Genomic DNA, 139556 nt, shown 5'->3' with positions numbered 1-139556 from the left:
CACAGAACGGAGTCAAGAGGTATGCTAGACATAAACTCCCTAAGCACTGGGAGTCATGTCCACGTCTGCTTCCCCAGCAGTATCTTGCTCGCCACAGGAATTGCCACAACTGCCATTTTCAAGCATGCCTTTGCAGTCCTGAGGACTAGAAACATAGCTCTTGAAAATACTCATGTTATTGTAGAGGCTTAGGATAGATTTGTATTCCATTTGTGAACTGAGTGAACTGAGGTATTTCAGTGAGTGAACAATGATGATCATGCATGTGTGAATCAGTCTTAAGAGTCATATCTCTGCTTTAGTAATCTGAGTGACTTAGAACCACAACCTAAAGAGTTCTGTTTTCTTGGCTTGTAGTAGCGATATAGGTTTGCTTGCTACCCCTCAAGATGGCTTTATTCCTTTAACACTTACATGTCAGGCAGAAATTCAACAGGGTTAGCGTCTCGTGTCATTGCATCACTGTGATTGCAAAGGGCTTCACTCTTTCCAAATTTTTTTATTTGCAAATGCATGGAATGTTAAAACTGCTGGATATGGTTATCTTTTAATTTAAAAGAAAAATATTAAGATATGTTCATATTTATTGTTATTTATTGAATTTTATTGCAATAAAAAGGAAGTAAAAGTGATAAATTGCTAATTATTGACAGCAGCTCTGTAACAGAGTGCTATTCTACACAATTCCTTTCCCTCACCTAATCTGTAAGAACCAAGTAATTTGGAACTGCCACAGTGTAAATGAAGACCATTGAAATCTTTTTTCCAGCCAGATTGCCCCTTCTGTGAACCTCAGTATTCATTCTTTTCTTTCTTCCTTTTAAAAGTTAAGATTGCAACCTTAGGCATCTTAGTGCTGCGAAAGTCGCATTGATTTCAGTGAGGCTTATGTTTGACTAAATCTGCACAGAGGGCAGCCGATGAGCTTAGACGCTTCATAATCTGCCCTATCTGTTGAGCGATATGGTTGTGAATAGGAAGAGTGGACTGGATGGTTAAATTAGGAGACTATTAATTAAGGAGTGAGGACCTGACCATATAGGGCAGAACACAGAGAGTGGGACCAGAAAACACAATAGTCCCCACAGATGGGCTGAGTATGGTTGAACTGTGGGTTGTTGAGATATGAGTTATTGTGTTCTTTGAATCCAGCTGTTCTGAAAAGCCATGGCTTGCTAACAATGACTCTGCAACTTTTGAAGAGAACACATGGTTTGGTGTAATCAACTATGGGTTGTTCATGATTAACAAACCATGGTTTGTCATCTTGGCTAGGTTCTGGCAACAAAGTAACCTACATTTCAAGCACAATCCATAGTTCAATCCACAATCTACACTTCAAAGACAACTCCTACCCCGTCTGGGTGTGAGTTGTCTTTGAACTGTGGATTGTGCTTGAAATGTTCCTGACTGGATTCACAAAACTCCATCAAACTCAAAAGAAACCTTACAAGCACAGTTCTTTTATTGAAACGCAACTAGTTACAGAACAGTATAATTTAAAGTAGCGTCTGCTAGAGGGGTGGGAGAAGCATTTGCTCTTATAAAGAACTGAATCTAGACTTAGACTTCCCTCCTTCCCTCTCTTTCTTATTGTATATTGTACAAATATTTAGACCATGGCAGAATTAAAACAAGGATATACAATCAGTTTTTAAAGACCTGCTATAAAACATAAAATTGATTAAAATTAATATACAGTATGAAAACCACCTGAATTGGGTTAATTATTACTAAGATGCAGATGGATAGAATAAGCCAATCCCAGTGGCACTAATAGGGCTATCAGGCCATAATCTGGCTCTCAGAACATTCTTGAAGATTTGCTGTGATATATTGCACAAACTTCTCCCGGCATCTGGCAGCCTTTACCACAAACAAGGCAACATTTTTTGTAACGTGTTGATTTGTCACCCGAAGCCGGAAACTCAGCTTTTCTTTCTTTTCCCAGAACTTCATTTTCTTTAGGGAGGGTTCTACATAACATTTTCTAACTAGCAATATAGTATGCGATGGGTCAAGTCTTTCACATTTGCGGATCCACAGATGCCCAGTCTATTTTGAGTTGGAATACTATGAAACCTGCCCAGTTTCATCACGGATCCCATTTGTTCAAAATGTAGCCTGGTAGAAGTTTTCCACTGTTCCATTGTCATAGGCTATGTTTCATAATGATGTTGATACTTTGCTCTGGCTAGCCATTTACCTATTATAAAGGATATAATGGCTAGGATATCAGATGGAGCTCCTATATCCAAAACTCTGTTTAAAAATCCCTCTGCTGTCCTTTCCCCTTGGATTCAATGCTTTTATGGAGGATCCAACATTTTGGAGTAATTTTGTAAATTTTTGGAGCCAGAACTCTTCATATAAAATCGCCTTCTGTTCCTCTAGGCAGATCTTTGAAAACCTGTTTTCCAGTATCGGATTGACTCTGCACCAGTAATTTACCGTTCTCACATATATTGAACCAGAAATCATTCTTATGCCCAATTCTACTCTAATTATATGGGATGGAGTAGATTTTGAAACTCCAAAGTTTATACACAGAAAATGGTTTTGGACTCTTTCAATGTTAGTCAGATCAACAAAGCTCCAGATTTCCACACCAGATCTCTCTCTTTCTCTTTCTCTCTCTCCCTCTCCCTCTCTCTCTCTCCCTCTCCAAAATCATTTTCTGTACAATAAAAACTAAAGCATCTTAGTATAAAACCAGCTTGATGCATTGACAATAAAATATAATCTGCATAAAGAAATATATTTACAGATATATTTAAAATTGGGGGCATATGATAATTCTGGTTATAGAAAAATTCAAAAGATATCATTTATATTAAAAAGAAAAAGGGCTAATATACATCCTTGGCAGACGCCTTTATATATTGGAATTAGCTCTGAAGAGCATAACTAGAACCTGTCTGGATTATCAAGTAGGTTTCTTAATATAAAACTTTTAATCAAGTACAGACATCTCTCGCCATGTTTGAATTTTACATTTTCTCACATAATTGTCTTCTCTTTATGGAGTCGAAAGCTACGCTAAGCTCAATAAAAGCTGCAAAAATCTGTCTATTTTTGTGTGTATTTAGTTACTGGATGATACAGGATGAAGCAGTTGTCTTTAGTAGATCTATCTTTCCTAAATCCTGCCTGTTTTCAACTAGCAAGGTGTGTTTATCTGCCCTGTGCTCCCTTTTTTCAAGAGATATTTCGCATACATTTTGACTGGAATAGACTGATTGGTCTGTAGTTCTTAGGACCCTTTCTGTTTCCTTTCTTAAATATTGGAACTAGTATACTGAGATTCCAGCCTTTCAGGACACAACCTGTGTGATTTATATGTGTAAATAATAGGACTGCCCAAATAGAGGCACATCAATCTACATTAGGCCTAAATAATTTCGGTGGCAAAAAAAAAAAGTCCCCTGGTACCTTGTCATTTTTCAATGTTTGTATAAACCATTTAATCTCATGGGAGGAGATTGGCAACATGATAGGAGACAGTTAATGCCTAGAGTCAAAGATGGCCCAATTTTTGCAGCTTCATCATTTTTAAATAATTTAAGCATTTTAAATAGTTCCCATGTTGCAGCTGAGAGTGGAGTGTCAAAAAATAATTTTGTTTTTCTGAGCCTACCAGAAACTAAATGGCAAAATGGACTGTATTTGTTCCTTCTGCCGCCAGCTCAAATGCAGACCAAAATTTATTCTGGAACTGTATTTTTTGACTGTGCTTAATTTTTTGTGACCATGTCTAAGTTTTAACATTGTACTCTGTTCTGTATGGTCTAATGAGGCCTAAACTTTACAAATCTGTCTTCTCAACTTTCTTCTACCCTTCTACCTTCTTTATCATACCATAAATAGAGCCAGTGTGGTGTAGCGGTTAAGAGCATGGGACTGGGACTGGGACTCAGGCAATCTGGGTTCGAGCCCTGTTCAGCCATGGAGCCAACTGGGTGACTTTGGGCCAGTCACAGACTCTCAGCCCAACCTACCTCACAGGGTTGTTGTTGTGGGGATAAGATGGAGGAGGAGAATGATGTAAGCTGCCTTGAGTCCTTTGAGGAGAAAAGGCAAGATATAAATCAAAATAAAAAAATAAATACTTCATTGGTTTTATTTCATGTGATATAAACTTGGCCATCAGAAGAGGTCTCAAATTATCACATAAGTCCTGGTAAGCTTCTAGGGCAGGGTCTATACTAGAGTCAGGACTTGATATCATGTAATTATTTACTCATTACTGAATTCTGAAAAACACTTGATTCCATCATACCAAACTTTTGCCATTTTAATCTTAGTTCTTAATAAAATTCCAAGTTCCGTCTGAACAATTTATCTGCATCCATATCTGACTTTAAATCAAAGTCTGCTGCTAGCTTCATTGTAATGGGCTGGTAGTCACTAACTTCCTTGGAGTTCACTGTTACCCCAGAGAATAAATGTGATTTCTCTTTGGAAACACAGATTTAATCAGGACACTACCTGAGAATGCTAAAAAGGAGGTAAAAGAATACCCTATATTAGGCTCATTACAGCCCAATATCTGCAAGCCAAACACACATACGCACACACATATATATATACTTTTATATAGATTTTCACTAGCTTTATTTGCTATTTAATCTCTGGATTTCCAGTAGTTAAAATCCAAGGAGCTGGCCTCCAAAAGTTGCATTTCTCTGCAACTTTGGGAAGGGATGAGTGCATCCTAGCGTTAAATTCACCTAAAAACATTATCAGAGCACTTGGGAAGCTTGTATTCAGTTCTTCTAACAGTGGTTTGAGCTGCAACCATATATCAGCATTATAAAACTGAGAAGAGGTTGGGGGAATATCGGCATATAGCAAGATTATTGTCATACCAGCAATAGAGGACGTTCCCACCAGAGACCTGAGAGAAGTTTGCACCATCACCGGTTCCTCCACCCCATTCCAACTCCCCCTTAACGGAAATGGGTAGGCCTCCTATGACCATTCCTCTGTTGGACATTTTCTGTGCAGGTTTAACCCATGTTGTAAACCCCGGCAAATCTATTTTATCAGGCCAGGTTTCTTGGAATGCTATCACTTCATGATATATTAAATATTCAATCAAATCCTTACTTTTTGTCCTTTAGACTTCTATCTGGATAGATTCCAGGACAAAATACTAATGGGTTTGTTACTGTCTTTGTGACTACCATTCTTCCTCTTCAAGGGGACCCCCCCCCCCCCGTATTTCCCTGTATTGGTGTACCCAATAAAAGGCCAAGCTGGTTAAAATCCTTCTGAGTGAATTGTCAATCTATATGACTCAGAATAGTTCTCTGTACTCCAGGTGGCTCTGGTAAATCCTCCAAGTATTTAATGTTATCATTTTGTGAACCTGGCCTGCTGACGTTTTATATTGCATTACAGGAGTTAGGGTGCAGAGAGCAAGATTTGCTAGTCTTTCCTGAGATCCCATCTCTCCCTCTTCCAAATACTTTATGGCTAGCCATGAACCAGGCTTTGGGACAAAAGACATTGCGCTAGGAATAAAAGTTGCCACTCTGCCACGATTTTACTTAAAAGTGGATTAATCTCAGCAGTCACCTCTGCTGTGGCAGCTCAAGCAATCTGCCCAGCTCTCTCCCAGGGCTTTCTGGAGCATCTCTTTCTCTACTCCAATTGCAAATAACTGAATGTGGTGAATGGAGCTCCTTCACAGCCCTGTCAGCAGCCTTTTTGCTTGCAATACATCTACCAAGCCCAATCTGGTTGTTAGTCAAAGGTCTCTCTGGGTCTCCCTATCTCAATGCACTATTGTCCTGAACCTCTGCAGAAAGAACACAAAAGATACCTGAAAGTGTTCTCTCCTCATCACTGGAAATTTCTTTTCCTTTATCTGGTATTTCTAATAATTCTTGCAAACCACCCAATTCCTTTAAATTGTGCTTGTAAATGTCAAGAATTCCAAGGGAGGAACAGATTTGTTGAGAATCATCCAAGTCAATTAAACTATTAGCATTACCAGCCTCAGCTATTGGAGTGCTTTTAAGATATCTATTTAATTGAGCACTAATAGCCTGAAGCAGAGTTACATTTTCAAAATATCTTGATGTTGGCATAGCATTTCTAGCAAGGATGTCCTTATTGCAAAATACCCGAGCAGCTAAATCCTGATTTCTGAAGGTGATCACCGCACATGCACAGATGCCATTATAATATAAATATTCCACATAAGCTATATCATCTAAAGTAAGGAGGCCAGGACACACCATATTTAGAATATGTAAAAGCTGTGTTCATTCTGCATAGGAAACCCCTTTAAGTTGGGGTAATTAGAAAGGACTAACTTTGGGTGGTTTGGCACTAGATTCCAGCTATTACTGACCACTGTCTTCTCAGACGTGGCCCTGGCCTCGGGCGAGCCATGAGCAGGGGTCTCACATGGCAGGCTCATGATCATTCGTGGACAAGGCCTTGCTGGGTATTCAGCTGGGGGACTTCTAGCGTTGTCCGTGATTGTTTTATTATTATCCTGTGCCTCCTGTTGTACTTTCTATTTAGAGCAATTGTCAAGTAGTTTGAAATTTTCTTAAATTCCTATAGCAATAATCCTTTACATATTTGATGTTCCCAGCCTTCTTTAGTTTGCAGCCCTTCATCTTCCTTGCAAGAGATCAGTGACTCTTTCCCTTCTTTCTGTCCATTACCATTAAGTTATAACTTTGTGATCTTCTATGGAGCGAGTTGTTTGCTGAGCTGACATCAGTACCCGAGCCAGTTTTTTTCATATGCCTCTGCAAGTATGCTCAGTAGTTGGCGACATACAGACAAATAGGATTTAATGTATCCAACATCTTTTGTTATCAGAGAGAGCCATCCTTTAATTAGAAGACTGTCTCCTTTAGTTAGCTCACTGAGACAGGAGAATCTGCCCTCATTTACTATTTCATTTAATGTACTATGTACAAACTCAGAGAGTTGTTTTAGTATCAACTCATTTAGTAAGTCATCTTTTTTGAGGATTGTGGAAATCCTGAAGATATATTTGTCCCATCACAATATGGCTCAGATTGTACAGGCTCTGGAGGTGTAATTGCTTGAGCAAACTGAGTTGCTGATTGCGCAAGATCTGAAGGTCCAGAGACTTCAGCATGATACAACTCCACTGCCAGGCTAACAAAAGGTGGATTCTCCAGCAAATTTTTGCGTCCTTGTCCCGCTCTTTAAGGGGCAAGGTCCAGTCTAGTGAGGAGTCTGTGAAATATGACGACTCAGCTTCATCCTCCTTGTCTTCCACCCTTGGTGTAAGGAACTGCATGATTTTTGTCTGTTTTTCCTGGCCAGTTAAAGTGGTACTCTCAAAAATAGATGTAATCTACAGGGTTCTGTAAGCCTTTCTAGCTAGCATAATTCCTTTAGCAAGTTGTACACAGTGTGGGAACAGACAGGTTACTGCTTCACTGGTAACAACAATGACAGGTACTCCCACTTTTACTGCTTTAAGCTGCTATTTCAAAATTTCTCTCTGATGGGCTCTCTGATGACAACAATCTGTTTCTCAGCCTTCTTCCACAATCCTTGTCACACCTACCAAACTTCCAGGTCTTCAGATAACTTCCATATCTCTTCAGTTCATACAAAAACTCTTCAGTAAAGCTGTTGGCTCAGAGTGATCAGTAAACCATTCTACAGGGTTCAGACAACACAACAAGCCATTCCTGGTTCATAAGCCACTGTGGGTTACTGTGTTGTGTAAACCCAGCCACAGATGACACCAAATGCTTTTCCAAGAGCTCCAAATTCATCAGACTTGCTATAAGGTAGAGAATGGAACGTTTAACTTGCAGGTTGATCTTGAGGTTTTCAGCACCTTCCTGAATGTGGAAGTCAGAAAGAAATGCAGACTTCTATTAGTAGTTCTGCCCATTGGACACCCACAAGCAGGGCAGCAGCACAACAGCACCATCCAACCCATGTGCCCCAGCAACTGGTGTATGTAGGCATATTCCCTCTGATACTGGATGCTTCTCATACTGGCATATATGTTATAATATATGGAATAGTAATAGTTGCTGGGTTTCAAGATATACTAAATTCTACAATCTTTTCCACAATCATTTTCCATCTTTTTCTGGTGTTTCTGGCCCACATAAATTTTAGCCAAAATGATCGAAATCTCATCAGTGTGAGAATCACATATGCTCAGTGTTGAAAACAAATGAAAACAACTAACAATTGCTGGATAAAACAGTTTATTGGAGAATACACTTCAGCTTGTAAGAGAATTAATTTACTCATACAGAGCGTAACAGTGAAGAGGTGGTATAATGGAGTGGAGAAACGACTGAACTCTAAATCAGCAAGTGAGAGGAGCAGACTGGTGAGCCAGCCATACGATTAATGGCCAGACTAGGAGTGGAAGGTACATCACTAAACCCAAACCAATCTCTGTTTTAGGTGGCTGTTTCAGGGCTCTATAATCCCTCCACATTATTATTACATTTTATACTGCCGCATAGCCCATTGGGCTCTCTGGGTGGTTTACAGATCTAAAAATATACATCAGAACAACAAAATAAAGGCAGAAACATGTTTGTAGTGATTTTGCCTAATTCCTTCTGCTTTTGGTAGCCATGGAGGGGGTTGCAGGGCTATGCACACTAAAGCTTCGTCCTGTCCATGGGAGCTTCTTAGATCGCAAAGGAAGATTTGAATCTGTCTTTGCCAATATCTCTGCAGGTATATATTTATTGCAGCAACTATGTGATGAAAACATAGAATAGATGCACTCCTCACTCTGGAGTCCAAGATTTTGGAGAATTGTAGAGACTAATAACCCTTTGAAATTATAACCTGATTTGCCTGGAATAACAAGCCAGAGCATGACTTGAGTATGGGGTGTCAGAAATTGGGTTCTTACATGATGAGAAGATGAACAAACCACAATTCACTACCAAACCATGGGCTATCTTCACAGATTGTTTGCTTGTAATAAACTATGGTTTCTTAGCAGTTCACACAACACAGCTACCCATGATTCAACAACAAACCCTTGGTTCAGAAGGAACCCATACACAACCCATAACAACGAGGCCCATGTGCAGCAAAACAAACAGGTGCATCCAATGCAGGGCCGTCTTAACAGCATTATGGGCCCCGGGCAAAGCAGTGTACTGGGGCCCCTACCACAACTACAACTACTGTTAAGTTTGGAAGTTTTCCAATTTTCCAAGGGTTAACATACACAGATTAGTATAGGGCCCACGGGCAAGTGCCCTTCAGGCCCATGCGTTAAGATCGTCCTGATCCAATGAACCATTTTCCAATAGTCCATTCTGGGAGAACCAGAAACTGGCTCTCCTTGTGGCGAGGAAAAGAGGAAAGACAGTCCGCGGGACTCCCATCTCTGTGCAGGCTCAGCTGTAGTCCCCTGGCTGGGCTGCTACTTGCCTCAAGGTGGACACCAGGTCCTGTCTCCTCCATCCACCAACAACATCTGCATTCTTCTTGCATGCACATTACAGGAAATCTAGCAGCTCTGGAGCTCTTTGCAGTTGCTATATAAGTAACAGGCTGACATGGCTTCAGCCCCAGATCAGTCCAGCGATAGGATCTTTGAGCTCTCCAGCCTCCCTGCCCTCGTTGCCTCTAGTGTGGCAAGATCTGCCATGACTAGGGCTGCCTGCTCAGAAGGCTGCCGGTGGTGCTGTGGGCTGCTGCCATCCTTGGCTGTGTGTCCTGGATGGTGCCCTTTCTCTGAACATGCCGCCAGTCCACCACCCACGAGGCTTTCCTCCAGTGTTTCCAGCTGCCGTTGCTGCTTTCCTTCTCGCAGCTTTACTGGGCTGTGGCTCTGCCATGGGGGTCACCCCGCAGCTCCACTTGCCAGCTTCCAACAGGAACAGAACCTGATGTCCAGCTGCTCCATTTTAGCTGGTGCAGACAGGCACTTCCTCTGGTATCCCCAGCTGTCTGGGAAGGTAGAGCTACAGCACCTTGGGACCTTCTGCTATTACAGTGAAAAGCTGAACAGGGATAAACTCAACCATAATGTGATGGACCATCTGAGAGGGGAACGGTTAGAAAGGGGAAAGAAAATGAATCTGTATCTGGAATATCCCCAGACTAGGCTCAGGGTTACATCTCTGTCTTGCAAAAACTGAGTGTCAGGTGCGAAAATCCCCAGCCTTTCCCAGCCAAAGCTGGCAGCTGCCCCAATTTCATCTCCCTGTCATATTGGTCCTTACTCAATGTGTGTTCTTGCCCTCCAACTCCCTTTGAAAAGAAGTGCACAAAGGTCACCCACAATAAACAACAGCTGCACAAATGCAGTACTGCTCAGTTGCTTCTTGCTCAGAAGAGAACATTTGCTCCTCTCTAGTCTGACAGTGTAGAAATGATCCCTGTCTGAAAGCAAAGGTTGTACTTTTAGGGAGTGCTCCCTGCAACAGAATTGTTGAACCTCTGGCCGGTGAGCCAAATCCAGCCAATGCAGGGACCTGATCTATCACATTAGTGTTTTGCAGCTGGCCGTGCCTGATTCTTCTGGCCCCCAACAATCACTAAGATGGTAGTTTCCTGCTTTTGCACAGCCTCCCCACTTTAAAAAGTGAAATGCCTTTCCTAAGGGCCAGTCACTGGCAGTACAGACATCCAACAAAAAGTTGCTGGGGTCTTTGACCCAAGTGCTTTTGCCCTTGTCTCAGTGCAATGTGTCCCCCGAGAGCTTCTCCAGAATTGAATTTGTTCCTCAGGCTGGAAGAGGGTTGACACTGTGGCATTACAGCTTGCAGACACATGGAGCCATAATCCACATCACCCAGGATGTACCAGGCAGTGGAAACAAGCTTGTTCATGCCATGCAGAGATTGCCACCACTAAGACCATCTCATTCAGGGGCACACAATGAAACTGACTGGCCATGGATTCAGAAGGATCTAGAAAGTGCTGCAAAGTTCAGTGCTGGCTTTAAATGAGAAATCCACAGAGGATGTGAGTCGACATGTGCTCTGTACGAAGCTCCATGCTCCATGCCAGAATGCCATGGGATACCCCTTGCTGCAAAGTAACAGCAGAGCAGGGCTGCTGCTTCCCAGGCCGTTTGTGGGCTTCCTGGGGGCATCAGGGTCACAGTGGGAGGATGGACCTTTGGTCTGATCCAGCAGGGCAACTCCAGTGCTCCTATGGGCTGTCCATGGGTCCTCCCACTTCAAGCCAGTGTGCCCTCGGGGTGTATAGACTGCATTCTTGTTCAGTTATGATTAATGGCTGAATATGTGAATCGAAGCCATTCCAATGTATTGCATCTGAGAAGGCATGAAGGGTGAGCTGTGGAAGATCTTTTGGTGATCATGATCACCCCTTCTGCATCAAGAAAGGAGCAGAGGTGTCTCTCCAGGCTGACCTGAGCAGTGATAGCTCTTCCACACAGGCACACTCAGAGACCAGGTTTGCATGACCAGCACAGCCCACTGTGCCTCATTTAAGCCACGTGGTTGCCAGGCCCTGGTTGAGGCTTGCCCTGTGGTCTGAATCCAGGCAGGAGGGATTGCTTGATGGTTAAACAAGCCTCAGTTCAGGTATGGTCTGTTGCCGGGTTATCTGAGCTCGTCAGCTCCGCTGTGCCTTTCAGCAGTCCCCAGCACTGGCTGAGAACTATGCCAGTTGCATTTTTACACAGCTGAAGACACTACTCCAGACCAGCCCTATCTGATCTACAAGGATGAATTCGGCGGGACTGACTCCTAAGAAAACATGCGGAGCAAACGAAGCAGGGCGCTCTGGCGGAGAGTCTGCGTTGTCCAGCAAGGGCGCAGGCGGCGCGCCCTCGCCACCCAGCTCTCCGGGAAGCGCCGCGGGAGTTTCAGCAAAGCGCCGCATCACCGTGCAATATAGCGGGGGCACCGTGGTGCAGCCGAAGCGAGCGCTTTTGCATGAACCCACCGCTTCCGTTTCGCCTTCTGGCGGAGGAACAACAAAGCCCATCGGCCTCCAGGCGCGGCTCGTCAAGGGGCACGAAGCTGGCGCTCCCTTCGCGAATCGCCCACAGGCGATGAAGGACAAAGAGGAAGGCGGCGGCGGCGGCGGCGGAGGAGGACGGACGGACGGATCTCCCAGGACCTTCAGAGAACTCCCCTCCTGGCTTGCTCCCAGCGGACCTTCTCGTCCCGGGCTTGAGTACATCAAGGGATCCGCTTGGCAGCGAGGAGCGCTAACTGCCTGCGGTCATAGGGAGGCGGCTGAACGGGGCCCTGGAGCGAAGGACTCCCGATTCCAGGCGCACGGCCGGACGCCGGCGCTCACTACGTCCCAAGGCCGAAAGCCGGGAGGGGCGAGTGCGCGGGCTCGGGGGGGGGGGCAAGGGGGCATCGCGCCTCCTCTGGACTTGCAGCAGAGCGCCAGGCCTGCCCGATACCCGAGGGCGAGAAGAGCGGCGTGCAGCGGGCGAGCGGGCGCAAGGGGCGCGGGAGGGACCGTCCGCTCCGGGAGCAGCAGCGGCATCAAAGCCGCGGCCCGGGGGGCGTCCAGCGCTGCTCCCTCCCAGCGAAGGGCGCCCTGCTGCCGCGACTGGCAGGCTCCTGCGGCCCTCGGCGCGGCCCTGCTGCCGCCCGCCGCTGGCTGCTTTAACCCGGGGCTGCGGGAGGCGAGTTCCCTGTCCCACCCGCGCGACCTCGCTCTCTCGCGCGCCGCAGCGGGCGAGTCGACGTCCCCGCGGAAGGGGCCTTTCTCAGGCAGGGATCGCTCAGGGACCCGGGGGCGAGGATGGGGCGGGTCGACGGTTGCGCGCGGCTCTCTCTCACCAGACTGCGGGCGAGTCCGCTCCTCCTGCTCGTCCAGGCCCAGTGCGAACCGGTTCGCTACAGGGCTGGGGGGCATATTTATTGGCGTGTTTATTTATGGCAGTTATAGCCCACCTTTCTAGTTCTCTCTTTATTCTGTTACAAATCTACCCTGCTTTGTTCCTTGCGGAAAGAACCCGAAGCAGGATACATGCTGCTGCCCTGTCCTTACAACAGCAGCCCTGCGCAGGGCATTAGACGGAGTCCCCCTCCCGGTGAGCTTCATGGCCAGGCAGGGACTAGAACGCAGGGCTCCTCGAATTGCTGTGCCAGCCTGGCTCTCGCAGGCAACCCCCATGCAGATGACTTCCTCAGTCACAGGGGGAAATGCTCAGCGGCCCAGAGGTCTTGATGGCTTCTCCAGCATATGATAAACCATCCTGGAGTGGTTTGATCCTATTTATGATTTAATATGAAGAGCTGTGTTGATGATGTCCCTGTTTTCACTAGTGCTCTCTCTCTCTTGCTCACTCTCCCTCTCTCTTTCCTAACCACAGGTCCATTCAGGGTTCTGAGCTGGAGCCAGCCCTCCCATTAAGGGAGGTGAAGTGATCCCCTCAGGCAGCAGGTGTTGTGAGTGGGCAGCAAGGCAATGGAGAAGAGAGCTGGGAGTGGCACAGCCTGCTCTGCAATCCCTAAGCCAGCCTGCACAGGCTCCAGGTGTGGCGGAAGATGCTGTCTGGAAGCAAGAATCAGTGACCTCTCAATCAGCTCTTGTTGATGGAAATGTGTGTGTGTGTGGGGGGGGTAATCTTGGCCTCTGCCCCAGGCAGAAAAATGTCTTAGGCCAGCCCAGAGCTGTGGCTTTCCCTGCTGACATCAGTACAACAAAGACACATCACCTTGCAAAACAGGGCCCTCTGACTTATCGTGGCAGAGAGTCTCTTCCAATCAGCAGATCCTCTGCTCTGAAATCTCCACAGTGAAATTTTCAACATCTTTTTCAAATTAGCAGTAATTTCCAAAGACTGCAGTTGTGGCTGGGAAAGGATCCTCTTAAGACTCTCAGCCAACTTTTAAGAGCAACCCATATTGGTGTACATACATTTATATAGTGCAAAAATCTCAGTGAAGCTCCATTTTCTGAGGATTCAAGCAGATCTATACACTAATTCACTCATTATATTTTAAGCCACCCAGTAAGTTATGTTCACTGCGTGGTGTATGATACATTAAAAGCATAAAATACAAATACTAAAATAATGCATTGAATAAACCTGTTGCCCGTTACCAGAAGGAAAGGTCATTTTGAAACTTGGTCATCCGCACATTTGGGAAAGTAGAATCCAATTATAGTAATATGGCAACATAGTTTAAATGTGGAACATGTTCAACTTCCATCATGATTCTGGAATAGCCAGCCCTGCTTTAAAAGATGTGTTGGCATTGATTCCAACTAAAGTTTAAACAGACAGACTCTAGCACTGTCAGTTTCAGCCTCCTGCTCTTCACACTGACAGAAGTAAAGAAAACATACGCATCTCACTCTTGAGATGCAACATATCTGCTAGAACAGGATGCAAACTGTCGGGAAAGCCATCTTGAAGTTTCCTGTTCATCATCTGGTGCACATGAGGCAGCCAGCACATCTGTGAATCTTCTGCAGCAGCAGGTCCCTCAGGAATCTTCCTGCTTGTAGTCAGTTAGTTATAATTGGCAATTTACACTTTGATAGATTAATCACATTAGCTGCCATTTTGCTGCGGACAGTCCTGGCAAGCCACTTGTTCTGTTGGTTTTAATGGGACTTGCTGTTCATTCCTCCCTTCCAAAGTGCAGGGAGCTTTGCTTCCCCACAGCTGTCCTACCAAATGGATGGGAGCTACCTTCAAGTAAGCAGCCTGAGGATCTGGCAGTCACATAACAAACTAGCTTGACCAGGGCCAGTGTGAGCTGATTTGTGCCAAGTTCTTAGCCTTTCTTTAGGACTAGAGGAGCCATTAAGCACACAACCTCGGGCTTGGGGAGCCAAACCCTGTCCACTTGTGGTCCCTGCTTGGATTCTTCAGAGGGTCACGCTCCCCTTTGCTCACCCCACCCCGTTCTCCCAACCATCCCTGGCTTTTCTGCACTTCTCTCTGACTCGAAAGGTTGCAATTCCTCTCTTGGGCATTGATCATGCACTCATCCATTCCTGCTCACAGCTGCTTTAGATGGCTTTGCGACCCGCCATATTTTCTCTTTTGCAAACAGCTCTTGCAGCTGTTTAGAGCAGGAAAATGAGATATTATTTCTGATAATGGAAAGAAAAGACTATTCCTGCCTATATATTTGCAGTATTCTGCCATACCACAGTGCTTCCTAAGAATTAAGGAGTGAAAGAAAAACAGGAAAGGAAACTCTTCTTGGATATGGCTCAGATGTCAGTTCTGCAAGAAAACTGATGCAGCAGATTAGCAGCCTTGTGTCAAATGGCCCTTAGTTATTGTCAGCAGGAGATTTTAACTAAAATATTCTGGTATTTTTTGTATCCTGGACCCACTCCTTTTGCCCTTTGCAGAATCTAGAGAGCCTCTCTAAAACCGAATGCTGCCCTTGAAATAAAAGAGGTTCTGTACAACATCCCTGCATTAAACAAACATGCTTTGCCAATTTAAATCCCACTGGTTTAAATGGGACTTATTCCTTTGTTAATTTAGGATTGCACTTTGTGTTGTTACAGCTACTCTTTCCATTGTAACAAAGAGACATAATTTTTCACTTTTCCATTGACACATCATACTAAAATTTGCACATTTGAGTGATCATCTGTGTTGTCATAATACTAAGCACACCAAACTCATTCAGGAGAAGCAGGGGCTTGATTTTGGGGGCGCTGCAATATTCCGCATTAGTATCACATGACCTTGATGTAGTATAAGGGAGAAAGAAGAAAACTCAGGCTGGCTCTCAGTAGGCCTTGCATCAGAATTAAGGGCAGGAGCCATGTGCCCGATACCTGTACTGCAGGCAAAAATTCCAACAGGTGTAGACTTTTCCCTACAATTCCATGCCACAAAATGATTCATCTGTTGAAACGTGCTGATTATGCAGCTTGAAAGGCACAGCACTTATCAAGGGTCACACCACTGGCAGATTACAGTTCTGCCATCATCACCTTCACTTGCAGAATCACAGGGTACAGGAAGGGGGGGCTGGAATATCGGTGAAATGAGCATGGCAATGTACTGTGTTTTAACTGCAAGAACATATTAGAAACATCACAGATCCGACTTGAGTCAAGGGAAGCAGAGGGCAGAGCCATGCGGGGGCAAATTCTCTGCAAGGAAAGAAGCTTGTAACAAGTACTTGCTGCTTTAAAATCGGTCTCCTACTCACAGACAGAATAACTAACAGAGCATCATGTGTTTTACGAGAGGCATTACACTTTCTCCACTTATTTTTGAAGATCCCAAAAATGCAGGCAGTTGTGTTGATTCTTACAAAAATCCAATTCTAGGAATTTCTTCAACAGGAGCATGTCTTTTGTAAATGGGTCTTAATTGCCCATTGCAGGCCAGGACACCCCAAAATATTTCACTTTACAACAAGAAGAGCTCACAACAGTATGTTGTTGATGGGAAAATTTATCACCAGCTACTATGAGGGTTACAGCTAAGCTTTGAGAGAACAGGAAAGCATAATGTGGTGGCAAATGATAACATCAACCCTGCTAATGAAAAAGTCCCAGTACTTCCACCCCGTGAGCCCTGCCTTCACTGCACCACCGCTGTCTTCTCTATGTACCAGTGCTTGTTAGCCTATGAAATTAAGCACAGACGGCCAAACTGTCCCCAGTTTTTTCCAGCAGCATCCCCTGTGCCACCATGAGAAACATAAGGGTGGCAATGTTCCTTTACTTTTTGCCTTCTTAAGTTACAGCAGTTACACCCAAGAAAGAAAATGTCCTTAGCTGTTGCTGTTTTTTTAAAAAAATTAGGTTCTTAACTAGCATTGAATGTTGAAAGCACCCTGGATCTTGAGCTGGATTTGCAAATGCCTAAGACTACGTCGCAGAGGACAAGCTGGGGGCCATCTGAGTGGCAAATGGAAGGGCAGCGGGGCAGACTTGAACCTTGCCGGCCTACAGCCCAGTGACACAGGGATGTGTCTATGCACTGCGAAGGACACAGCGACTCCAGCAGCAACAGGGACTGCTGCAGAATGGGCTGCCAGGAAATCACATGCCTCTCCATGCGCTGCTGATAAACGTATGCCCCCTGTGCACAAACAGTGTCAGCCTATCCATCATTTTAGGGACAAGCCCTCAATGCCCACCAGCAGCTTTACCTCCCTTTCCCCCTGCAGCTCCTTCGGCGCCTGCTTATCTCCTCGGTCTGAATCCCAGAAGAGTCATCATCATGCTGCTTCCATTTGCCTCCAAGCTTGGCCACTATTTTCTCCTGACAGGGCTTCTGTGTTTTTCACAGCTGCAAAAGCCTGGAAATGAGGTGTGGGAGAACTCATCCCCTGTTGATTTTTTTTTACTGTGACTGGTGGGAGTCGCATTCCAACTCGTCTGGAGGGCAAGAGGTGGGGAAAAACCGGACAAAAGAGGATAGGAGGAGCCTCCCAACATATACGTTTCAACCTGTACTTACTTTTTAAAATAAAATTTATATTTTATTGTGTTGGTGTTTTAAATCAGACCTGAGATCAGGTTCGAGAGTGGGGCAGAGAACAGGGAGATGGAATAGTGGTGGAAGGTGATTCAAGGGCAGGAGAGCATTGGAAGGGACCAGCAAAGCCATGGGGTCTAACCACCTGCTCATTGCAGGACTCCAGGTGGCCAGTATCTCTCCTTTCCTTACCAAGACCTGTATGCGCATAAGGTAGAGTGAAGAACCTCAGAGCTCCATCCACTGACATCAGCCCCAAGTCTTGTGCAGCTTCACATTATTCGTGCAACAGATGTCCCTCCGGGTTGCTGCACAGCGAAGAGCCCAGGACAGATTGTGCGGCTTCTCCCCGCTCTGGGTTTTTAATGACCTTTTTAGCTTGCCCCAGGTTGGAAAGCAATGGCCTCCAGGTTTTGCCCACACCATCCCAAAGTCAGAAGGAGGCTCCCTGGACATACCTTGGGACTGCCCAAGACGTGGTTCCAGTGGCTGGAGTCATGGGGCATACGGTGCCATAGACAGAGCACATGGCAGTGTGAGTGAGTGGAGAGAGTGCAGCTTTGCTTTCGCTGGGGTGATAAATTGCCTTTTCATGCAGAGAGGAGTGGGAGCAAAATGCCTCATGCTAAAGCCACAGGTGTATGCAAAACTGAAATGTTCCATTGGGTGCTGTGAAAGGAGTAGGAAACAGCCATTCAGCTGCAGTCCAGACTGCTGGAAATTGTGATTCTCTGAAATGCTTTTTCGGAGCTCCAAAGGCCAGGAAGCGCAGGCTTGCCTTGAGCTCCCTCTGTAACCGCCGCCCACTCCCCTGCTGTTTGCATCGCTTTCCTGTTGGGCTGATGCCAGATGTTTATGTTTATTTACTTATTTTCATCTCACTTTTCTGACAATATCTGTCTTTCAAAGAAAGTGGCTCACATCAATTAAAATGGGTTGGAGCGGCTGCCAACAGGCTAAGGCACTCAAAAAGCAAGAAAGGCAAGGGAACGGAGTGGAGGTGTACGGTTCTTTGAGGTTAGCAAAGGCGGCATTCTCTGAGCCGGTGCGGGCAGGAAGGCTGCTCTTCCCTTGCTCATTTTCTTGCTCGGTATGGTTGGGGAGGTCTTGTTCCTCCGGCCATTGGAGAGGACAAAACTGCTCCCTCCCTCCTTTGCTTCTGCACTCCCAGGATGACAAGCGGGTGGAGCTGCATATTCTTTCTGGCAGGGAGGAAGAAATAGCTGCTGCTTCTCAAGCCAGTGGAGGGGCCACCTTGATTTCCTGGGTGTTTTTCCTGGGAACCACAACTGGTCCCATCAGCCTGTGGCTCCAGCTCCAGGTCAGCACTCCCTCACTGCCAGGGTGGACACAGAAGACCGAGCCAGTTCGGAAGGAAACAAGTACTGCTGTGAGACTCTGCCCTAGTGCAATATTCAGGGAGGCCCTGAGAAATGCCTGCTTTGTGGCACAGAGGTTGCCCCATTAATAGGGAGCATCCTGGACTCATCTTGGTACCGCTTCAACCTATCCGAGTGCTAGCTTGCACTTTTACCTGGTCCACATTCCATCCCTTCATCCCTTTGGGATGAGTTGATATATATCCAGGAAATGTGTTGTGAGCCACCCAGAGGTGCTGTGGCACAACTGGGTGGCATAGAAATGAAAGAATGAATGGGATCTTTATTTATTTGTTTGTTTGTTTGTTCAGGGTATTTATATGCCGTCCTATTGCAAAAGCCTCAGGATGGCTTACATAAATAGCATAACTTTAAATCATCTTGCAGACTTCTTGTATTTCCTGAGGAAGAGTTTGCTTACTCAAAACAGGTGAAATATGCCAAGCTACAATTAAGCAGAAAGTCAGCGGGTGGAGAAAGTAAGCTTGGAACATAACATAAACATAAATAATCCATCAACTACATAAGATTTTTAAACTATTATCAATTGCTGTACATTGCTCAATTTAGCAGAGGACTTTTTGTTCATGGGTTGTTCAAGGTTGCTTTAAAATGAAACTAGAAACTGAATGTACTCACAAAACACACTGCCATGGCATGAGTGTGCACACACTCGCGCACGCGCACGCGCGCACACACACACACAAGAGGGGAAGAGGGAGGGGAGAGAGAAGGCAGCAGGCGGCACCCGTTTCCCTCCGCTTGCACTCGGTTCAGGCCTGGCATGGCTGCTGCACCGGCTCAGCCCCACCGTGGGGACGTCCAGCGCCTGCTCTTCTCCCTCCTGGCCCTGCAGTGGGGTGAGTGTCTGCAGAGATGAGGACAGCAGAGGAACCGGGGCTCATCCCGGGTCCAGATGCCCCTTCCAGTGCGGGGGGCCCTGGCACCCTCTCTTATTGCCTACTCCGGGTTCACTTCATCCCGAGTCACCAGAAATCTTCCCTTTCCCCTTGCCAATGCCGCTTTTCTCCTCCCAGGACTGGCTGGCAGTGACTCCGGAGTGCAAGTGCAGCAGGCACCATCCCTTGTGAGCAGGAGGCAGAATGAGCTCCTGCAGCTGAACTGCAGCGTCAACCAAGCTAATTATTATTTCTACTGGTACCATCAGCTCCCGGGACAGACAGCGCTCCAGCTGCTTGGGTGGTTCGGTATTGATGACAATCATCTGCAAGAACCAAAACAGGAGCTGAAGGAGCGGCTGAGTGGCAAGCGGGACGGCAAAGTAACCCATTTGGAGCTGAAGAGCCTCCAGCAGGACGACTCAGGGCTGTACCTGTGTGCCTCAAAGTACACGGTGACTCCAGCAGGGGCAGCGCTTGGCACAGAACCGACTGCCAGGCAACAGCGTGCCTGCCCAGGCGCACGCCTGCTTTCCGCACAGAACACTGGATCGGCAGGCAACGCATGGAGCGCATCGGCCAGTTTTGTCCAAACACAGCCCCTGCCCACACACCCTCTTCCAGCAGAATGCAGACCTGTTCTCAGCACCTGCATTTGGAGTGGCCAGATGTGCTGGCCATGGAGCACACACCGCGCTCCTCTCCCTGCAAGCGAGAACCGTGGGAGCCTGTGTCTGCTGTGCCAGCAGCATCTGCAGTCCTTCTGGAGCCTATCTCTGACTTGCTGCAACAGGCATCACCAGACCCTGCTGCTTTCCCTCTGTGTTGCTGCCCTTCCCTTCCAGGGGTGCCTCTACCCCTGGGCAGAGTCAAGCGGTTTCCTTAGGCAGCTGCTGCTCTAAGGAGAAAGCTGTGGATGATGCGCTCTGCTCCCTAAGTTCACCTGCTGCCTGATGACTTGTCCAACCCTTCGAGACAGTTGGTGGGATATAGCCTTTAATCTGAATAGCTGTGCTGATGATGTCCCTTCCTCACTATTTCTTTGCTTCCTTTCTCTCTCGGGTCTGTAAAGAGTTGACAGCTGAAGGCAGGGCTGGCCCTACTATTAAACAGGGTGAAGCAATTGCCTCAGGCAGCAGATGCTGCAGGGTGGCAGCGAGGAGTTGTAGAAGAACGCTGGAGGCAGCACGACGCAACCTTTCTGTGCCTCTGCAGTAGCCCTCTGTTGTCAGGTGTGCCAGAGGATGCTGCCCCCATCATCAGTGCCAAGGCGAAGGATTCTGCCTGTGCAGGCAGCTGCTTCTGTGTGGAGTGGCAAGGGGAGCGATCGTTATCCAGGGCGGCAAATGCTTTGGATCAGCCTCATTCCCTTCCTCCTGCATTCACCACTTTTTACCAGTATGGGCATTTGTGTCTTTATAACAGGAGTGTTGAAGACCAGCACCCCCAAAGTCAAATGCTGCCTGACGTAGCAGGGGAAATGCAACCCTTCCTTTTATGGGTCTGGGAGAGTTGGATGACTTCCCCTACTTCCTGGACCAACTTCTTTAAAGGCTCCCCCAAAAAAGGATTTCTGGTAAGTTACTGCCAGTCAGAACAAACCTCCTGACACGTCCTAGTCCATCCAGCTGCTTGGAGAGGGTTAGGGTTAGGGTTAGCTGCGTTACCAAGGATTTCTTTCCCCCCAACTCTAGAAAAAACAATTAAAAATAAAGTCATTTTGGGTTATTTTCCTACCAAAATGAAAAAATACAGAACTTAACCAACTTTCTGAAAATCCCAATAATATTAATGGTAGATTTGCAGTTGTGCAGAAGAGTTGGGTGATTAATTCCTTTAATAACTGCTGTATTGATTTATTACATTTCTGCATGGCTCACACACCAAAGTTCTCAGGGTGGATCACAAAACAAGAGTTAAGACCATATGAGACAATAACATAATAAAAGACAACAAAACAATTTAAAGCACAATAAAATTAGAATAAAAACCAAAGTTTAAAAAAGCAGAAGCATGAGGATTTTAAAAACACACTAATGCATTTTCTTTCTACAGTGAAGGGCTATATAACAGGCCATATGCTCTGAGGGAAAAAGCAAAGGAAGGTGACTTTTTCATTCGCAGAAGGAAAATCCTTCCTGGGACTTCACATTCCACCTTTCTCCTTCAACATGATACCTGGCCTCCCTCTAAGTTGGATTTCCTTTGCTAGCATCATCTAACGCTGACAATGGAGAAGCCATAAAAGGGAATGAAACACATTCGCTTCCCACTGCCATCAAACAGAGCCAGCATTTCATCCGATTCAATGAGGACCTCACAATTTGTGCAAGGGATGCAACTGAATTTCCTGCATGGTAAGGCCCCAATGTTCCTGATAACTGTTTTCAGTTATGATAAAAATAATTAAGGAGCATCCAAGGATGGCCATGAGAACGTTGAGCCTCATGCAGGATCTCAGGTGGCAAACCATCCTGTCTTCTTCCCACACCAATACCGGTCCTGCCACTATTACAGCAGACACACAGGAAGACAATATCTATACCCACAATAAATCATGCTAGAGGCAATGCTGCCCACATTAAATTCTTGTAAAGGGAAAACAGAGATCTTCCACTGCTTCACACTTCCATGTCTGCTCCTGGGGCCGCTGTTGCCAGTCAAGCTCCCTGGCATGGTCCTCTGATGATGAAACACTCACTGATTCAGGGGCCTTCTTTACTCCGCTGTGATGAATCCAAGTCTCACTCCCTGCACCGTCACAGCACTGTGTGTTGTTAGGAGAACTAGAAATGGCTCTTCTCAAGATGATTCTCCCACTTCTTGATGTAGGCTTGCTCCCCAGGTTGAAAGGAAAGGATCCACATCAGGTGGGACCGGGTGCCTAAACCGCACATATCTGTGCAGGGAGGATAAAATGGACTTCAAGGGAATAACATATTCTGACCCTCAGCGAAGCCAACAGAAGGACACCTGGCCACTTTAACTTCATTTCTGTGCAAAGTTTCGTCAAAGCTTGCTTAATTGGTCTAGTACACCATTCCACTGTCCCACTTGACCGGAGATGCCAGGAGCATGCAGCTTCCGTAGGATGTCTGGAGCTCAGCTAACTGCTTGCACAACTTCAGCCCAAGCCAGATCTGATCATCCCCGTGTCAATGCAGACTTGGAACTGTTTGTAGATGGTTCTAGCAGGACAGTGGATGGACCACACAGGGTTGGTACTCCGTTGTTATACAGCGTAGACCTTGGAGGCCGAAGCGTTCCCTTCCGTCAGCTCACACAGCAGGCAGAGTGGGTGGCCTTCACCAGAGCCTTACAATTGGCGACAGGGGAAACCATAAATATATGGACAGAGTCTAAATATGCTTCTGGGGTAGTCCATACCCACGGTGCTCTATGTAAAGAATGTGGACTCTTGACAGCAGCAGAGAAAGCTGTAAAACACCTCCAGAAACTACTGCAGTTGTTGAATGCGGGGAAACTCCCACAGAAAGTAGCCATAATGCACTGCGTGGTGCAGCAAACGGGTAATGAGCCTCTAATGATGGGATCCCCATCTATGATATTTATTTTATTTATTTGCTTAGCCTCCTTTTTGTCTTACTTTTGTCTTACTCTTACAGACAAGGTTTTGGTTTATTGGTTTTATTGTGAATTGTAGATTTTATTGTGTTGTGTATTGTGTTATATTGTACTGTATTGTTGACCAAATGGTCTCTGTTCTGATATGTGTATGCCCAAGATACAGAACAGGGGAAGGTTTTCTTTTAAAAGATTGATTCTCAAGACTAACTGTCTGCCAATAAATCATTCCAGATGGCACACCTGAGCAGTCCTCAGTTGGCCCTTTTATACATCGATCATTAGAGGGTTACATGTAACACAGTTAACACTTTCCAATAGGTTACAGAAGTAAAAAGAGTTGCAATGGCATGAACTTTCCTGGTTGCATACCAAAGAAGATGCTCGGAAGGAACGGGGAGGATGGGGTGCTATTACACAGAAGGAGGAGGAGGAGGATGGGGTGGGTTGGCGTGAATTGCCCTTTTTTGAGCTGCTGTTATCAGTCAAGTGCCAACTGGCTTTCTCTGGAATGGTGCCTGGTTAGTGTCAGCTACATTTCAAGGATACACACATGCTGATTCCTAGAAAAGAGGGTTTTTCTGTGGCCTAGTTATGTGCCAATGGTTGCCTGATTATACTTGTGTAAGTTATACCTATTGATTTGTACATCAGTATTGTATGTTGTACATTACAGATTTTATTGTGCTGTGAGCCACCCAGAGAGCCTATGAGTAATGGAGTGACATATCAATTGAAAAAACAAGACAAAAAAAAAAAAGAGGACAGATTTCGCCTCAAAGGAGGTAGCATTGAAACCCGTTTTGCTGGCTCCTCTTGCACCAGTTTTTCTCTTGTAAAAGTTAACTCTCATGGTATATTGCATTATGTTTTTCCCTTGAATAATTTTGTTGGCTTGCTGATTTTCTTATCAGCATGTCAGGTCTGGGGAGTTCATTCTATAACCTGGGTGCCACCACTGATAAGGCCCTCTTTTTAGTAGCCATCTGACTCACTTTAGTCAGTGACAGGACCTTGAAAAAGGCCTCTGAAAATGTTCTTATGTTTGGGCAGGTACTTTAACAGCTAAATGTTCAGATAGAAGACAGGATGTTATTGTGGAGTGGGGAGAGAAAGGAAAGAGTAAGGATAAACAGGAACAAAAAGAAGCAACAACAGGGAGAATTCCAAATAAAAAGCAATAAGATCAACCAACTAGTTATGTGTTATGTACAAATTTTAGGATTCAGAGCACATTCAATCCAAAGCTAAGAAGACAATCTGAGTATGTGTCTTGGACCCAATTAGCTGTTATTAGGAAGACAAAGGGGAATAAGTCTTACTTTTAATGGAATCCAAATACAGCAAAAGCCATCCCTTGGCAGAAACTGACTTTTTTTAGTCCAATAGTGCAATAAGCACAATTTTTCTTATCACTGGAGGTAACAAGGAGTTGGAAGATACCAACCATATTATAAATTAACTCCAGAGGGAGGAAGAGTGAAAAATAATAGATCAGAAGTCCCCAAACACTTGGGACTGGAGGTCACAGTTGGTATTTTAAGGAAGTGTTGTGGGTGCCCTCACAAAAAGGCTGCCATGCTGGGCATAGCCATCTACAAACCATCAATTTCCTAAAAGATAAAAAGGTAAGGTCAGGAAAAAAATGCAAAATAAGTAACTTGTCCAAGAAACTGAGGTGGCATCTGACTCCCAAAGTGCCCAGTCACAAATCTGCCTCTGCAAAGCACAATAATACACATATTTCACAGAAAGCAAACTGCTGATGCTCAGAGAAAAACACACAGCACATACACACGCACACTCACCAGCAAAACACAGGTCAGCCGTCCCCAGAGGGTCCGTTCGTCCCAATGTCCTGCTGCCCCATGCCTCTCAAAGTGCAACCCATCGAGGCAGCTCCACCGGCAACAGAAAAGCAGCCGCTGTGGCTTTGATGGAAGCTCCTGCCACCCGCCCTGCGTCTCAGCCTAAGCACTGGAGGGGAGCTGCTCCAGAAGGCGGCACTGGCGCCCTCCCCGTTGCAGCAAGTCACATCAAGAGCGGCCGTGTGCAGAGGCTGGGTCCACTTCTCCCAAAAGACAGGCTTCCAAAGGGCAGTGCCTCAGATGCTGAACCCAGGCTGGAATGCTTGGTTGCCAAGCTGAGGCCAGTGAACTTGGAGATAAGCCAGGCCTGGAACAGGAAAGGCCAGACTGGGAAGGATGGGGCCTCATCAGTCCTGCTGGTCAACTCCAGCTCAAAAGAAGGATGCAGCTTGGAACCTCCTCCCGACATGGCAGAACGCAAACCCCCTACTATTTCATGACTGCTTAGTTTGCTGACGAGCCTTAGGTGAGGGACTTTGTCCAAAGCCCCTTGGAAGTCCAAGTAAGCAATGTCTGTTTGATCGCCCCTGTCTACATACTTACTGACAGGCTCAAAGAACTCCAGGGCATTAGTGGGACCAGCTGGTTTGCCACGGTGTGTACAGAGTGCTGGACTAGATGGACCTTTGGCCTGATCCAGCATGGCTTTGCTTGTGTTCTTATGGGAATGTCTCCTCTGCCACGAAAAGCCTCTCCTGCTAATTTTTGCCCATTAAACTACTGTTAAATGCACAGCCATCAAAAGCACTCGGGGAGTTGGCAGTCCCGCTGTCACAGGTATCTGACAGCACAGCGACCCAGCAGGATAGCTCAGGGGGGGCACATGCCCCTCTGCCTCTTCCACCCTCTCTTGCTCTCTCCTTTGCCACCACCACCACTCCCAGTTAGCCCAAGCGAAAGAGAGCAGGCTTCCTCTGGCTGAGCAGGAAAACAGCCAAGCATCCAGTCTCCACCGGTCAAGCAATTAGCCCATTCTCTTTCCCCTTTCCCCATTAATTACTCGGGGAAGTGCACCCCTATGATCTAGGTAACGTTGGGGGCGGGGACGGACTGCCTTTGATCGTCTGCACAGGGATCAAACTAAGACCAACTAAGGCAAGTTTATTACAAGTGAAAACAGGACACTGAATTCAAGAAAGGGCTGCTTATGTAATATGAAAGGCATACGTAACATCCGATTGCAGGACATGGCAGTAACTACCCTACCTTGGCTGTCATCGCACGGAGTTCCCAAGATATTGGCCGGAGTCACTCACACTGGTCAAGATGGTCGGTCACAGAGGGACGAGGGTGGTACAGCGGCACCTGAGCTGGCCAAAGGGCATCAGGCCACATGGGCAATGCCAGCCGGGATCTCTCTTGGGAAGGTGAGAAGATGCAGATTACTCCTTCCTTGCCGGCTGGCTGGCTGGCTTTGTGTATTGGAAGGAGCTGGCCAAAAGGGTGGCCCAAGCGGGAGGCTTCTGTTCCAGCCCCTCTAAGGAAAGTTAAACGTCCGATACGAGTAGGCTTTCAAGCATTGTGATACAGCTACATCATTCTCTGAGGTGAAAAACTGGCTGGCCACCCGCAGAGCCTGCACTATCTTGCTGTACCAGAGGCAAGCACCATGTTCCCACAGGTTTAATGCCTCAGCGCTATTGCCCTTCTCTGACTCCGGCATCACTAACCTTGTACAAGCCGCAATGAGATCCGTACAGCTCTCATACTCCAGCTGTCCCTGTTGAATTTCAATCTGCCAGGTAGCTGTAAGACACAGGGACTTCACCAGGAATAAAATAGGGGGGGAACCTCATTTGTACTTACTTAGGGACCACAGTAAACCTATTTAGGTGGCTCTGGATTTTCTACAAAGCAATCCTTCAGCGTGGCAATACAGGGACCACCGTGGTGCAATTTCTGGCAATGCCTTTACACTAACTTCCCGTGTGTGGGAAAAGAAAACTTCGCTCCTTTCTTCAGAGGCTGCCAAAACCTACACGGAAGCCGAGAATTAACTCTTCCCTCCCTGGAATGGTCTGAGTAGCAGGAGAGAAGAGAGCTCGAATCTCTGTGGTTATTTGACAAAACAGGCTGATCCACAGAAAGAGGGTTGGGGGCCCTTAACTCTTTCCTTGCTGGTTCTTTCCCTACCAACCACCCCCCACCCCTCCGCACACACGCACACAGCTCTCCCACCCACCCAGAATGAGGAATGTCCGTAAATTCAGGTACACGGTCAGCCTGCAGGTTCAGCAGCACTTCCTATCGATCTTGGTGACACGGATATTTACTTCTGACGAAACAGGCATAATAGGTTCGGATTAAAAACTTCTCCATCCTGGCAAGTTTCAGGCATCAGGTTGGTGCGAAAACAAAGCGGGGGTACGGTGAGTAAGAAAATGGTAACTCTGCTTTGCTCTTAAAAGAGGGAGAGAAATACAGAATGTCAAGTGAAATTCCATGTATCCAATCAGACATACGAAGTCTCGCGTTAAAGGGGGGCTTTTTAAAGGGGGGCTTTTAAATACTGATTCAGCAGAGCATTCTTTAATATCCGAAGTGGGAAGAGGCACATGGAGAAAACTCTTGCGGGAGGCATCACGCCACGAGGAGATCCCCCAGGTCCCCCTCCCAGCCACGTCTGGCAGAGCAACAGCGCCGGAAACCCGCGACGACGCCAGGGCGAAGCGGCCGCCTCCAGGCGGCAGCGCTTGAGGAAGAAGCGGGGCGGGCGGCGGGCGGCGGGCGGCTGGACGGCGCGAAAGGGCCGCTCAGGCAGCGCACGGCGGGTCCGTTTCGCGGCAGGCGGAAGCAGGCGCCGGCTCCCGCCGCAGTTCCCCCAAGGACGGAGGGCAGGGGACGAGGCACCCTCGGGGCAGGCTGGCCTCCCGACGGCGCCACCGCCGCCGGCCTCCGCCGCCCGCGGTCACCGCGGCGCTGGCACGGCAGAGGGGTCGTCCGAGCGGAGGGGCTCGCCGGCTGGCTCCCTCCCCGCTCCCCGCGCGCCTCCGGCTCGGCGGCCGCCAGAGGGGGGCGGAGAAGCCTGCGGGGAGTTTTTGTCGCGTCTCCTCCTGCTGTGTCAACACAGCGCACGGCGGTACGAGGCGCCTCCAATACTCGACGGGCGGCGGAGGCGCGGCGGGCGCGATGGCGAGCCGCGGAGGGCTCCGGCCAGAGGCGGGCAACTCCAGGCAGGCGGGCCCGGCGCCGGACGGCGGCGTGGAGAGCCTCAGCGGAGCCCCGCAGCCCGCCGACCCTGGCGAGGCTCCGGGCGCCCTCTGGCCCTGGGCAGCCCCCAGCGGCGCGGGCAGCCCTGGAAGAGCCGCCCCTCGGCTGCCTCGGGAGGGGAGGCGCTCCGCGCTAGCTGACCCGGCCTTCGGGCGGCAGGGTGGGCCGGGGGCGAGAGAGGAGCGTTCCCTCAAGAGCCTGGAGAAGCCGGGGGGATTTTGCAAAGGGCCCTCGTAGGCTGGCGGCACTGTGGTACCAAGCTTACTTCGCCGAGACGGGCACGCAGCTCCTCGTCAAAGGTGAGTCCGGAGGCTCTCGGATCTTCGTTCAGTGGGGAGGCAAGGGCGGGGGGTTTCTCCCTCCTCACGCACCCCAATTCGCTCGCCTCTTCCCCAGACTTCGCCAAAGGGCGGGCTGGTTCCGCCCGTTCGACCAGGTCGTGCCCGCTTCTCCTAGCGCAGTCCATGTCTTCTCCCGGGCACAAAATCGGCCCCCACGGGCCATGCGGAGCCCCACACCATGAGGCATGCTGCGCCCCACGCACCTCCTCAATAGCGCGAGATCGCCAGGGCAAGCGTCCACGCTCGCCACTGCTGCCATCCCCGCAGATCGTCTCCGAGTCTAAATGGCTTGGGCAAAGACGGCGCAGAAATGTTTTAAATAAATAAAAACAAAAGGAGCGCCCCGTTCGCCGGAGCGACCCTTTCGGTCGCCTCCGGCTTTTTCGCTGTTCGTCGGTAGAGAGAAACGGGGCGGGGAGGGCGCTCAGGGCCACCAAAACAGCGTCGTTCACGGTGCAGCTTACATGTGTACCCAGAAGTAGCCCGCGCTGGGATCAATGGGGCTTCCTCCCAGATGAGTGAGCACAGGAGTGCAGCTATGGGCGACCATGAGCCCGGCTGGAGCCCGACAGCAGGGAAATTCCACTCGGGCGAGGAGACGAACGCGCAGGCGGTAGAGGAAGAACTGCCCCGGCCCCGTCGGGCGGGGGAAAGCGAGCAAAGCCTGCGGCGTGCTAACAGAGGCAGAGCTTACCACCTTCACCCACAACCTTGAGGGCTAGAACCTTGCTTCAGAACGACTGTTCTCTAGCGCGCGCAAGGAAGAGAAGTGAGGGGTGTCGAGTTTTGTCTGCTCTGTGGCAAAGCTGCCCTGGCGAAAGGCGGCTTTGTCACTGCAGCAGTAAGCAACCTGGTATTACCCATATGTTCGGAGCTAGATAATCCCTGGCCGCTGGCCATGCTGACTGCTGCTTGCGGAAGCATTAGTTCAGAACACCTGGAGGGCTCCAGGTCACCTGCCCGGTAGGCACAGGCGCTCTTACTGAGTCAGGTTGAGTTGAGCCGAACCCATCCAAACAGCAATCCCCTGAATCTCCAGGGAGGGCTGCAAAAGCTCCGTCCTGAAACCTTGGAGAGCCGCTGCCCGCCAGAGTCGGTAGTATTGGGCTGGGTGGACCAGGAGCCCGACTCCGCACAAGGCAGCTCCCTAGACCCCCAGAGACACATTGCACAATTCAAGCAAAGCCTTCCTAGTCGAATGGGAGCAACAGCGGAAGACGATGCCCAAGCACTGGGTCCCGCTGTATCCGTTTTGTTCCCCTCGGTGTGGCCCTTGTTGGCTATCTTTCACATAAAACTTGTGGTGGGAAAAGTGGGAGATAACTAGCTCCCAATTTAGAGAGAGGGGCAGTGTGTACGTGCGTTTTCCAGCGTGCTCACAGCGGAATAAAATGTCAGCACACCCAAATCTAAGAACAGACCAACTGAAATCGGAGAGGTAGACGCCACCTATCTAGTCACCCATGATTTGTATTTCGGAGAAAAGATCTGGGTTGCAATCCTATTAACTGAAAGTAAACCATCATGTTCTTCATTTAGGACTTCTGTGCAAACCTATCAAAGAGGAAGCCTTAACAGACTTAAATTTTTAAAACCAGCACTGCGCCTTTTGTCTCCGTTTAAAAAGCTAAACAAAACACAACACCACCTTTACATGGAGCAGCGATTCAGCGAAGGATGGGCTGAATCGGGCTCCGTGCGGCGCGGCGCTGAGGGAAGGGCTGCTCGGGGCCGGCCGCGCGGGTGCCGGGCGGCCTGCTTGGACTGCGCGGCTGGCGGGCGCCTTGCTGCTCCTCGGCGCCCCCCTGCGGCGGGCCCGAGCAACGCTCTTGTCGCTCCTCCGCAGATGAGGCTTGCGAAGGGCGGGCGGAGCCGGCCGCCCTGCTCATGACGCCCGCGTGCCACGGGGAAGGCGCCACGCTGGTGTGCCTGATCCAGGGGCTCCCCTACTCGTGGCCGGTCAGCGTGATCTGGAAGCGCGACGGCGAAGTCCTGAGCGAGGCCATCGCCACGGAGCACGAGCGGGCCCGGGCCCGGGCCGAGTGCGACTTCGTCGTGGCCAGCCGCCTGCGCCTGAGCGCCACGGAGTGGGCGAGCAGTCACGAGTACACGTGCCTCGGCCGGCAGGGCGAGGTCGCCACCAAAGAGTCCTCGTTCCGGAGCACAGGCCAGCCAGGTAAGCCGCGACCGACCGGGGCAGGCGGCCCGCGGCCCAGCAGCCCTGCCGCCTTCTCTCGCGCTGGGGAGGCCGCACCAGCTCGCAAGAGGACCCCCCCCCCCCACGTTGCTCAGGGGCCGAGCAGTCCTGCCTCGGTGACGCCTAAGCCTTCAGTGTGTGCTCAGAGGCCATCCCAGGCTTGCCCCTGACACGTTCCCAAACGATCACGCTCCGCTGTTGCTGCTATCCAAGTTTGGCACCTGGTGGGTGGGTTCTTCTTTTCAGTAGGACAGCCCTTTATCTGAAGGGTTGCAAGAGGATCATCTTCAGTTTGAAGGCATCAGCTAGTGGAAGCGTTGCCCTGGCTGATCCTGGTTTCAAGTTAAGTAACCCAAAGAGCTGTTGCCCCTCCATACTTAGCACCTGGTCAGCCAGCCAACTCTGCATTTCAAGTAGCATATTCATATTGGCATCCTCCTTTCTCCTCATTAAAAAATCTTTTTTTTTTAATTTTCAGATAATACAATAAAAAGAAGAACATATATAGGAAAGAAGGTGCCCAGGGTCATTCCAGAAATGTGGCATGCAACACCCTTACTTAAACAAATTTATAATAAATAAAGTCTCTGTCAACCACCTTCCCATCCAAACCATTCCATTCTCAAGCAGAAATTTATCCACTTTCTCCTCATTTGAGGGGGGGCATGGACTCTTTTTTGCCCATTCATAAGTGGCCATTCTACTGGGCAAGATGTTTGAGCACAGAAGTCAGAATATACTACATAAAACACTCTTGGAGCAGAAATAGAACAAGACTCAAAACAACCATTTGCTGGCCTTTTAGGGCAGTCACAACCAACAGCCCAAAGCAGTGTGAGTTGCTCTACCTAACAGCAGAACTAGCCCAGGACTTCCTGTTTATGTTATCAGATTCAGAGTTTCCAAGGTGGTTTATAGAGACAAAGGCTGCACATTAAGGGTGGCTTGCCCTTTCTACTCTGCATATGGGGGAGAGGGGGCCCTCTAAATATATCAGGCCAAATCGTCCCATGCTGATAGAATGGGTGAGTCTCTGGCTGCTGCTGTTATTCTGACTATTGCTGAGACAGACTCTGTTTTCTCCCCCAATAGTTTTGGACTCCTTCAAGGTTCATCTTAGTCTTTGGGCAGGGCAGGTCGTTTTCTTGCTCCTGATTGCCAAGAGCTTTGTCTATGGCAGCATTTTGGGGATCTACACAATATATAAGAAAAAAGGTAAGGGTCCCAGTTTGCCTACGGGAGGTATAACCTAAGATATGGCTTCCTTTGCCAAAGGAAACCAATATCCGTGTATTCCAAGGCTATGGCGAATTCTAGTTTATACAGTGATAATCTGCATTGGACTGGCTTGGCCAGTTATTCACTTTGACATCCTGTGTTGTTTTTATGAGCATCACCTTGATGTGCTTCTCTTTCTGGATTTCTTCCCCTTACAGGTTTCTAGTGGGGCTGTGGAGAAACACTTCACCCCATGGCTGGAATTGCCTCCTGCAACAGCATTATGATCCTCTGCAGCTGAGAAAATATATTTGCTTCTAGCTGGAGGTTGTTTTCTGCCCATCTAGTGGGCCTGGATGGGTCACTCAATGAACTTTGTTCTGAATTGCTCTTTCTTGTGCAACGTCCAACCCTAGTTTCCCAAGTAATAATAAAAAAGATTTAAAGTTTCTTATCTCCTGATCTCAGTGTGCAAATTCTTAATCCAGCTAGGAAGGTCAATAGATACAGCTTTCCCCAGTTCTGCATTTTTGTGGTGGGGAGAAAGTTGTACCTGTTACAGGTACCCCCTTCTCAAGTAATCACATGTGGATGTTTCCCAGTTGTTAAACCATGCTGCCACTCTAGAGCTAAGGTCCAGTGCATTTCACACTGTTGTTATTGCTATTGTTATCATCACATTACATTTATTTCCTGCCTTTCTTCTCTTGTGAGGAACCCAAGGCAACTTACACAGTTCCATTTTATCCTTCCAACAACAACCCTGTGAGGTTGATTGGGCTGAGAATCTGTGACTTTCCCTGGGCCAGCACTCTAAGCAGCACACTGGCTCCCAGTAGATAGGCTTGGGCCTGCAACACACTAGACTGCATGCAAAGCAAAGGTGGTGCTAGGTACTAAAAAAGCTGGGCCCATAGGACAAAAAACGAAGGACACACCTGCATGTTCTGATTTACTTATCCTCTAAAGTCTGACTGTCTTCTGACTCCAAAAGACAGCCATATTTGTAAAACGGAATTTGTGGACAGCAGGAAGGAGGGCATTTGATTCCAGGAAAAAAAACCTCAGAAAGATGCAAGGGATGGAGCTACAGGAGGGGAAGTGCATATGGGGAAAAGCCAATGAATGCAGAGGGATCATCTAATGCCGCAAAGATCACCAGAGCTGCAGAACCTTCATTCCAGCAAGGTTGCCCCTGGATAGCGGGGTGGTGGAGCATGTGGTCTCCCAGGGATGCAGGTCTCCATGTGGAAGATTTGGAGTTGCAGCCATAGTAGGCCTCTGATTCCAAGAGAAGTGACAGGGAAAGGAACAATGCCATATCTGGGGGCGGGGGGGGGGCAGCTTTCATAAAACACAAAGACAGTCCCAGATATTCCACTGAGTTGGTGTGTGTGCACATGTGCAGCACACACAGTTCCACAGACAGAAGCTGGCTTTTGACTCGTCGGCATTGGTGATTGGAGCCATACCCTCCTTTGCATCCAAGGGCAGCGGCCAGAGTGTGATAGTCCATGCAGCTTTGTCCTCCGCTCCAGCATCCGCTGCCTCCCTCTGCATAATGGCAGGGCTGGCCCTGATCTATCATGCTGTGCTCCCATCACCACAATAAGCGGAGAGGAAAATGCAAAGATTACATTAGACATGGCACATGGAAAAGGGAGAGATTGGGATGATCCCATGGTGGGAGATGCATGAGCAGTCCCAAGTAGTTTGGCCAGGAGTCATAATAGCGGTGCATTTCAAGAATTCACACATACAATATTCATTCTCTAATTGATCTTCTGCCAATTGCAGCTTCATAGTTTACACTTTGGAAATGAGGCTGAGAGAAGAGTTGTGTAAGGTCAGCAAGTGCAGTGGTAGGTGGAAGGGTAGATCAGGACCTACCGGTAGATCAGTGGGCCGTGCAGGGCCAGCTCTGCCATTAGACAAAGGGAGGAAGTTGCCTCAGGCAGTTGCTCTGGGGAGACACGTGGGGGATTTTCTGCCTCAGGTGCCAAAATAAGCTGGTTAGGCTTGGATATTACAGAAAAGGGGTAGGAGTCTTTCCTTGTTTGCCACAGACAACAAAATGTCTTGCCCTGGCCCTGTGGTAGGTAGCATACCTCTGCACATTTCTGCCCAACAAAAAAGCCTCTCTTCTAAATTACACTGCTGAACCACAGAAAGCTTGGTGGTGGTGATGAAACTAGAAACAGGTATACATAAAACAGTGGTGAGCTCAGTTCTGATAATGGAAACCATGTTGAAGCTGCAGCTGTGCACCAGCGATCTCTCGACATCTTTCACCCTACCTGTGAGCAGAGACACTGTGGAAGCAGGAGAAATTCTTCAGTAAGGGTCTCACCTTGGGCAGGAACTGTAGCAAATCCTCTTTACTTTCAGAAGCTGCAGCAGCATCCACTGTGTTGGCAGTCTAGCCTCCATTTGGCATCCTCCATAATGCAGGTGGACAGGTGCAGCTGCATCCAGTTCCAGGGAAGAGACGGAATTAGTGTGGTGCCAAAACCTGTTCTCCAATTTCCTGGAAAGCTTCATTAAAGAGGCTTCCCTTTTTCCTGCTTGTTCTCCTGGCATTTTACAGCTTCCCGCAAATTATATTGGTATTATTTCTCACCTGAGCTAATCACTGCAAGGTGGCCAAAGTCGCTTTGTGAATTCTTTCTATTATACATCCCTCTACTGCTTAGCAGCCTCCCGGGCTTCCTGATTTGAAAAAGGCCCTCTGGGAGAAACTACCTTTAACATCTTCCTCTGGGCTTTAATCAAACTGTGGGAAGCTGCAGGCTGCCAGAGAGACTGTGCAGTGAAAGATGGAGCACTCACATGCCCACCCCATAAAGCAAACACAAGAACCCCAAACCCAACTTGTTCGTTATTTCTACAAGCCATTTCTTTTCTATCAGACTGAATGACAAGGGTTTTGAAAGATGGGATTATTTTTTCTGCACAGCACAATCCCTTGATCAGTGCTTCCAATGAATATTTGTACTTGTATATGCAGGTTAAATTCATGGGACACAGTAGTGGGTTACTAGATCTTTGCCCAGCCCAAAACGCCATTTTGCAACTGGCTCCGGTCACAGTACAATATTTTGCTTTTGCTTAATGGCTCTCAAAGCCAAGCAGGGGGAAAATGAAGTCAGTCCCACAAACCGCGCGCCAGCCCACCCTTGCCCCAGTGCGGGGATGACATTTGAACTGGGGACTTCCAGCGCCACACACTAAGTCACTAGGCTGGCTGTGTGTACCAGAAGGTTCCTTGCAGCACTGCTACGTGCAGCTACAGTTCTGCCCATTCCTGGCAGTTTAAAGAACTAATTAGACCAGGTAAGCACCAATGTGCTTTAGAAGTCTTTAGGAAACCTGTAATGTGCCTTGAAATGTGTAAGACTATCAATTTTCAGCAGATGTTTAAAATACATAGGACAGACTTCCCCTACTGGGAAAGATGAGGTGAGCTATAACTCCCAGTATCCCCCAGGCAGCAATGCTGGAAGCTGTAGCCCAGTGCATTTGGAGGGAGCCCAGATGGGAAAAGCTGGTGCAAGGGGTGCCAGACAAGCAAAAATAGGGGTCTTTAAATCTGAGTCAGCTTTCCTCTGCAGACTGGTTGTGTGCAGAAGTAAATGCCCCGGGGCTCCCACTAACTTTAATCTAGCTCAGCTTTTGACAGTAGTGGAAGGAAAACGCTGCCTTCCTCTCTCTCTTTCTCTCTCTCTCTCTCTCTCTCCCTCCCCCCCCCCCCCCCCCCGTTTTCAAAGTAAACCTATAACAGTTTCCTGCTTCTATATCTGGCTGATCTACAGCTGCAGGGACTGCTTCTCTTCAAAGAGAAACCTGCATTGTTGTTTTTAAAAAATGGTGCATCTTCTACCCACATCTCAACAACTCCTCTATGCTTTGATGGCACCTGCTAAGTCAAGGGTGCTGTTTGGTTGCAACAGAGACAAAGTAAGACAAAATGAGAAGAGAACGATGCTCCGCTTGTTTGCATCAGTGAGATGTCACCTGCGTCCCCCTTATCAAAGTCTGTGGGGTTCTCCTTCCTTCTGAACGATTTCTTAAGCATCATTAACAAATTAAGCCACAGTCATCAGACACAACTGAAGCTTCAGTGCTTTCCTCAGTAAAAAGCAACTACACTTGACTGAAGGAAGGCCTAAAATTAACCCAGAATGCTAAAATGAGCACAGACAGGCTGCCTTGTAGCAGCCTTTTCTTTGACTGTCTTTAGAGCCTAATCCTGCATCTCCACAGACAGGTCCTTACAGCCATTGCTCTCTGTGTGCTGGCCTCCAGCATGCATTCCACACTAAGTTGGGGAGCTGATTCTGGCTCAGAGGAAAGCATGCTCCTTGTTAAACACAACCATACATAATTGAAAGGCAACCTCAGGGTAAGTTGAGAAACTCTTTTTCCTGGCCAAGAACAGCTCAGATTGAGAGGAAAGGGCGATGTGGACTTTTCCCTGCATCACAGCTTCATTTACTCTTCTCTGCCCCTTAGTGCAGTGGCTTCTAAACATAGGATGCTGTGCAAATATCTCTAAAAGCAGAGATCCCCGTGTTTGTTTTCTTCTGTGCCCTGATTGCTCCCTTTCACTCTGCAAACAACTGTAATTGCTTCCATTTTGAATGCTAATCTAGCAAACAGTTCCTCCACCCAGCATCAACTTAGCTTTCTGCCTCTTTTGTTTAATGCCCCCCTCTGTTTTTTAATGTCAGCAGTTTTTTCTTTACAGGATCAGGTTTCTGCAGTAGGTAAAAACCACTTTGGGGACAGAGTGAATTGACTTCAGGATGTCACGAGCACTGACAAGAAAAACCAGAAAGAGTTCACTGAGGCTGTACAATCAAAAGAACATTTACAGTTAATTCAGACACGCAGCATGTAGTAGCTCCTGAAGGGACTACAAAAATGGAGACAAGATGCTTTAACATACACAGTTTGGGAGAGGGTGGGGGATCAGGTAAGCTGTTTGCTAGAGGTAACATGAAAGTAAAACAAGGGTTGAATCGATTGAGACAAACAACACAAAGGAAGGACTTTCAGGACAGCCATACATTAGCATGTCTGAGGTGTACTGCAACATGATTCCTTGATCCTATGAGGATTCCACCTTAAGCGTGAAGCTGCCCCTGCGTGTCAGGCTTCTAGCTGCTATATTACGGCAGAGCTTTCACTCATTTTGTCCTGACAGCATCCACAATATCGCAGCTAGGCGGGCCTCTTCTACTGGAAATGAGTACTGGAGCGCTTCCAAAGGAGGCATTCATCAGATGATTGCCCTGCCTCATTCACAGCATTTTACAGGGTCCAGACAATGTCATTTTCAGTGTTTAACTTTCCTGTGTTTTCCCACTGCTGCCTTCTTTCCATAACAAGCCGTTAAGGATGACACGATGGAATATTTACATAGTGCAGTTCGGTTGGGAGCCCTTCCTCTGGAAGCACCCCTGCTTTCTCCTAACCTTAATCCTGGAGAAAAGCTTGTAACTAAACCACAGCATGTCCACTTCCACTGCTACCTTGCCATCCAAATTGTAGGCAGAAGCTTTTTAAAAAGCAAAGGTCCAAGAGCTGTGTACACAGTTGGTGAATTTGTTTCACCCCCATATTCCAAAACAGTTAGGACTGATGTTCCTTTTTTCTGAGAAAGCTGTAATTTCTTCAGGAGTAGCATCTCCTATCACAGCCTAGAAATGAGGGGAAAACTGCAGCTGCTGAATATCACCTTGTTTCTGGCCCTTCAGTGGCAGAAGCTCTTTCCATTTTGAAACACAGTCCTTTTTAAATCTATAATTAACAGTGAATATTCACTGGTATTACTAGGTAAAGCTTCCTGCTTCAATAAAAGTCTAATCCCCACACTTTTTAAAATCCTTCTGTTCTAGCTTTCCTGTGTTTTGTGACCACGAATTTCCTAAATTAACCATGCCCTCTGTTGAAAGGGACTTCCTTTGACACTTTGCCTTTCAGTTTAATTGAGCTGTTCTTGAACTCTTACATTATGAATAACGGAAACCTGCTTTGACATGTAACGGCTTTGACATTTTCTAAGCATGGCTTCTTATAGAAAACAGAAAGTGTGTGCGCGACTGACAGACAGACAGACGCTTTACCGTCAAACGTTCCTACAAGTTTTTCATTAATCATAAGACAAAAGCTATGAAAACAACATGGCTTGTTTGTTTCAAGCACCTGGAAGTAAAAATGTCTGTTTTTGCTTTTTCAGAGCCTGCACACATACTGCAGATATGAGTCATCTGTTTCCTTTTCTTGTCATTTGCCAATTGTCACTTGATGATTTATTAAATTGCATTTATATCCTGCCTTTCTTCCTCTTGCAAGGAACCTGAGGGCACGTACACAGTCTCCCTCCGCTCCGTTGTATCCTCACAACCACCCTGTAAGGTCAGTTGGGCTGGGAGTGAGTGGCTGCCTGAAAGTCACCCATTGCAGTGAGCTCCATGCCCAAGAGGGGACTAGAACCCGCATCTCCGGGGTCCCCTGTCCAGACACCAGAGTTCAGAAAGAAAGAGGTGCTCCTTTTTTCTCTTATCACTTCTCCAAACATTCTTACACACACACCAAACCCCATCATAACATTCCATTTCATTATCTCTTTGTAAATGTCATGACGCCGTTGATCTTAACTTGATTGCCTTTTCCTGGCCTCATGCATTAAAAAATATATACAAAAGCAGGCAGTACTGATGTAGGGCTCACGTTGTAACTATTTCATCTGCTGGTGTTGCTGGGGTTACATATTTTCTATGCAACTTTTTGGCGTTTATATTGGTAGGTGCTATTGTAAGCAAGTCTATGAAGTCGGCACCCCAAAGGGCAAAGTATTAAACATGATTCAATCAGATACCCCAGTTGTTTCATGGGATAGAAATTCGATAAGGCTTCCCGTTCCATCTGTATGTTGAGGGAAATGGTTGCTTTTGAATATCTGCCTGTCATACAGCTATAAAAGGCAGAGAGAATCTGTCGGAAAAGGTGGCAGGCAGCACATAGCAAACGGATGGCTTCCTCAATGGCATGCTTTTCTTTAGTGGCCTGTTTACAGGAAGCCTCTCCCAACTGGACTCTGTAAAAATACGAGTGGTATCCCCACCAGTGATACCCTTGGCCAGTTTCAGTCCCCAGAGGAAAGGCTACACTTGCTCTGGATACCCAGTCGGTCAGAGCTGGGTGGGTGGGTGGGTGCTCCATCAAAGGGGGTTCTCATCAAGGCTGAAGAGGAAGAGGAGGAGGGCAGGGCAGTAACTGCACTAAAATATATTACTATCAATCACAATGTAAATAGATGGATCCTGCCCCCACCCAAATAAGGCAGTTGTCAGAGGAAGCTGCATTGCAATCCAGCCATTGTGTCACAGGGAATATCCCACAGGTACTTGTGAAACTTGTGGAGCTCTTGTTAGCTACAGCTACACATAGTTCGCAAGCTGCCTTGGGGGATCTTCAGACCCGGAGGAGAGGATATTAATTAAACTAAGCAGAAGGTGCTGTCTTATACAGAGTCAGACCAATTATTCATGTAACCCAGATCTGTCTGTGCTGACTGGCAGCAACCCTCCAGGGTTGCAGGCAGAGCTTTTTCCCAGCCTTGCCACCTGCAAACCTATTAAGTGGATGTGCCAGGGACTGAATCTGAGCGGTTATATATGCAGAACTGTGGTCTTTTCCCCAAGCTGTAGCCTCTGTCCTCCCCATACTACTGCCACGGTAGCAATGGATGCAGTGTCTGGAGAAAAGGCTGCACCCAGCCCCCATAAAAACAAAATCCCCCTGCCCTTCTCATTGGCGGTTGCTTTATAGCTAGTTGCAGTGTCAAAACAGCAAAACAGAAAGATGCTTGCAACTCTTGCCCAATCCACCGCAGCCAGCCAGATCCGCTCAGTGTTGTCTCTCTTCAACCGCTGAATGAGGTTTCCTGTGAGGGCTGCAGGCACAAAGCCAGCAAGAAGGCAGCCGCTGTGCCTGGCGGTATCTGGCTTTTCATCAACCACCTTGAAAACATGTTTGTTTACTCCAAATGAAAAGAAAACATTGTACAATTTAAGGTTCTCATAACAACAAACAAATTACAGCCCTGCCGAAGCATGTTTGGCTCCTGTGCCAGGCTGTCTCTGCAGCAGGTGCCCCGTCCTCTCAGTCCAGTTCTGTTACTGCTGCCGCAGCTGCCCAGGTGGCAGGACTCACCCAGGTGCCCAAGCGGCCACTTAATGTGGTCAGGCTTCCCTGGCTGAATGTGTGTCCAACCCAAGCGCCCCCAGGAGCAAGGAAAACCAGACAACAAGAAAACTGCTGTGACACTTTAGAGCAATTTATTGTGGCACAAGCTTTTGTAGGGAACGGCCTACTTCAGTAGCAGCCAGAAGCAGTATAAGGCCAATGTCAGAACCGCTAAAATGCAGGGAAGACTGATAATTGAAGGTGGCAGACCCCGGTCCCTGCAGTTTGCATGAAGTCTCTTGATACTTTGGTCCTGAACATTTCACCCTTCTCAGGGCTCAATACCTCATCCAGGCTGTTGTTAAAACAGTAACCCTTCAATGGAGCCTCCACCATTTCCAGCCGCCATGTTTTCATACCCAGTCTCATGACAGGCAGCAAATTTTTACTCTTCATATGTCGTTTTGCCACTGTTCTATCTCTAGTCTTGTGCAGCATTTGATTTTAAAAGGGAGATGTGCCAAAATCCAAGACTTCCTCAAAGGCAAGCCCCTGATCTTGGATGTTTCACTCATTCGCTACAGCATCTCAGTCCAACTGCAGAAATCCAGTCAGACTTCCCATGAACTCTTTTGCTCTGAAACAGCCAGGCACCACTGGAATCACGTCCTGACGTGATCACAGTGTGGATGCCACCTATATGCATGGCATTGTTTTCAATGGGATTCCCATTTCAATACTGAAAAGGGTGGACAACTTGTGGTGCTCCAGAGATGGCTGAGCTGCAATCCCAGCAGCCCTGGCCAGCAGAAGCACTGATGAGGGGAGCTAAGCCAAACAACTTCCCGAGGGCCACAACTTGAGCACTCCCTTCATAGTTACATGGATTCCAGGACCGCTTTCCAAGAAGCCGTCTCTCAGTCCCTGGCTCACGGCAAACCAAATGCCTATTTCCACTCTAGTACTCTTAGTCAAGGGTCAGATCAGATCCAGCTGCTCTTGGACTTCATGCCAGCCTGGTTTCTAACTAGCATTCAGGATGAAAACTGTTTGAGTTGCCCCGGGCACCTGGAGGCCCGAGGACCCCTGTGGCTTCTCCTGGATCTCTTCATGGCTATTGATCATGGTGTGCTGCTTGACTTCCTGCCCGAAGTGTGGCTTTGCAGAAAAGTTCCAGGAAGTGCCGTTAGAAGCCTGCTGATCTACAGGCATACATATAGTCTCATACTTTTCTACCCCTGCATGAAATTGCTAGAAGTCATTCGATGAATTGGGGAATAGTGCCACCAGCATGCCGATGACACAATTCTATCCCTCCTTTCTCTTTGCATCAGCCATGGGAGGGTCCTCCAGGGTAACTCAGTAATAGACTGGATTAATGTGAATAAAGTGAAACTAGAATGGAATTGTTGATACTGGGAAGTTTTGTAAAACTAGACGAAGGGGAATTATCTGTTCCTGCTCCACTGAGGTGTCAATTTTGGGGAGTGATTTTGGCTACAATGTTAATTTAGACAGCTAGGTGACAGACATGGCCAGGAGTTTGTTTTTTCATGTTAGTTGCTCCATTTTCTGAAGGCTAAAGGCTTAGCCAGTTTTGCATACTCCAGGGGCTTCCCTATTTGACTACTATAAAGTTCTTACTGTGGGACTGCATTTGGGAGGAAAAAATCAGAAATTGGTTCAAAATCTGGCAGCTTGTCTTTTAGTTGGTGTAGGTCACAGGGTGCATTCAACAATCTTTTTCTTTTTCTTTAATTTGCATTGGCCGAGCCAAGCTTATGGAATTAGTTTTGACTTTTAAAGCCTTACATGATTTGAGTCCAAGACTCCTGAAGGAGCACCATGACCCCCGGCACACACCTTTCTTAATTAAAGCTGCTGGAGAATACTTCTTTGGTGCACTCATTGTCAGCATGTATTCGCTGCGAATATCCTGGAGCAGGAACAAAGCTTTTTCACAGTGGTGGCTTTGGCACAAGGGGATGCATCCACAAGAGGGACCCTCCAAGCCCAATTAATTGTTATTTGACACGACTGGAAAAACCTTCTCTCCTACATGACTTTTACCATTTTTATGTTTCTTAATCTTGATGTATTTCATTTCTGAACACTGCTATCAGTTTTTAGACTGCTTTGGGTACGAAGTCATTCAAAACATGGATTTCAGGTGTAGCGCTATGCCTGATTAGACAGAAAAGCATGCCCCAGCTGGGGCGTGATGGCACTTGCAGGTCTGTTTTTCTGTCTGATTGTGCATAGGACCACACCCCTGCCCTATAGTTTATTGGTAGCAACACTGACAAACATTTTCCGTGGAAAGGCAACAGTAGGCATTTTAATAAATAAATAAACCACTTGGCTAGGGTTGGAAACATAACATAAGGAGGTATTTTCTGGAGTCTCTCATAGAAGGACACAATCTAAACAAAGGTCATTAAAAATGGACACATTGTTCTCCCCTATACAAATCCTGTTAATATATTCCTCAGCGTTCTATCAATATGGTTGACACATAATGACAACTGATGGCCTAATTAACCCATGGGCTGTTACCTTTCCTAGAGTTAGGCCATGATTTGGCTATTAGATGATCAAGAAAACTGCAGGTTGTGTTTTAAGTTGTTGGGTTGTTTGGTTCTTCTCTCTCCCATTCCCTCCCACTATTCCATGTATTTTTGCAGCACTGTATTAATGCAGCATGTAGAAGTACTGATAGTAGTAGTAATTGTTGTTTTACTACTTTTGCTACCACCTTCTGCAACCATATAAAACAACCCGTGAATGACCCACAGTTTTGGGTTCACCCATAGGTTAAACAACTCACAGCCCAAAAACAAACCATGGGTTCTGTCATGGTAGTTCCAGGTTTGCATGAAACAACCCACTATTCAACATAGTTAAAATAAACCATGGTTTGTTGTTACATGTAATCCTGATATACCTCTGATAAGACAGGTCCAAACACATGGAAATATATGAGGCATTCAGAAAGCCATCAGAATGTTGTCTCTGGGGGACAACTATTGAGATATCTTGTTATTATAAAGCTCAGAAAAGGGGAGAGGGGAAGCAGAGATTGCATCTGTTAAGTGATGTCCCAGTAATGCATTCCATTGCTTGATACCTGAGCATCAGCTGCCAAAATGCAAGGAAATATTGACTCACCAGAATAATCAGACAGACTACATTCTCTTGGTGCATTTCACTCACTCCAATTTTTTCAGCATTTAGTATCATGCAAAGAGAAGGAAATAGGGTAATTTGCACACTCTATCTCACAGTGCTGAATATGATTGGAAAGTGCTGGCTGAGAATTGTGAACTAGGCATCGTAACCATGATCTGCTGTTTTTGAAAAAGAGGGGAAAGGGTGTTTTAAAAACTATTCTAGGTCTAATCATCTGTTTAAAAGGCATTGGGCTGTTTAAAATATTCTGCAAAAAAATAGAGTTCGATTTCTTTCTTTGTCTCTATATATAAAATATAGATATAGCTATAAATATAGATATGCATTTGTTGAGAATTAAAAGCACCTCTGTTATTTTCATAGGCTCCAAATATAACCTTCTCACAGTATTTTGCCCACCCCTTGCCAATAGTGTTTCTCTCCATCTGCTAGGCACTCCAGTTCCACATTCCGTTCTCCGCCAAACTCCCCACCTTCCCTCTCAAGACTTATATGGTGGTTGTGTCACTGCTCAACAAGCCATTCGTGACTGTGCTGTCCTGGAGTTTCACATTGGTGCCGTTAGCCTGATCCATCCCTTCTTTTGCCGCTTGCTCCTGGAGAAGCCTGTGGCGGTAGTAGTAGAGGTAGCAGGGAAGCAGGAAGCCCACAGAAGAGAAGATGAGGAGGGCAAGATTCACCTGGGGAGAAGGCAAGCAGATCAGTAACCTGGGGGCATCTCCCTATCGTTATGCAAAATGAGAGGGAGGAGTACTGAAAAATGCTGGCTCTGATTCTGGGCTGGTCCCCAGGTGTGGCAAATGAACTTTGCTTTGCCAAAGTTCCACCCCTGAACGGGGAGGCAGGGCAACAGAATGAAGCAATCTATTTTGTCGCTTTCATTATCTAGAAGGATGTCTCTGGGAGTACCTGTATGCAGGTAAATATCCGCTCAGCCACCATCACGCAATTCATTCTTCTCCCTGAAGTATGCCAGCTGACTAAAGGAAGGGTAAGACCGCAAAGACAGCTGTGGCAGCACCTACTCCAGGTGAGGGTAACTTGTGCATCTCCAGATATGTTAGTCTACAACTCCCATCTGTCCCAGTCAGCATAGTTAAGGGTAAGGAACCATGGGCCAAAATATCTGGAGGGACACAAGTGGCTCATTCCTGCATAGCGCCTGCCACAGTGGTGGGGAACCGCAAACCCCAGGAGCCAAATCTCACCTCCCGCGGTGTTGATCCGGCCCGCTGAAGCTCCCCACGTGGCCCTGCCCCTTTCCCCCAACTACTGATTTTTAGCAACTTCTGAAAAACTGAAATGCCTCTCCTGAGGCTTACTGACAGCAAGAGCTTTATGCTGCAACATGATATGGGAGTCATGGTGCAGATTTTTAAAATATCTTTTTGGTCCCACCTCCCTTCAACCTGCCCACCCTCTGAATGTGGCTGCCAAGAGCTCCTCTGAAATCCAATATGGCCCTCAGGCTGGAAGAGGTTCCCCACCTCTGGCACGTTACATCATCCACACTTCTCCTCAGCCTCCAAATCTGCTGGACTGTTTAGTAACTGTTTTCAAAATGTTTCTACATTTCTTTTTTGGAAAAGTGAAGGGTGACTGCATGGGCCATTTTATAGCATTTTTTCTTTTCAAAGATGGACAGCCTGCCCAATGCAGAAGGGACAAGGCAGGAAAACTTCCACACCTCCACAGTAACAGGGAGCAGCTTGTTCATCTAAAATTTGTCTAGTTGGCAGGCATGTCCATATAAACAGCACTATGAAGCTAGATTCACACTGCAAGGAAAACATGCCCTGGAATCACTCCTCAACAGCCACCTTTGTCTTCATCTAGAAGCCGTAACTCACCCAGAAGGGATCGCCATGCATTGGCCCCACCATGGCCATGAAGAGCGGCTGCTGCAGGAGAGCAAATACAGCGCTGATCAGAGACTGCAGGCCGGTCAAAGTGCCAAAGTGATTGGACGGATACCTGCCAAGCCGGAATCGCGGACAGGGGGTTAGACTCAAAATGCCAAGGAAGCCCATGTAACCGTCTCTCCCATCCCACCACATGCAGACGCAGCCCTCAGATATTAAACTGTCACCACTAAGACTCTGCATCGCATTTGGAGAAACAGAAATGAATTGGTAGTCCCAAAGATATCCCATTATCAGTGTACTAAAGACTTCAAAACCTCAGTTAATGAAACAGATAAGCAGGTCTTCAGACAGAACGAACGTGCAAATGGAAAAATGTCAGTAGTGAGATGAACAACAGCTCTTACAGAAAATCGGGAACAGCTTTAATATACAGTAATAAGAGAAACTTAAAGGAACTCTCTCACAACTAGTTTCTCCCATTCTTCCTTCTCCTAGAGGTCAAACAATTTTAGCTTCCATGAAAAGCAGGATAACTACAGATAAGCAAGAAAAGGAGACCACACTGACCAGTGCTACCTCCTCCAATACTTTCTTTGTCAGAAGGAAACCTTTAGTTTTTGGAGCAAGATAGCGGAGTTGCTTTTCAGATATAAGGGCCGTAGCTTTGGGACAGCAGGCAATTCTACTGGTATGTGCAACACACCAAGTGGGAGATGCACATAATACGGTGCCCATCTGGAGGAGCGTGATGGCTCTTTTGCTCTGCAACCTAGAAAGGAAGCTGCCGTTGGGAGTGAAAAGGAGTGGAAATCTTTGCTTCTCCTGCTGCTTCTACCATCCTTGGACCTCTCCTGCCCCACGCCTTGCGCTTTATCAGCATAACCTTGGGAGAATGAACTGCAGCCATCCCGAAACAGGTATACGCGAAAAGAGAAGGGCAGGCTGTAGTCCCTGCTTCCCATTCTGAAGCAAAGGGGTCGCACACCGTGGCGTAACTCACACAGCAGCGTAGAGGCTTCCACAGGCAGAATGGAAGAAGCCGCGCACCATGGTATGAAGGATGAAAGTCACGTACTGTGGAGAGACAAGCCAACAAAATGGAGAGAGACGCAAACACGGTGCATGACGTGAGGGTTGGGAACTGGTGAGGGCATGGCTGCAGCACCAAGGCAGCAACAGAGGGAGTCAAGGAGCATCATGGGAGAAGGAGAAGCAGGGCAGGATGTACCTGCAGAGGGAGGTTGTTGATAAGGCAGGTGATACCAAACCCCACCAGCATGAGATTGGTGATGACGAAGGCACGGATAGCATTGGTGAGCTTCTGGATCTTTTGGTAGCGAACTTTGGGCGGCTTCCCTTTCTCCTTCATCCTAGGAAGAGCCAAAGGAACAGTCGGTCATCCCTTGGAAGCCCACATTGAAGCATGAGCGCTCAGTCCAGCCCTTCATCATCATCATCATCATCATCACCACCGTCGCATTTCTGTATTGCAATAGCTGAAGCTCTTGGCACAGTCACAGGCGGTTTTTGAAAAGAAAATCAAGAAACTCACCTAGCTAATGCAGCAGCACCCTTGTTTCCAGGCCCATCCACACAGTCCTTTATGCGCCAGTCCATCACATAGCCAATGGAGGGGCAGGTGAGAAGGCAAAGTAGCTGCATGACACCAAAGATGGAGGAATAGAAGCTGACTGCCCGGCAAAGAAAAAGGGGAGAGGGAGTGAGAGAATCGCCTGGAGGCCCCTGAGAAATGTCCCATCCCTGAAGCTAACCTTGAATGGGCCGGCCAGCCAGCCAATTCAACCAACTGGGAACACCCTATGCTCCCACTTGGAGCTTTCTGGAGGCAGGGTGGGATCAGCACATAACAAATAATTCAGACAAATAAGCCATGCATGCCCCTGCTCAAATATTTCCTACCTAATTTGTGCTGTGTGAAAACGCTTCGACCCCTTGTGCCCTTTGGCTGCCTCCTCACCATTTCATCCTTTCAGCCTTCTCTCTCCTTCCCATTCAATTCTATTTCTCTTGGCTGGGCCAGGGTGGCCTACTCTCCCTTTTGCTGGCTGGCCCAGAGGTATCTTCCCAGTGCCTGACATTGCCTGCTGTATTTCAGGAAGAACAGAGGATCAGGTGGTCAACCCACAAGGGAAAGCTCATATATCAGTTTCCTGTTTTTCTACACTTAATGGATGCTCCTGTGATTGGTCGACTGTGCTGGTAGTAAGGATAGGGTTCCAGGCCATTGCCCCTCCATTCTCACCACTGTGGAAAACCTCCTTTACTTGTTCAGTTTCATTTTGTTTAATAATCTGAGATTCATCTGTTTTAGAATACTTTTTTCTGGAAAATTGAGGTCCCCAGCCCAAAGTCTGGGCAGGGAGCAAGAGCTGAATGCAGGATGTTTTTGCAGCACATAGTCTGAGAGGGCTGTACCAAGCCCTGCCTATTGGGGCTCCTACCTGTTTGTTCAGCTTCATTCTGCAGCTCTTCTGGTGATGGAATGCCCAATGAAAGAAAAAGAAAAAGACTGCATCAGAGTAATGGGATCAGGGCTATCTCCCTACATGCCCATAATCAAAATAATTAACAAGGCCGCTTCCCTTTCTTCAGACCTCTCCCATGTATGTTGTGATGCACATGGTGTGAAGGTAATATTTGCCATGGCCCAGTTTGTTCACATCCCTCCAGCAGCCCCACATAGCCTCTCGGATCATTTTGTCTCCGCAGTCCTCCCCACACACTGCTGCTTTCCCTCCCATGCAGCCCTCGGCAGCAGTACGCCGTCCTCCAGCGTCTAGTCCTCACCGGAGTCCTTGCCGCCTGTCACCTGGAACTCCAGCATCTTGTTCATGGCTGCCATGTAGAAGATGATGCGCAGCTGAGTCATGCCCATTGTGAAGAGGCTCCACAGAAAGATGGGTGAGCATACGCTCTGGCGGAAGGGGATGGGGCCTGTGAGCCAGCAGGAAGGAAACGGAGACAGCTGCCATGACACAGTGACCAGAAGGACCCACCAGTCTATTTGGGTGAAAGAGGAGGACCTCATACACTCACAGTCAGCCCACAAGAGGGAATGGGACCGTGCTCCGGATGCTGACATGGGGCAGACCAGCATCAGGCATGGGGTTACCGGTGTGATCCTACTCTGTCCATCATGCCTCACCTCAATAGCCATTTGCATGTGGTGCTTCCTAGTTCTGTGCATTCCAACAAAGGAATAATTAATCTCAGCAATCTAGAACACTATCTTAGTTCTCATAGCTAAACATTGGTGCTTTTAGCTGCAGAGACTAAATAATCCGGGGGTTATAACAGCTCTGGATCTGGAGGGAGGTTTTGTAGCTAGAGAGAGGCTTCTGTAGCTCTATGTGCATACATTGTATCTTGAAGAGAGGAACAGGAATTTGGGTTGTCTGTAAAACCTTTAACAATGGACTTATGCACAAGTCTTAGCAATGTAATGTGCTTATTTACAAGGCTGTATACAGCTTCCTGGTAGTGCTCCTACAGCAGGATTGCTCCTGGGATAAGAAAAGAGAAATGTGTGTCCTTTAAAGGGTTGTTGTATACAAAGAGAAATTTTGTAGGTAAAACAGTGGTTCGAATTAGGAGTGGCCTTTGTTCGATTTCTGCCACAATTCTTGCCCCTTTGTGCCACTCTAAGCCTGCTTCCAGATCTAAGGGCAGCGAATGCCCAGCCACCCACAACAGAGAAGGGCACTTGTTTTTCTCCGAAGGGTCAGACTGATGCAAAACCAAACATGCAAGTGCTCTCTTCCACCAATAGGTGGAGCCAGATGCCCAGGCCTGTGGTCTGGGGTGGCAGCCACTGCCAGCGCCTTATGCAAGCCGCCCAGGGCCTTGCGAGGAAACAGCTGTGGGGACGGAAATCAGGGCCAGATCCATGAGCTTCAAAGAACCCATTCCCTCGAACCCTCCAAAGAGCCCCCAGCCCTGCAAGCCTCCGGGGGGCAGGGGGGACCTTGAAGCACTGGGTGGGTGACAAATCTGAGGTCAGGCTTTGAGCCGCAGGAAGGGCTTCCCCACCCTCCCTTGCGGAGCTGCGGAGGCGACAACGTGACTCACGCTGCGAGGAGCCTGCGCCCCCCTCAGGAACATTCTGCACGGAGGGGAAGACCTCCTCTTTGCCCTCATCCAGGTGCGGGGCTCTCTGACTCAGCCGCTGCCCCACCGCAGTCAGGTGGACGTAGAACCGGTCGCCCGTCACCTTGTGGTCGAGGGCCAGGCTGCTCAGTCGGATCTTCTTCCTGCCGCGGGGACATTGGCGAGGGACAGGGGAGGGGGAAAGAGATTGCACGGGAGTTGCCACTCTCTGGAGGACAAAGCACGATGTCTGGCTATGGCAGCGCTTTCCCCCCGGAGCAGGAAAAAAGGGCCTCCCTCCCCACAGCTGCCGGGCAAGCAGAAGGGATGGAGGACGGCCAAGGGGGTCTGCAGGAGGAAGGGGAGAAGGATGGAAGCACCCCAAGAGCGGAGGCTCAAAGCCTGCAGACTATCCAGAGGGAAAACAGGCGTGCATTTTCAGGAGCGTAGAAGGGCCCTGGCCTTGCAAACACACGATGCAGAGTCAGGGCCAGCATCCGCACTGGCGTCCTTGGGCTGTGGCCAAGGCGCACTGCTGCCACGCGACTTGGGCCCCGCTCGAAAAGGAAATAAGGAGGCAGCAGCACCAGGCAGCTACACTGAGGTGCTCATTCTGTTCCCCGCCATGCCCCGCACCATTGCAAGGCACTTCTTGAACCCCCAGCAAGACATGGGAGAGTTTCCCCCATGTAGGCCCACCAGAGCCAGCTGACAGGACACGGGGGACAGAAGCTGCTTTCCCCAGGGCCTCATCCAACTGGGGCCAGCCCTGCTCAGAGTGGTTCAGTGAATGAAGATGCCTGCTGCATCCGCAGCCACAGAGCCCATGGGAGCAAGGCAGCAGCCTGCGCTGGGACAGGTGTCTGCACCCTCCCCCCTCCCCCCGCGGCCACATGCACACACGTGGCCTTTCCAGACTGCACCGCACTACAGCATGGATCCCTGTAATCAGTGGCCGTGCTGGCTGGCGCTGGTGGGAACTGGACCCCAGCGACTTCTTTAGGGTGATCCACTCCGCACAGCTGCAGCAGGGGGACAACGCTTTCCAGTGCGCACAGACACACAATGGCCAGCAACAAGCCAGAGCAGTTGGGGTGGGAGCCAAGGCACACAAAGGACCTTGACACACACAGGTGTCTCCCTGCCACTGCAATATTTACAGAAGGCATCAGGGCAAGAAGGCTGGCCCTGACAAATAGGAAAGCGCCAATAAGCCCTCCCTCTGTTCGGGACAGGATGTCTCACTGTAGTTGGAATAGCCACATTTCCTCCCACAGGAATCAGTCCTTTTGACCTCTCTACCAACTGGGCCTGCCGCTCAGAGGGATGGGACAGAAGCAGCTTCCCTCAATTGGGAAAAAACTGCCACATGACCCCTACTTACGTGTAGTTGGCTTCCTCTGGAGCTGGGAAGGATTCCCGGGGCCAGTTGATCAAGCAGTTGAGGAAGATGAGGCAAGCCAGGCCTGCCCAGACAAGCATGATGATGATGAAGGAAACTCCAGCGTCATAGATCAGCTAACAGCAATGGGACAGGAGGCAGAGATGAAGGGAGGGAGGGAGGGAAGTGCGGGAGGTCTTTCTTGGCTTTGGACATTCTACCCAATCCACCTGGAACTTGCACCTCGTCACAGGCAGAAATATGCATCCCACCTCTTTCCACAAGACCTGGAAGCAGTGACACGTGACACGTGAGTCACTCGAGCTTCTCCTCCTATCATCGTGGTAGGATGTCCAAAGCCACGAAGATCTTGCCTTCTGGATTCTACCCTCTCTGATATTGTACCTCCCTTCACCAGCCAGCTGGAGAAAATCTTCTGCTCCCCTCTGTCTCACCTGTAAGTCTCCATCAGCTGGGAAAGAAGCAGGCATACGTCTGGGGCTCCCTCCAGTAAGCAGCCCTGGGGCTACCCCCCCAGCACCCCCCCCAGTAAGCCAGGATGATCCGCCATTGCCACATCACCCAGTCTAGCTACATACCTTGACGCCAGGAAAGGTAACAGCAGAGGAAGCATACGAGCCGATCATGAGTGCTATGAAAGTAGATCGCAGGTTCCCAAACATGTTGGGCAGCTGGTGGGAAATAAAAGGCGGCAGCAGTCAGAAGACAAGCCCTGCCCCGTCCCACCCTTAGCACTGCCAGAGCCCTCTATTTTAATTCCAGAATTTCCAGAGCACCGCAGCACTCATGCCCTGCCTGTGGGGTTCCCATCCGGGAAACTGGTTGCCAGTGTGGAAACAAAATGCTGCACTAGGCAGGCCTTTGGCCTGATCTCGCAGGGCTTTTCGTGTGCGGCCCGTTTATCACAGCTCTGCAGGCTACAATGTCTACCAAGCTTTAGAATACACGTCCCTCTGGTTAGCCAGATGCTTATCTGGAATTCTTTCCCATCTCTCAATGTACTTCTCACTTGCCACTGAGGTCACTTTTTTTTTTTAAGTATCATCACTGAATGGTCCAGCAGGCACTACAGGGCCATTCAGTACAGGTCTGCTGAGAAGCCAAGTTCAGTGGGACTTTCTCCCAGGTTTTATCTTGATTTCCAAAATTATTCTTGGCCAAGTTTCAAAGCAGGTGCCCTTCCAAGTTGGCGTACATGATAAACCACATAATAAAAACTGATGTGGTATTAAAAACAGCGGGACTATAATCAAAGCAGCAATATGCAGCAATAAACCTATCAGGGCAAGGCCAGAGTAAAGGAGATTTTCAGGGCCATTGTCAACATCTGCAGTGATGGGGCCCTGTGGATCCTCAATGTAATGCTTTGCAGAGGTGTGGGGCCACTGCAGAGAAGGTCCTCTCTCATGTGGACAGTCACCCAACCGCCCTCCCCAGTGGGCAAATGAAAAGTCCTGGGAGGCTGATACAGGTGAAGACCATCCTTCAGGTACTTTGGTCCCAAACTGTTCAAAGCTTTACAGTTCAAGAACAGCACCTTAAATTGAGCTCAGAAGCACAACAGTAGCCAGAGTAACTGGCACAACAGAGGTATGGTATGATCAGCTAGGTCCCCCGCACCAGCACTCCACCAGCCAGCCAGATTCGGCACCAAGCGACTTTCCAAGCCAACTTCGAGGACAGTTCCACACACAGCGCATCACAGTAGCCCAACACAAATGCCATCTGTGTGCGGCTCATGGGGCCAGGGCCATCCTTTCCAGATAGGCTGCTATGCCGGCTACAGCTCTAAGGCGGGAAAATGCAGTCCTAGGCACCTGCGCGTCCCCAGGCAGCACTGAGTCCAGGAGGGCTCACAGACTGCACACCAAGGCCCTTCGGGGACAGCACAACCCCCTCTAGTTGCAAATCTCCAACCAGAGTAGTTGGTTTCACAACCCACAGAACCTCCCTCTTGTCTAGATTAAGTTTCAGCTTGTTTACCCTCATCCACTCCAAAGATGCTTCAGACACAGGTTCATAAGTGGGTATATCTGGGATGGCAGGCTTAAAAAGTGCCACACAATTAGAAAGAAGATTTTATTTTCCTCTTTCAATTATTCTGTGCAGTAAGAAGATATGAAGACATGCAAGTGGTTAGAAGTAAAGAACCAGAGTGTGGTAGTTATTCAAGGTTTATTAATGCAGGGTGCTAGATCTTTTGACCCTAGATTCTGTTAGATTTCAGTCCTAGCCAGCATATCAAATGGTCAGAAATGATAGGAGTTGTAGTCCAACAAAATCTGGAAAGCCACAAGCTCCCCACCTCTTATATTAATCTATTTTCAAAGGACCATTCCTTGAACCATGCAGAGAGAATGACCACTTTCCAACACCTGCAGATAAGGGTACTGTTTACATCACAGGAGTGGAAGCTGATAAAAAGACTGACAGCCCCAAAATTCTGCCTCCTCAGACAACAAAAATCTACCTCCTTATTTAGGAGGGCATTGTGGTGCTATGAAGAATTAGGATCCCTAGATGGGTGTGCTTGTGGTGGTAAATAAATAACTGGACTGCCTTTAAAAAAACAAAAAACTATTCCAGGAGGGAAAATTCCAATTCATGGATTGATTTTAGGATCTCAGGCATACAAGGTCTAAAAGCTGCCTCAGAATGACGGAAATAGTTGAATGCAAGGTATTGTACCCTAACCTTATACAGTATACAGCCATTTATCCATCAAGACCAGTTTTGTCTAGCCAGAACAGCAGAAGCGCTCCTTTTCCAGCGCCATAATCAGAGATCTTTTTGAACTGGGGACACTAGGAGCCCGGGACCATCTGAACAAAAGGGTGTGCACTGCCACTGTTCTTTAAGCCTCCCCACACCAAGTGAACCCACTCAGTTTTGGACTGAACGTTCCAGTCCCCTGCCCCCTTTTCCTTTGGAACAGTCCTGGGACATGGCACGGTGCCAACCAAGTCCTGAGCTCAGGCAAACAGCGGAGGACAAAGTGGCTCTACCAGGCTTCGGTTCTTTACAATATGCCCTTGCCTGAGGCAAGGAAAAGAGGGGTGTGGCTGTCTCAGTGGCCTTCTCACTGGCTGGCTATTACCCACCTGTCCCATGGACACGTCCTGACAGGTGCTCTGCCTGCCTGCCTGCCACAAAAGGCCCTGTGACCAAACAGTGAGGAAACGCCATTAGTGGGCCACAAAGCCCCATGACACAGGAGTGAGGCACATTCCAGGCCTGATTTCCCACAAGATCACCGTTTCCCTCTCTTATCTTTCTGTCAGCGTTACTTGGTTGGCTAGGACTGGTACAATGCCATTTCTCCCTGCCGAGGTCACAGCCGTGCATTTTGCTAGCGCCCAGAGCAATGGAGCAGAGGCCTCCTGTGCCGTGCCTTTCAAAGCTGCGCAGAAGAGGGATTCCAGCAGGCATAACCCTGATCAGCACCAAATGATGAGATGTGTCTCGTTTGCCGGGCTAATAAAGGCAGAGGGTATCTTTGGTCACTCTGCCTAGGTCAGGTCACCCAGACAAGCCCAACACTCACAGGAATGCCCTGCATCAGAAGAAGGTATGCGTGTCCCTCGCAACCCCCACATGGTACACACATCAAGCCAATAGTGTTCATGCTTCCTGGGTCTAAACAGGAAGGCTGTGTACACACGCAGGTATTCCTGTGCCAGCAGAGAAGGTCACACACATATTAAGCAAACGCACCCAAAACTTGGAAAGACGACACAGACGCTCAGAGAGGTGAAATGTCTGAGCCTGTACAGCTGAATTCCACCACACTGTTTTGCACCAATTTAATTGCTTTATGAGATGAGATTGCTTCCAAATTAGCTTGCTATCAGTGTGCCCACAGTAAATTGCACAAATTAAATGAGCAGAGAGAACTCCCAAGCATACAAGAAGGGCCGAGAGTTTCAGCACGAGGGGAGGCTCGAAGGGGCCTAGTTCTTCCTGCTTTTATGTCACATAAACAGAGATATCAATCAATGCTTTGTTTGCTTTGCTTTTACACACCACTGCCAGGAAAGTAAACTTGTCTCTAAACTGTACTGCTTCTGACTGCAGGTGAGGCCCACATGACTGAATGCTCATTTGCACAATAGGATATCATAGGATATCATAGAAAGCTGGGACATCAAGGAGAAGGCTGTGCTAGATTCTTCCTCCATGACATTAGATCTTCCATGTGTGAGAATTTATTTATCTGTACAGAGGGCTACTCAGATGTATGAGACTCCAGCCTGTGGGACAGTCCACAAAGCGGTCTGTTCCTCATCTCCTGATGCCGCTGCTATACATGAAAATTAAGCCCAAAGCTATGCATTCTCTCTGCGCTAAGCAAATCACATTTCCTGCCAAGCAAAGTCAAATTCCATCAGCTGTGGTTATGTTGCAAATTACCTGTACAATTTATCTGTATCTCAGGACTACAAGCTTGGACTAGTTCAGTTGGCTGATAAACTGAACATCATGTCAGGCTGCAAAGCACCCTTGTGAGGGAGGAAGCCCCATTTAAGCAAGGGGAGGTGCGTCTCATGAAAAGAATGCTGAGTGATTGCACTGCACAACAATTAACATGCGGAAATTTTAATTGCTGGAGTTCATCGCGAATGGCATGCCATTTTTGTTAAGCTGGTTTTGATTTGACTGTGCACCTGTCACAAGAAAATTAAAAGGAAGATGATAACGATGGCCTTTCCCTCTGACAGGGGAGACTGTCGGGGCAATCCTATGTCTTAGTACATCACATTACAATCCTATAACAGTCTTAGTATGAGCAGAAGAATCAACCACAGAATGATAGCTCCAGAAATAAGCAGCAATGTGGCAGCACTCACACATACCTCTAGAAACTCTGCAGCCACCCACCAATCACAAGGGACTGAATGCAGAACAAGCTGGTCATGCTCAGGTCCCATTGAAATTAATGGGGCTTAAATTAGCTGTGATTAACTTTTCACATTGATTTCAATTGGAATGTAAGTAGGGCTAACTTGGTGCAGGTCCAGCCCAACATCTCTGGCCAATGACATTCCCCTTGCACAGAGGGCACCTATCAGCATGCAGCAATGTCGCCTAGTACAGAAAGTACATAAATATACACCCTACGGTAGGTTTCAGGATCTGAGCTGCTCCACTGCACCTCCTGGTGTCCAGAACTCCAATAGCCACCGTAGTCCTTGCAGGATTGATCCCCGATCCTGCAGGAGCTCTCAGTCTCCTCCTGAGCGCCGCCTGGAAGCCCTGGAGGAAGAGCTACATAAGAGCAAGTGCTTCACTCCAGAAGCTTGCCTCAGCAATACAGGTCTTCCTCGCTTGCCTGCCAGCCGCACATTTGCTGGTCCTGAATCCCTCCCAGTTATCCTGCCTCAAGGTAGCTTCTCCCTGCTGTTTTCTTACCCATCCTTGACCTTTAGCTTATTTCCGTGCTATTCCTGCTCTGCTCAGTGCGCCTGGTTCCTGACTTCAGCCTGCTCCTTGACCATGGCCTGGCCTCTGACCTTACTATTAGACTTTAGACCATTTTTGGACTCTGCCTGGCCTCAGGTTCTGTTGCCCTGGTCCTAGTACTTGACCCTGGACTCTGACTCTCCAGGCAGCCAGAAAGAGACCTCAGCAGCTGTTGCCCGGCACAAGCTGCTATGTACAGATATGTAAACTGAAGTATAAATAGTGTAGAACAAACTTAAGGCTGGAAAAAATGTGGAACTGACAGGCACAAAGGTGGGCAGAGTTGTCCATTCCTACTGCTGTGAGCAGGAAGCATGTACAGAAAACGCAGAGGCTGCCTCAGGAATGAGTCCAAGCCCTTCTGCAAGAACAAGGCCTCTGTGAAGAGAAATTTCCACAACACCAGCTATGTGCAACATGCTGGCACTGGGGCCTGATCCTGCTGAACATGTTTGCAGACAAGGACTGAATCATGAACCTCATGGATCTGACACTGCAGTGGACAGTGGAGCATCCTCACTGACCCGAGTCACACCTTTCCCGGAGCCTTATGATTTTCATCAGAATATATCCCAAACCTACCACCAAACAAAGCTCACAGCTATGCCCAAAGAGAACCAGAGACCACAGCGCGGATGCAGCACCAAAACCTAGAACCTTCGGTTCCAAGGCTGATTACAAAACATCCCTCGTGTCATTACAGGGCACACCTCCATGCCCCTCCACAGCTGCCATTTGGACCACGCCTATCGCTATACCTTACACCAGATGGCTCTGTTCAACTCACAGGTGCAGAGCTCCATGTACTGCCATTGTGCAAAAATGCAGATCTGACGAACAGAAACCTCAGGGCTGTTAGAGGCAGGCTGCAAAAATCCACTGGACGGAATCCAGTGCTGGAAGTATTCCATGCATGGCATGGCCTTCTTCCAGGAGGTGCCTCCAGTAACACAAGGCAATTTTCCTCTCATTCCCACTCCGGTTCTCTATGATAGTTTCTACACTGCATTTTGGGATCCCCCCAACTTTCCGAAATAGACGTTGCTGCAGGGAAAGGAAAGGGCCAAACATCGCCATCATTCCTTTTCCACCAGCACTTCATGGTACAAAAACAGATCTGAGGCATGGGCTGTGATGAAGCACATTTTCGTAATCCACTTAGAGAGAGTCCTTGAGACTAATTTAATTCTGGAATACACTGATCTACAAATTTTGGGAAATTATCAACCTCCGCGATAAAATATGCTAATCCTTACATATTTTGATTAGATGAATTAGAAAACAGGTGCTAAAGGAGCTGGTTGACTCAAGTTTTCAAGGTATTTCACAATAAAGATTTATACACAGGCAAGTATAATTGTCTACAAGGGAGGGAGGTGCCTGATGATCATGATGCCTCGTACCTTCTTGGCAAAGTACGGTAGAACAATGAAAATGGTACCACGTGGAAGTGTATAAATTTATCTTCACTTTGAGACTAAAGATTATTACCTAACTGTTGTTGTTGTATTGCAAGGTACATTTGTCTTGGTCAGATCTATGCATCAGACAGTTACATCTGGTGGCTAGTGAAAGTGTCATCGCCTAACATTTCCAAGGAACAGGTGCGTGATACTTTCCCTCAGAAGCCAAGAAGCCTCAAAACTGTGTAAACAAGGCAGGTAACGTCTGCTACATTTGTGGCAAGATTACATTTGCATCTCAAAAGGGCAGTATGACGGCGGGGTAAAAAGGCATACCACCTATATTTTGGATGCAAAACAGGGGATCAGGACAAGAGTTGGCCTCCTCGATATTGCTGCATTACATGTGCAACTTGTTTGTGTCATTGGCTAAACAAGAAGAAAAAGCCCATGCCTTTCGCAGTCCCAATGGTGTAGAGGGAACCCACCAATCCTAGTAGTGACTGCTATTTTGCATGGTTCCCCCAGTTGCAAAAGGGATCTCAAGAAAGAAGAAGCTTCACAACACTGCTGTTGAACAAAAATGCACCTCTGAGGAATAGGCATTCATCACTTTACAGGCTGGCTAAAGAAATACACTGTTAAATCAGAGCTCACACAAGTGTATACGGACTCAACTATAAATGTAACAAATGCAGATTTGCACCAACACTGGGCTGCAAAGGACTTGCTCTGTGTGGAAGGGGCAAATATTGAGCACTGGTGGCAGTGGGTTTGAGGCATCTCCACATAACTGTCAGGAAACCTCCTGCCTTGGATCCAGAGTTTTGTGCCAGAGCAGCAGCATAACGTGTGTGGTTAGGATTGTTGCAGAACAGCCCATGAAGACAGATGTGGGCAAATGTTGGACCAAGGACTTACACCAGGAGCAGGGAAATCGCTCTTAAGCCAAGAGCCAAGTTCAGTTTCTGATAAGCTTTCAAAAGCCACACTCCACTGGTGGACAGTACTCAAGGCAAAACAGTGAGCCCCAATACACACACACACACACACACACAACATATTGTGATCCTGGCTAGGGAGTGCGGGGGGTTGAAGGACTTTTTGCAGTCAAAATATCCACAGAGTTTTGCCTTAAATCTCTTAGTGCCAATAACACTTAGGGCAGGTATTTCAACCTTCTAAACGGGGAAAACTGTACAAAAGCCTTTTTTTTAAGCCCACCAAATGGTGAGTAGCAGGGAGGGAAGTGGGTCACCGGAGGAGAGCGGGAAACCTCAGAGGGTCAGATTTGGCTGCCAGGCCTGAGGTTGTCCATTCCTGAGTCAGGCAGTCCCTGTGTATTCCGGATCCCTTGCAATCCCTATTTGAAGCATGACATTGAGATTCCTGGGGTGTACACAATATACAGAATACAGGCAGCCCTGAATAAAACATTGTACCTGCATTCAAAGAAAAGCAAGTATACAGCTGGGGTGACTGAAATGAGACAGGAATCTCCCATGTTCCAGTTGCCTGAATCAAAAGTCGTTGCTTTAAGTTATCAGAAAGGGGTCCAAAAATGGCTAAGGAAATCCAAAGGACTGAGCCATCTGGTGAAGCTCAGTGCAAGAGGCCATGACAAAGGAGCAGGCGCCAGTTCCAACCTGCCTGAAGCACCTGCTGCAGCCACCCACAGCCTTGGCGATGGGCCAGGATACTCCTCTGCGCACAGGGAAGATAAGCAGCCCTGCCCCACGTTCTCCATGAGCCAATTGGCACACATCTCCCCAGCGTTCTCTGCAGGTTATCCTGTTCCTCAGAAAGCAGATACGGCCGGCTACTTGGTGCGCCTCAGGATATTTTGGCTGCAGCTGTGCCATAGCCCATGCTGGCTGGGGCTGATCAGAGTTGTAATCCAAAACATCTGGGCACCAGTCTGCCTACTCTTGTTCATAGTGGGGCGGGGTGGGGGGGAGCAGAGGTGGAGAGAGCAGGCTGAGATTTTCATAGTGCCTGCAGAAAAGCCAAGGTCCCCTTTCCTGCACAACTGCTCGAGAAACAGAAGCTCTGCCCGCCTTTGTCACCCTTGGAGGGTGGGGGCATGAAGCCTTATCCCCTGTGCTAAATAAGGACTGTGGTTTTAAAAAGTCCATAGTCTTCAACAGGGAAATCCAGATCCCAAGCCAAATCCATTGCTCAAACTGCAGCAAACAATCAACATGCACACACGTATACATGTTTCACCCTGGGGATGTTTTGTTTTGTTGGAGATTTTGCAAGACTTGGCCCCTTCGACAGTGTTAGGGGAGGAGGCTGGGCCAGAAGCAGCATGGTCTGACAAGATACAGGATGAACACCTGGCACACAGGAAGTCGAGTTGCACAGACAGCATTAAAGCATCCCTTCTGCAAAATCTCTCTACTTCCCAAAGTAGGAAACTGTCAGGAAAGGTTTCGAGGAGGTCAATACATTCCCTGTTCCTGCCCAGAAGGCTCAGCCTGAACTAGAGCCATGTGGGAAGCACTCAGATGTTCTCAGGACAAATAGGCTGAGGAATCTGTTCAGGCACCCTGTTTTTCTCACTGGGCTGTTTGAAGAGACCCAGTTCCACCCTTTTTATGTCCCAGGTTCAGCCCTGGGGCCTCCTTCCATTTTCAAGACACCTTGTGGGGCCACATTCCAGTTGCAGGTAGGACCAAAGACAAAAAGGTTGGGCCAAAAGACCACAAGCACCAACCAGTTGTATCTTAAAAGCTTTTCCTGTCCATCACTAAGCCACGGGAAAGTAACAACAGCAGCAGTGGTAGCACTGCTAATGGTGATGATGATGTTTTAATAATGATGATCTTGAACTTTTAGAAAGGGGGAAAAGCTGTGCAAAAGCCAACAAACCACCCTGTGTTCAGTGGTCTGGAAAATGATCTATGGTCAAGAGAAGGAGGCATTAGTGTTTGGAGAATGAATTAGATTCCTAAATAGACTGAATTTGTCCCCAAGACCTGAAGGTGTGAACCCTGCTTTATGGAGTGAAAAGAATGACCCAGTGCTTTCCCCATACGTACAGTCAAAGAGGTGAAGGTCAGGCAGATCCCTCCAAAGCCATTCAGGGAAAGGCCAAGAAAAATCAGTGGCGAAAGAACTGGGAAGAGAGAACAGAAACAAGGGGTGAACAGGTAAGTAGGGCCATCGCAAAGTGGGCTGGGTTTGCAATATGGAGACGCAAAGGCAAGGCCTGGAAAACTGGGGCAGGGGAAGGAGCAACAAGGCCAGAGAATCCCACACACTTGGCAAGAGAAGGAACAGCATGAATCAAAGGTCTGCAACACAGAGATCCATCCTGGCTCTCACAAGGAGGATGCAGCCATCGCCTCTCCTTGGCAAGCCCTGGCACTCAAGCCCCACCTCTGCCTGTCGGGGGACAAACAGGAGGGCCCCTGCTCCAGGGCTGGTGGAGGGAGGGAGAAGGGCCACGGGAGCAGGGGAATGTCGCGATGGGCAAAGGCTCGGAGGCACCCGCCTTTTCAGCTGCCGGGTTATTAAGAAGAGGAGGGGAGTTCACCTGGCAACCCGGAGCAAACCAATGTGAGTGCCCAAGGGTGCCAAAGAGAGCCGTCTCACCTGGTGGGTCGTGGGCAGCCAGGGCCATGAGGGCGCAGGAGAGCGCAAAGCTGGCACTGCAGAGCAAGTAACAGACACATCAGTGCAACCTGAGACTCAGGTGATGCCACCCCCTCAGAGAGACACCTCGCCACCTTTTAGGAAATCATGCCCTTCAAATCCCACTCATCTTCCCCTCTCCTCCCAAATCACAATTTAGTCTACATTTCTGCCCTTGTTCCTCCTCTCTTATTCTGGAAACCATTTTCAAATTCCCGTCACAACACAGGTCTCCCTCCCCAGTGACCTCAGGCTGAGGATTATTTCACCCAGGCCCCATCTGCCATTGCCCCAAATCTCTGCTCCTTACCTGCCAATCAGGCGGAGTGGCCTGGGGCCAAGTCGGTCCATGAATATCCCAAGTGGCAAAGTAGCAGCACTTAGTAAGAAGGAGCCAATGGTGAAACCCAGGTTGAGCATTTCCTCCTGTTCCACACAGCTGGGCCACCGGTGAGATGTGCTGGCTTCCCCTGAGCCATTGGTGGCATTCCCACCTGAAGCAAACAAGGCAAACTGGATCAGTTCCTTTCCTCTTCTGTACAGGCCTCATTTTCACACCACCCTATTCTAGTGCTGGACAGCTGCTCCTGCCCATGTGGAAGCAGCTTGAGGTCCCTTTTCACACCTCCCTCCCTCACAGGCTAAAGGAAATGCAGCTCCAGTGTGGTCATACCACAAACAGAGGAGGTGGGTGAGCCACCCAACTGGAGAAAGAATGGTAGAAGTGCCAGCACTCTGCCCCCTTGCATGGGGAGGTTGTCAGCAAAGTGGCAAGCCCAGAGTAACATTAGGAGAGGGTATCTGTCTGAGATCAGACTTGCAGGAGAAAATGCCGCTAAGGGATGGTGTTTGCTGGGTGGCAAGACCTTCTGACGTGGGTGGGGACACATTGCTTTGACCAGAATTTACAAGAGAAGCAGAACTTGCTCCAGATTGATCCTGTGGGAGTAATGGAATAAGATAGCCACATGTACTTTGGGCCTGAGAAAACTGGTGGCTTCTCTGAGGTGCGGCCCCATCATGAAAGTTGTACAGATAAATTTCAAGAATGGCATTGATTCATGGTTTCATTTGTTCCCCATTGAAGTGCCTTCTCACGTTTGTTCAAAGGTCAACCAAATATAGTTGCCATTCTTTTTTTTCTAATACCCCAAGTGCTCCTACCTAGGCCATTTTAGCGCAGATGCTTCCCATCCCATCCATTTATCTATGTTGTAAGCCGCCCTGAGGCTTCGGCGAATGGGGCGGCATAAAAATGTTTTAATAAATAAATAAATAAATAAATAAATATTGGTTACAGATTAATATTTTTAACTAGGGCTTTGTTTTGTGTTTGTTGAGATCATGATTTTCTTTACATGTGTTCTTTTTGTTGCCTGTATTACTTTATTCTGAAATAGAATAAAATGTCATGGAAACAGCGCATTGGGTGAATTGACTCCAGAGGCTAAAATGTACCATGTGTCCTGTGAAGACAGGCACAATGGCCGGGGAGAGTTCCCTGGGGCAACAATCCACAAGGCAAGCAGTGGGCGAGTCCTTTAGAGCTGGTCCTTGCACTGTTTATCATGGGCAGATTCCTTTGCGGAATCGCTTACCACTTCACTGCCATAATGGGAAGTGTGGACTACCATGCTGGACTTCCACAGCATTTGGAAATGTGTTCTCACCAGACTTACCTACTGCCAGCCTAAGTGGCACCAACACCAGGAAGCTCCACATGGCATGGAGTTATGGTGGCTGTGGTGGTAAGCCATAATTCTGAAGCTGCTGGAAGCAACCTTGGTAAGTCTTAAAGGGTCTGCCTTGCATTGAAATGGCTACTGCGCTGCAGTCATGCAAACCCTAACAATGCCACATCCCTGGGGGAAACCAACACAGATTAAGTTAAGTGACTGGGTTCAGACATAATGACAGGCCTCAGTGGAAATTGTGGTGGCATGGCTTCTCATTTTATCTGAAACCAGCAACCATGGTGAAGTATGGAAAAGATGGTCTCCATGGAGCCACACAGAGAAACAACAGTCTGTCCTATGGTTTCCACACTTCACCACAGCTACTTTGTGCATTTGAACCCATAGAGTTCTGAGCAAAGAGTGGCCATGGCTGCAGTGACCACTCCTGCCTGCACTCATCGCTGTCCAGGTCTGCCTAGCAACTGTGATTTGCAGCCAGCAGCACTCTGATTGGCTGCACTGTGCTCATTCCCCGCTTTTTCCATGCACTGCCTTCGGATGCCCACCTGCATCTCCAGAATTCTTGAGACAGTGGGACATCACCACCTTCACCAGCAGCAACCTTGGGGACGGCCATGCCTGGTGCTCCTGTCTGGTCACTGCAGGTGGCTTGGGCAGTACCTAGAAACTGCCTGCAGAAGTGTGATCCACTCCCACTCTCCTCTCGAGAAAATTGCCTATGCAAGAGGAGCAGGCAGGCTGCATGCGGGCATGACCAAGACAGCGGGCATCCTGAGGAGCCCGCATCTCGTGCGCCATCTCCCGCCGGCATCTCCACTCCTACCTCGTCCCCGACATTCCCCAGAACTGCCAGCAAGCCCCGCTGTCCTCCATCCCCCGGCAACAGCTGTGCCACAAACACAATTCAGGCCGTTTGGAGGGAGGCTTGCCTGAAAGGACACACTCCTCCCATCTCTGGCACGGGTGATGCCCTCCAGGTGCCTCCACATGTGCAGTGAGGGGGCAGAGCAGATGTGAAGGTGGGTGTGCTTGTACGTTGGCACAGAGCAAGGCGGCAGCAGCAGGGAGTGTAACTCTAGAGCAACGGTGCTGCGCCAGTGAGCAGGCAGCAGCAGGAAAAAAGGGAAGACAAAGGAGGCAGCTTGCTGAGGCCACACTCGGGGAGAAACGGCCAACACACAGTGCAGTGCACACTGGGATTGATTATCAGCCACAGGGGACGATGGGGTATGAGCTGCCATTAGGAGGGTGCAACCTACTTGGACGTGGAAACCATGCGTCTGACTGAATCCAAGACCCAGTGTAAGATCCTGCGCAACATGGTGTGACGCTATGTGTGAATGCAGCCTCTGTCTTTGCCAGAGAGCTAAGTGTCAGCCCCACCAAGACCCTTTTCCAGAAAGCTTCTCACAAGCTCCCTTATCAGCAAGGCAGTTCCTGCTGCATGGGGCTAATCAAGCCAGCACAATCTTAGCCTCATTTATGGCTCTGCTCTGCTGTTGACTGGATGAGCACGGCCGCTTTTGAAATGCCAGGAAGACCCCAACAGTCCTGGGATGACACGGTGGGAAAGAGTGGGGAGGGGTCTCTGCAGAGCTTTGGGGGAACCGTTACTGTGACCACCAGTGTAAAATGCAAAGCCATGGCGGACAAGGCCATTAATGGCTACAGGTCATGATAGCTGCATGCCACCTCCAGGATCGGATGCCGCGTGCCTCTGTGCACCACCAGCTGCTGGGGAACATGGGCGGGAGGGTGTTGCTGCACCTATGCCCTCCTTGGGGGTTTCCCAGGAGCAGCTGGCCAGCCAGTGTGAACAGAAGAGTGCACTAGTGGCCCTGATCCAGCACGGCTCTTTCCATGTTTCCATGGCTCCATCCCAGCTTCTCTCCAAAACTCTCGCTGCCGCTGACCCACCCTGGGACCTTCGCACGTTGCTTCCTTCCCTCTCACCTTGGCACAAATGAGAGTAGAATCCTTCGTGCTTGAGCATGATGAGCAAGGAGCCCCAGCCCAGCAGGACCGCGGAGAAGAAGAGGTTTTCCACCACGGCCGTGCAGGCCATCCACCAGCGCCGGCGGTAGGCCTGCTCTAGGGTGGGAGCCATCTTCTCTGGCTTGGGAGACGGGGCTGAAAAGCAAGGGAAGAGCCACATCAGCCACCCCCCACACTGCAGCCTTCCCACAGAGCACAGGCCTCCTTCTGCAAGCTGATGGCACAGAGCTGGAGAGGACGGTGGGGCGTTATTCACTATCTCGCAGACAAGAATGGCCAGGGAATTGCAGATAGCGCTAACAAACTAACCGGTTGCAGTGCAAAACACCAGATGCTGCTTGAGATTTAGGAAGTAATAAAGAAGTTATTGAAAATCCACGCGTCGGGAAAACAAACACCATTCTATTCTTCACATTATGCAGGCGCTGGTTCTGCAGCAGCACGCTGGGTGGGGGAGATGTTTTTATTGTAGGAAAGTGGAAGAAAGCTAGCAGGGCTAAAGCAGCAAGAGGGTAAGATACTGGACAGGAAAGGATAGAATTTCCTGAACCACACACATACCGATTTCCTGGCCGGGGCATCGGCCAGAAGACTAGCAGCTGCAGGGATTTTGCAACCTGCCCCCCCCCCCCCAAGAACTCAGCTGCCCGGTCAAGTGCATTGTGGCCACCGAAGCAAGGGGAGGGCACCGCCTGGCAGCAGCCACTGGACAGAGGGCCAAGAGCAGCAGAGCCGTTGCCTCCCTCCGTCCCAGGAAGAAGAGGCTTCAGAACTGCCAGCTGCTCTCCAAGGTCAATACACTTGTTGTGTTCGCCTGCATCCACTTTTTTTTTCAAATGTGCATGTAAAGCTACCAGAATGGAGTGAATTAAAGAAAATTACTACTGCATTAACAACTGCTAATGATACTTTGTATACTGGGAAAATGTGATTTCCCCCAAACACAGATGTATTTCCTTGATTAAATGCACCTGCACCTCCCTCATGCAAGTTTTAAGCATATAATATGAATTGGATTGAAGACATATAACTTAGCTGGATCAGACTCAAGTCTATTTTTGCCGAGTATCTGCAATTAAGACGCAATGTAGCACAGTGACTGCAGCCTTCCTTCAAATGTGCTGGGCAACAACTTCCTGTGTGTGTGAGTGAGAGAGAGAAAGAGCGAGAGAGCGGGGGGGATGCTGGGGATAATGGGAGTAGTCCAACACATCCAGATTGCACCAGGCTGAGGAAAGTCTAGGCAAGTATTGGGCTAGGACTGGAAAGATCTGGGATTGATCTTTCAATCCAGCTTGCTGGGTGGCCCTGAGCCAGGTGCTCCTCTCTCAGCCTAGTCCAGTGTCCTTCACTGGCAGCTCCCAATGGATTCCCATGCTGTTCTCTTCTGCTGCTTCTCTAGCTTCACCTCGCTGCTTGCTGAAATCAGTGAATCAGGTGGGGAGTCAGGACAGCTACAGCTCATCAGCTATAAGGTGGCTTGGGACGGGGAAGGGATGAAAATCCGGGAGCAGTCAGTCAGCTGGCTGTGGGGGTGGAGGAACCCAAGAAGCAAAAAGCACTGTGACTGGCTACCCACAGAGATGCAGCACGCAAGCCCCGAAGTGGTCTTGTGGTGGCATCTGGGGCCACAGAGGCGGCAGTGAGCTGGTCCCTTCCCTTCCTCCCACTGGCCCTAAAACTCAAGAAAATCCTTTAAAATGCATTTCTCTTATTTAGACTCCACAGACAACAGAACAGTTTGAGCTCCAATAACCTCCTACCAAAGCTGGAAAGGGAAGCTCCTGCTCATGTAAAGAGCTGAATCCAAACTAGATGCTCTCCCTCAATCCCTCCCTTTCTAGTAAAACTTCTGGTTCCAGCCTCAGGGTGCTTCTCGCTGCCTGAGGGCCAGATGGTGCGAATGGCAACGCCTTTCTGGTTGAACAGCTCAATCCTCGAGATGCCTCCCCACTGGGTCAAGGATTGGCTCTCACACTTGCTCCCTCTCTCCTCCTGGAAACCCTTCCTCCCCTTCCTGAGAAACTTCATTAGATGCTCTCAAAGGGCTCCCTCCTCCCAGCTCCTCCTCCTCAGAATCCTCTGATGACTACCACTGAACAGTCTGCAGCACGGCCCCCTCTCTGCATCACCTCCTGGTTGAAAAAAAGCCAAGCCCCCTGGCTTTGCCTAGGGCTGTTGTGGGAATGAAATGAGGTGGGGGAACCACGGTGATTCGAGTTCTTTGGAGGAAACGCTGAATAAAAAGGTCACACATGCAAGCCCTGTATCTAAGAGACTTAAGCCCTCTGCTAACTTTCAACTTCTGTGTAATGAAGACTCATGGAGGGAGATGGGGAAGCCACGTGTGCTCACTTAAATCTCTGCATGGTACCAAACTGCATGCAGCTCTGTGCATAACTTCCATACGAAGATTCAGCGGAAAGCATGCAGCGCTCAGGTGGGGCTTGAAGGCACAATCCAAGCAGACATGCTCACTGGGCACAGTTTCAATATATTCCTGAGGCCTTAGCTGTGAACTGAAAGGTCCACTAAGAAAGGTTCACTAAGGGTGCAACCCTGTGCACATTTAGAGAGGAACACGTTCTATGTCCCCCATCATCCCCCTGTCTAAATGTGCACAGGGTTGCGTCCTGGGTAGCCTTCAGGGACTCACTGTATCTCAGTGCACATCTCAGCCTCAGCCCTTCCCACATGATCCTAACAACTGTAAAAGGGCAGTTGAAAGGCAAATTTAAACATGGTACACAAACCATTTTGCAGAAGCAAAAAAATGCCGTATAATAGCTCAAGCATGATTAGTTGCCAAACTTGAAAACAAGATGCTATCAGGTGTCCCAGGACTGCAGAAGCCAGATTGCCCCGGCATGGAACCTTTTCCTTACTTGTAAGGGCTCCAAGGGTTATGCTGGACTCTTGCGTTCTGCAGGCAGTCTTTTGATTCTGAACATCAGGGGCTGGCACGCCTGGCGTTCGGCGGTTGTAACAGGGTGGGTCTCCACTGATTGAATACTTTCTGTAAGGAGGCAGAAGGGGAAGTAAACAGCTTGGCATGAAATGCAGGAATGACACTAAATCCAGCAGCAGTAGTAAGCCAGCACAGCGGAGGAGGAGGCAATGCTGATTGCTGCTCAAGTAAAAAGAAGAACAAGAAAAGAAAATAACACACGAGTTAGCACTGGAGCTAAACAAACAGGAGCCTTTGGCACAGATGTTGCCTGTGGAATCCAACACCAGATAGCAGCTGTTGCTTGAAACACTTAGTAGAAAGCTGGATTACAGGAATGCTTTGTTTGTAGAAGTTAAAAGGAGATGCCCCATTCAACAGAAATTAGGGGTGGCCAGCCTCTAAAGAGTACTGAATTTCCCAGAGGAATGTGGGCAAATCCTAAAGGGAAATGAATCTCCAGGGTGAGGTGATCCACTGCTGTCTCAAAGGTGACTGTCACCTTAAAGAGACAGGTGGGGTGGAAGAACCATTTGACACTGATGCAATACAGTGTGTTGGTAGAGCGGTTCATACTTCACTCAGTTCTGAGTAAAGCATGGATTTGACAGCACTTAGTGAAAGACATCTTGATCCCCTTGTATCCTGACAGAAAAGGAAAGGATATGCATTATAGACACGCATGCATAAACATTCTCTCCTCCTCACGCATGAGTGTTCTGTGAATCCGTTATGAAAGACAGCAGGGCACCACCGTGCTGCATACGGCTGAAAGGCAGACATTTGGAAATACTGCTTTCATTGGAAGCCAGCTTCTGTTCTTTGCAGAGGCAATGAAAAGCCCATAAAGCACCTGTGGGCAGAGTTTGTTAACATCCATGCAGGGAGCCGAAATAGACATCCAAAGGAACGGGGCTGCTGCAGACTGCACAGCTATCCTGTTCTTCATATTGGCCTGTAACACCTGCCCCAGGTGTGCCCATCAGGGTCCCATCTTTCTTTGCTCCAGCGAGGCAGGGTGATCAAATGCCAAGCAGGGCACAGGGTCTGCGTGCTTAATGGCTGTGCAGAGGAGTGCTTTCCAGAGGCAAAACACTGCAGGGCTTGCCAGATGGTTCTAGTCATATCCCACCAGCATCACCAGCCTTTGCAGCTAGCAAAAAGGGCTCTGGGAAAGGAGCGGGGAGAAGACCCACACATTCTGTGAAAACCATACCCACAATTAAAGCACACACACACAGGAAATGAAGGAGATTGAAATGCATCTAATGTGCCACAAACCCTAGAGGTTACCATTTCCAAATATCTGCAGGTCTGCACAGCGCCTTTTTTGTAAGAAAAAAAGTGCCAGAACTCACATCTTGTTAATCTTTTATTTAAAAAATTATATATTCAGATCTTAACATAAATTTAATTTACTGTATTTAAGGCAAATGTTCATAGTAAATTCCAAAGTTTTGTCCAATTCTCGTCCGACAAATCTTCTCAGCTCCTTTCCCTGCTGTTAGTATCTATGGTCGAATGTCGTCCTCTGAGCAGGACTGGTGGTTGAGAAGTAATTAGTAATTTTTTTCATTTTTAAATTTGGGGTCACACTTTTACACTAAACATTAAAAAAAGATTTTCAATTCACCAACCTTTTTTAAAATAAAGAAATGATTTACCTTTCACATGTAGTCAATGACTGTACACACACCCACACGTCAGTTGTGTAACAAAACATAACGGTCATCACCCACAGTAAGCACTCAGCGTGCAACCACATGACCAATCACAAGCCGAGCAGCGCCATCGCAACCAGTGTGGACGAAGGACGCATGCATCGGACTCGAAACACAAGCAGCCCGCATGCACCGTTTTAATGATTTTGCCGCCAACCTGCTACGCTCAACAGGGCGATTCAAACCCACGTGGACCAAACATCAAATTTTCAAAAGTTACGTTTAAAACTTGGAAAATCTGTCGAAAAAAGGTGCCGGAACTCTGTTCCGGTGCGTTCTATGAAAAAAAAAGCACTGGGACTGCATATGTGAACAATGTCTTAATATATATTTGTTTATCTTTGCCAATGACATTGTATCATAAGGAGCAACAGCAACAAAAAAGACAGGTCCCTGCTCCAAAGAGGTTACACTGTAAACTCTGGCAAAAAAGGAAAAATGAGCAGAGGGGAGAGGAGGGGGGAGGGTTACATTTGGAGATAGGTTCTTTCGTGCCCATCTGTTTTTATATACCTGCAGCTATAAATGTTCTTGGCTTCTAGGTCTAGTAAAACGAAGGCTGTAGAGACATGCCATATGGATTCATGCTGTTGAAACTAGGTACTTTTACTTCCCTTCATCACCACTCAGCTGGATGTCAGCGTGGCAGAGGCTGAACTGGTTTGCCACAAACAAAAGTAACCTGTTCTGGACGGTCAAGCAAACCCTCCCAATCTAGATTCCTTCAAACAACTATTTCACTGTGGAAAGGGAAGTGAAAACATTCTGCCTGGACAGAGCTGTCCTGGAAACTAGCATGAAGAAAGCATCTTTTGAAAAAGAGACGAACTAGCACTAAACCACATCATCCTAGTCACCAGGGGCATAGATCTGGCAGGAAGCTGTCTGGAGAACACCTTGGCTTTTGATAGAGGCAGGTTCTGTCTGGGCACTGCCATCTCAGCAACAGTTTTGGATAGGAAATTATCTCATCAATGCATCACAGGGACCCAATCGCCTTCGCAGAGAAAACCAAATAGGCAGAGCAAGGCAAAGGCCAAATTTGTGCAAGACTGCAGACCACCGGATTGTCTATTATTTAGGCTACAATCCCATATGTACTTACCTGAAAGCAAGTCCTACTGAACTCAGTGGAATCTACTTCTGCATAGACATGCCGAAATTTCAGGGTTCATCTACTATTATAACTGCTGGGGGATATGGGTCAGAATAGGAAAGTCCGCCGCATGCACCCAAATATCACGGGCAGTCCCTGCCAACGCACCCCACCAGAGTCCACACAGCTGTGATCCTAACCTAAGGGATGTTTCAGAGAAAAGGGGGAATGTGCAGGGGCACCGCACACAGATTGGCACAGGAGAACTAAAAGCAACAGGCTCCTGGGAGAGGAGGTATGTGGTGCCAAGCAGTATCTTCAGGGCATGCACTGAAGAAGTGAACCTCCGTCGGAATGTATGCTGAAGGCTGCTGAAAAACAATCGTGCCAGAACTATGGAAGGGGACACCAACAGTAGGGGTCCGCTCCCCGCAGGTCTGGCTCAAGACAAGTTGCTGCCTGAGGCTGAGGAGCAAAAGGTCACCTGCCTGCCCTACCAAAGGTGCACACTGCTCAGAGCCAGTCCAAGTGTTTTGGCACAGGAGGCAGAAAATCCCACCAGCACCCCTCGCCCTCTCTGGCAGTAATAATATAAACCTGCGACTTAAACAGCTCCCAGTGTGCTGCCCAACAGCTGCCCCCTCACTGGGATGGCCGCCCCCACCGGGATTCCCCTTGCCCAGGACTCGTGTCCTCCAGAAATGGGGGAGCCCCGCCGAAGGCACGCGGGGGAGGCCCACACACGGCTCTGCCCCACTCGCACTGAGAGTGGACCCCTTCCAACCCCATTTCTTCCGTGCCCGGCTGCCCCCCCCCCCCCCGGGCCCTGCTCCCGGGAAACAGCCGCCCCCATCTGCCCCTCGTGTGCCTTGTCCCCATTCGGACCCTGTGCGGGGCGCGGAAGGGGCGCATTCGGAAACTCCGCCGGTCCCCGGAGCCGCGCCGAAGGACCCCGCGCTTTTATTGGCCGCTCCCGGCGGGGCTGTCATTCGCCTCCGACCGTCCGCTGCCTTGCCCGCGTTCAAGCAGCTCCTCATTGGCGCAGCAGGCCGACTCCCCGTCCCTTTTTTCCGCGCTGGGACAGGCCAGGGCGGCCTCTCTTTCCCAAGTCCAGCAACACCGAGAATATGTGCGGCGAGCGGCGTCAGCACATGGCCGAAGTTCCCCCCACCCAGTGCCAGCCCGACCCAGAGGCAGCCGCCGCCGCCGCGGCCGCTGCCACGTGGAAAGCAGCGCCCTGCCGAGCCCCGGGCTCACGCCGCACCAGGGGGCCGGGGCAGCCCCACCCGGGCGCCCGCGCCCGCCCGCCGCGATCTTCCGCCCCCCGGGCTCGCCAGCTCACCCGCGGCTCCGTTCTCGGCGGGCTGCAAGGAAGTCGCGCCGCCCTCTCCTCGCGGGGGCCGGGCGGAGACGGGCGGCTCCGCTCCCCCGAGCCTCGCAGGCGCGCTCCGGCCGCAGCTCTCGGGCGCAGCAGAAGTTGGCCGAGCCGCCGCGCTGAGCACGCCGCGCGGTCTGCCGCGTGTGCGAGCGCGCAGCGCCCCCGGCAGGAAGTCTTCGCCTCGCCCGCGCGCGGGAGTTTCGCAGGTGGGGGGCCAAGCGGCTACGTGCGCGCCCATGCCTTTATAAGGGCATGGGCGCATGTCTGCATGCTCGAGGAAACCCGCGGCACTCGGGGAAAGGGGGACCCAGGACCCCGAGGGCAGCCAGGGAAGCAAAGGCGAAAGTGCGCGCGGAGGACTCATGCTCGCCCCCTTGTGGAGGGGGAGGATGCGGGCTCTTCCCGCCCTTCTCGCGCTCTCGAGTCAGCGAGGAGGCCGAGCTGGGTGCCGGCAGCGCTGAGCTCCAGTCCCGCTCGTCCGTCGCAGCCTCACACGGGGTGGTCTTGAGCATCTTTCTGCCTCCTTTGCACCTCCCCATCGTAAAATCAAAACCATCTGCCTCACACTGGGCTTTTCTGTGAGCAAGTACAGTGCAGTATGGTAGAATTTAAGGGTGTGGATGTTTCTGTTTGTATTTTGTAGAGAAAGTGGGCAGGGAGACATTTGCCCCCCTCTCTCAGGGCACTAGGTAGTTGGGGAGTTTTGGAGACATAGAAAAGTGTGTAGGCAAACTATGGAATCCATTACAAGGTGTGGTGACGGCAGCCAATTTTGGATGGTTTTTATACTGAATTGGACACATTCATCTCCCCATGATTAGTCACTTGAGGCTCAGGTAGCCTAGAGTGTGTTTTACCAGCTCTGGCCACTACCAGCAGTGCCCCTATCCAAACAGGATTAGCCTGATTTCAGCAATCTGTGCTCTGGCAGTCTCTGAGCAAGATGACTGCAACGGGGCTGCTCTTGAAGACTGTTCAGAAGCTTCAGCTCATGCGAAGCACTGCAGCCAGACTGGTAACTGGTACTCATAGATCTGAACCTATAAGATTGGTCCTGGCCTGCTTGAATTGAATCCCTGGATGTTTCCCCATCCTGATTCAAGGAGCTGGTTTGATCCTATAAAGCTTTAGACAGCTTGGAACTGTATGCTGTACTTTACCCAGGCTCTAAGCTCAACACTGGCTCTAAGCTCTGGCACTTCCTACCAATGCCAGATCCAAGGAAGACTCAGAGGGCAACACCAGTGAGAAGGAGGGCTTTCTCCATGATGGCCACCTGATGAACTCCTCGTTTAAGGGTGCTTGGTGCCAACCTTGCCATCTTTCTGAATAATGCTTAAGATGGTCATTTCTGCCAAGGCCTTTAAAGATACACATGGCTGTTCAAGGGCTTGTGGAGTTACTCATCCCAGGTGTTTATAGATCTACCCTTCGTTATGTGACAATTTGGATGTTTTTGATCTGTATTTAAGAGTTTGCATTTTGGAAAAATGCTGTGTTTCTTTACTGCATCATTTTTATGAATTGTTGCAAGCCCCCCAGAATACTTCAGCTGTTGGAAGGCACAGAAACGAATAATAACAAAGCTCTTGGCCAGTGGGTAAGGCTGTCCGTGGAGGATAAGCTCTTAATGGCTATTAGGCCTGGTGGCCGGATGCTACGCAGTGTCGCAGGCAGCAGGCCTACTGAGCACTGATGCGTCTCCCATGGGCAGTTGGCTGGTCACTGCGTGGACACAGTGCTGGACTGTGAGCCGATCCAGAAAGAGCTTTTTATGTTCTTATACAAAGGCACATCTAGGTACCCAAGTGCTGTAATTCTTATAATCAAAAACACACCTCTGGGTGACATGTGAAACTATTATAATAGAAGAAAACATGGAATAATAATGGAAATAATAATACAGGAGGAAAACACAGATTTTATCCATAAAAAGTATTTCTTAAGAACATAACTCCTTCCATACACCAGTGCAATTGGGTAGGGCTAAATACAGACAGTGGATGAACTGTGCGAGGTATTTATTATTTACATTTATGTACCACTCCTATAGCCATTCAGGGCTCTCTGGGCAGTGTACAAGCCAAACATAAAAAGAAACAACCATAACATTCATACTATAAAAACCATCCAGTAAAATACAATAAAATGTATAATACAATCCAACAGACAACTACAACAGTCAGTAAAATTACTGTGGCACAGCAGTCATAAAAACAACCATTAGAATTTCTAAAAATCTAAACTATTAAACCAACAGTTCTTAAAATGTCTGGAAAAACAAAATGTCTTTGCCTGGTGCCAGAAAGATAGCAATGAGAGTGCCAGGCATGCTTCTCTGGGAGCTTATTTCATGGATGGTGTCCAGCCACCAAGAAAACCCTTTTCCTTTCGCCACCCCTCTCCTCTTGAGGTAGCAGCTCCCTGAGAAGTGCCTTTGCAGCTGATCTTCGTGGTTGGGTAAAACACGGGAGTAGGTGTTCCTCCAGGTATCCTGGCCCCAAGCCTTTTAGGGCACATTTTTAAAGTCAATCTCATGCTCTCTGTTCTCTGCACCTCTTCAATACAGTTGCACTCAAGTATGGAAGGAGCAGAACATCTCTTTTTCTAACAGTTTCCATGCAGCAGTTGTAATTGAGGAAACTGTGATGGCCCACCAGCCAAAACATTGCTCATGATAGCGGCAGTGTAACTCTGTCTTACGCTTCCTGGCTGAGTGCCAAATTTCCCTCTTCCCAATTGAAATAAATAATGATTTAAAATATTTTGAGACAGCACAATAAGGATGGTGAATTTGCCACTCCAAAGAATACCATTTGGTGTTCCAGACTCTGTAATCTGAGGCTTTTCATCCAGGCTGAGATATGGTGTCACACAATACCAAGTCTGTGAGCACTTGCTTTCAATAGCTGTGCTTGCCTAGCCATTTCCTCATAGCTGCACGGCAATAACAGTTTGCTCAGCCCAGTGGAGTGGCATGGCATCCCACAAGCACTCATTCGGTCTCTTTCTGCCAGCTCTCTTGCATCACAGCCCTCTGAGAATAAAAGACCGGGGGGGGGGGGGGCGGTCAGGGACAGGACAAGGAGGGGCATGTCTGCTGACATTCTCCTCTGCAGAACAAATGTTTTTTTCGAAAAAAACTTACGTGTTTTCATCTTCAGGGGCAGAGTGTGCCCAGGGCACCTCTCGACCATCTTTGTCCTGTTCTCCAAACTTCCTGCTCCCCAAGCTTGCTCAGAAAACAGCGAGCACGCACCCACCACTGTGTATCTGTTAGATGACCTAAAGCAAAACATAACTCAAGAATGGGGAGGATACATGGGAGGACAGGACTGAGGAAACATAGGAACAGAGCGAGCTAGAAGAGGCATCCTGGGCCATCTAGTCTGACCCCCGACTCCACTCATGGCATGCCTGCCAGGACAAAGTCAATGTGCTATTAAAATGAAGCAAACTCAGGACCGGGGTCAAACACAAGCAAAGTCAGGCACTAAGAGCATAAGACTGTAAGAAGAGCCGTGTGGGATCGGGCCGAAGGCCCACCTAGTCCAACATTCTGTCCACACAGGGCCCCACAGAACACCCACAAGTAGGATGGGTACACCAACACCTTCCTGCCCAAGTTCCCCAGCAACTAGTGTATGTAGATATCCTGCTGCTACTCCCAGAGGCAGCAAAGAGCGATCAGGACTAGTAGCCATTCACAGCGTTATCCTGCATTGAGAGCCTTACGCACTTGCCACAGGCCCCCACACACGCCACCGCCAGAAGCCCCCTGGAGTTGCTCCTGATTTTCACCTTCGCAGCCTGCTTGCATGCCTTCCTGTTGCTCTGGCCAAGACTACTGAGGAAGCGCGGAGGAGCAAGAGAGGCCCCTGTTGACTTGCTCACCGATCTCTGCCTCCAAAGCAAGCAACAGCAGTGATGAGAAAGGAGATGGAAAGTGACTGTAGCCAGTGATTTATTTTTAGGTTTATGGTATTCCATGTTTCCCACATGGGGCCTACTGCAGTGGCAATCAGAAGGCAGACTCTCAGAAGGAAAGGACCTATGCAGGGTGCCCTGGCCAAAGACCCTCAAAAACTGGCATTAGGAAATGGATTTTCTGGCAGTTATATCAAATCTTTGCATTTGCAAGAACATATAACATGACCAGAATGGGGTGGGGGGGAACTCATAACCCAACACATGGGCCTCACTCCTCAATAAAGCCAGAGCAGTGTCTCATTTACAACACTTAAAAATAAAAATCTTGATATTGGACATGTTCCTAAACAGCCGAAGAGATGAGGTCTTGCTGTCGCAATGGGTTTAATGAAGGTCTGCTCCTTTTGTCTAATTAATAGCCCCGGGCTGTAACTGGTAGACATCTAAGTGTTTAGTAATTCCATCAAGAAAGAGAATCTGCCACTGCAAATGTGTCAGTTCTTTGTTCTTCCCCACTTACAGCTACTCTTTGTACCTTTGCATTTTTGCAGAAGTTTTGTGTATACACACAGAGCTGAACAGAGCACCTAACAAGTGGAAGTAAGCATCCTTTTAATTACTATCCAGTCTCTTCAACTAAACTTTCCCTGAGCAACTAATGGGAAAAGTTTGTCAACAAGATTGAAGCTGGTTCTCCATTTTCCCAGGCTGAAGCAGAGTTGCATGAGCAACCAGAATAAACTGCGCTGTATTCATGTCCTTGTACCTCGAAAGAAGCTTTGCGCAGCCAGACGTGTCCATGGTTGACAGACTGTCCTTAGTGAAATGTCTCAGGGAAGTATGCCTTAAAGTACACCTTGCAAAATCAGCAGTTTTGACCCATGATAGTGAAGGTAGATCTAGAGAGTCAGCCCCATAACCACAGAGGCATATGGTACAGACCACACCTTTCCCCAGCCTTTAAGATGTGTTGGGCTCCAACTTCCAGTATTCTCCACCACTAGGGAGTGATAGGCACTGTAGTCCAACATACCTGGAGGGTATGAATCTGGGGAATGCTGGTACACACATAATTCAGGTCCTTATGTGGGCTGCCCAGGCAGCTCTGTTATCAAATAAGGAAAAAGGAACTAGGAGCCACCATCAGCCTTACACGCTTCCTGTAATTTGATGTTCCTGCCACCCAAGTCTGCAACTTGGGCCTCCCCATTTGGTGTCCCGGGCAAAGAATAGTTTGACTTCTAAGGGCAATATCTTAGAAAATTGATAACTGCTACCCTTTTAACTTCCTTTTCCTTGTTTGAAAGATCTGTGTCTGCAGTTTCTACTCATAAAGCACTGGAAGAGCAGCATTTTAAAATCCCCCAGAAATAAAGAGGACACAAAGCCGCAATGCCAAGAAGAGGACAGCTTTCTCTGCCAAGGGCTGCACTGAGCAGATGCAATGGGCTTTGTGCATTAGGCTGAGTGCCACCCAAGAGTAGGCTGAGGGCTGCAAGTGGCCCACTCCTGCCATATATGTTTACCCAAAAGTTGCACCGAGCACTACTGGACTTACTCATGTGTAAACATGCATCTGATCAGGCTGTACAAACAAGTTTCACCTAGGTGGAATCATGGTCATTGCAACACTTGTAATGGTGCTAGACTGCAGAGTTTGAGTCAGTATTCTTACATACCCCGTTAACTATTTCTTAATAAATTCTATAATCTATCTACAGAGACACTTTACATGTATTCCTTTGTTTTTTTTCTTGCTAGTGTACAATACTAGAAAGTTCAGACTCAGGAAACCTATAGTCCTCCAAATTTGCTAGCTGCAGCTCCCACAATCCTTGACCCATTATCCATGATGGCTGTACCCAGTGGGAGCCCAAAACTTCTGGTGGACCTCAGATCCTTACTCCTTAATTGAAAATCGTTCTGCTTTATAACTCATGCCTCCAGTTTATTAATGTCATTGTCTGTTTCAGTTCTGCCCATCATAGAATTTGGAGTTGTAGTTTTGTACTCCTAACAAATGAATTCTTACTTCTTCATGCTTAGGAGAACTATGAATAGCACAGGACTAATTCCTTTGGAAACACCTCTTGCTTTTTCCTCTGCAGGTCATCAGTGAAGCATCCGCTACTGCACATTAAGTGTTTCTCTCTAACATGACAGGTGCCCACTTTACAGAAGACTATCTCTTCTAATTCCCATTTTATTTATGGCAACAATCTATCTGGAGTTACGCCAGAAGAGAAATACACAGAACTTCTTATGTGGTTAAGAAACATAACCTATTCCAGGCAATTTTAGTGTGTAACATCCATCCAGAAACTCTTCTGCCTAATCCCTCTCCAGAGGTTCATGGATATGCAGAATGTTAAAAAGCCTTCAGCTGATAGGAGAAAATGCCGGTGGAGACAGTGCTGCCAAGTAATGAGGATACAACACATAGAATAGTTATTCAGAATAACTTTGAAGCATGCAATTATGCATTAGACCTGTCTAATTTACCCAGAAGGACCCAGTGAAGCTAAATATTCAAACAAGGTGTCCCATTCTGAAAAGGGCAGCCTTGGAGAAGGGAAGGGAGGTGGTTAATTAGCAAGGTGAGCTGGACTAGGGAACTCTCTGCCCCTGAAAGCAGTCAAGAAGTTCAACGGTTGTAATCAACAGTGCATAGATTATGTGCAACGTGAATGCCAAGCAAGATGAAGAAGCCTGAGGGAAGTGGCTCCAGGCCTAATTGGGAGTGCGCATCAGGCAAGTCCCTCAGGGACAGCTTTCAGTTCCCTGAAACAAAAGCCAGTTTATTTCCCTGCCCATGAAGCAGCATTCTGCATTTAGAAACCACAGCAGAGGCACCCTGCTCTGCTCACTTTCATTACCAGGCCCCCAGCACAGACTTGCACTCCTAAGCAGAGTCAGGAGTTTCTCCCGAACCAGACGGATGGCGCATGCAACAAGCAACAGCACAAGGGGATCGGCTGAGGCAGCAGTTTAGCTGTGGTCCCACAAGGCTCTTTACGTGTGGGCTGCAAGACTGGCCATGCTGGGGACAGGGAAGGAATGGAGCAGAGAATTAATTAAAGAGCAGCATACATGAGGAAAACCCAACTCGGACAATTAGAAGCAATTCCAGATATTGGTCACTTGGGGCCCACCAGATGAGTTTTGCAGAGCCTCTTCCTTTTTCTTTGCAACTTCAGAAGAAACGCACGTGACAGCAAATTCCAAGAATAGCACAGAGGGCAGTGTCCCTCACAAGACTGGCAAGGGTTCCCCAAAGAAGAAATCAATAGCAGCAGATAAGCTGCGGGAAGGACAGCTTGCCAACCCCCACCAAGGTTCTCCCCTAAGCTATGGACAGAGCTGTGGATTCTGTTTGTTCCACAGAGCGTTCCAAGTCCATACAATGCGATGATGAGCCACTTACATCCCTGGACGGTACCTGTATGAACAGGATATGCATCCTAAAACAGGTGAAGAGAAACTAAAGGGGTATATATTTAACTGTTTCACCCTGTAAAACATCCAGAATGTTTGTGGGGGTGGGTTACCACAGGGTGACATAAATTCCTAAAATTAGTGTAAAGTTAGTTAGATCTGTGGGTGAATTGCCAAAGATCAGCAAGGATTTCCAACTCCAAAATGTTTAATGGAGCAGTTTCTCTCCCTCCTCTCAAGCTAGGTTGCTTGCATGAAGAAAAAGAAACCAGGAAATGAGTGTGTGAGAAAACACTGAGCTCAGCTTGAGCGCTGAAAATAAATCCTTGGTTCAGCAGGTGCTCATTTGCACTCTTTAAATAAATTTAAGGGCCAGTGTGATGTAGTGGTTAAGAGTGCAGGCCTGGGACCCATTTGATCCATGTTCAAGTCCCTGCTCAGCCATGGAGCCAACCTGGTGACTTTGGACTGGTCACAGCCTCTCAGCCCAACCCACCTCACAGGGCGGTTGTTGTGGAGATAAGATGGAGAGCAGGAGGAGAAAGATGTAAGCCACTTTGAGTTCTCTGTAAGAAAAGAGGTGGGATATAAATGAAATAAATGAAGTCTATCCCCCTTGTACAGCACAATCATGTGGCCATCTATGTAAAAGGAAAACCAACTAATTTACAGAGACTGAAGTCTCAGGTGCAGATGTACACGATGCAGCAACAGTGCACAGACCCATTGGTCTTTTCTGCAGACACACAGCCCACAAGTGAATCTGCGGCAGGAATAGCATGAAAGCCAAAAGGGGCTGATTTCCCTTCATATTAAAGCAAAGCAAGCCATGGGCCACTACCAAGTTAGGTGACCCAGTTGCAAAGCAGGGGAAAAAAACCAGTCAGTTTTGCTGCTATGCTGCCAAATAGTCCTTGACAGCAGGAGAACTCCGGCCATGGGACTTGGTTCCCAAACTGCCAAAAATCACCTATCATGACTGTTATTGTGTCAGCCTTTTTGCCCTGGCTCCACTTGGTGGACAGTAGATCCCTTAAGCCTGATGTCAAAGCGAGGAGCCATAAATCAATGCCAGCTCACCTGCTTTGCATGCAGAAGGTCCCAAGGTCAGTCCCAAGCATCTCCAAGAGAAACGTCTGTCTGAAGTCCTGCAGAGCCACTGCCAGCCAGCTAGTGGGCTAGCTGGACCACTGCTGTGACTCCACATAAGACGGCTTCTTCTTCCGATCGTGCAGAACACCCTGCAGGATTTTCTGCATCTTGCAGGAAGTGCACAGAAATTCCACCAAGCGCAAGTTACGGAGGGAAGTATTGTCAGGAGCTTGAAATACACTGCTGCAGAAAATCATCATCAGCAGCAACAGATTAATCTTGTTGAGGCCATGCTTCTCCAGGCAGGAGACAGTAATTCCTGAATTTTACAAGGCCCTGTAATTGGTATTGTCACTGTGCCTGAAACTCCTGTTGCCCTTTTCAGCCACAACAGGGGGGACTTGGAGCTGTGCTCAAGGAACCACAGCACAGCATCCCGCCCTGAACAGGAATAAAACCACAAGTCAGGGTTGCCAAATCACTTCCAGCATGTGGTTTTAAATAACTTCTAATTGCTTTAAGCAGCTCTAATTGAGTAAGTCACCCTTTGGCTAAACACAGCTGCTATTTAATTAGAAGATACAGAATGAGGCTAAAAGAAATCAAAGGGGCCCAATTATGAGCCATGCTCATAAAAAAAATAAGAGTGCCCAAAAGTTGTTATTCATGCTGTATGCCTGAAAAGCCTGCACATTCCTATGCCCCCTGCTGGCCGTAAGAAAATGTAGCAAATGTTTTTAACAAGAAAAAATACATGCGCAGGCAAGAATTCTTCAAGTGCCCTTGAATTACAGCCATACTTGAGGCACATGGAAAAACAACAAGGAGTTTAATGCAAAACAGCAACATACCACATCTCCCTTGTGACAGAATGAGATACAGGCCAGATTTGGACAATCACAGGGGGAAAGTAACCAGAGTTCCTTCCCCTTGCCTCCTGCCCAAAACACAATTTGCCTCATTACGCTCAGGGTGAGCAGCTTATTCCAACTTCCACCACATTCTGCTGCCTTCTATTGAAACTCGTCAAGCGACGTCTGGGTTTCGATCCTCACTGGGGGAAGGGCAGCCATGATGGCACTGAGATGTCCCTCATGCTGTCCAAACACAGCCAAGTGCATGGTGGGGTGGCTTTGAACCGTACAGCATGCCATGGATTCTGGGGTGGTTGCAAAGCCACCCCCTCTGTGCACCTCACAAGGCCAAGAAGGCATGGGAAGCTGCACACTATGAGGGCAATTAGGGAAATCACATGGTGTGCAACTAGCACGTCGGGGAGGGGCAAACGACCACAGTTCCTTTACCCCCAGTAGGCAGCACTTCGTCTTTTTCATCAGAAGGCATTCAGCAAATATTGCACGGTGTCAGAATTCTCTAGCTTTCTTCTTGGCATGTACCTCTTACATAGCCAATTGTCAGCAGAGATATCGCTTTGTCATGCACCCTCATTTCACACACACACACCCTTAAATTTCTGCAAAGTCATGTGGGTAAAGTTGCCACATGTTTTGCTTCATGGGAGGATGGTGTGCCCCAGTTGGGAGCTTCACAGAGGGCCTAGATAGTGTCTTGCTGTGATGAAAAAGGCAGTGTTGTGCCACCTTTTCCCCAACTTGGTGCCCTCCAGTTGTAGCCCAGTTGATGCTGGGCTACAACTCCCAGCATCCTCCATTAACAATGAGTGGCTAGGGGATGCTGGGAGTTGTAGTCCAAAATATATGGAGAGAACAAGGTTGTGAAATGCTATTCCTCATACTGCAGAATGTCTAGTAAGGTTAAGTGTATTAAAGCAGAACATTGGAGGGGGCATCAGAAGACAGTCTTCTATTTGACGGTGTCCTCAGTTTGAACAGCTATCCAGTCCAAGTCTGGCTTAAAGGCGAAGTAGCACAAGGCGAGAGCAAGCAGGGGGGCAGAAGTGTCCCATCAACAGGTAGTATCTGGGCAGGAACCAGCTATTTCTACACCTAGATTCAATGCAAATCCATGCCCTTATTTTGGGGATGCATATGTAGCTGCCCCAGCAGGGCTGCAGTGCATGGATGCTACAAGACCATGTTGCAGGGTTTAGTTCCCCCTGCTGGCTGTCGGCTGCAACTGCAGCCAGCAAAGTGGTCACACATGCTCATTTATTGCCAGTTCTTTCAAAGTAACTACCTTAACAGCCACAGTCTCTTAGGCAACACATATAGTTGCACTACGATGAATCTTTCCTCTGAGAAAAACTTAGTGGGCCATCTGATATCTGTTGTTCGGAGCCAGGAAAGACTTGCCTTGATTAGATTGGGAGACGTTTGTTTAATCTCCTCTGTAGTTTAGCTGCCAGAATGAGAAATTGAGGGACATCCGTTGTACTAGTATCATAATGAGGTACATTCACCCTTCCACTGTGCTGGGTAGAATATCCTGCACAGTAGCAGCAGGTGCATTTCAGCAATTATAATTCAAAATAGCATATTTTATACTTTAAATCTAACAAAACCATCTCTATTACTGTTCTGCTGGTGCATCAAAAGAATATAAGCAAGAACTGCAGGAACAAATCAGCTTTGCAACAATTGCAGCTTTACAAATCATCAAAACTTCCTGCAGGATTGCATCCTGACCCAGAAAAACTACATGCATGGCCAAAAGCGTTCATTCTTCAGGCTGCTACTTCATGTGTGAGCCACAGTTTCCTTGAGAACAATGAACTCAACAGCTGAAACTGATATTGCCTTCATACAGCAATTGTAGCCTACCTCATCCTCCACTGGGCCTAACTCAAGAAGACAAAGCTCCAATATACTTGGCAGTTAAGCAGGGATAATATAATTTTGGTGTTTATTGGCAAAAACATGTAGTCCAGCCATGCTGGGAGGGGCAGGAGGAGCAAACGAGCATGCTGTCCATTATGCAAGGCTGGCACTTTATGCTGGCCCTGCCCCTTGCTGCATCCTTTTCATCAGCTCCTCATCCTGCATTGAAAGCTCTGTCAATTTCTTGCCCATGCGCTCATGGATGTCCAAATACTTGGAGACGCAACGATCCAGGCACACAGACTCCCCCTTTGAGAGCTCAGCTTCCTTGTAGTGTGGGGGCACACACTTGCGATGGCAGGCATTGGTCATTCTGGGGTGGAACGAGAAAAGAAAAAGGATGAAAAAGCCATTGGGTTGTTCCAACTTTGGTTTCCGTTCATCTAAAGCAGAACACAGCACAGTTCTTACTCAAAGCCTTCATGTATACAACCAGCAGGGGAAATCCTATAGACCTCCAGATGTTGTTAGATTCCAATTCCTATCAGCTCAGATAGCATGGTCAGTGATCAATGATTATAATGCAAAACAACTTTGGAAGGGCCATGGGCTCACCACCCCGTTCTGCTCATCCTTCTCGCCCCTCTCGTAACTGTCAACAGTTGCTTGCGCTCCCAAAAAGGGTTTCCTTCGCTCAGTGGAGGGCTATTTCACCCGCAAGATTCTAAACTATTTCTCAAACAAGAACATGTCAGGTTACAATACTAACCGATTACATAACTAAATGAAACATTTTAAAAGTACCCCTGTTCATTTTGTGACACACAGTGCCAGATGTTCCTTAAGACAGAATAGTAGTACTTTTAAATGGGACTTGCTGCTTCCCAATTAGTTCTGGGCACATCTGAGTTGCTATGTCCAAGAAAACACACAGAGATTCAATTTACTTGGCTGTAATCCCTTGCACACTTAATTGCACATAAACCCCATTGAATTCAGCAGGATTAATTTTTGAATAAATGAGCACAGAATGCACATTTTCTAAGGTTAGCAAAATATGAATAAATATTTTCCCCCTACTGAAGACTGCACCAGCCAGAGTGCCTGCCTGACCTTTCTGTCTTACTTCATATGTAAAAATGATGCCTTGCAGCAAAAGGGCAGGTAGTTTCACTATAGGCTTCCAAAAGGGAAGGATTTCTTCAACCCATCCATGGAAGAATCGAGCAACATTGGAAGATATCAAGCCAAACTAGGAAACAATGGGATTTATATGATCTTTGTCTATTCTAACATGCATAAGCTGTTAAACCACTTCTAAATGTTAAGTTTCCACCATGATAGCAAGGAAAAATCGTCTCACATACCACCTTTCATGGGACCAATGTGTGTAAGAACAGCAGATGATCTTGTGACAGTACTAAGGCATCAGCTGTGGATAATAGTTTTCCAAGAAAAGAAAACAGGGACTCAATGGTATAAGGTGCAGATGCAATCAAGATATGCTAAAGATTGTAAAATATGGGGGTTTTATAAAGACCTAACAGCCTTTGATCAAGTGATGTTAAAAACAGATGAGAAAATGATTAAGAGAATTTATGAGTTCTTACTTGACAGGAAAATGGAAGGGGAACAGGTTAAGGAAACTATGATAACATGGGCACAAAATTTTGGATATAATATTGAATTAGAAAAGTGGCAAAAGCTATGGGAGAGAAATATTAAGGTAACTTTAGCAACCTCATATAAAGAAAATTTATATAAAATGTTTTATAGATGGTATTTGTCGCCAAATCGATTAGCTAAGATGTTTCCAAATACGTCAAACAGATGTTGGAAATGTAAACATGATGTGGGTACTTTTTACCATATGTGGTGGACTTGTGAATATGTGAAAAAGTATTGGAATAAAATACATAAATGGCTTGAGGAAATGCTACAAAAACCCTTACCTTTTAATCCTGAAATTTTCTTGTTAGGCATTGTACCGGAAAATATTAGCAAACAAGAAATGTATTTGATACTACATTTAATCACAGCGGCGAGGATTGCGCTAGCTCAGTACTGGAAGAGTGAGGAACTACCCACTGAGGAAATGATTTTAAAAAAGATTCTGGATTGTGCAGAAATGGACAGATTGACTCTATTATTGAAGGAGAAGGAAGATACTGACTTCTATCAAACTTGGGACCTTTTCTACGATTGGCTGGAGAAACGGGACTTGGCTTAGATTTAAAGATGTCTTCAAATTTTTATAAATCGATTTGAATACAATTATAGAATGTTTAAAAGATATGTTATAGGAGGCTGACCCAGTACGTCCGATGTATTTGATGATTGATCATTTTTTAGTTTTTAGTTTAAAATCTTAATAAAAAATGTGCAAAAAAAAGTTTTCCAAGGAAAGATGCTTGCAGCACCTTTAACCCTGTCCCTGTTGCTAACATCATACCCTTTGCAACCCAGTTCATAAATTGTACCAAAGGGCCAAAGCCAAGCAAACAGAAAGCCTCCTGCAGGAGTTCAGTTCCAGAAAAGGTTCTCTTCTGTCATTTCTCAATTCCACCTTCGACTTTCAAAGCCCTATCCCATCCTGTAAGCTCACTGAGGAGGGGCTCTATCAGCTAGAACATCTTCACAAGGAAAAGTTTGCTGGGGACTTTTTGATTTAGAAAAGAAATAAGTGAAGTAATAGAGCAACTTTTGGCATTCCGCATAATATTAGAACTCAAGGTCACCCAATGAAATTGATTGTTGGTAAGTTTGGAATGAACAAAAGGAAGTTTCACATAATACTTATAGTTTGTTGAAATCTCTGGCATACTGTATGGTAATGACTAAGGGATTAGACATACCCATAGAAGACAACTATTGACAATATCATCAGCCATTAGAGTTAAATGGAACCTCCAAGTCTGAGGCAAAGTACCTCTATCACAAGTGCAAGGATAAACAACAGAGGATTGTTGCTTGTGTGTCCTGCCTGTGAGTTACCTAATATGACTAGATAGAGCTCTGCAGTGATCCAAAAAGGCAATTTTAAATCTTATTCTATGTCAGCTTTCCCCAACCTTGTACCTCCAGATGCGTTGTCTGCACATCCCCCAACCAGTCAATACATGGGTTGTAGTCAAACACATGTAGAGGGCACCTGGTTGGGGAATGCTGTTTTACATCATGCATAATACCTAGTAAGCTAGTAGTACATTGTTTGGTGGAAAAATACATCCTAAGAAAAAGTCTTGGGCATTTGGAGCAAAAAAAGGTACAAATCACAGAAGACTCAACCCTACACACCCCTAGAACATCATATTTCTCTCCTGTTGGAGATGTAAAATATGAGTACCATTAAAGGGAGCCCTTGTTCCTGTGATTAGTCAATACCTGTTGTACATATCAGCCATCATCTCCACTTCCAGTTCAGCTGCCAGCTGCTGCGCCCGCAAAGGATCCATCCCACCTTCAAGTAGTTTCCCTTGATGCTGCTGAAGAAGGCAAATATAATGATCCTGCAACTTGCATGCCACTTGGCAGTACTTTTGAATCTTGTTTGGTTTTTCAATACCCAGGCCTAGTTCTGCCCCAGGAAGCAAAAGAAGGCAAACAAGCATAAGCCACTCCACAGCCCACCTCCAACCTTGCCTAACAGAGCAGTGCGGTAACAACAGGACACTTTCTTATTGTCCTGTCTTGACGGACAGAAGTGGGCACCTGTCTTGGATCTATGTAGATCTCCCCCGAAATCACCAGCACCGAGCTGTTGTTCCTTCTGGGGGATGGCGGGCGTATAGCGTGGGCAGGGAGCTAGGTAGTATTTGTTCATTTGCTATTCCAAAAATGGCACCCTTAACGAGCAGCCCTGCCCAAAGTTTCTCAGCCCGTGCTAAATCCCCAGTGTAGACACAAAAGCAAGGAAAGCAAATTCCCTCCTGTTCTCCCCGCGTCTCTGTGAGCTGTTCCACCCGTAAACTCCCATCACCGAAGAAATATTTCGCTCTACCACCAGCAACAACACTCACGTGCACCTTCAAGTATCCGGAAACACGAGGACGAGGCACTTCCGCCAGCATGACTTTCGTCCCACCTCCTTAAAGATTGACATAGAGACTTCCGGAAAAGAATAAGAGTGACTTTAAAACAGTAGCTGTTCTTCAGCGGGAGAGAAAGCCTCCAGCTGCACAGCTGGATGAGGCTGTGGGTACCGCACCCGAGACGCAGAGCCTCCCGCAAAGCTGGAGGGCATCCCCCATCTTTTTGGAGGACTAAAACCATAGAGTGCAGGGAGCTGAGAGTCGGAAGTTTGCCTGGACCACAGCCATAGAATTAAGAGGATGTGACCATAGAGAAGTAGGCGGCCCTGGGATAGAGAAGGGCCTTTGTTTGTCATAGGTTATGCCCTACTGTTTGGCAGGGACTTGTTATGAGGCATCCAGCAACTCCGGGGTTTTCTCAGCCATCCCAGGAATACATCATGGGGAGCAGGAAAAGGAAATGCAAGACGCCAGCTGCGCGGCAGCTTATAAATTGCCCCCGCTGGACGCCTCCACGTGTTACTGAATTCTCGTAGTAGCGTATTTCTTGCCCACCTTCCTGTAATGCAGTCTTCCACAACCTGATACCCTCAGGTGTGTTGCAGTACAATTCCTAGCTGATTGGGGGATGCTGGGAGTTGAAGGACACCAAGGTTGAGGAAAGCGGCTTTACAGATCAAGATCTGAGTGGGTGGATTACAAATCAGAATATATTGACTATGGCCAGGCAACAGGAAACAGTAGCAGCCACAAAAAGTATTATTTCTCCTCCACTCCTTTAGTCTGAGCATGGTGAAGAGCAATCCTATGGTTTAAAGCTGAAGTAAATTCCATTGTGTTCGGTAGGGCTTACTCCCAAGTAAGTAAGCCCTCTGCCATTACTCATGATTCTGGAATCTGCTTGGATGTGGTGCTGTTTATCAAGGTTGTAAAAGAATAAGTGTTCATAGAATTGCAGTAATTCAAAACTGAACTGTCTCTGCCTGGGGTTTCTGTGCACTTGAAGGCATATCATATTTCAGGATCATTCCGCGCTCTGAATTACGACTCTTTAGATACTTCAGTAGTCACAGAGACTAATGTTCAAACTCTAGTACCATCAAGAATTTGCTTACATGGGGAATTACATCAGTCTGACCGAATGGTTGTTGTGAGTGCAAATGAATTCTAATTTATTTTCTGAAAAGGAATTGTATGTTATTTTTAATAAGAATTATGGGTATGCAGTGTAGTTTTCATATTCCTACAACTGCAGCCTTTAAGGTCTATGGAATACAAAATAACAAGGTCCAACCAGTTTTGTGGACCTTAATTCTGAGTAAATATGCATAGGATCATACTGCATGTGTCATTGAACAGCAGGGCATTTTGAAAAGCAAATATTTAGAGCAACAGATTGTAAGCCTCTTTTTTTTCTTCCTTCCTGCACTCTCACCAAGCAAAGTGCAAGCTTTTCATCTACAGCTAACTGGGCAGTTAACTATAATCAGTGCCTTACAGTTATGCTAATTTTATTAGTGGGTTTAAAGAAAAAATTAACATGAAAGCTATAAACTAACACTTTTGAAAGCTATCTAAAAATGTTCCATCTGTCTCTTCAAGTGCAAAGTAGATGTTTTTGCTCTCCTACAGACTTTTGGCAGCCTGCCCAACAAAACCCCACACTGCATGTATGTGATAGTTCCCTGAGAAGAAACAGAGAGAGATATTAGTCACTGAATGCACAACTGGAAGAAGCCCAGGCATTTGGTGACGGGGGCCAAAAAGAGCAAGATCCAACAGAGCTAGCAAACATTTTTTGTCACATCTTATGTACTCTGTCCTGATGCTTTTGAAGGCAAATGAGGAAAGCTATGCTCCTGTTGCTCTAATCTGCTATCTACTTTTGCTATCCTATTCTAAAACTCTATATGGAAAATGTTTCTTTAGGCCCAATTAATGGCTCCTCTTGGTGAAAAAGGAACCCAGCATTTTAAATCTAAAATCACAAGCCACAATGCTTGGAAAACAATCATTATTGTTGGGATTATAAAACTGAACTGAGGGTTTTCTCCCTTCCTTCTATCCTGCTGCTTAGAAAAGGTGAGACTCACTTTGTGAAGAACTTTCTCTGTGTTTCTTCTGACCTTGCAAGTGGGCAAGAGCCTAAAGAGGACAGCTTGTCTGCCTGAGTATTTTATGAGGCTGTATACTTCTCTGCATTCTGAGCTTGATGTCAATCAATGCTGAGTGAAATTTGATTCTGCAATGGAGAGTGGAGTGTGGGCAGAAGCAGAGGCTGTGTTTACATGTTTTAGGAAGCACAGCCCTAAAATGGAACAAATATCCCCTTTAAAATTTAACAGGCTTGAATAAGTATGGGAACTCACATTGTGGGTGGGTATTTGGCCATTAAATTTGGAAGTGTGGACTAGGCTGGGCTACTCCTTGGTCTTGCTGCCTTTGTGTATTTTAGCTGGCACAAAAAGTGGTGCTGTATGAGGCATGGCCATTTGGGGATAGGGCCATTGTTTGGTGGCAGAGCACACACTTTGCATGCAGAAGTTCCCAGGTTCAGTTTCTAAAAGGTTCATTCCAAAGAACCTGCAGTAGCAAGTGATGGGAAATGGTCCCTTAGCAGGAGAGCAGCAAGCAGAGAGCACCGGACTGTTTGCCCAAATAGCCTGGCCCATTACACGACAATTTCCCGTGCTCTTGAGAGTTGCAACTAGATTGTAGTTTTGTTGATTCATACATAAATGACGCTGTGATGCTTCAAAATGTGGAGAATGTATAATCATGGACAATGATTTTCTGTCTGCTGTGTGTGCTAATTAGCTCAGTGATACTAAGATCACCAAATACTGGTGCTTTGGGCATTTGCTTATTTACCTACATTTAAATATGGGCTGTCCCTGGCTGTACTATTTTCATTTCATGACATTTGACTCCATTGTTGGCCTTCTTTTTTCCTTTGTACACATACATGTATCTATATGTACTACACACCTGCAAAGTGAAGATAAACTTCCCTGCATCTGATAAAGTGGACTTCAGTCCCTGAAAGATCGGGCCATAATAAATGTGTTATCCTCTGCAGTGTGGCCAGTGTGGCTCTTTCTTGGTTTTTGATTTGTCCTAAACATTAAAAAAATATGCAGGACCTCCCATAACACTGAAGTCTAACAAAAACCTTGCTGATAGGTGAAAGAAAGTAACCCTTACTGATAATCCAATGTGATAGCTATTTTGGTATAGGAAAATGCATGCATTGCTGCTAATTAGGAAGCAGTTACAAGAACCAGATGCATAAACAATTTAAGCCCTACAGATAACATGATGCAACAAAGAACTTCAGCATTTCAATGAAAGTAAATGCTTTCACCCAAGAGTTCCTGTTTATTTTGTTTTACTACCTATTACCCATATGCTCAGCACTTAGCAAGACACCTGTAAATGGTGGTTGTTCTGATAATAAATATGCATCCTAGATTTATATTGATTTAACAATAATTCTGTTTCCCCAGGGAACCATAGAAACTATATTTTTCTGAGACTAGGAGGAGGAGGAAGCCAGGATCACGAAGGATAATAACCAACATGTCCTGCTTAAAGTGGATCTATTGAAATACCTGGTGCTTAAGTTAGCCATGATCAGCTTAAGTCCCATTCATTACAATAGGTCTACACTAAATTGATTGTGTGTAGTGGTGCAATCCTCTATAAATTTAGACAGAGAAAAGCCCTATAACTCCCAGCATAACCCAGCCCTTTTCTGTCTAAACCTGTGTAGGATTGCACCCTAAGTATTTTCTGAGAGTCTTTGGGGAGACCATTAACAGTTAAACTGATGTAAACTTTTTATGATTTTCCTACAAACTGTTATTGGATTCTCCCTTGTTTTCACTCCTCTTTTGCCATTTTCAGACTGTAGTAAAATAGAAATCTGATCCACTGAGTGAGAAAAGCCAATGTTGGCAAGATGTAGTAATTTCCTTCTGTGCTTTAAGGTTATCTCAGTTCATGAAGCCACATGGACATAGGCAGCTTCAGTTCAGGTAAACTGTGGACAGACTGTCATTATTATTATTATTTATTATATTTCTATACCACCCATAGCCAAAGCTCTCTGGGTAGTTCACAACATTGAAGTCCCCCATCCAGATTCCAACCAGCCCTGACCCTGCTTAGCTTCCAAGAAGGAGCGTGATCAGGCCCTTCAAGCTACATGGAAGCTGTCGTTGCAGCCATTTTGTTCAGGCTGTTTTGACACCCAAGTGGCAAATTGACTCAGTTTTCCCTCCAGCTACTTGGAATCTGCTTGTTTTTGGACCAGTCACAGATCTGAAGCAAAAGGCATGGGTGATGTTTCTCGACAGTGAGCAACTATTTGGCTGGAGCCAAACTACATGTTTATATTTAGAGGCTGAGGAAACATTGTCATGCAGCAGCTTTTAGTGGCCTTATGTGTATTTATGTTGGTAAGTAATTTGAGCTTAGCCTTGTGTTGCCTTGTTACGTAACTAGTAACTAAAACACCTGCCATTTCTTTCCAGAAAATGTTTGCTGCCTGTCTTTGAGGAAGACTCATGCTTGAAAACTTTGGTCCCTCTGTATGTTTAGGACAACAGTCATCATGGAAAAAGAAGGAGGCCTCCCCTCTACCATACAAATGAAACAACTGGAAATCCAGTACCTTCTCCAGTCAGTTGAATGCTTTATCATTGGGATGATTGCTTAGAAAAATCGGAAAGGCAGATGAGAAGGCAGTAGAGGACAGTCACAAGGCATCAGAAAGGCCAGCATGGTAGGTAAAAAGTAAAAAAAAAATGGCTGAGAAGGTGATCAGGAGCACCTATATGTTTTCATTAGCAGCTCTGTCACTTATGCATCTCCTGGCCCTGTAACAACTCTAGGGGATAGAGCACCAGTAACAAATTAGCTTTCTGCTGCTGTAACAGATTGCCCTTCCTGAACAAAACAAAACAAGGCAAGACAAAACAAAACGTAGCTTGTGCAGAGGGGCCCAAGAGAAAATGCAATTTTTCATGGTAGGTTGCAAAATCTTCCAGTGCTGCTGCTAATGAGGAAGGGGCATGTGATAAGAATTCAGGGCAGCTTTCTCTAGGCCAGAGTGCAATCCTTCCTGCATACAACTCCAGCTTCCTGCCTCTGTCGGAGCACAGTCAGTTCCCGGTTTAGCCACCAGGTGTCAGAGCGGCTTCAAAAATTAAAAGCAGGGCAGTGGGAGGGATGGAGAACATGCCTTAGTGTTATCTGTGTTATGGTGAAGAGGTTAATCCCATAGTTTTCACCAGGTTTTCACTGTCACTCCAGGAAGACATTTTAAAATAGGCCTGCAAGGGAGGGAGGCCTGCAAGGGAGAGGATTCATTCAAGCCCAGGGTTTCTCTCAGCAAAGAGCTATCTCAGTTTAGTTCCCATAGCAATGTTTACAGGAAACATGCCCTGCCAGGCTATGAAACATGCAAAACCAAAAAAAAGAAAAAGAAAGATGGGGAGGGGGACATTATTTGTGTAGCTTGTGTTGCCAATGAAACATTCTTTGGCTCTCTGTCAGGAAGACCTTTTTGCCAAGGAAACTGGGCAGGACTGGATCCCTGGACTGGCTTTGAGCAGAATTGCACTCTGTTTTGTGCCTGTAGGCCCAAGTGTCCTATCAGGTTGCTAAGTATTGTCTGTGTAGTTCATTTGCCCTTTTATGGTAACTTTCGCTAACCTGCTGCTCTCCAGATGTTTTGGACTATTGTTGCCAATACCAGTCCAGAGGTTGCCAAGCTGGGGAAAGCAGCTCCCTGGGAATAAGGTGGTAAACTTTTAGCATACTCAGCCACAATTACGCTCTACTGAATTTTGGTGGGGCTTCTGAGCAGCATTTCGGGGTGGAAGGTCACTAGGCTTCCCTGACTCCCGACCTCAGGACAATCGACCTGGCTCAGACATTTGAGCAGAGGCCTCTTTGCTTTCCTGACATATCTACACACTGCTTTGCTTTGCTAAGCTGTTTTAGCACCTATGCAGGCTGCAGCCGAGGATCAGGGAAGCTCCCTGTTGCCTGACCCAGGTGGGGCAAGATCAGTGCTGGCTCCAGGCTTCCAAGGGCCCTTCAATATGACCACTTGATGAGCATTTTCACACTGTGAGTCTCCCCTCCAACCACCTTCTTCACCAGCTGCTACTGCTCTGTATCCTCTTTCTCACCATTGCTACCTTTGCTCTCTTGGGTACCACCCTATTCCAGATTTCCAGTCCCAAACATCAAAACAGAATCCCAGAGCCCATATTCCTGTTTGTATTCCTGCTGAGAAAAGATGTTTAAAAACTCCCTCACCTCTTAGGACTTTACATAGCTTACACTGCAATGCCATTCTCTGTTGCTGATAATTCCAGCAAGTTTGCAGCTGGCAGAGTCAAAATATTTTATCCCAAACATTCCTCCCCCCACGGTCAGTGTCTCCAAGAAGCAATCCATAGAATTTCAGGCTTCTTAGAGGCACCTCAGAAGACATAGTGTATTCGTAATGTTTTTAATCTTTGTAAACCACCCTGAGAGTTTCAGTCTGCTATGGAGCAGCATAGAAATGTAATAAACGAAAAATTAAATGAAATGTCTTCCCTCCCCTCCCCAGAGGCACCAACAAACGGATTTTCTCTGGTTTCTTTCAGTACAGTCCAGGGCTGCTCAGAGGCGGTTGGCATCCCTTCTGGAAGGAAGCAACCCCTCTCCACCTTGCCCTGGCTCCTTCCGGCCCTTCTGAGAAGTAGGGCCTGTGATTGAAAGAGACACCTGTTGGCCTCCCGATAAAAATAGGAGCATCTAGTTACCCATCACAGTTGGGAGGGTGGGTTTATCAACAGAGTAGTAAACAATGAAGGAAGTGCTGCAGCGGGCACAGCACGGGGGGGGTGGGGAAGGCGAGCTGAGAAGAGGCCCAGAGAAGGCAGTGCAAGGAAGAGGCAGTGGGCGAGACTGAAGGAAAGAACCAGCCGTCCAGTAGGTGCAGCTGCCTTTCCCCACCAGCACTTGTCCACAGGGGCTCACGTTCAAGAGGCTTGTGTACATACGTGTCAAGGTAGGTGATTACTCCCCGAATGTGCAGGGCCAGACTGCTGCTGAGGCACATTCAGGCCCCACATAGTCCCAGGTGGGACTCTTGGGCACTGCAGAGAGGGGCAGTGGCGGGAGGAAAAGCCTCTCTCTGAGTGTGCAGGAGTAGTTTCCGGTGCTCTCCTGGGGGATCCAGCAGTGGAACAAGTTGTAAGGAGGAGGAATGGGCAAGGCTCAAAAGACAGGCAGCTGATGTGGGACTGCTTAGCGTTTCTTCCAGTGAGGCTCTTGGAGTCCTCCCACCATCCGAGGGGTGGCAGGGGGTGGCCCATGAAAGGGCCTTTTCAGTGGTAGCTCCCTGACTTCTCTCTGCAGAGATGCTCACCTGGTGTCCACTTTTGATGACAGCTCAGCAGCAGACATTCAAGCTTTTTGTTTTTCTTGGCTTCCCTGGCAATCATGTTCCTGCTGATTGCTTTTACAGTGTTGCTTTAAATCGTGCTGCCTTCAGAGTTTTGTTTTAGATTGCTTTTAGTGTTGTAGTGGTTTTGTCACTGGGGAGAGGGGAATTGATTGAAGCAGAGTATGCATCCCTAAAATACAGAACAGTAAAATAAATGCAATATTAGGGTTGCTAGAGACATGAAGGCCTGCAGGGCAGTGTGGAGGGGGAGGAAGGATGGGAACAGGAAAAATGGAGGGGAAATCATTAAACCCTTTTTCCCTCAGGGAGTTTCAGAAAACTTGGAGAAAAAGCAATTTCCCCCACATTTTTCTGGTTTTATTTTGGGTCAGCCCCCCCCTTCCCCACAAGCTTTCTTATCCATAAGAGTTGCCTTCATTTGCATGGGTGAAAGTATGACAAGTTTGTTTTTTAACTATGACTAACAGGCAGAAATTCCACAGGTGAAGTTTCTGGCAGCGAGATATTCAACTGCACCTGTAGCTATGGTGTAATGCTTGATGGCATAAAATCTCTGTCTGTTAAAAATGGTAACCCTGGAGAGGCTGCTAGAGAAGGAGAAGCAGCAAGGGCTGTTTTGTGGCTCTCAGGGTTATACTCTGGGACACATCTCTTGCTTTAATGTTAAATGCATTAGCCACAGAGCCCTAAACTGTTCCTTCAAAATCCATACACACGTACCAGCATGCCAAAGAAATTCTATTGTCCTTACTACATGTATGTGAAGGGTAGGTATGTGGAGACCAGGCATAAGGAAATCCCACTGTGCTCAATGGGGCGGACTCCCAGGAAAGTATGCGCAGGATTATAGTCTGGATTATCTGTTTAAAGCAGGGGTGCAGAACCTCAGGCCCAGGGACCAAACAGGGCTGTGCCAGGGTCCCATTCTGGCCCTGATACCGTGCCCCCGCCCCCAATTCCCTGGGTCCCCTTCTCCAACCTCTGATTGTTCATCTTCCTACTTTCTGCCAAGTTCTTTACCCACTGTAAAAAAAGCTGACATGCCTCTCCAAAGGCTTCGGCACTGGCAGTAGGAGCCTCAGCTCAGAATATGTTGGTGTTCTTGCCCAGCCTTCAGCTCCAGACATCTTTGGAGTACAGCCCCTGAGAGCATCTCCAAAATGGACTTTGGCCCTTAGTGTTGAAAGAGGTTCAATGCCTTTGTGTAAAATGAAGTGAAGTGAAATGGAAAATGTCTGGCCTAGGGCAAGGGCTATCTAGAGAAGTAGGGAGCTGAATTTGACTAGATTGGGTCTCCTGTGTTGGTCCTTTCTGGCCTGGAGGGCAGCACGCACCAAGAACCCCCTCAAAATCTTGGTGGACTCACATTCCACAGCCACCACCCTGCACGGCACTTCACATTTGCGCATGGGAGAGGGGAGCAGAAGGTCCACATCTCCTCCCTCTCCAGCAGGATGAGGCTGAAATTGAAGTGTCTGAACTGATGGTCAAGGCCAGGCAACTTATATTTTGCTGTCCCACCTCCTTAGCAATGGGAAGTTGCGGACCACTTTCATTTGATGAAAACGAGCACTGATTTTACAAGGTGTCTGCAAAAGACTTGTCAGCCTGCGAAGCTTCAGCATGGAAGGCAGCAACCAGTAGAGGCCGGGCGAATCTAGGCAAAACCGAAGCCGGCCCCAGTGCCCAGGAATTCCAGGGCCTGCTGCAACGTCCAGTTCAAACAATGGCTAACAGCCCCATCTGTGTTTCATTTCTAGGAATATGTTCAGACTCTCTGTGACTAAATCACCTCTACAGGCTAGAAGAGTTTCTTTTCCCCAGTGGAGTGGCCCTGTCTTCCTTGTTTCTCGTTTCTAATCTACTCAAGTTTCTCCCATCACTCTGTGGATTCTGCCACTAAAGAGCAACCGCTCTGAGCACAGGGCAATGGTTATGCTGTAATGACAGCAGATTTAGTCTGGTGCTCACAAGGGCTAGAGTTAACTTTATGGAGATGCTAGTAATACCCTTCCCACCAGACTGGGTCCCCATATCTGAGGAACCACAAGCCATTCTGAAGCCAGCAGGGATTATTTATTTATCTATTATTTATCAATTAAATTTATCAAACACCTCATAAAACCATTTTCTAAGTGTTTTTCGGTAATAATAAAAATAGATACAAACCACTGTAAAATTAACAATATAGAACATAACTAAAACAGCATAACAGTATAATGTCACATTGCCAGGACCAGGGTAATGAACAACATAAGATAAAGTACAAAAATATGTGTTACTAAAATGTGTTACTAAAAAAATAAAAGCCTGGGAGAACAGGAAAGATAACAGTGTGGGTGTCAGTCAAGTTTTCCTTGAGGGACCATTCCAGAGCTGGGGGCTACCACCAAGAAAGTCATCTCTCTTGTTGCCACCTTCCCAGCCTCCGAGCAGGAGGAAGGACTTGAAGAAGCATTTCTCTGGATTACTTTAAAGGTTCTTCAGTCCAAGGATTTAGAATGCCACTGAATTATGTGTGCATCTGTGGCGCAGGGTAGAGAGCCTGTGGCCCTCCAAGTGTCGTTGGACTCCAGCTTCCCATCAGCAGCCACAGCCAAGTCAGAGAAGATGGGGGCTGTAGTCCAACCAGTTCTGGAAAGCAACAGGTTCTCCACTCATAGTACAGGGAATTAAAGTGCAAGCAGGGATGCGAAGCTGAGGCTGAGAGAAACATGCCAAACCAGAAGAAGGCAAAGATTATGGAGATGATGAACTAGAAGAGTGTCGATATTTGGGAGAGGCCAAAAGAAGTACGTTGTTGCTTGCCAGGTATTCCCTTCAAATTACTAACATACCTTTATTGGGCAAAGTGCACTCAGCCGTCCCCCTTAACTTGCAACTCCCCGTTCCTCTTTTTTCTCATTTTCTGTATAAGAAGGGCCTTCTCAGAAAGTAACAGAAAGTCTTACTAGATTCCATAGGACAGGTAAGTCAGGGTAGGATCACAGCTTTAGAAAGATGTTGGGTGGGGGCGGCTACAGAGCCACCCGGGGCTCAAGCGTCCTAGGCATCCGGCCTCCACGATGCTCGCAAATGTCAGGGGCATATTTTTAGCAGGTGACAGGGCAGTTCACCTGCCCCTTCTCCCCGTAATTGCCAATTGCACGTTTCAAGCCTGAGTCACTGGCTGTTCCTGGCATTTGTCAGCAGGTTTTATTTAAGGGTGATTTACTAAGTGACGAGGAAGGAGAGCAACGGACTCACACACAGCTTTAAAAGATCTCTCTTCTGTTTCAATAAGTTGCTGCCTTAAAAGGTACTAGGCAGGGCTGGTCCTACCATTAGGCAGTGGGAGGCGCAGAGCCATGATAAGAAAGCAACGCCTTAGCTGTTTAATAGAGCGTTATGGGTTTTTTACAGTTATGGAGAGTAGAAAGGTGCTGGTGGGATTTGCTACCGCCAGTGCCCAGATGAATTGCTTGGGGTCCCTTGACCTGGATGGAGACATTGGCCACTCTAACATACTAGACCAACTGTGATGCCGGGCTTGCACTAGATTCCCCTACTGAGTTAAGCCTTCTCTTTGGCTCTGCCTGCCTCCAAGGAAAGAAGCCTGGACAGATGCCTGCATTGGAGAGACAGACTTTGTACCGAGCCGTGCTTTGAGCTGTCTCTTAACCCTGACCTCCCAGCTATGCCGTTTCCTTTGCAAGTGGGCAGAGGACAGCTGGATGTTCATGCGTGTGGTCAAGAGATGATCGTGCTGCTATTCTAAAATGCCCTGGTGTTTCACATTTCCTTTCTGCTGAAAAACTAGGTCCTACCAGCTTGCGATGGGGGCAGCATAAATTTTTTTAAATAAATAAATAAATAGTTGCAACATTGCTGAGGGGCAAAGAAACTGAAAGCAGTCTCAAACAGGACATAACACTGTTTTTTCACTGCATGGGGTATGATTTACCTTCTTAGGTGATTATCATCATGGCAGGGCTCCCCATGTGGCTGAACTCTTGATGAAGCTTGGCATTTCTATCGCTCTTAAGAGTACTTATCTCACGCATGATCAGAGCATCCCTGTTACCTTTGATGTCCTGAAGATCAGCAGGCATACCCCAAGGGAGGTTCCTCTTGCCCCAGAGGCGACAATTGGGAGTGTGTCCCTACAGATATTGTGTGACTGCGATGCCCAATCTTTCACCATTGGCTGTGCTGGCTAGGGCTGATGGTAGTAGCCATCCAGGAATAGCTGGAGGGTCACAGGTGCATCTGTATCAATTGATGACTCAAACGAATATGCCATCAGTTTGCCCAGTGCATTTTAATGGAGCCATTTCACACCTTTGGCTGCAAGTTAATGTTGCCCGTGCAGCTAGGGAAGATTAATAGTTGTTACCAGTCAGTAAAAGGAGTGGATGCTTTTAGCACTCTGGTTTTCTCACTTTATTCCTTGCCCTTTGTATTTCAGAACTGGAGCTAGAAAAGGCCACTTGCTTCATACTGCACTGAGAAAACAGGAGCGTGTCATGATGGAGGCTGAAACCAGCAAGAAGCAAGAGGGGCAAGAGCAGAAAGAGTCAGGAGATGCCCAGCCTGCACCAAAGGGAGAGAGTGAGGCTGGGAAAACAGGGGCTGCTGAGAAGGAGGCCCATGCAGAGGGGGAAGCTGGGAAAACGGAGGCTGCTGGGAAGGAGGTCCATGCAGAGGGGGAAGCTGGGAAAACGGAGGCTGCTGGGAAGGAGGCCCATGCAGAGGGGGAAGCTGGGAAAACAGAGGCTGTTGCAAATGAGGTTACAAGTGACAATGAACCAACAAGAAAGGCTTTGGGAGCTGAGGAAGTGCAGGGAACTGAGACAGTGGAGAAAGGGAAGGAAGGTGGAGAAGGTGAACAGGTAGAGACTGAGGAGAGAGTGGCTGTGGGTCCCTCTGGAACTGAGGCCAAGGAAGAAGGAAAAGATTCTGGAACATCAGAAGAACAGCAGAAAGGAGAAGGAGGGAAAGCTGATGCTTCAGAGGAACATACCAGCACTTCCAGTAGAGAGGTGGGAGCACTGTGTGCTTCAGTGCATGGTTCTTCATCTTTTTTGGAGTGCCATATTTGCAGTCATAGATCTGCAAATATGCTCATTGCTCTCTTTGGCTCTGTGAATAGATAAACAAAATGCTTCCATCTGCCCCAATTGTGTGCATCTCACCCCATCCCACACTCACCAACTGCATTTAGATTGCAGGCCAGCTTCTTTTCTGTTTACACATGTAGGCACACACATCCATGTTAAGCCATTCAGGGTGCAGCCCTGTGCATGTTTAGGCAGAAAAAATGCCCACAACTCCCAGCATTCTCCAGCTGGCAGGAAATTGTGACACTCGTATGTCTAAATATGCATAGGACTATGTCTTTAGAGGGGAAGATTCATTTTTGGTCCGTCACATCTGTTTGCCTTTTAGGTGCTGCAAGACTTTTTATTTTTAAAGTAAGGCATCACTCCCAGTACTAATGGGGCAGGAGGAGCTGTCGGTTTCTGAGCTACAAAGCTAAATGCATGAATTGCAAGGCTGATTTTAGAGGGAGGGAATGCAATATTTATGTATTGTGCACATTTGTGTAATGCCTTGTTTGCTAAAAAGTCATCAAGGTGGTACACAGTGGTTTAAAACGTTAACACAAATTGTGCAGATACACTTGTGTAAGCCAGCAGTTTCTGTCACCTTTATTTGGATGTGCCTCCTTTGTGCGCACACTTCATGTATCATAATAGGAGTCCAAGCACTAAGGTTCAAACAGTTTTAGGGAAACTCGGAGGATTCAGATGAGAATACATTCAGAAAAGGGTAAATAAGGAGGAAAGCTGCTTTGAAGTATTTTTATTCTGCCCAAGAAGCTCCCAGAGCAGCTTATGTACATACACTCAGACAAAATAGTTGCTGCTTTCATGCTTGCAACCCAAAAAACATGACACAAAAGGAAATAGTAAAGGGGAGGGAAGAGTAAGAAATACATTCTTTTAGCAGGGCAGGTAGAAAGTCCCTGCTCTCCTTCTCATCTCCCTTGGCTCCGCCTGCTGCCGTGGGTCCTGGCTGAGGGAAAAGGAGCCTTCATAAGAGAGCAGGGCTAGTGGAATGGGCTTGTTCTCCCTTGTGTTTGCGTGCCGGAAGGCCCTCCTGCTACACTACAACATGGATAATTCCTATGGCTCGGCTAATTTATAGGATGTTTACAAGAAGCTATCACAGATGGCCTTGAGGCTACAGGTAAAGCCAAGTTTGATTTGCCCCTCCTCTCACATGCATGCAGGGCCGAACTGACAGCACTTCAGATGAGCCTCTCTCACCCGGGCCAGAAGAAGAGGAGGAGGAGGAGTATTGGCCAGAATTTCCTCCCAGTTCTCCTGGTGAGAGCCCACAAAGCCCTACAGAGTTGAAAACTTTGGAAACAGGTGAGGAAGCTATGAATCAGCACATTGAGAATTTAATGGTAGTTCAAAAAGCATTAGAAATCATTGCTGGATTTCAGTAAATTCTTGAATTATTGTGTAAAACAATTCCTGGCATAGAATCTGGCACCTGGCACTGCATCCTGAGAAAAGTACCTTTCATTGTGCACACAGAAAAAGCATGTTTCTATCCAGAGATAGAACTTGTAACACAAAGAAGCTCCGTTTCCTGAATCTTGGAAGGCCCTATTTGCCCTCCCGTGCCCCCCTGGGGTGGCTTTCCTCATATTTCTCCAACAGCAGCACAGCCTGGGAATGGGGCCTTGCCTGTTCTGTGCAAAGAGATAGTAAAATCTGGGAAATGTTCAGTCACAGCCAGTTCCCCTCTGTGTACCTCATTTCTACGTCATTCCAAGCAAGTGACGTTTTTTAACTGTTACACTCTCTGTGATTCTACATAGGTGGCACCACCTCAGGCCCAGCTGCTCCCGAAGCTGGCACCGGGGACACTGCCAGGTGAGACAGCAGCCCGCACTGGGCAGGTGGGCGGTGGCAGCCCTCAGCACTGGGCTGGAAGCACACAGTCAACCAGCACTGATGGTGGGGGCAGAGACGGGACAATGCGCAGTGGCTTTGCCATGTCTCTCCTGCTGCCAGAAAGAGAGGTCAAAACAGTCATCAACCCCAGAATAGTTCCTATTAAAACAGTGAGATCCGACTGCATCAGAAGATGCTTTAAAATTGCAGAAATACACCTGATTCAGCACAGCAAACAACGCAACTGTGAGGCTGCTCCATGGGTCACTTCATGCTTTGCTTGGACCAAGGACTGGTGCTTCAGAGGAGAAGGATGGGAACCTGGCCCCATAAAGGGCAGAGGCTTGAGATCTGAGGGCAACAGTGAATCACAGCAATGAGCTACATACAGCCTTCCCCAGAGCTGGAAGCCAACAAGACTGGCAGGCACTACACAGAGTGCTCACACAACTCTTTATTTGGCCATCATCTCTGCCTTTCCTCCGTTCCAAGAGCCATTGGCCTGGCTCACTTACACACAATTTAACTCTTGGTTTGTTTATCTGCCCAGGGCTTGTTTGACAGCTGATTGGATATACCATGGTCTGCCTCACTTCTTCTTTGTCCCCTCCATCCCTTTGTCCCCAGAATGCCTTTGTGGAGCCGCAGTACTAGCTCATAGAAGGTGGAGGGTTATTTAGCATTCTTATCTACCACCTCTGTAGCATGGTGATGAAACAACCCAGGAACAGCCAGTGGTTCTGGGTTTGCATGTAATGACCATCCATGGTTTAAATAATACAGAATTTACAGCCCAAAAAAGAAACTCTGCAATTTTTTCTGGGTTGTTTGTGGTTTAATAAATCATGGTTTGTTACCAAGATCAGGTTCACACATCATGTTAATGCAGAATTCAGCAGTCCAAATGTGGCTTAGCATTGTGTGAAAACTGTCAGTGTATCAAAAGATGTAGCACATGTCTAGTTTTCCTGCTGCCTCCTCATCCAATGTTCCTCTTACCTGTATCTGCTGTGGGTTTTGTTCTCAGCAGTGAGGCAGCCCCAAAAGGGAATCAGGAGCAACAGCCTGCACCCGAGGAAGCAGCTGCCAAGGAGAAAAAGAAGAGGCCCACCTTTGACAGAAGAGAGCTAACCAGGCCACGCATGCCACCCAGAGTTCAATCCCGCAAGGCTATTGTGGAAAAGTTTGGAGGGTAAGCCGGTGTCTGCCCCTTTGCTGAAACTTTGAATCTTCTGTTTCTTTTTCTCCCTTTCCTCACTGTCCTGCAGAAAACATGCTCCACAACCTTTGCATCCTTCTGCCCGAGTGTACATACAGTACCCGGCATCACTGGGTGAGTGCCAGGGTCCCAGTGCTTTGGCAGGGCCCCTACCCAGCACCCACTTTAACCCCCCCTCTTTTTTCCCCCTAGCCTGGTCCTTCAAGCAGCATCAGGTGGATGGTCTAGCCACCCTTTTAATTTTCCACAAATAGCACTGTGGAAAATTTTTCTGCAGTTATGTAGTTCATGGATTATTCTAGGGTTATCTGAGGGTGTTTTCACCATCAAATAACCCATAGTGTCTGGGTGCACATGATATGACTGGCCATAGCCTGCACCTTCAGAAAAGAGGCCAGTGCACTTCTTGGAGCTCTGCAAATGAATTGACTGACATTGGCTTGGTGCAACATGCAACAAACAAGCAAACGAACGAACACCCCATCTCAAGCCCAGAGCTGGCCTTGACAACAAGGTTTCTCTTGGCAAGGTGGGCAAATAGACTGATCCCAGCCAGGTGGATCTCTCTCCCAGGTGCTGTCCAACAGAAACAAATGAGAAGAACTGAACTAAATCAGCTGAGTCCCAGGTGATCTGTGGATTCCTGAGAAGCATGCCCTGCCATCCCTTCTCACTCTCGCTCTCTCTCTCCGCCTCCCTCCCTCTCCTCTCCTCTCCTCTCCCTCCTGCAATCCTTCTCCCCTCAAAGTGCTGCCACTGGTCCTGCCCCCAACATCAAGAGGACAGGCGGTGCAAATACCGTGAAGAACATGCTGCTGGAGTGGTGTCGGGCCAAGACACGTGGCTATGAAGTAAGGCATTGACATGACCCGTGGCAAGGGAAACTCACTCAACACACACTCCTTCACAAGGGCCCCCCGATTCGCGCCCCTGCTCTTGCCATGGGGGAGACACGTGGGCTGGGTTCACACGTCACGACAAGCAGCGCTGCCTGGTTTCGGTGGTGTGCCTGTTTTGCCTGGATGTGCCTGACGGACGATCAAGCAGTTTCTATGGGAGTGCAGTTTCCACCCTTCTTGTTCAGTCCTCCTGCAGTTGGCACCTGTCCCATCAGCCGCTGTACCTGAAATTCAATCCCACACTGGATGCCTACAGCTGCTGCTTCTCTTTCCAAGGCATTCTGTGGTAGCTGCATTTCAGGAGAGCTGAAATCACGATGCCAGGCTCACAGACCAAAGAGAGCATGGTGGAGCGTGGAAACCACAGAGCAGGCCCCTGATTTTTATTGTGGTTTCTAAAAACCAAATGGGCTGTGCTGAAATACCACTGCAGGGTTTGGATGACATAGACATATGAGGAATCATCCTGCACAAGAAACCACTGTGGCTTGTTATGCCATGTGAACCACCATTCACTTCCCTGGTGGGTGTAGGATAGCCTTGTTAATGGAACTGGAGACTGGCTCGTGTAGGTGACCTCTGGGGACATTAAGGCCTCACTTCCATGCACATTCCACATGGGAGTTAGCGCCACCAAACTTGGTGCGATTTACTTCTGGACAAATGCACAAAGAAATGGACTTTCTGACTGGAAAGGTTCTACCATCCAGGGTGAAAGAGCATGGTCTCCCACTGATCAGCACTACTCTGCCGGTCAGGTGCTCCCACCAACCTGTCTGGAGTGGCTTGATCTTCTTTGGCTTGTAACTTGCAGAAATCACCGTGCACAGTTCTAGGCCCCATTGTCTTCTGTGTTCCTCGCCCCAGTGTAGGTAACTCACTGTACACAGGTGAGTTGTTAACAATGGCAAGGCTTGAATGGAGGCTGGTGCCCCGTAGCAGTTCCTGGGTTTTTTGCATGGTTATCAGGAAGTTCTTGTTTCAAAGCTCACACTATCCAGGCACTATGCTTTACCCTTACTCTTCCTTCTCTTGCTCAATATTGAACCATAAGAACAACAACAAAATTACCATTAATATTATTATTAATCATCATCATTAATGCATTTCAGAGATTTCTGGGACATCCTTCAGTAAAACTGTAGGGCAGTGTGCAGTAGAAGAAAAATGCATACAATTTTAAAACATGAAAGAGACATTATTAATATGACAGTTAGTTGACTATGTTAATTGCAGTATAGGAAAGCAATCGGCATCAGGTTTACAGCAAAGGAAGGCTAAATCTCTCCTCCCAGAATACTGCAGCCCACGCACCCTTGGAATTTACTATCTAGAAGAAAACAAAAAACAAAACTTTAAGCTTTACACAGCATTGCAGCCGACATGTTTAACATCACATGCAGTTTGGTCCCAAATGGATGAACAGAGAGTGTTTTGGACATGCTACAACACTTGGCTCAACAATACTGCAAATGGGAAGGCTCTCGGGGCAGTTGAGGATCCCAAGCTAAATATGAGCCAAAATGTGATGCAGCTGCAAAAAGGGCAAGTGTTATTTTGGGCTGCACTCACAGAAACATCACTTCCAAAACATGTGAATTACTAGTTCCACTGTATTCAGCATTAGTCAGACCTCACCTGGATGACTGTGTCCAGTTCGGTGCACCTAAGTTTTAAAAAGATGCGGAAAAGCTAAAGAGGGTACAGAGGAGAGTGACAAGGATGATTCAGGGACTGGAGGCAAAGCCCTATGAAGAAAGATGGAAAGAACAAGACATGTTCAGCTTCAAGAAGAGAAGACTGAGGGGTTGGTTATATGATAATACTCAACAAGTCCCTGAAAGGCTGTCACAAAGAAGAAGGACAGGATCTCATTCATTCCGGCATATAGGACACAGATTAATGGACTTGAGTTAAAAGAAACCAGATTGAGACTAAACACCAGGAAGAATTTCCTCACTGTCAGAGCAGTGCAACAATGGAACCCATTACCTGGGGAAGTGGTGGGCTCTCCCTCACTGGAGACATTCAAAAAGTGTCTGGACAGCCATCTGAGTGGGATGGTGTGACCTGGTGTCCTGCAATAGCAGGGGGTTGGACCCGATGGCCTTCTGGCCCCTTCCAACTCTACTGTTCTAGGATTCTAAATGTTGGCTTACATTCACCTACACACTGGATTATAATTGTGTGGAAACAGGATGCCCTTCAGGCTGTGTTGATACTATCTGCATGTCTAGCACCCTCAGATATATTTCACAATTCCTCAGAAGAGTAAAACTCTCCCTCTCCCTCTCCCTCTCCCTCTCCCTCTCCCTCTCCCACACACACAGAGAGAGAGAGAATCAGAACAGTGCAGTCTCACTAAGCACAAGCAACAGATGAAAGGAAACATGTAAACCAAAGCTGTGATCCTCCTGCTCCAAAAGTGGCAGGCACAATGTCTGATTCATGGAATTTCTAGCCACTTTTTAAAAACATATAAACACAGCCTGTTCTATCACAACTCTGTTTTACTGGAATATTCTAACTAATGTGGCTGAGTGGAGTTGTAGGGTCCCAGGTTGTACAGGGTTCCAGGTTGGGGGAAGCTGTTCTGGATCAGTATTTTAACGCAGAGAAATTGGACTTGTCGTTCAAGTTCAATTAAATTGTTCCATAAACTGTTAAATCTGGGCTTCAGTGTCAAAATGGTAATTTTAAAAATCCTTGCCACTGATTGGAAAGGTGACAGAGTCATCTGAAATGTTATTTGGCTTTAAAATGGTTTGCTGGACACTCAGCCATCATTTTAGTCATAATCCTTGATGTTATATGCTTTGCTAATCAGACAGATTATTTTGTACATTGCAGAGTTAGCAGCTGCTTCACTTACCCAGGAGTACTGCAGTCTTTTTAAAAGGTCAGGAAATCTGCCTTTCCCCACCAGTGTAGTTTTACATATCATACCATCATGGGCCACAGCAGTTCCAGGTACAGTGCAGGCAGGTGTGTGTTCACACATCTCAAATCAGCCTGGTTTGTTTGTTTGTTTGTTTGTTTATATTGAGATTTATATCCTGCCTTTTTCCTACAAAGGGCTCAAGGCAGCTTACATCATCTCTCCTCCTCCATCTTATCCCCACAACAACAACCCTGTGAGGTAGGTTGGGCTGAGAGTCTGTGACTGGCCCAAAGTCACCCAGTTGGCTCCATGGCTGAGCGGGGACTAGAATCCAGAACGTCTGAGTCCCAATCCCATGCTCTTAACCACTACGCCACACTGGCTTGGGTTGAAAGCTAAAATATCAATGCAATACTGGTCAGCCATGGCTGCTGGGGATGATGAGAGCTATAGTCTCTCATCATCCCTCATGAGAGCTATAACATATGTGGAGGGCACTATGTGCATGAAATCTGGTTTGGATGTTCATCTTCCCTCTTAGTCTGAACACGCACCTGATGGCTTGGGATGCGGTTCCCCTTCCCTTAGCCCAAGGGTGTTGACTCTCCTCCCAAGGGCCATATTCGTTTTGGAGGTGCCCTCAGGGGTCACATGCCCATAGTGGTTGGAGCCAAAGGCAAAGTGGGCCCAGACCAAAGGACAAGCACAGCTGAGCTTAAAGTTCTTACTTCCAGCAACAAGCCTCAGGAGAGACATTTCAGAATAGGAAAAAACCTGCATAAGAGCTGGGAAATTACTAAAAAAATTACCTACCTAAAGGGTAGGTAACCAGCTGAACGGGATGGTCATCTGGAGAAACCTGGAGGATCAGGTTCAACCTCTGAGCTTGAGCTTTGGCCGCACTGCCTTAGCCCAACATAATTTGCAGCATTCTTGCAAAGATTCAACCAGTATGCAAGCAATGCCACGCAAATGATGCAGTACTACCAATGGCAAATCCAGCTTGTAGGTTCTACAGATGTGGGATCTACAAAATTTTAAAACTGGACGTACTATTGGTGGCCATTGTCTTTTGTTGCAGAGATGAAACTGAGGTTGCTGCACGCCCATGAGCCAAAGAGGCTTAGTGGAAAGAAATGATGCCAAAAGTGACAACAGTCAGTCGTGCAGAAAAGCAGTGCGAACTGGCTTCTAGCAGTCAGCGCCTTTTGCCGGTGCAGTGTGTGTGTTTATGTAAGAGGAAGCACTGGGAGAGCGGGCAGGAGAACCTCTTCTTGCTAACGGCCCTTTTTCTCATTGCCAGCATGTGGACATCCAGAACTTCTCCACCAGCTGGAGCAGCGGCATGGCCTTTTGCGCCCTCATCCACAAGTTCTTCCCAGATGCCTTTGATTACGCAGCTCTCGACCCGGCCAATCGTAGGGAGAACTTTGCCCTGGCTTTCTCCACTGCCGAGTGAGCACTCCCTCCATTCCAAGACTGCAGGGCTCTCCCCCCACAGGGCAGGTTAGGTGGGGTACCTACTGATCCACACCTTTGCACAACAGCCCTGCCATTTGCTACTCTAAATGTGTATAGTTACAGGTACAGCAACCCTGGGGGGGCCATGGGATTCTTTGGATACCCAGATCGGAGGTTGAAAGCACAGCTCAGACCTTGGAGCAGGGAATATGAAGTCTGATCCCCTTCCCTCTCCCCTTACAACAGGCATGGAAAGACCCAAACTAGCCACTTCTCCAAGGTTAGGAAATCAATCTCAGAGAGAAGCAAAGGAGAGGAGGAGCCTGGGGCTACCAGGACACAAGGCATCCTTGTGGCACTCAGGCCTCCTTCCCTCCCTGTCCAAGCACTGCAGCCAGCTTGCCGGAATCGGCCGTCTTGCTGGCTTGTAGAGTGGGAAGAACAAGGAGGTGGAGATCGTCTCCTGCCGCCCTGCAAAGGATGTCCATCAGCCTCAGAATTCAGAGGCTTAAAAGCACTGACAGCACAGGCTGTTGGAGTGTACCCTTGTTGAAATAAATTTCACCCCCCTCATGGCAGCTTACATAAAATAACATTAATAACCATTCAAAATTGTGTGAAATAATTGTGCCTACCCCTGGTTTAGAGGGCATTCCCCTTTCACTCTGAGCTGATTCCCCAAAGTGGGGCTCCTCTGTTTTGGAGTGGTACGGAGGGCGTTGCTAGAGAGGTGCCCCACAAGATCAGTGAGGCTGGGGCAACAGGTATCCAGCTAACCTGACTGCTCTGTGACCACTCTTCCCAGGCAGAAGGCCGACTGCGCACAGCTTCTGGAGGTGGATGACATGGTGCGCATGAAGGTTCCCGACAACAAATGCATCTACACCTACATCCAGGAACTTTACCGCAGCCTGGTGGCGAAAGGGCTAGTGAAAACCAAGCAGAAATAAGAAAGGAAGGCAGGATTATGCTCAAGGCCGACTAGAACCTGGAGGGAAGCTTGGTGGACAGGTGAGGGGGAGCATCATGGGTTTGCACACCCAGGGAGGGTACTCTGAAGATCCGTCTTTTGTGGCAGATGGTATCCGACAGGGCTGAGGGCAAGGTGGGGGTCTCACTCTTGCTCAGTTGTGATGAATTTCAGGGCAGTCTCTGGCGGAGTTCTGCAAATAGCAGCAGTAGAGCCTTGCAGGATTTTTCAGCTGCATAAGTGGAATGCACAAACAGCTACACAAGCGGTTGCTCAAATGTAGTGTGTGGCCATACCTTGAATGGGATTCTCTTGTGCACACACACTTGCACAACTAGTTTCTGCTGGCGCAGTGTCATTGGCACTAACAGAACGGTGCGGTTGGATGCTATCAAGTTTAGTCACCATTTTTGTGCCACACACCTCAGTTTCAGTTCGAAACACCCAAAGGGGTTTATGCATTGCGATTTAAAACATTCAGGGAGGGATATAAAAGAGTATAAAGCTCTGTGTAGTGTGAAGAAAGTGGCTAGGAAGACCTTCTTCCTTTCTCACGATATTAGAACTCGGGCTCTTCCAGGAAAGCTGAATGCTGAGAGATGCAGGACAGATAAAAGGGAAAAGCAAAGCATATTAATTTGTTTTTACTCTGTTTTGAAGTTTTAGTTTTTTATATTAATGTTTTCTCATGTTGCATTTGAGGGTCTAATTTTTTGTGAACCGCCCACAGAATGTTGGCTACTGGACAGTACAGAAACATAAATAAAAATGGAGTCAAAGAAACTACGGAATTTCCCATCCCAAAATGTCATGATGGCCAGTCACACAGGTCCGAAACAGGTGGAGGACAGGAGGACAGGGCTCACACCTGCTAGTAGCCATGCTGGATATGTGCTACTTCCAGGGTACCACACGCCCAGCACTTGCTGAACAGCAACAGTGGGAAGATGTGCTGCCCTCCCTGTAGGCATCTCATTTGGACTTCTTGACTGGCCGCTGTGAACAGACTGCTGGCTAAACCAGGTTTTGATCTGATCCAGCAGGATACTGGGCTCGTACACAGTGCGCAGGCTCATCCTAGGCTGCTCCTGGTGAAGCCTGCAGTCTGTGCCAAGTCCTTTGGTGTGCCAAGTCTTTTGGTGTTCCTGGTGAAGCCTGCAGTGCCTTTGGCCACTCCTCACAACTTGATGACTCACCTGAAGTGCTTGGGAATGATGCCCACAGAAGAATGGGCTGACCAAAACAGTTGCTGCTGTTGGAAGCAAGCAAGATGGCGGGCTCGGGAAGCGTTCCCACCAGATACGCCCCATGCCAGTTTTGCAGATTCCGCTTCTGATTCAGAAGAGGAATATTTAGATAGGATTGAAGAGGAGGACTTTGCTCAAGGCACAGCAATTCAGGTGATTAGTTCAAGGGCAGATGAAGGGGCAGAGATGAAGAGATCGTCTCTAGGAACAATATGGAGTTACAAGAAGTGGGAGGGGCCATTGAGACTGGGGAATCTTCGACTGGAGATCAGCCACTCTCCTCTGAGATACCCCTGTTGTGAGGTAGCAACAGCAGTGAGAGGTGCAATTGGCTGAGACGTGTGGAGAAAAGGTGCGTGTTTTCTCAGCATACTTCCCCAAGGGTCGAGTCACATGAGTTTTGGGAAATAATCACCAGGTTGGGGTCAACAAACCCCTTTGTGCATGCTCAGAGACTTGACTGGATGATTTATGTGTAGAAACATTAGAGTTCTGCTGAGAGCAGCTTGAGGCTGGTGATAGTCGGAGAGAGGAAACACAGCTCGAAACAGTCGCATATCTCAAAATTCCCCTCACACGCACTCTCCCCTCCATTTTGGGCTGTCAGCACAAGAGGCAAGAAGGGAGCAGGATGTGATGTCCGGCCATGGTGATAGGGGTGCTAAAGCCAGCATAACTGGGGAGACATCTGCACTGGGGGGCAGGGTGAAGGTTCAGTTGTTCAGGCCTGTGAGGATTTTGGCGGTCTCACAGCGGCATGTTGGAAGGCTGCTGCAATAGTGGTTTGTGGGTGGCCGTGCACGGGGGTGTGGGGAGCGGGGCTGGCAAGTAGTGGAAGCAGGGCACATTGCTAACCACAAGTTCAACAACTGGACCCTTCCCTCATCAGCATGTCTTTGTGGGGTGGGAAGCCGCCACACTGCATCGGATTTGCCAGTAAGCCTGGCCTTCCAGACGTCCTTTCTCTAGAAATCACAGCAGAATCTGGGAGGTGGTACCTGGAATCTTCTTGCTTTGCTTCTGCACTGACTGAATGGATACAGAGAGTTCCCATTCAGGATTCTCCTTTTTTTCCTTTTCAGGGAGAAGGCAACATGGGACATACCCAGGTAATTCTGGATATGCTAGAATTCTGTTACCGCATTGGATCAACTCATAGTGGGTTATCTTCTCTAACACTAAAGTCTGCTACACAGAGACTTTTTGCTGGTGAGCTCTTGAGATGTGCAGGAGCACCCCCCCCCCGCCCCAAATAATCTTTCATACAAATACTACCCATAATGTTTGGCCATCTTGCTTCCACGAAAGCAGAACTAGCACCATGTGTCTGTCTGAAGAAGGCATAACTTGGAACAAGCAAGTCACTCCTGCAGTTATTACCTTCAATTCCACACCGTTCTCTTGGTAAATCCTCTTCCATGCTGCAGTCACACTTCTCCTTACGGAACACCAGATCCATTAAAACAAAACTGTATCAAGTCGTAGCAGCTCTATTGTATTGTGTTTCGACAAACTACAGTGTGACTACTGCTTAACACACTAGTGATGAAACTATCAGAAAAACAGTATAGACAGCTATCTTTACCATGATCTACCCAACAAATGATCAAGTGGTTTCTATGTTATGGTGGTTTTTATCCCCCCTGCTCAAGTCTTCCTGCTGTTGGCATGTATCCCGTCAGCCACTGCAGCTGCAATTCAGTTGCATCATTCCTTGCCTGTGCTGCCCACCTATTCCTCATTGGTCCACACACAGCGCTGGGTGGCTGATGCAGCTCCTGCGGTTGCCACTCATTCCCTCTACCACATGGACTCTGTGAAAGCTGCACACCAGGACCATGGATATCATGATCTTGGGTTCAGACAATACAAGCAGCCATGAAGTATGGAGAAATCATGGAATGAAGTGTTGTTGGTTATCACAATTTCTAAAGACCAAAATTATTATGATGCTATACCATGACTAGGTTCAGACAATGTAACAGACCAAGACAGGTAAAAAATAACCGTGGTTTGTCATATTGTCTGAACCCAGCCAGTGTGTGCACCCCCATCCTTTTCAGTTTATGATAAAAGGCTGGGAAAAATCCAACAGTGATGCTTTAGATATGGAATAATGCTAGCCCATCTCAAGGCAGGGGCTTGAGTTTAACAATCTATTCTGTCTGCAGCAAGCCAGGGTTTGGGTAAAAGCACATGGAATAAATTAAGAAGCTGACAAAACACTATGATAGGTGGGTTGTGGATGCATCCTACCCTTCCACTCACCACTTTTACTTTTTGAATTAGCTAAGAAATGTGATAAATTAATATATTCAAGTTCCCAATAGTCAAAGCTCTCAGGACAGTTTTCAAAACACCTTAACATTTTAAGCCTTGAACCAATGGTAAGTGAATACTACGGGCTCCTCCATTATTTTACTCAAACTGCTGACACTTCGGTCTATAAAATTAAGTATAATTCTTCCACAAACCTGGTTCTCAGTAACAAGTGCAAGCAGATGGTTCATGAGATGCACCTTCTTGTCAATGAAAAAAGGAGCCATACTGAGAGAAATGGAAATCTCTGGAAAGTGGCAAAATGGCTAATGAATATGTTCTGCTACCAAATGTCTCAAGAAAGAAGACTAAACATTCATGTCTACGCAGAAATCCCCCTAAGGCCCGATGTGTGTGCGAGTGGCTGGGCTTATTCATGTGTGAATGGACGGCACTCCAGGTTGCTTCAGACATTCTGGATCGGGTCCCTGTATTGAAGACAGATTCGAAGGTTATAGTCTGGTGATTCCCAGATTCCATTAAGGCGCAGGACACCTTAATAAAGTGTGAGACTCATTATTGGCATTACATTGTACTTCTTTCCTGAATCTTCTTGCAACTGTATAAATTGCAATTCTGTATCCTGATACCTACATGATGAGGCCAAGAGCATTCTCACAGAAGTTCTTGGCTGGTAAAGATCATTTTATTTTATCAATATGGGTCAGGTAAGCATAGCAGTGTAGAGAGCTGGTCTGAGAAAGATCAGCTGCCATGGAGATATTTAGGCACAGACAGAAGCCTTTATTATGAGTTATATTTATATACCCCATTTATCTTTTCCATTTTTGCCAAAAAGCCATCAAGACAGTGCACAACAATTCAAAGCAATAAAATCATAAAACCATAAAACACAAGCTCTTAAACTGCATAATTTAAAAGGTTCATTTAGTAGACGATTACTCAAATCTATGTAGAACAGAAAGAGTCACAGTCCGATACATGTCACTCAGGGTCCCATATTAGTCATCAGGACTCCCTTTCACATAACTGCACTGGGCTGTAGCCTCAGACTGTGCTCCTGACTAGACTTACTAGGAAATACTAAACTGAGAAGGCCTTATTTTCAAATAAACATGCTTCACAACAAGCTAAGTTCTTAGTCAAAGCAAAGCAAAGGATGTTCTTTATGCCTTGACCCCAATTCCTGCCTTTTCTCAAGAATGTTAACTGAGGAAGGTTGTAAAATGCAAGGCAAAGGCATAAGAACAAATGTGATGGAGGAGAGAGAAAACAGATGATCATGTCCCTCCCAAAGAGGAAGCCTTACATTATAAAATTGCACCAATCCACTAGCGAGGACCCTGAATCCCATGTGCCCCCAGAACCTTGGCATTGCTTCCTGTAAGATGCAGCATGAGTCTCAGAATCACCTGTAAAGAGCCAGAGCAATCCAGAATTCCACTGTATAATGTTGCTTCATTAATAGGCAACTGTGGGAGTGGATGGTTTAGTACAGGGGTCCTCAAACTTTTTAAACGGGGCCAGTTCACTGTCCCTCAGATTGTTGGAGGGCTGGACTACAGTTTGAAAAAAAGAATGAATGAATTCCTATGCACACTGCACATTAAAATTAATTAAAATTAAAAAATTAAAATTAAAATTAAAACAAAATTAAAAAAATAATTAAAAATTTAAAAATGTTTGCTCCACTCGCTTGGGCTGCAGAAGAAGCCCAAGATGAGGTGAGGAAGAGCATATCCATATTCAAGGGACATATACAATGTCCACAATCATGCTGGGGGGTGGGGGGGAGACGGGTATGATTGTGCTGGTGGGGGAAGACCGACGAGATTGCGCTCGTGCAAGGAAGACGGGTGCAATCCCAGGTGCAGTCATGCAGGGAAGGCGGGTGCGATCGCGAACATCTCCCCCCCCCCCACATGACCACAATCACACTCGTCTTCCCTACATGAGCGTGACCATGGCCATCTCCCCCCACCCCACACGATAGTGCAGGGAAGAAGGGCGATCACGGGTGCGCTCATGCAGGGAAGGCGGGTGCAATCACGGCCATCTCCCCCCCCCCCCCCCCCATGACCACAAGCATGCCCATCTTCCCTGCACAAGCACGACCGTGGCCATCTCTCCACTGAGTACGCATCCAGAGGCTCAGAGCTTTTGGACTCACTCGGAGATCGTTTTCTCGAAGTGAGTCCAAAACCTCTGAGGTGGGCTGGATAAATGGGCATTGCAGGCAAGATCTAGCCCTTGGGCCGTAGTTTGAGGACCCCTGGTTTAGTATGACATGACTACTATCCCACCAGGGCTGTCCATCAATAGTAAGTTCTCTATCCAAGTCCTGAAAAAAGCAGAGAAGTTAGCTAGGCAGGTCTTTCACACGGCCGCTTCTCACTGAATTGGCAGGTATGCTCTTCTGCATTGGACAGGAATCGCTCATAATCCTCAGTGAACTCCCTGGCCAACTCAGGACGCATTGGCTGCTCTGGTTTAGGTGTGTTCACCAGTGATATCAGTTCTTGGATCACTAAGGAAAAGGGCAGGAAGGTCAGAAACAGGTATAACTTAACACCTTGAAGCAGAGAAAAAAAGAAGCACTAAAAGGGGCAACCTGTAACACACCAGATGCCTTGGCACATCACTCTCCATCAGCTATGTTGGCCACAGAGGATGGGAGCTGTACAGCAAAACATCTGGAGGGCCAAAAGCTGCTCATCCCTGTCACCAGCAAAAGGTTCCGTCCCCACACACCCTGGAATCCCACCCTCTGTCCTACCTTGGTCTGCCTTTGTAAAAGGGCTCCATTTCGTGGCACTGATGAGTGGAAGGCACACTTCACCAATCTCATTCACGTTGGGGTGGTAGATTTTAGTCTTAAAAGTTACCGTGGGGGCCTTGAAAGGATACTCAGATGGAAAGCTGATCTCAATTTGGAATGCACCTTTATTGTATGGAGGGTTATCCTAGGACCAACGACAAAAACAGATGCAAGTCATAGTAAGATGCTAGAGAAAAGCACAGCAAAAAATTTAAACCCCATGGAGATGCTCATGTTCTGCTTTTAGGAACATCATGGAGCATTTATGTGCCTCAAGTGGAAAAATCTATCCTCCCACAATAAATTAACTAATAAAAGGAAATTCTTCACACAGTGCATGGTTATAAATTTGCTACCAAAAATGTCATAATGGTCACCATTCTGAAGGCTTTAAAAGGGTACTGGCCAAATTCATGGAGGATGAAGCTATTAAGGGCTTCTAGTCTTGATGGCAAAATGCAACCTCCGGTATCAGAGGCAGAATGGCTATGTACACCAGCTGTTGGGAGACACTGGGTGGGAGAGAGACATAAGAAGAGTCATGGTGGATCAGGCCAGGATCCATCAAGTCCAGAATTCTGCCAGCCAGCTGCCTAGAAGAACCCGCACATAGGATGAGAGTGCAACAGCACCCTCCATCCTACCCATGTTCCCCAGCTAGGCACACTGCCTCTGACTCTAGAGCAAGCATACAGGCATTGGGAGTAGTGGCCACTGAGAGCCTTATTCTCCATGAATTTGTTCAGTTCCCTTTAAATACCATCCAAACTGGAGCCAATCCCTATCACTGCATCTTGTGGAAATTGCACTCATGTTCTGCTTCTGGGTGGATGGCCACTGCGAGAACAGAAGGCAGGACAAGATGGGCCCTCAGTCTGACCTGCTAGAGCTCTTCTTTTGTGCTTATGCATCACTGCCGTTTGATGATACACCAAAAACGTTGCCAGGGGCAGCCATCTCACTCTGCCTAACACCCAGGATATCCTGTTCAACACACCATGATACCCATTTGACTTTAAGCCTGTTCAGTTCCTGCCATTTTCCCAGCTTCTCCAAACTTACCGGCACTAAAAGCCCCTTCCAGAGGAGGATATTATTAGGATCTGCCTCAATATCTTGGACACAGCGCAGCCTTGACTTCTTAATTGCATCAAGCTCCTAAAATGACAAAAGGTGTGAGTTAGATAGAGGTCATAGAATCATAGAATGGTAGAGTTGGAAGGGCCATGAAGGCCACCGGGTCCAGTCCCTGCTGTTGCAGGACACCAATTTGCACCATCCCACTCAGATGGCTGCCCAGGTTCTTTCTGAATGTCCCTAGTGTGGGAGAGCCCAGCACCTCTCTGGGCAGCTGGTTCCACTGTCATATTGCTTAGACAGTAGGAAACTTTTCCTGATATCTAGCCAAAATCTGGGTTTTCACAGTCTGATTATTCCATGTCCTACACTCTGGTATCAGTGGGAAGAGATCTTGACCGTCCTCTTTGTGACAGCCTTTGAAGTACTTATAGAGGGATAACATGTCTCCCCACAGTCTTCTCAAGGCTAAACATGCCCAGTTAGCTCAGTCTCTCCTCACAGGGCAGTGTTTCCAAACCCTGTATCATTTTTGTTGCTCTCCTCTGGACCCTTTCTAATTTTTCTTGAATCTTGGTGCCCAGAACTGGACACAGTATTCCAGATGGGGTCTGACTAGTGAGGAGTACAGGAAAACTACTACTTCTTGTGATTTGGAAGTAATACTTCCATTAATGCATCACAAAATAGCATTTGCCCTTTTTTTGCAACTGCATCACATTGTTGGCTCATATTTAACCTGTTGTCCACAGGTTAAATATGAGCCAACAAAGCCTTTTCCTTTTTCAGTTCGTTTGAGCCACACATTCACCTTCTTGCATTGATGCATTTGGTTTCTTTTTTCTAGGTGGAGGACTTGGAATTTGTCCCTGTTGAATCTCATTCTGTTCCTTTCAACCCAGTGTTCAAGTTTATCAAGATTGCCCTGGATCTTCACTCTGTCTTCTATGGTGTTTGCTATTCCCCCCAGTTTTGTATTATCTGCAAATTTTATTATTTTTCCTTGAACTTCCTCATCGAAATCATTAATAAAGGTGTTGAAGAGCACTGGGGCCAGGACTGAACCTGTGGCACCCCACAAGTTACCTTCCTCCAGTTTGAGACGGTGTCATTCATGAGCACTCTCTGTCCAATTTAGCAGCCCATTTTGGATCCACCTAATAGTTTTTCTATCTAGTCAACTTGTTGCTAATTTGCTTATCAGAATGTCATGGGGCACTATGTTCAAAGCTTTGCTGAAGTCTAGGTAGAGTTTGTCCACAGTCTTCCCTCTGTCCATTTGGGAGGTTACCCAGTCAAAAAAATGGGATTAAATTAGTCTGACAGGGTTTCTTTTTGATGAATCCCTGTTGGCTTCTATTAATCACTGCATTTTCTTTAAGAGGCTTGCAGACTGATTTTTTAATAATTTTCTCCAGAATTTTTCCAGGGGTTGATGTCAGACTAGATGGTCTGTAGCTCTCACATTCATCATTCTTTTTGAAGACAGGGACAACACTAGCCCTTCTGTTTTCCAAGATTTACCAAAGAGAATAGCCAGTGGTTCCTCCACTCATTCTTTTATGATTCTGGGATGGAGTTCATCAGGTCCTGGAGATTTGAACATGTTTATTCCATCCAGGTATTCCTTGACCATTTGTCTGTCAATCTTGGGCTGCCATCATTCACTTTCACCTTGTACTTCCTCTTGGTTGTAGATTTTGTGGGAGAAAACTGAAGACAAAGTAGGAACTGAGCGCCTCCGCCATTTCCTTGTCATCTACAATCACTCTGCCATCCACTTTAAGTAGCTGGATACCTTTCTCTTTCACACGTCTTTTGTTTTGGTTGTACCTGAAGAAGGCTTCTTGTTGTTCTTAGCATCCCTTGCTATTCTCAGCTCACTTTCTGCTTTAGCCTTCTTGATGCCATCCCTGCAATTCCTTGCTATTTGTCTAGATCCTTCCTTTGCGGCCTGGCCCTGCTTCCACTTCCTGTAATGTTCTTTTTTTTTTCTTTCAGGTTGTCACTTAACTTTTTGTTGAGCCACATGGGCTCCCTCTGCTGTCTCACCCATTGCTGAGACAATGTTTTTAAACCAGGGCATGCTCACTTAATTTATATTGTTTTATAGGATGTTATTTATTTATGTTTGTGAGCCGCCTCGGGGCTTCGGCGAATGGGGCCGCATAGAAGTTCCCTAAATAAAACAAACAAATAAATAAATAAATGCAGCTAGCCCGGCCTTCCTGAACCCGGTGCCTCCAGTTGTGCAGGGCTACAACTCGCATCATCTACGACCGATAGTCATGTTGACTGGGGGTGATGGGAGCTGTAGTCCAATATGTCTGGAGAGCTTCAAGTTGGGGAAGGTTGGGCTACACTAAATAATGCTCCCAGCCACAGGAATGCTTGTGTGGGTTTATCATCTTAACCTTTCTCTTGATGGCCATTCCTTAGCATGGAGAGAGGCTGTCCTCAGACGTTATGCTAAATTTCGGTTCGTTACATGGGGAACATGCCAAGCCGACTGTCTGGCTGCAAGGCTCTTCCCCTAGGGGAGACTGGAAACATGCACTTCCAATTGAAATTAACCACAGTTTAGCATTACATCCAACTCTTCAACCATGGTTAATCCTAACTATGATTTATTGAAATAACCCCTGGTATAGCTAACCAGTTTGTCAGGTTTGGGTGATACAAGCCACACTTATTCAAAAGCAGAAGAGAAAGTTTCTAAACAGCTCCTCACAGCTACACTGGAAGAAAATGGAGGGTGTGATTGCTGAAGAGTTCCCATCTATAGGAACAATATACCATGGCTTATTGTGCGAACGGAATCCAGCTCTGCTTATGTATACCAGTTACTTGCAGGATGGTGCTTGGACCCTGGTCAGGTCCAGCGTGGCTCTTACGTTCTTATGAATAAAACTGCCACTGAACACCTTCATGCTTTTCTTCTCCCATGTAGCCATAAGGAATGGAGAGGAAATCTACCCTCCAGATGTTACTGGACTACAGCTCCCAGCATCCCTGATCATCAACCATTTTGGCTGGGCCTGATGGAAGCTGGAGTCCAAGGACATCTGGTATATCATAAGTTCCCCAGCCTGTCACTGACTCGCCACCTCCATCTATCAAGGAGACAGGGACTCAGTTGTCCGAACACTTTGCACAGGATCCGTCTTTGTCTAATTTACAACTTGTAACTCAGTTATAGTCATCAACTTGATTTTCCCTGTCATTCCCTGGCTTCCAAAAAAATGGCAAAATGTTAATTTCCGCTATCAGAACTGCTCCAAAAGGGAGAGACTTTTCCTGACTTGGTCCTATTTATTCAGTGGGCATGGCACATTAAGCCACCTAAGTTACACAGTGACTGGGTTCCCACGAATGCTGGGCCACCACAGCACTGAAGCCACAGCAGCTTCAAAAGTTGTCTGAAGCCAGCATCTCCCTGTGTGGGACAGCTTCTTTGCAGCTAGGATACCACCCAACAAGCCATGGTTTGTTGTAGCGTTTTGTAAGCACCCTGGGCTTGTTGTGTTGTCCAGATGCAGATGGCACAACAAGCCCAGGTGAAGCCCTAAAGCCTGCAAAGCTTCTTAGCAGGATGGCAGACCGTCTTGCCCCTCTTGCCAAGTGGGACTTTGGGCAGCTGTTGTTCACTCCTCTGCTGCCGCACACCTCCTCCCCAAGCCCCGCTCGGGGCACGAGGGGCTGGCACACAGCTCGGCCTCCCCTGTCACTCGCCACGGCAGCTGCCCTTTCAGGCTGGCAGGGACAGCAGGGAAAAGGCTCGCCAGCCACCCTCCACCACGGCCAGCCCTTTTGACCAGGTGCACTCATAGGTAGTGCCCATCACTCCAGTCAGCTTGCGAAACCCACTCCCCTCCACTGCTGTCAAGCGGCAAGGGGCAACCCTGTGCTGGCCCCTGGAACACTTGCAGCGGGACTGAGGAGCACGGGGAAGATGTGTCAAGACCCCCGCAGTACCCAAGCATCTGCTGGGCACGTTGTTTAAACTGCACAGCTTCCTACATAGTGTGGTGCCCATCTGCCCAGTGCGGCTGTTCACAGAACAAGCCACAGCCTGTCCAATGACTGATCAGGCTCACTTTCATTAATTTTCCCCCGCCTTCTCCCTCGAGTCCCTCAGCTGGTATTTTATTTTCTTATTATATTTACAGTCCATCTTCCACAGAACTCAACACAGCTAACATAATTCTCTCTCAATCTCATCCTCACAACAACAACCCTGTGAAGTAGGTTAGGCTTAGAGTCTGACTGACACAGGAGGTCCTTGAGGCCCCATCAGTGAGGATGTTCACAGATAGGCTGGACATGCACATGGTGGGTATGTTGTGAGCGGAGCCGGCTGGATCTGGGGGTCAGACTAGATGACCTGGGAGACCCTTCTGACTTGCTCTGTTTCTATGTTTCTGTGCCCCAAAGTAACCCCATGAGCTCCATGGCTGAGTGGGATGCTAGCGCCCAGATGGCCCAAGTCCCAGTCCCACCCTCTTCACTGCACTGCCTCCCACCAGAACCCCTCCACTCTCCCCTTCCCCTCTCTGATTGCTACCCCTTTTTCTTTGTCAGCAGGCTTGGGGGATTTTTCTTAGAAGTTTCAAAAAAGTGTAATTGGGGTTGGGAGGCCTTGCCTTTCAGCTACATGGGGTAAAATGAATAGTGCCCCATTTGGGTGTGGTTATAGCTGGCACCCCTTTGCTCCATCCTCTTCTGCCAGTTCAACATTTGGTCCTTTTAAAAACGTCCGGAACAGTTTCACATTTTGAGAGCTGGGAAAGATATGAACATGCAATGTATGGTTGGGAGGTAAATGAATGGGAAGTTTCTACACTTCCAGTAACTGCTCAATTACTGCAGGCGCCTAAAGTTTCCATCCTTTTATTTCCCTGCTATTAAATGTGCGTATGTTTTGTACGGTCCCAACAAACTTCCACTGGCAACTTGTAACAACAGGCAGATCTATTCTCTCTTATTTTGGGGTTTTCCTCTGTCACACACCACCAGACAGTCGGGAAATAGCTTCACTCTTTAGTGCCTTTTCCTTTCCTTTCATTTCCCCGGCAAAATGGCAAGCTAGCAAGAACAGAAACTGAAAGTAACTCTGAGGCGCCAGCCTCCTCCGAAGCGCAGGGACGCATTCGCCGCCGCGCTGCCTCCTGTTGTCCAGGCCAGGCATGCCCTTCAAACAAACCAAGAGAATGTACAGCTTCACTTTTAAAGCCGAAGGCCAGTTAAGGATTCAGAGTTATAAAACTAGTACAAGTCATGTATTACATTGGGGCTTTCAGAAGAAGCAGTTTATTAAGGTGGGTCGTGAGAGATGTCTGCCTATTCCACAATAATTGATAAACTAAGTGCAGGACTATCCATCTATAGCAATCGTTATCCAGGAAAGGTGCACCTCGAAATTCACTGCCCGTTTTCCACCCCTCCATTAGAAAACACAACCTCTTTAAAAGATTACTGTTGTTGTGGGTTAGGTATTAGTGAAAGACACGCCATACACGCCAAGTCACAGTATTACATATATATTCTAAGGCTGAAGCCTGCTCTTCCCCCACCCCAGTTGCTATTGCAATGCCTTCAGGAGGTAGATATTCAACTGGTGAAGCGTCGCTAATCTAGTTAGAGACACTTCCCCTCCAACTAGCGGTCCGTGGCAAGAGTCCTGCTACCTGATCCTAGCACAGAAACGTTCCGGAGTCATCCCCGGCATTACCCACCAAGCCAAGGTACGCCTTACAGTGGCTAAGGGTCACTCGTGCGGCAGATGCAACTCTTCCCCGAGCATTCCTTCCCCCTCTCCCCGCCCATCAGAGGCTGCCGGAAAACGAAGCAAAGAACCCAGCTGCGCAGAACCTCCGGGGCTCCTGAAACTCGCCCGCCACCCTGCCTACCTTCGCCACTCTCCGGATCGTCCCCGCCATCCTTGCGCCAGAACGGGCAGCCGCGGCTCGCCAAGCAGGCTGCGATCGAGGCCACGCCCACCGGCTCGGCTGGCCGCGGCCCGCCCCGCGCAGAGGCGGGCCAAGAAGGGGCGCTTCTCCTGCGCGGCGGAGGAGCGGCTCCTCTCCTCCTCCTCTCTGGGACGGTCTTCCTCAGCCTGGAGAGTTCGATCCGTGCTTGGATCCACGATGGCGCCCTGAAGGAAGGGCCCGCTCCAGCGTGTGCCTGAGCACATTAGCACAGCCACCCCTTGATAACGTTTAGAGTGCAAGCCTATGCGTGATTAGATAGGGAAAAAACCTATAATTCCCAGTATTCCTCAGAATAAAAGCCCTTCTTCTGCTTAAGCACACATAGGTTGGCATTTTTAGCCAGTCATTTGCAGCTGCTAATTTCGAAGTACCTTAAGCCTCCCTGATCGGCTTCGGGATGACGGGAGCTATAGTCCAGAGCTTGGGGTGTATGCTGCTGGTGAAAGGGAAAGGAGAAAGTGCAAAAGCAGGACTGCAGCTGGAAATTAGGAAAACAACGATAATGACTACAGAAGAATTTATTTATTTATTTATTTATTTCGATTTATTTTAAGAATTTATTTATTTATTTATTTCGATTTTATTTTAAGAATTACACAACTTTCCCATCAACAATGAAGAAATTCTAATTGCGGAAGATTTGGCATAAGTTGGCACAATCGTCACGTCAAAGGGAGACTGCAGGCAAGAAATTCGAAGAAGACTGAGACTTGGCAGGGCAGCAATGAAGGAACTGGAAAAGATGTTCATGTATAAGGACATTCTGCTGGAGATCGAGGCCACGATCATCCACACTATTGTATTACAAATCAGTCTGTGGGCGTGACAGCTGGACAGTGGAGAAAGCTGGCAGGAAGAAAATTAATACATTCAAAACGTGGTGCTGGAGGACAGCTTTGTGAATACTCTGGACTGATGGACAAATGGATCCTAGAGTAATCAAGCCAGAACTTTCCCCGGAAGCGAAAATGACAACAGTGAAGCTCGCATACTTTAGACACATCGTGAGATGGCACGACTCATGAGAAGGCAATAATGGCAGGGAAAGTTGGGGGCAGAAGAAGAGGACGAAGACCCAATACAAGTTGAAACAATTCCATAAAGCAAACCAGAGCCTTGTGTTAACAAGAGCTGAGCTGACCTGAGCTGTCAAGGACAGGACCTTCTGGAATGACTTCATTCCGATGATTCCCTTATGTTGCAGGCAGCCTGATGCCACATATCCACACAAAACATTTTTATTTCAGTCTGTTTTCATTCATTTTTTCAATTCCAGTGTTTGCTTTAATTTTTAGTATACATTTTAAGGGAAGTGTATGAAAATTGATTTTATATATCATTATGCTTTGTTTCAGAATCCTACATCATTTTTTAGAAACATAGAAACAGAGCAAGTCAGAAAGGACCTCCTGGGCCATCTAGTCTGACCCCCGGCTCCAGCCGGCTCTGCTCACAACATGCCCACCATGCACATTTCCAGCCTATCATTGAACACTCTCACAGATGGGACCTCAACGACCTCCCGTGGAAGCCCATTCCACACCCTCGGGGTCCTGACTGTCAGTAAGTGCTTCCTGGCATCTAAATGGAACCTAGATTCCCTGAGCTTTGCTCCGTTGGAGCGCGTCCTGCCTTCCTCTGCAGGGGAGAACAGGTCTCGACCCATCTCCATGTGACATCCCCTCACATACCTGTATGTCGCCAACAGATCCCCTCTGAGTCTCCTCTTCTCCAGGCTGAAGAGGCCCATTTCCCTCAGTCTCACCTCATACGGCATCCCCTGCAAACTGGCCACCAACCTTGTGGCCCTACGCTGCACCGACTCTAACCTGGCTATATCCTTCCTGTAATGAGGGGCCCAAAACTGAGCACAATACTCCAGTTGCAAGCTCACTAGAGTCATATAACAGTGTTAGTAATACCTCTCTCTATCCAGAAGCCACACTTCTCACTATGCAATCAAGGGTGGCGTTCGCCCTCTTGACCACCACATAACACTGCTGACTCATGTTTAGCCTGCAGTCAACCAGCACCCCGAGGTCCCTTTCACAAGTGCTGCTCTCCAGCCACTTGTCACCTAACCTGTACTTATGACACCTATTCCTATGCAAGACCTTGCACTTATTCACATTGAACGCCATCCTGTTGTCTCCTGCCCACTTCCATAATCTGTCCAGATTCTTTTGGATCTGGAGTACCTGCTCCTCAGTTGTGGCCACTGCTCCAGTTTTAGTTTATTTATTTATTTATTTATTTATTTATTTAAACATTTTTATGCCGCCCCATTCGCCGAAGCCTCGGGGCGGCTTACAACAAAAAATTTAAAATAACATTTTAAAATATATACAATAAAATACAAATATACACTATAAAACAAGCCGCCCTGGCCAAATAAAATTCAATAATATTAACATTTAAAATACTGCTTAAATAAAAAGGTCTTCGCCTGGCGCCGAAAAACAAATAACGACGGCGCCAGGCGGACCTCTCTGGGGAGCGCATTCCATAACTTAGGCGCCACCGCTGAGAAAGCCCTCCTCTGAGTAACCACCCTCCTAACTTCTTCCATGGAGGGCTCCCGGAGAAGGGCCTCTCCCGCCGATCTCAGGGGGCGGCTGGGCATATAAGGATGTAAGCGCTCCTTCTGCGAATTTGATCAGCAGACTGTTCACCCCTTCTTCCATGTCATTTATGAAAAGATTAAACAGGATCGGCCCCAGGACAGAGCCCTGGGGGACCCTGCTTGTCACTGGCCGCTGTCCCGATGATTCCCCACTAATTGTTACCCGCTGCTTTCGGTCAGTCAACCATGCCCTAATTCAGGGGTCTCAAACTCAGCTTAACTGGGGGCCGCTGGAAGTAGAGTCTGGGTGAGGCTGGGCCGCATCAAGTATTCCAGCACCGCGGTGAGGGTGGGCTGCTCATCCCGCGTCGCTCCCGGAGGCCGGCCCGGGTGCCGCCGCGCTTTGAAGGCCGCAGGGCCCCTCCCCCGTGCCCTGCCCGGCCCGGCAATTGGCCCGCAGGCCGCGAGTTTGAGACCCCTGCCCTAATCCATCAGACAATGCTTTGGTCTATCCCAAAACTCCTCAGTTTCTCAACCAGGATACCATGGGGCACTTTGTCAAAGGCCTTGCTGAAATCCAGGGAAACCACATCCACTGCATCCCCTCCATCTAGCCTTCTCAAAACTTTGTCATAGAATTCCACAAGGTTTGTCTGGCAGGACCTGTTTTTGCGGAAGCCGTGTTGTGTGGCTGTCAGCCTCCCTTCCCTATCTAGTATCACTAGATCTCTCTCTATTATGAGCCTTTCCATTGTTTTTCCTACAATGGACGTAAGGCTAACTGGTCTTTAATTCCCCATGTCCCTTCTACTACCCTTTTTGAAAATTGGGACCACTGATGGTCCTCTGGAACTTCACCCGTTCTCCACAAGGTCTCAAAAATGGAGGCCAGCGGGCGTGAGAGAACCCCTGCCAACTCTCTAAGTACTCTCGGGTGTAACCCGTCAGGGCCTGGCGCCTTTGTAATGTCCAATGCTCTGAGGAGCCCCTCGACTTCAAGGGGGGTGACTCTAATCTGTGCCCCTAAGTCCCCAGCCTCATCTAATCTCCTATGCGGATATCCCCTGTCCTGCTTTGGGGAGAACACAGAGGCAAAATAGTCATTTAGCATCTGTGCCTGTTTCCTCATATCAGTCACTGGATCTCCTTCCTCCTTATTTAGTGGTCCCACCACTTGCCTCCCCTTCCTCTTCCTATTTACATGCTGAAAGAAGCCCTTTTTGTTGCTCTTGATATTCTTGGCAAGTCTCAGCTCGTAATCAGCCTTAGCCTTGTGAAGAATCCTTCTGCAATGGGCCTCCTCCTCCCGGTATACCCTTTTGTCTATTTCCCCCAGTACCCATTTCCTACGGAGGTTCCTCTTTTGTCTAATCTCTTTAACCACCTCCTTTCGCATCCATGGCGGCACTCTCCTCCGCCTCCCCACCTTACTGACTGGAGGTATCGTCAAGGCTTGCGCCTCCAAAACCTCCCTTTTGAGTGCTATCCACCCCTCCTCAACTCGCTTACCTTCCAGTGACCTATCCCAGGAGACTTTCCCCAGTCTGGCCTTCAGTTGGCCAAAGTTGGCCCTCTTGAAGTCCCAGCTTCTAGTGCTCGACCTGCTGCCCGTCCACAGTCCCCTGATCTCAAAGCAAAGGATGGAGTGATCACTCGCATCCAGAGCTCCCCTAATCTGTACTTCATCTATCAGCTCCTCCCTATTGGTCAAGACCAAGTCAAGGATGTCCCCCCCCCCCCCGTCGCCTCTCGGACCCTCTGTGTGAAAAATCCTCCCTCTATAGCTTCTAGGAGGCGATGTGAACTGGCTGTCACTGCCGAGTGAGTCTCCCAAGTAATATCCGGGAGATTGAAATCTCGCATAATTACTGTGTCTCTCCCCCGAGATATCCTTAGAATCCAGTCTGTCAGGACATCATCCAGGGTCTCAAGTTGACCTGGAGGGTGATAACATACCCCCACTGTCAGGTCTCTTTCCCTGTCAAAACCCCTAAGTTTCACCCAGACTGCCTCTACCGAATCCCCATCTGTGCTGCATTCTGTCCCACTGCATCCTATCCCTTCCCTGACATACAAAGCCATGCCCCCAACTCTCTTTCCCTTCCTGTCCTTTCTAAAAAGGTGATACCCCTCTATGTTCACATTCCAGTCTTGCCTTTCATCCCACCAAGGTTATTGAAGGTTATTATGCCTAAAAGGTAGTTTAGAAGTCTTTTCACAAAAACATAAATTGATCTATGTGTAGCAAATATGGTGGACATGGAATTTAATGACTTAGTTTTACCAATATTATTACCGTATAGTTTGACTGTGTGCATGAATGAACTGAGAAATTTTGCAAGCTCCTTGGTTATATGCAATCATGTTTTTTATATTACATTATTGTTTAGAATCAGTCAGAACTTAATAGTAGCATATTGGCTGACAAATATTGCAGCAATTTAAGCATCAACAACAATGCTTTTAGCAACACGCTCTTATTACTTGATCTTGCACACTCGGCACACCAGTACCGGAATGCTGGGGCAATTTTAATTCATTGCCTCTCTGTAGTCTTCCACAAGGCAGCTGCAAGCCAGGAAAACGTTATCAAATGGTGGCAAGCAAAGATCAAGTAAACCAGAAGAGATGACTGGAGTACAGCAACATTTAAGAATGACTGTCATGAAAAACTATATGTGCTTCCAAGCAAGGCACGTGTTGAGCAACTGCTGTGCACAGTCATGGCTCTTTACTGGGCTTCCAGATGTAATATTTAATCTGGAGCCCTCCCACACTTTCCTATCACTGATTCTGCCTTTTGTTCTTATCGGGGGGGGGGGGGAAATCTGATACCTACCTAGCTACACTTGGCCACCATAAAGGTCAATTAGGCTAGTGAGTACCAGGAGGAGGGCCTTTTCAGCAGTAGTCCTCTAACTCTGGAACATGCTTCTTTCAGGGGTTCATTGGGCCCTTTCTTTACTGGTCTTCAAGAAGTCTCTGAAGAAACATCTATTTTCACTGTCCTTCCCATGGTCCATCGGCTACAGCTTCGTCTTTCTTTCTCTTTCTTTCTGTCTTTCTGTCTTTGGGCTGAAGACTTTATAGAATATGTACTGAATTTTCAAACTATTTATTTTGCCTTGTTTAGTGCTGTTTTTATTTTGTATGCTGCCTTGAGAGGAGACTACCCTGCTCCAAGTGTTTCTACATACTGAGATTCAATGGGTGGCTACTCATGAGTAGGCCTTTCCAGTTGGGGCTCCAAAGTGGTGGAATGCCATCCCAAAAGATGTCCACCTGGTGCCTGCCTTGTTGACTTTTTGGTACCAAAGCCTTTCTGATTTCCCTGGGCCTTTGAAAAGAAATTCAACTGCTACTTGTGTTATTTTAATATTATGCATAATTCTACATTCTAACATTTCCCCATGGTTTAGCTACCTGAATATTTACCTCACTTAATTTATTTTAAACCATTGTTGCTGATTTTAAAACTTGAAAATGCTTGTGCATGTGTGTTATTATATTTATCAGTATCAGAAAACTCAGGTAGTTTTTGTGTATTCACTGTTATTATGTACATCACTCTGAGAGTTTTGGCTGTAGAGTGCTAATAAATTGAATGGAAGAATGAATTCGTTGATTAAAGAAAGGCACCCAATAAATAATTTCAAATGAATATATTTGAAAAACTCAAAAGTACACCATTCCTGGTTTTAAGAATTCATCAAATCCATTTCTCTTAGATCCTGAGGATAAAATTATGAGACACTGCTATCACTGCATTAGAGACAGCATCATCTTGGGCATTTTGCTCTAAGGTGAGGAACTGGTTCCGCAAGAAAATTGGTTTCACAGCAGGTTGTAAATATGAATGGATCGATGGCCTCTCTTACCAAGCCAACACTCCCTTTCATGCCTCTGTTTCTTCCTCGCCGCTTCACATTCTGTCTCTTTGCAGTTCAGACAGTCTCCCACCATAGACTGAGCAATGCCTTTTGCAATACAAGCTTGTCCTCAGTCATGACCTTAGTCACGGAACTTCTCCAATGTGAATTTGTCAGGTGCTGGCTATTCGTTATGCAATATGTAATGCAAGGCATTTCAATTGTCATTTGCCCTAAAGATAGGCACGTATTTCCATCAAAAGCAAATAGCCATACATTATCCATCAGAGCAGCCTCACATACAGTTGCTGCCCAAGGCAACAACATGCATACAAATATGTACACATATTATGTCCATGAAGGTAGAATTGTACATTCATCATTCTTATGTCACCCATAAATACACCTGTGTTCACATACCTATAATGTGCCCGAAAGAAACACATAACTTGTTCACTGGGTCTAGATTTCCAGGAAAAGTAGTGAATTCCCCATGTAGATATGATTTGCCTATAATACTAATTCATGGGTGATTTACTGTGGGGTTGCCATGATGTGCGAAGTCAGATGTACTAATAAACCCATGGTCTGAAGATGGGTTGTGAATTGTGTCTTATTCTAACCATGGTTTTTTTGTTAGGTCAGATCCCGGAATGGTTCATGAATGGTTCTATCGGACTATAAAGCTGGCAAGCAAGAGTGGTTTTAAAAAGCCAAGCTGTTCTACACGGCACTGCTAAGTGCTACAAAAACATTTCAAATACAGGGACAGAGTGAGCAATGGAGGAGGAAACAAATGACCCACAGATTGAGAAAACAAACTGCCATTTGTTCATTCTTTACCAAACAGACCATTAATTAAACCATGAGTTAGATATTATGTATGAACCAAATCATAATCTTGAAAAGCGTCCACCAAACAGTGGATTATCTTGAAGAGAATGGGTAGCTATTTGAAATGAATCAAATGCTTGCCTTTAAGAAGAAAAACATACTTCAGAAGAGGAAGTCTGTGTGGTGCAGGGATTCTTGGTCAAAGCACACTACAGCACATTTTGCAAGTCCCACCATGACAAACCTGTTAAGAGACACCAGGTTGCCCAATCGCAAGGAGAAAGCGGGTTTTGGCCTAGGCTAATGCATTTTACCTTTGGCCTAATGCACCCAACATCTCACGGCCTGGCTCACGAAGGGACTGCTTGCCTCATAGGAACATGTCTAGTGATAGCCTGTAGCAAAGGCTCTGCTGAGGACCCCACCATTTGCAGAGTCCCCTCTGACAGGCACATGTGAGAGGGCTTTCCCCTACATCAATCCCAAATTGTGGAGTGCCTTAACCTCCGAGCTATCGTTGGTCCCCACCCCATATCTTTCAAAAGGTGTCAATCAACACGGAATCAGCCTTTACACTGTTTTTAAAGTTCTTGATGATAGCACTGTTAATTCTAATGTTTCCATGAAGCTGTTGCTACTTTTTGGGTGAACATCTGTTTTATGTCACCTAAGGCAGAAAGGCAGTGTAAAAATAAAAACAATAATTTCTGCCACATAATTAAATTGCTGCCATGCGATTCTATGCAATGAGTACAACACAGGCAGGGAAGACGATTTGCATGGACCTGAATGGTGTTCCTCAGAATGTGCTTGTAAACCTTCTGCCAGAAAACCCCAGGAGCGTTTCTCCTGGGTGGAAAACATGTTCAAGAAGACATGATACTAGAGGCAAGGAACGTTTTATCCCTGTTTGTATTTTGATATATCACTTCTTAAAAAGATACTGAAAGGAACCCATCCAGTTTAATTTTTTAAAAAACATATAGGAGGGGATTGCTTTCTTCTTCCAGGCCAGAATGCCCCAAATCAAACATCGGTTTGATCACTTAAGAGTTCTCATAAAGGCTGGATTGTAACAGCAGTGTCTACCATGCGACCACAGAAAGCTGCTTGTTGCTATTGCATGCCTGCTTTTCAAGGCGTTCCTAGGCAAAGGGTGGGTTGCATTTTTAAGATGGTTTTGCAAGTCATTCTCCTGCTGTCTTTCAGAACATTGGTTTCTATATCATTTCCTACTTTTGCATTCCAATCACCTATAATTATCATCATGTCTTGTTTTGATGTGTTATCAATTGCATAACCCACATACATTGGAGTATTCAGGCAACCTCTCCTTTTCTCATCTATATGGCAAAAACAGTCTGCTTGCCTTAGGCAGGCAGTGCCTGTTGTGTTGCCTGTATAGTCCAGAGTGCACTGGATTACCCCACACCACTTCATACATCCCCTTTTGGCAGTTGGCAAGGAAAGACTGCTTCTGTTGTGCCTCCCGTGTCACACAAAAGGACTCAAAACAGAAGACTTTATTTTGTGCTGGTTTGCCCTTGGATGGTGGGGAGAGGGATGGATTTCAGCAGATTTTGATCACTGGGTATGGGTCTGAAAGCTGGACTGCAAAGAAAGTGGTCAAGAAGAAAATTGCTGCGTTTTAAATGTGGTGTTGAAAGAGAACTTTGCAAATATCCTGGACCAAAAGAAGGACAAGCAAGTGGGTCCTGGATCAAATCAAGCCATAACTTTCCTTTGAAGCAATAATGACAAAATTGAGGCTGTCCTACCTCAGGCCCATCATGAGCAGGCAAGACCCCTGGAGAAGATGATAACAATAGGAAAAGTCAAGGCAGAAGAAGAGGGAGATCAAATATGGGATTACTTGATCCCACAAAGGAAGCCACCGCCTTGTGTTTAGACAGCACAGGGCAGGTCTGTCAAGGAGAGAACATTCTGGAGGGCCTCCTCTCATAGAGTCACCATAAATCAGAGACAACTTGATGATGGCACATAATGTTCAGTCTTTTGAAAAATAAATCCCAGAGATTTTATGTGGTGATTTTGAAGGGATGAATACAAGCCTTCTCTCTCAGTCTTTCACTCTCCTGGACAAAAGTACAGATGGCTGATAGTCCTGTTATTACTTGCAATTACTCTCCATTCCTTTCTGGTGGCAAGTTGTTGTGAACACCTTGTCACATCTTCCCTCTCAGTTTGGGGTATAGTGCTCGAGCCTTTCTACACAAAGCACTTATTGTGCACTTCTGATTCCTCATTCAAGGTAGCTTGTGAGGGTTGTCCATGATGTAGTCATTCTTCAAGGGCCCTTTCGTTCTTTACAACATTTCCCATGGCATTTTTAGATCAAGAAAAGTCTGGTATTTTCTGTGACTGGTGGCATGAAACTCTCATGTACTTGCACAGTTCTGCTATACTTATACTGCAGTGCCACTGCAGTTGTGTAACGGAACATATGCAAAGGCAGAGAAAGATGGAACTTGGGGAGGAAAAACATGTGTAAAGCAGCCACTCTTAATTTTGCAAAGATTCACGATGCTTCAGTTTCAGCAAAAAGGTGGGATAAAATCCTCATGGAGAAAAGCCCTTAACTGCTAGTTTGTGGGTTGTAGTTCTGTATTCCAAGCACATTTGCAGATGCAACCCAAATAAGAGAATGAGGACTTGCACATATCTGAGGAGGACCTTCACTAGAGCTCCTTTCATTGCAGTGCTGGCAGTTTTTCAAAGTGTGATTGCTATTCTGTGGGTTCTCATGAATGAATGCAGCACAGTATCCAATGTGTTTCCAAAGGGAACAAGGACCACACACAGAACCACGCATAGTGTTTTAACTGTGTAAAAGGGGCAGGAGAAGTTTGGGAGGTCACCTGTGTTTCATCATATGTGTTTGTATTATGCAACAAGCCTTAATATTGTGCTGCAGCTGGGAGAGAAGAGGGAGGTTATGTTGTCCTTTTGAGGCATATTTGTTTCTTTGCATGCGGATGAACAAGAGAGATGGGTTCCTTTCTTTGGTGATGCTGGGACGAATGGACACCACTCCTTTGCCGTCTTCTACATGCTGCTTGCAAAGTACTGCAACCTCTTCCCATTCTTGTCCTTTGGTTATCATCTGACAAGGGACAAGGGTCGTTCCCTAATGTCCCCTTCTATTTTTATTCACTAGAAAATGGCACTGTTCAGAAAAACCAGCCCCTTGCCCTCCTCTTTTTCCAAGCACCTTCCAACTTCCAGCAGCTTCTTCGAATGCTGCCTGCACCCTCCCGGTAATACATGGTGCAGGTGGCCCTGATCCAGAATTCAGTGAGCTATTGCTGCTCCAAAAAAGGAATTCAGGGGGGAATTGTTTTGGATGTGTGTTTATTTTTGCTTGTTGCTGCCTGCAAACCCCCTGTAAATTGCTGTAAAGAAAGAGCAGGGAGCAAAAATTTTATTTATTTATTTATTTATTTATTTATTTACATGTATTTATAGGCTGCCTATGCCTTCCTAGGTGGCTTACAATAGAGTAACAGAGTACTGTAAATCTATTGTATTATTTAGGAGAATAGTAGAAGGGGAACAGTAGAAGGTTGAGCACAAAAATAAACAGCTAGATCCCAGTATTTCATGCTCTAGGATATGCTCCCGTAGTTTGAAGGAAAAGACTCAAGGAAAAACCGGGCAAACTCACAGAAGCAGGCACTGTTGAAAAAGTAGAAAACCCAACACTCTGGCGTATTAGCTTTTTTGCCTGAACCTAGAACAATTCAACAATTATGTCAGGAGGAAATATTTCCCCATTCCCCACAGGTATAAATTATTCCATAGAATCATAGAGTTAGAAGGGACTAGAAGGCCATTGGATCCACCTCCTGCTCTTTCAGGACACTGTTACATCATCCCATTTGGGGAAATGGCAGCTGTCAAATATTTTTCCACTTTGAATATATCCCTTGCACATACCCTTGTGGGAGTGGGCAGGGGATAAACATGACATATTTTGGGAAATATGGCTTGAAAAGGCTTTCATGCTATCTGTACTGTGCTAGTGAAGTCATTAACAAAAAGGTACCGCTGAGGGGCAAATCAGATATGCATTTGCTAAGCATATGCGCCAACTTCGCCATTTTGATCTTAAAGTAGCAGTGGGGGACTACTTTTCTTATTAGATGAAGTTCAGGAAGGAGAGTAGCAAAATCTGCCAGCTGCCCCTACTATTTAAATAATGTTTTCCCAACTGGCTCACTCTGGTATCAGAGCTGGGCTGAAGGGGCAGGTATTGAAACAATAGACTGGAGACCAGTAAGGCTGGGGTATACTTGTATGTGTTTTTCCTGCATGCACTAGTTAGTAATAAAAGCAGACCCCCATCTGCAATTTATAGGTAAACTAGATGCATGTTTACTGAAAGCACATATATGTCTGCTTTGGTCCAAACATTTGAAGGTGTTCATATACTTGCTGTGAAGTGAAAGCATCTTCTAATACTCTAAAAGGAATTGGCAAAACTGGAGTAAGTCTTAATCAATAGAATCATGTGTGCCCAGTCCAAGAAATACTATATCAGGAAGAAAAGCTGACAGTATGAGGTATACAAAAACCTAGGATCAAGGACATAGTTAATATGCTGTCCACAAAGAACAGGAAAGGGACACAAAAATCCTTGGCATGATTAGTTGGACAGGGAATTTATTCCCAACCTAGTGGGTAAATATCAGAACTCTGTTGAAAAAAGAGGCTCAGTAGATACAAGGACACAATTTCAGGGTGTAGTACACAATGTTAACTAAAACTGGGTAGCAAATGTAAACAGAACAGGAAGTGCATGTGAGGGGAGGGGAGAAAAGTCATGACTTCATTTATCGGTGGCAAGAAATGGATTCCAAGGCATTGATTTCCATTGCAGTGAAGCGACTCCTTCATGCAACTGAGAAGGAGGGAAAGGTCTGGGGAAGAACATAAGAAGAGCTGTGCTGGATTCAACCAAAACCCTATTTAGTACAGCATTCTGTTCCTGCGGGAATGAACACAACACCTATCAGAAGTTCAGCCCACAAGTGCAATAGCGTTTCACTCAGGTTACCAGCAATGCTATCAGGAGGCCTACTGGAGGGAATGGAGAACCACTGATCGCTCTCTCCACCATTTATTTGTCTGGCCTTCAAATAGCACTACACCTGGTGGTAGCAGCTCCTCTAGCTGAACTATGTGCTGCGTGGAGACACATTTTCTTTTATTTGGTTTGAATCTCCCACAGATTGGCCTCATGGGGTGACCCCAGGTTCTAATACATACTCCTTCCAGTGCCAGGTAAAGACCTTTTTATTTAACCATCATTTTAATAATCAAGGGTTTTAGATGTTTTAAGTTTTTTTTTATCCACTGTTCTTAGTTGCATTTTCTATTTTCTATTTTTCTTCCTTTTCCTTTTAGTTGATAATGCTCAGTTTATATGCTTTTAATAATCATGGTTTAATTATTGTAGTATTTTAATTTTATACTGTGTAAGCTGTCCTGAGCACTTATGCACAAGGATGGGACACAAATGTTTGTAATAAATAAATAAATATTAAGGGAGTAAGAGGAAAAAAATCTCCCTATCCATTTTCTTCACACCATGCATGATTCTATACACCATTATCATATTATACATCCTCGCCTTTCTTCTGAACTAAAAAGCCCCAAATGTTGCGACCTTGATAGTTTTGGTGGGCCAGGTTTTTGCAGCTTTTATGTCTCTGCAATGTTCTTTTGGAAGTGCACTGACCAGAGCTGTACACAGTACTGCAACTGTGATTGCACCCTGGATTTGTATAAAGACATTCTGTTCCTGACAGTTTTATTTTTCATTCCTTTCCTAATGATGCCCTGTTTGGAATTTGCTTTTGCACAGCAGCCGCACACAGAGTTGACATTTCCATCATGCTGTACACCAGCTCCAAGACTCCTTTCCTGATTAGTCACCACTAGTGCAGATTCCCCTTAGACTATTTTGCCTCTTCATGCACCACATGCCGTACTTGCTCATTTATTTTATTTATTATTTATTAAAACGTTTTTATTCTGCCCCATTCGCCGAAGCCTCGGGGCGGCTCACAACATATCCCAAAGTGCATGTGGCATTAATGCTCCTTCCCCCACTCTGGGATGATCCTTTTGGAACTAACGCTCCCCTTTCCCTCGATCACTCCCCCAGCACTGTCAGGACTTACTTCCAGAGAAGTAATGGGACCACGCTGTATATGAAGTAAAAGGGGAAGATGCGGTATTGAGGGGAAATAAATACAGTTCAGAAAATAAACTATGAAATGAGTCACAAAAGATGAAATCAAGTGGGAAGTAAGGAATAAAGGGGAAAGGGAAACTGTAGGGTTGTTGTTGCTCTTAGAATTTGCTTCGGTCCGCCCCTTTTGCTTTGGCTCCACCCATTCTGGCCCGGCCCCGGCCCCGGCCCCGGCCCCCACCTCCGGACATGCCAGCCTGGAAAGTAGCCCTTGCCCTGCGGGAAGTTGCCAGCTCTGGATTTAATACGTGGATAAGTTCAGAAAGCCTTCAGTGCCTGTTAATCGTGATTGCATTTTCCCATACGTACCCGGACGGGAAGACACGATAGGCTGCAGCTGCTAAGCAGATGCAAACTGGATGGAGGCACCTCGAAATTTACCCTTCTGCTCAGTTATGCTGGCTGGGAATCTGTGCATGGCTCCTCTCTGCCTTTTCCTATGCATTTAAAGAGGTGACGCGGCTCAGTTAGAAAGCTTGCTGTCAGAAAGTACCCCTTAAAGGCTTTCTTTACCAGTGCTACCCCTCTTACCAGTTCGATTGGTGTATTTCCCAGAACTGGCCTATGACCATTTGTCCTGTGCCATGATTTACGGGAACTTGCATCTCTCAGGGAATCAATCGTGCTTAATGTTTAACGGGCCGCTGCCTGCAGCCAACCAATGGGATGGAGAGCCCCTGCTCTTCTCATCCCCCCATTTCCCTCTGAGAAGGCAGCTTTAGATAAGGTATGTCACAACAGTTGGAAGAACTTCGTGCAGAAACGGTAATTTCTTGACTCCTTATTTCCTCTGCTCTTTAGAAATGTCTTACCCTCCCCACCCATCCCCTCTGGATTATTTTCTTATTTCATCACTCCTTCCGATTGCTTCTGCCCAGCAAGAGTTGCTGGAAAATGGAATTCCCCGCAGGAGAGCGAAACTAAAGTTTTCTTCAGGCACGTGATCAGAGATTGCGAAAAGTGGGAGAGAAGCGCCTGCGAGCGCGGGAGGGGTCGAGGCAGGGAGAAAACAACGGGCCTGGGGGGGCGATTCGTCAGATGCCTCTCGTGAGGAACCGCTCAGTGTCGTGCAGGGTGGAGCCAGGGGCATCTTCTGCTGGGAGTAAACACGCGTGTCTTCCGCAGGACCTCTGCAACCATGAAAATCTGGCTGATCCTGCTCTACCTGGTCACCACGGTGATAGCGGATCTCTCGCAGGTGAGTAGCAGCGGTTTGCACCTACTGCCTCCTGGCCTTGCCCTGCTCCGCCCCAATGCCCTTATTAAGAAGCAACAGGCAGGATCTCCCCCTCCATGGTATTGGTATGTATGGTGATCTCCTAATTCTTCAGGGGGCGTGATACCGGTTCTGGAGCTTATAGAACACCTGGACACACTGCAGCTCACAGGACAGGTGAACATATCTGCAGGTAGTGCTGCAAGGAGACAGACCTGCTCTGAAGGCTAGGCAGGGGCAAGGAGTTAAACCATGGCGTTTGCTGCCACGGTGATGCACATCAACATGAGTGGCTTTTCAAAAGGATTAGAAAAATCATGGTGGAAAAAGCTGCTGTTATTATTTATTCATTTCATTTCTACACTGCCCCATAGCTGAAGTTCTGGGAGTGGTTTAGTACAGTGCATAAAATGAAATAATACAATGCAGTGCAAAATAATATTAAAATCTAATACAGTAAAGAAAAAAGACTCTGCAAAGGAAAACAATCACCAGGATAATCCTTACAGGCCCCAGGTAACAAACTGGCAAGTTTGGCGCTAGATGGGGGCCACCTCAGAGAAAGCCCTCCCCCCTGCTGTCACTCTCCAAGCCTCCCTTAGGGCTAGCACAGAGGAAGGCCCCAGAGGCTGAGTGTGGTGGCTGAGTAGGTCACTCTACTCAGAGAAAAGCTATCTGTGCTTATTACCTCCAGCATCAGAGGCAGCAAGGATGCCAGGCTCCTAGAACTCCTATCATGCACAACCATGTCAGGGTCCTCATAATGAGGTGGTGCTGGAAGTCTGTCCCCATTTACACAATTGAAGGATAGGTCGTTCCAGAGTGAAAAAGCGAGGAGAGCAAGCACCTCACTCCAACAAGCAGCATGCCTGCTCTCACCCACTGCTAGGGCACAGTGGTTCACTGACAGGAAGGCCCCTTCTGGCATACTCAGAGTGCTGTCTTTATCTTGTCGAAGGTAGGCTAAGCCTGCTTGTTAGAAAGTTTACTCCAGCAGAATCCGTAGATCTTAAAATGCAGAAAATATGTTTAGGAAGGAAACACTGTTGTAAATCTTCTGTCCCTTCTGCCCCCATGTTGGTTGGCTGGCTGAATGCCCACCCTGGCACCCAAGAATATGGCAAGCCCAGTTAGTTCACAGGGTAAGCGCTGAACCGCAGATGCAGCCATCTCCAGGGTGGGCCATGTTTGCGATGTTTTCCTGGACAAGACTGAGCCCCAGGCTTGCCCAATATTTACCAGCCAGCCTGTCAACAGTATTGCTGCTTGATGATTTTAGACCCTGGACATAACAGTCTTATCTGGAGTAGGAAGGTTCTAGACAACCCTGTGTCGTACTTTCAGTGCTTCGGGTTTTCAGGAAGACTTTTTAGTTTGCACTAGAAAAATGCAGGTGCCCTAGAAAATGGTATTACCTAGCATAGTTATTTTACTTAGAGCTGGTAAAGAACAAAATATCAAATGTTTATTTTTTTGTTCTAATATAACCCAATTATTTGACAAGAAAAACATTATGGAAAAAACATTAAAGCATACAATATGATTTCAGTGTTCTATTATGTAGATATTTCCATTAGAATACTTATAAATATTTAAAGACATCCGCACTTACTTTCCTTAAATGGCGTAAATCTAAGAGCAGAAGAAACCTACTGAAACCTGTTGATATGCTAATTAATTTTGGCAACCCAAAGAATTGTGGGTGCTATGCCGGCATCCACTCTGTTTCAACAGAGTTCAATTCTGAAACTTTAGTTTCAATCTCTACATTTATTAATCCTATTTCACACTTGAGACATCTTTGTATTTCAGTCCTATGCACCTGCTCTTTCACATATTTGCTACTGCTGGCATGTGTTCCCAAAACCTTCTTCCATTTGGAAGTTGCCCCCTGGCCAAAACAATTCTCAACCCCTGCCATAGTGCACAATTTGAACACTGCATCTCTTTTGTAACAAGGTGAAAGAGGGAAGAGGGAAGAAAATCTCCTTGGTGCCCATTTTGTAAAGTTTGGGGCAGGGTTGAATGCACTACATTGGTTGAGTTGGCTAATAATCTGAATGCTATTTCCTTCTTTTGGAACTTGGGCAGCAAAGAGAAATAAAT

The 139556-nt window shown here is 47.2% G+C and overlaps 6 protein-coding genes and 1 gene segment (V, D, J or C); 4 read left to right on the top strand and 3 right to left on the bottom strand.

The window, feature by feature from the left end:
• Positions 1 to 19575: 19575 nt before the first annotated feature.
• Positions 19576 to 20593, top strand: LOC123018545. The segment is given in 3 exon segments: positions 19576 to 19652; positions 19830 to 20146; positions 20537 to 20593. Coding segments are annotated over 3 exon segments (450 nt in total).
• Positions 20594 to 28273: 7680 nt separating this feature from the next.
• Positions 28274 to 32564, top strand: LOC123018544. The gene is made up of 5 exons (XM_044420756.1): positions 28274 to 28390; positions 28491 to 28653; positions 30542 to 30871; positions 31985 to 32107; positions 32329 to 32564. Exons 1-5 carry the CDS (start codon positions 28274 to 28276, stop codon positions 32334 to 32336), a joined length of 741 nt encoding a protein of 246 aa, XP_044276691.1. The 3' UTR covers positions 32337 to 32564.
• A 10048-nt stretch (positions 32565 to 42612) lies between these two features.
• Positions 42613 to 72280, bottom strand: SLC43A1 (solute carrier family 43 member 1). 4 transcript variants are annotated; one of them, XM_044420830.1, is made up of 16 exons: positions 72167 to 72280; positions 67946 to 68076; positions 65019 to 65195; positions 61679 to 61862; positions 61330 to 61385; positions 60774 to 60850; positions 51445 to 51537; positions 50849 to 50982; positions 49447 to 49628; positions 48166 to 48312; positions 47820 to 47849; positions 46910 to 47048; positions 46586 to 46727; positions 46358 to 46431; positions 45343 to 45466; positions 42613 to 44172 (listed from the first exon to the last, which is right to left on the bottom strand). In XM_044420830.1, exons 3-16 carry the CDS (start codon positions 65170 to 65172, stop codon positions 43981 to 43983), a joined length of 1728 nt encoding a protein of 575 aa, XP_044276765.1. In that variant the 5' UTR covers positions 65173 to 65195; positions 67946 to 68076; positions 72167 to 72280; the 3' UTR covers positions 42613 to 43980. The 4 variants fall into 4 exon arrangements, with proteins under 4 accessions (XP_044276765.1, XP_044276767.1, XP_044276766.1 ...); XM_044420832.1 differs by having other exon boundaries at positions 47820 to 47846; XM_044420831.1 differs by lacking the exon at positions 72167 to 72280 and adding an exon at positions 69672 to 69700.
• Positions 72281 to 83465: 11185 nt separating this feature from the next.
• TIMM10 (translocase of inner mitochondrial membrane 10) lies at positions 83466 to 87614 on the bottom strand. 7 transcript variants are annotated; one of them, XM_044420823.1, is made up of 3 exons: positions 87417 to 87614; positions 86782 to 86882; positions 83466 to 83770 (listed from the first exon to the last, which is right to left on the bottom strand). In XM_044420823.1, exons 1-3 carry the CDS (start codon positions 87465 to 87467, stop codon positions 83569 to 83571), a joined length of 354 nt encoding a protein of 117 aa, XP_044276758.1. In that variant the 5' UTR covers positions 87468 to 87614; the 3' UTR covers positions 83466 to 83568. The 7 variants fall into 7 exon arrangements, with proteins under 7 accessions (XP_044276758.1, XP_044276759.1, XP_044276760.1 ...); XM_044420824.1 differs by having other exon boundaries at positions 86782 to 86879; XM_044420825.1 differs by having other exon boundaries at positions 87423 to 87614.
• A 127-nt stretch (positions 87615 to 87741) lies between these two features.
• SMTNL1 (smoothelin like 1) lies at positions 87742 to 112007 on the top strand. 7 transcript variants are annotated; one of them, XM_044420816.1, is made up of 10 exons: positions 87742 to 88022; positions 91964 to 92214; positions 99347 to 99920; positions 101174 to 101315; positions 101774 to 101828; positions 102877 to 103041; positions 103817 to 103919; positions 108152 to 108303; positions 109115 to 109320; positions 111609 to 112007. In XM_044420816.1, exons 3-9 carry the CDS (start codon positions 99405 to 99407, stop codon positions 109257 to 109259), a joined length of 1278 nt encoding a protein of 425 aa, XP_044276751.1. In that variant the 5' UTR covers positions 87742 to 88022; positions 91964 to 92214; positions 99347 to 99404; the 3' UTR covers positions 109260 to 109320; positions 111609 to 112007. The 7 variants fall into 7 exon arrangements, with proteins under 7 accessions (XP_044276751.1, XP_044276756.1, XP_044276755.1 ...); XM_044420818.1 differs by lacking the exons at positions 87742 to 88022; positions 91964 to 92214 and adding an exon at positions 94352 to 94500 and having other exon boundaries at positions 102880 to 103041; XM_044420814.1 differs by lacking the exons at positions 87742 to 88022; positions 91964 to 92214 and adding an exon at positions 94352 to 94500.
• A 2982-nt stretch (positions 112008 to 114989) lies between these two features.
• On the bottom strand, positions 114990 to 122699 carry UBE2L6 (ubiquitin conjugating enzyme E2 L6). 2 transcript variants are annotated; one of them, XM_044420813.1, is made up of 4 exons: positions 122611 to 122699; positions 116687 to 116782; positions 115583 to 115769; positions 114990 to 115333 (listed from the first exon to the last, which is right to left on the bottom strand). In XM_044420813.1, exons 1-4 carry the CDS (start codon positions 122638 to 122640, stop codon positions 115170 to 115172), a joined length of 477 nt encoding a protein of 158 aa, XP_044276748.1. In that variant the 5' UTR covers positions 122641 to 122699; the 3' UTR covers positions 114990 to 115169. The 2 variants fall into 2 exon arrangements, with proteins under 2 accessions (XP_044276748.1, XP_044276747.1); XM_044420812.1 differs by lacking the exon at positions 122611 to 122699 and adding an exon at positions 120869 to 120951.
• A 14247-nt stretch (positions 122700 to 136946) lies between these two features.
• Positions 136947 to 139556, top strand: part of SERPING1 (serpin family G member 1) — a 24726-nt gene continuing 22116 nt past the window's right edge. The window contains exons 1-2 of the mRNA XM_044420811.1: positions 136947 to 136999; positions 137360 to 137432. Of these exons, the coding sequence (XP_044276746.1) occupies positions 137373 to 137432 (60 nt within the window). The 5' untranslated portion in view covers positions 136947 to 136999; positions 137360 to 137372. The remainder of the gene's footprint in view (positions 137000 to 137359; positions 137433 to 139556) is intronic.

This window comes from Varanus komodoensis, unplaced genomic scaffold, assembly GCF_004798865.1.
Source record: "Varanus komodoensis strain SLA01 unplaced genomic scaffold, ASM479886v1 scaffold110, whole genome shotgun sequence".
Classification (NCBI taxonomy): Eukaryota; Metazoa; Chordata; class Lepidosauria; order Squamata; family Varanidae; genus Varanus; species Varanus komodoensis.
The sequence above is the reverse complement of the archived record's forward strand: the minus strand, read 5'-3'. Positions and strand labels throughout refer to the sequence as shown.

What these genes read in the sequence shown, in the direction of transcription:
- TIMM10 (XM_044420822.1), bottom strand. Translation starts at nt 87,008, where the DNA reads ATGCTTGTTTGCCTTCTTTTGCTTCCTGGGGCAGAACTAGGCCTGGGT. An exon ending in ATGGCTGATATGTACAACAG is followed by an intron (nt 83,771 to 86,781) that starts GTATTGACTAAT and finishes GTTCCACCCCAG; the next exon opens with AATGACCAATGCCTGCCATC.
- UBE2L6 (XM_044420812.1), bottom strand. Translation starts at nt 120,922, where the DNA reads ATGAGATTGAGAGAGAATTATGTTAGCTGTGTTGAGTTCTGTGGAAGA. An exon ending in AGTTCTGTGGAAGATGGACT is followed by an intron (nt 116,783 to 120,868) that starts GTAAATATAATA and finishes TTGTCATTTTAG; the next exon opens with GAGCTTGATGCAATTAAGAA. An exon ending in TTTTACAAAGGCAGACCAAG is followed by an intron (nt 115,334 to 115,582) that starts GTAGGACAGAGG and finishes CCTTTTCCTTAG; the next exon opens with TGATCCAAGAACTGATATCA.
- LOC123018544 (XM_044420756.1), top strand. Translation starts at nt 28,274, where the DNA reads ATGGCGAGCCGCGGAGGGCTCCGGCCAGAGGCGGGCAACTCCAGGCAG. An exon ending in AGCCCGCCGACCCTGGCGAG is followed by an intron (nt 28,391 to 28,490) that starts GCTCCGGGCGCC and finishes GCTCCGCGCTAG; the next exon opens with CTGACCCGGCCTTCGGGCGG. An exon ending in CCGGAGCACAGGCCAGCCAG is followed by an intron (nt 30,872 to 31,984) that starts GTAAGCCGCGAC and finishes CTCCCCCAATAG; the next exon opens with TTTTGGACTCCTTCAAGGTT.
- SLC43A1 (XM_044420830.1), bottom strand. Translation starts at nt 65,172, where the DNA reads ATGGCTCCCACCCTAGAGCAGGCCTACCGCCGGCGCTGGTGGATGGCC. An exon ending in GGCTGCCCACGACCCACCAG is followed by an intron (nt 60,851 to 61,329) that starts GTGAGACGGCTC and finishes CTCTCTTCCCAG; the next exon opens with TTCTTTCGCCACTGATTTTT. An exon ending in GGTGCTGCTGCATTAGCTAG is followed by an intron (nt 46,728 to 46,909) that starts GTGAGTTTCTTG and finishes GGCTCTTCCTAG; the next exon opens with GATGAAGGAGAAAGGGAAGC.
- SMTNL1 (XM_044420816.1), top strand. Translation starts at nt 99,405, where the DNA reads ATGATGGAGGCTGAAACCAGCAAGAAGCAAGAGGGGCAAGAGCAGAAA. An exon ending in ATTGTGGAAAAGTTTGGAGG is followed by an intron (nt 103,042 to 103,816) that starts GTAAGCCGGTGT and finishes CTCCCCTCAAAG; the next exon opens with TGCTGCCACTGGTCCTGCCC. An exon ending in CTGGCTTTCTCCACTGCCGA is followed by an intron (nt 108,304 to 109,114) that starts GTGAGCACTCCC and finishes CACTCTTCCCAG; the next exon opens with GCAGAAGGCCGACTGCGCAC.